This window comes from Populus trichocarpa, chromosome 4 (genome assembly GCF_000002775.5).
Source record: "Populus trichocarpa isolate Nisqually-1 chromosome 4, P.trichocarpa_v4.1, whole genome shotgun sequence".
NCBI lineage: Eukaryota > Viridiplantae > Streptophyta > Magnoliopsida > Malpighiales > Salicaceae > Populus > Populus trichocarpa.
Window position 1 is genome coordinate 3,248,575 of NC_037288.2, and position 129,584 is coordinate 3,378,158.

The following is a 129,584-nucleotide window of genomic DNA, read 5'->3' on the forward strand; positions in this document are numbered from 1 at the left end:
ATACATAAAGAAAGAATTTGAAAAAAAAAACATTTAAAAAGAAGAGAGAAATAAACAACGGTGTATAGAAATAAAAAAGAGAGAAACCCAAAGATTTTATCCGTGACGAAAAAACACAGCACATGGCATGATGATAAGGTAAGCAAAGTAATCTGAAAGGGATATAGTTTAATTAATCAGGTTTTAAATTTGTTTAATAAAAATTATTAGTTTAAGTTTTATAAATTTCTAGGTTATTGAAGACTTATATAGTCATTAACTTTAAAATTCATGAAATTAATTAAAATGTGTACAAACTGGTCAAAATATCCATATTAATAATAATAATAATAATAATAATAGAAGGTAAACAGAGTTGATAGCAAGTATTAACGATTTGGTGCCTGATGTCTTCCTCTCTCGTCGACTATTTATCTGCAAATTCGTGGAACTCGCAAATGCATTGCATTGAAAATAAGCAGCTGGTGAGAAAGCGGAGGGAAGATGATCAATGGAGGTCCAAGAAGGGATGCTTGCCTCTTTCACAGCGAGTGCTCAGCTCTGCAAAAAGGATAAAGGGAAGAACAGAAACAAGAGAGGAGCAATACATATTCTTCATCTTTCCTGTACTGTCTTTCTGCTGCACAAGAACCATTCCAAGTAATCATATGACCGTAGAACTTTAAAAGATTAGGGTAGAAAATGTCTGCATTAATTACCAGGTAGCGATGTAAAGGCAAAATTTCATATGCTAAAAATAAAACCACAAACGCTATCCTGCAAAAGAAAAAGGTCAGATGATTCTGCAAGGATGTTTGGAATCCAGTTCATAGTATGGCTGTCATCTTATTCTTTTTAAATACCAGGGATGGTAATAGATATTCATGTTTGCACTATGCTTAATCTTAAGTTTTAGGTATTTATCAGTTATTCATAACCCAAACCTGAATGCTATAATTTATCATTATTTAGTATATAATTAACCTATTGTACATGTGATTTTTTTAAAATTTTAAATTATTTATTTATTTTAGATTAAGTTTGGGTCGGACATAAACTAATATCCATATTTAACCTGAAACTTGACCTAAATCCAATTCGAAATTCAATTATATATAAGATTTTTTTTTATTATTATTTGAAAAGATTCGGATTAGTATTTATGAAGTCGCGGGTGATATTACCGTATCCCTGTTAAGGATATCACCTCCTGATTAGAGCGGTACTCTAGCCAGAGAATAGAAATCATCAAACTCTTAATCATCAGGCTTAATCATCAAAGCAAGGAAGAAGCTCCAAGCGCAAATCTCACATTAGAGCTTCCCATGACGGAACTGTACTCTTTCACACACACACACACTAGCGCACGTGATTCGCATTAATTTATCTTACTTAGAAATATAATAAATTATTTAACACTATCATCAAGCATTGATAAATACTTTTATAATCTTAAAGTAATAATCATTTAAGATTTGAGCATTGCAATGATATTACACATATTCAATTTGTTAATTATTTTCTTTAACTTGTTCAAATTATTTAATTCTTATTTTTAATTTTTAAATTTTTTTCTTATTGTATCAACAATATTACATGATAATTAAGCTGCCAAGGATACTAATGTCTAAAATTAAAAAATAAAATAGAAGAGATGTTACTTTGCATCACTCACAAAACATTATTCATTGCAATAATGTTTTTTTATCTTAGGTTTTTTATTTTTAATTTTATTTTTCAATATTTGATTTATTAAAGGATCTCCAACGCAAGAGCTAACTGAATAGTCAAAACGAAAAAACTATATCTTTACCTATTATTTTCAGTTTTAACAACTCCAACGGGGTAGCTTTATAAATAGCTAAAAAGTCTTTTTTTGCTCTGAAATGCTATTTCTACACTTCAATGTAGAACAACTAAAAGCAAAAGAAAGTATATATATCAGAGCCAACATCTATTTTCTTTGTTTTCCTCTTTAAAAACAGAACAAAAGGAAAAAAAATAAACCTACAAATCTCAAAACCTTTGTGCCTCAACTTCAAAAATCAAAATTTTAACAGTAACATATAAAAATAAAAATTAAAAATATTCATATAAATAAAATTTAAATTTTAAAGTTTTAAATTTGAACTTAAAATTATATCTTTTAACTTTCATATTACTTCATTAATTTTATATTTAATTTTATAAATTACTCATATTAATTATATAATTAATAACATCATGATTATATTATATAAAAAATAACTAAATTAGTTATATAATTATATTAAAATTAGTTTAATATAAAATATATTAAAATATAATTGGTTCTTTTAAATGGTTTTTTACTATTGCAATGCACATAAATAAAAAACTATATTTACACTATTCAAAAAGCTATTTTATCAATTTAGCTCTTTAATATAACATCTTCCATTGGAGATGCTCTTAGAGATTAAGCTTTTTAATTTATTGTGATTTAATTTCTATGTGGTTATCTCGCTAACAACCCGTGTTATGGGTTTTATGGGAGTTAACTCAATTTTTTTAATTAGCATTTGTTTTTTTAATTTCATCATTCATCATTGAACTGATTATAAATTAGACTTTATTATTTATTTCAGTTTTATTTTATAAGATTATCTCGATTTTATGACCACGAGTTTTGTTGGTTAACTGAAGTAAACCTGGGTTGTTTTTATTATGATAGGTCTTTTTTTGTGCTTTTTTTTTAATTGTTTTTTTTTTTCAATTTCATCCAAGGTTGATTGAGAAATAGACTTTTTCTATAGGGTTATCATAATCTCATGACCTAGATTGTAGATTTGACAGGTTAACTAAGGTTAACCTAGGTTGTTTTTTTTATTCTTTTTTTAATTGATTTTTTTTAATTTCATCATTAAACATTGAACTGATTGAGAATTGAACTTCATAATTTGTTTTAATTTGTCTTATAAGAGATTATCATGATCTTATATTTTTAAAAATGATATAAGTAAACCTATCTCATATTATTTTTTTATTAAAAGATTTGAAAATTATATATTTGTTAAAAAAATTATTAAAAGAGACAAGTAAACCTATATATCTCATAAAGCTTTTTTTATGACTTTTACATCATCAGCTAGAGCATTGACAAAATGATCTTCGTCAAAAACATCTGAAAAGTTGCTGCAAATTAAAAAAAAAGAAAAAGCTATGGCATCATACATGAGAGGGCCCAACAACTTGAGATTTTCACTGATCAGATATAAATTATCAACAGCAAGAGAAAGGAAAATAATTCCTTACTCATAACTTCAGATTTATTTAAGAACAAAATACACAATGAAGGATTACATCATGCCTCACTTGTGAAGACAATTAATACAATTCATCAGTGGAGATTTCAACTGAGGCCATGTACGTGCCTATTTCTTGAGAAATTTCGTGAACCATTGGGCTGAGAGCTTAGGATGTCTTTTGAGTCCATCTTTATGATCGATATAATTCAGACCGAAACGTGATGTGTATCCTACTACCCACTCGAAGCCATCCATTAACGACCAAGCAAAATATCCTTTCACCTTCACACCATCCCTACCAAAACGAACAGATATATGAAGTTAGATTAATACTCTCTCAAGAAACTATTAACTTCCATGCTAGGGTGCTGCATTTTTAATTATTTGTGGACGTCATCTATATATCCATTAATTTGCAGAGAGTGGTCGTGCTTATAATTCGTCATTTCAGAACAAATTAAGCTTTTCTAGCTCCTATATGGAGGCATGCATGCATGCACGCATAGAGAGAGCTGCACTGAGAACTTACTTGATGGCTTTTTGCACAAAAGAAAGATGCTGATGGAAATAATCGATCCTTTGGTTGTCAATGAGGGCTTCCTTTAGGGGCAATCTTGGGTTATCTGTCTCGTCAACACCTTCAGCAAAATAGGGGGGAGAGATATATTTCATATCAAAACTCAAAAGGGATCTACGAAACAAAAACTGGCTTCCATTGTATATTACACCAAGAAACTAATGAAAATTATTTACCATTCTCGGTGATGTAAATAACTGGATCGTTGTATGCCTTCTTTATGTAAACCAAAAGATCATGAAGTCCACTTGGGTAAAAGAGGAGCCAAAATGAGCCTGCCTGTAATTTCATGAAATCATGAGTAGGGTGTGAGTTCCAAGAATAGGGTTTGTTTTCTTTTTCTTGCTAAGATTTTATGGAAAGAAAAACTAGTAAGAAGTCTCTCTGTGTGTTAAAATCACAAATCACAAATTACATTAATTAAGAATATGAAATTAAGGGCTTATTGACTAGATGATTCATACCTGTGGACCGATGGGAATTCCATCACGTTCAACTGCACGCACAACCAAAAGCCAATTGTTAGTATGGAATTACTAAGAAAAAAAAATATTCTAAACCATCTTGAAGTTGTTCGTGCTTACAGAAGGAAGCAACACGGGAATCTGTCTCATAGCTTCGGTGTGTATCATTAGATTGAGATTTATGGGCCACATAATTGGCAGAATAATAATTCAATCCAATAAAATCAAATGATCCCTTTATAGATCCAGCTTGTTTCTTGGAGAATTTGGGCAATCTTTCTCCTACAAGAGATCTCATTGAACTTGGATATTCGCCACTGGTTAATGGACTCATAAACCTACAAAAAATGACCCCAAAATAGTGCTATAAGAATTCATCAGTGAACGAATAGAAATGAGATGAAATTCAAGCAAACACATACCATCCAAGATTGAAATCGAGGGCTCGGCTGACAGCCTCAAGGTCTTCTTTAGCATTAGACAATGGCACAAACCAATTTGTTTGTAATGTAATCCCTATCTTGCCCTTTTGTTTTGCCTACAAATTAATATTTTAGCCAGTTAAATCACAATGTATAGGCAATTAAAAAAAAAAACTAAGAAGATGGAATCGTTATACAGATCAAATTGAGTCATCCCTTCTTCCAAAAATAATAATCGGAGAATGGTGTGGGAATTATGAGTTAAACCTGAAACCTTGTCCTGTACAGTTTCACAGCAGCAGCATGAGCAAGGATTTGGTTGTGCGACACCATGTATGGTTCTGCTCCTGAATCTCCACCGGTGCAGTTTTTTCCAATCCAAGCAGAACACCTACCTGGTGGGAACATGCCCGCAATATAGCCTTGCATGGTAAACATGGTTGGCTCATTCAATGTGATCCAATGTTTAACTCGATCTCCAAAATTTTCGAAACAAATTTTCGCATAGTCTTGATAATCATTCCTGCATAATTTAGCAGATCCTGATTAACTCCGAGTGTTTAATATTAGAGGAAGAGGAAGGCAAGGAGATTTACTTACACAATTCTATCACTTAAAAATCCTCCATACTCGTCTTCTAAAGCCTGTGGAAGATCCCAGTGGAAAAGGGTGACAAATGGTTTTATGCCTGCAAATGATATAATTAAGAAACAGGTGAATTATTTCTGCATGCACATGATTTAATTATATTTGTTGAGAATTACTAGTTATTATATAGAATCATAACCATTGGCCAGGAGTTCATTGATGAGATTGTTGTAGTAATTAATTCCTTTCTGATTCACACCCCCGCACTTTTTTCCTTCTGAAAAAAAAAAAAGAGGAAAAATTTCTAGTAAGAATTTGAGCCTTCCATTTTTATCTTACTTTGTCGTTAGAATTTAGATACAAATCAATGAACATTTCAAAGATACTTGAATGCAATTGAGTCTTCTTACTTGGCAATATTCTAGGCCAAGAGATTGAGAATCTGTAGAAATCAAAGCCCATTTTTTTTATAATCTGAACATCCTCCTGCAAGAACATCATCGAACAGTTCTTAGCTCTCGGGCCTCATATTTTGATGAAAAATAGGTACCCTAATGCAATATCATATAAATTTCTAAATTGAATGGATCTCTCGTATAGAAAAGTAAAAAGATGATATCCTCCTAAGGCATGAAATATTTTTCTATTTCTTGAAGTCATATAACTCCTTTTCAAGCCAAAATAATTACAGAAACTGTTTAAAGAATACGATGATATTTGGATATTTGATTTCTTAGAACATGGTGACTTGAAACATTTCAAAAAGCAAATTTGCTGGCTTCACATCCTGTTTAAAACTATATGGTGACTTGAAACATTTCATAAAGCTGCTACTATTTGGATTCTTTTCACAGAGATGGATAGACTACACTGTAAGAACCTATATTAGTTTTCAGTCTTCCCTCGTCCATACCTTGTACCGATGATATGAATCTAGGGCGACATCTCCATTGCTGCCATTTGATATCTTGCCTGCATTAATTTATGCATGGATAGCTTCAAAGTGAAAATCTTATAAATAGTGAAACATACCACTAGATCACCCTAATTATCATTCTTGATTAATACAATTATCATCCTTCATAAGAAGAAAGAAACAAATTAAAGAATTAGAAGAGGCGGAGAGAGAGAGACTTGGAAATTTATGTGTGTACTCATCCCATATACTTGGTCCCTTTCCATCTTCAAATGCTGCGCCCTCATACTGATCACAAAACAATCAAGATGTTGCTTAACACACAAATAATCAAGTCTTGCAATGTATAGAGTCTTTGAAAAACCCAATTGAAAGGAACCCATAAGTTCTGACCTGGTATGCCGATGATGCTACCCCAAAAACAAAATCTTGAGGAAAGCTCTTGCGATTGAATGAAGCTGTGTCACCTTGGGTAGCAGCTAGGCTATTAAAACAAGAGCCAAAAACCAGCAGGAGGCTCAACAACAAGTAGCTTTGAATGGCCATATTTCAACTTGGTTTTGATTAGCAAAAAGGATGCCTAGCCTTTATATAGATGTTGGATGCGAGAAAACATCTCAAGGAAACAAGACGACTTTTAGAGATGACGAACACACCATGGATCTCCAGAAAACATACAGATGTTTTATGTGAGAAAACAGCTCCACAAACTAGATAACAGTTAGAGATAGTTAGATGACAATGATTGACTATATATAGGAATATCTAGATGGAAGCCTTACTGTTTGAGGGCGTATCATTTTGTTGAAGATCGAATTCAGCTGTGAGATATAGGCATACAGAAATAGCCATGCCTTGCTCAATCTACCCTGTAAGACACTGCGCCAAAATTATGTTTTATTTATCAAAAGCAAAGTAGCCATTAATTGATCTAATACACGAGAGGTGTAATAATAGAACTAAAAAAAAAAAAAAAAAGTTGGAGAAGCTCTGTTGAAGAGACGAGGGCAATAATTACCCCTAAATTTCTGTATTTCAGTCCCTCCATTAATTTTTATTTTTTAATGGTAATTGTGATATATTTTCAAATAAAATTTTTATCTGAAAAACCTTTATTCCTAGCAATAGTTATAATTATGGTACTGTAATTTTTAAAACAAAATAAAGTGCATTAAATGCTAGAAAACTTATTATTTCATAATTTTTTTATGTTATTTTATAATCCACACTTAAATACAAATTATACTTATTGATGGTTTTTTGTTTCTCGTTTGCAAATTCAAATTGTTTGCATAATATTTAATCAAAGATTATTCCTTCACTAATAGCAGTATTTTATTTTATTTTTGTAGAGTTTAAATAGCCATCATTGGTTAGTAATCCATGTTGTTTCTCTAATCAAATTCAATCTTAAATTCATAACAGAGTGACTTTAATAAAGAAAAGGATGAAATTTTAATCGTGTATTATTTCTAAATTATTAGAATATCACAAGGAATATGTATATACCAGTCAACTTGACTACCACATGCTATGTTATGTTACAGGATGAATCAAAAGTTAATTCTAATTAATGCCAAAAAAGAAAATATTTCTAGAGTTGTTAATGTTTATTTACATTAAAAAATATTTTAATTATAAAATAAAAATTATATATGTGTGTGTTTAATAAAATAAATCAATAGTTACATGCATCAATAAATATAAATATATATATATATATATAAAATATTAACGATAATAAAAAATAAGATCGAGAGACTGAGAAATAAATGCAGATTAAGATATTTAATCATGTATCACTAATAGCTATTAAAGTTTTCTCATTTAATTATATGTCAATATTCTTTCAACAAAAGTAATAATTTGTATTATATTGAAACAAAATAATATGTTACTGATGAAGTTGTGGAAGAACTTCACATGAAAAATAAGCTATTCACGGGCTACAGTTCTGGCCAAGACATGTAAGCTTTTAAATATAAGCTTGAGTATGCTTGAAAAAAAACAAGTTATGTTTAAATAAGTGGATGTATAGAAAATGATGTATAAAAATACCTGGAGAAAATGTGTTACGGTTTGAAGCTTTTGAATTGTGTGAAGCAATAGATGTGATCATGCCAGTCTCAAGATACTCTTCAGCTGCAGGTATGAATCCACTTTTGCTCCATTTAGCTTCCGTAAACCAGGAAGCAAATGTTTCACTCCACTTTCATACCATAAAAAACAAAACACCGAGACACGTTAATCAGTTGTGTAGACAAAATTAAACAAACCATAAAGGTGAAGAAAAATATTGGAAAGCTTACTATATCTCGGAGACTGTTTGTTATATCGGTTCCGTGTTGCCGGAAGTATTTTCTTGCTAATTCGTTCACAAGGCTGTCAAGGGCATCAAAGATAATCTTACTGTGGCCACTCAAGCCCTTAGCATCCCATCTGTCAAAGTAATTTTGGGAGCATTAGGAGTTTGATCTCCGTTCATAATCTTTTATTTCTCTGTATAGGCACAATGGTTTACCTTTGAACTGCGTCTGTGATTCTTTCCAAATCATCAAGAGAGCCTTCCATATCATAAAAATCATCAGCAACTGCGATAACTATAGCACTCTTTGCTACCATCATTCTGATCTCAGCATCCTGATGTGGTGATGTGCTAGCAGCAACGGCAAAGTAGCGAGACGCAGTTTTCTCTCGGCCGAACCCCATGTCACTAAGGCCCCAGCTCTTAGACCACCTGTCTCACACAACCAAGACATTAATTTCCTTTAACTACCTAGAACTACTTTATTAAAAAATTACTTTCCCTGTGTGTTACGTTGTCAGTTCTTCCAATTCACTCTTGTATATCGTTTTTCGAAACTCGTAGTTTTGCACAGCGGCCAGTTGCTTAAGTTTGTCATTATGAAGGCGTGTTAACCAGTGACATGGTTATGGTTTGAAATGTTCAGTATAAGAAATTATGACTTATGAGAGCCCATTTTATTTAACTGATATTTTTTGTTCATGTCAGCTCACATCGAGAGTTGCATGAAAATTAATTGGTGAAAATATTGGTATTTATTATTACAATTAGTGTTTAACATATTATTGGTGAAGTGTTTGTTAAATGTTGGTGATATGTTAGCTAAAATAAGCATTAGTCGAGATAGGTTAAGAAAGATGGTGCCAACCCTGCATAAAAGTGTTTACCTGTAAAGAATATGTCAATAAAAGCATAAAAAGTTGGTGTGCATGGATGATGCGTGGAGCTGCATTATGACTCCTCATAACTATAAAAACATTCAGTGTGTTTTGAAAGGTGGGGGGAGGAAAAAATCAGCCATTTGAGGCTTGGTCCAAATGGTGAGGCATGGTTGGTGGCCACGAATGATATAGGTTGGTGTCCACATGTAGTGTGGTGGTGCGGTCTATTTGGGATATTACCAAAAAAAAAAACTACTCTTTTTTTTAAACAAATTGCACCATCATCCCCCCTTTTAAAATCTTTTTTTAAAAAAAAAAACATGTTTGAAAGGCTTAACTAGTAAAAATAAAAAAAAGGACTTACTCATTAATTTCATACAAGTGATGTTGTTACATGTTATGGCTACGAGAGTGTTATCGTTGTTAGGTGTTTGAATGTTGGCCTTTCATATCTTATGAAGTGTTTGTATGCAACTTTTCTTCGTATAAATTTTTGCCAATATTTATGTAAGAGAGAAGAGTTTAATTGTCTTGCTTTTTAAAATAAACTGTGCAGTTATAAGAAATGAGTGTAAAAGTAAGTGATATGGTGCATGCATTCAAGGCGTAGAAAAGGGTCTTGTGAGTAGTTATAGAGAGTTGGAGAAGGATCCCTAATTCTTTTAGAGATAGATGGTATCAGAGACCTGGAGAAGGATCCATGATCGTTTTAGAAACATTTAAAACACATATGAAAATTCAATGCAGACATGTTTGGAGACATAAAAATCTCACCGTAGAGATTTTCATGGAGATATTTGGAGACAGAGATTTCACCATGAAGATTTTTATGGAGACACATTTGAAGATTTTAATGAAGATTTTTGTTAGAGGCATTGGAGATATGGAGGAAAACTACTATTTTTATTGAAATGCTTAAAAGATGGAGGTACAGTTCATTTAGCTAATTTAGGGATTATTGGATCTCATATAGATTCAAGTGTGTAGACTCCCTTCATTTCATACTAAATTCTTGTTTTTTTTTTCATGAATTGGTAAAGGTATCCTCTAGCGATAAATATTTATATCTTTTTTTTTTCAGAGCATGGTATTCATAAATTTCATTCTTATAGTTATGGTGAAAAAAGTTGAATTTATTAAGGTTTCTCATTCTACGTTATTTGTCAAGGGAGGTGGATTATGAGGTTTTTTTCCTTGATGATGGTTAATACCTTAACTCGTGTGGTGGTGAGAAGGTCAGTCAAAAGCTCAAGAAATATAAAGGGATCATGAATGTGTTCGTTGGTGCTCTTTTTAGATGCTCTGATTGGATACTAGTGATGTTAACAAGATTTTGCTCGGTGAAAACATGAATGGCTTTGTCTGGTCATGTTGGTTTATTCCGCTCTAATATAATTTTTCATTACATGTTTAATGCTCAGAAGGGTCTTATAATACAGTATATACAGGTGTCCCTATAATGAGTAGTTGTAAACTCCACTTATCAAGGTCTCAGTGGCAAATGGTTCGAGTAGATTTTTCACATTAAGCACTTCCCCGTTAAATCTCTAGAGATATGTTATGGTGCTTTTATCTTTTTGTTAGGTAATGGTGAAGGGTTTTGTCATGCTCTTTTTGGATGGGATGATAGTGTTGAAACAAAAGATAAGCTTAATATAGAGGTCATGAAGGGCAATGATGGAGTCATTTTCAAGGATGTGATATCATACCTTAGCAAATACAGGAAAGTTACAGGAAAAATTGTATACATGGCATCATTATTTTGTATTACAAACTTTAGGATGCCTATAATATTTTGTATATGCTCTCTATTATTTGTAAGGTCATCATGGTTATCCTAATTGGCTTTCATGGTGACACATTCTTTAAAGAGATAAGTGTGTAACACTCTATGACAAAATAGAGAATCTGGTGGGACTAGTGTTCATTCTTAGGAATTGATCTAGTATTGCATTTAGGTCTTTTTTTATCAGGAAGCATACAAGTGAGAGTTAAAAGAGGATTGATGGAGATATCCACGCATATGGCTAGGATCTATGGGAAAGTGATCTCCATAAGGAGAGCGACTACTTTAGAGCTAGCATAGAAATATCGTGCAAACTTTGCATGTCATTTTATCCCTTTTTTTTAAGAAAACATAGTTTCCTCTTTGCATCTAGTGTGTATAATGGAATTGTGTGTTGAATTTCTTGTCAATGGAACAGAAGAGTGTGATGTTGCTCTTATATGACCAAACCATCATTGTTAAGCACTTGAACTTGATAAGTAAGTTATAAAAGATATAGGAAAATTAAAGTTTTTATGGGAGAGAGATCAATTACGCTTCCTTGTCTTGGAGTTTTTTTTGCCATGGAAAGAGTTTTGGTGCGTAATGAAAGGTGATGAACTGATTTTTTGTTCAATTCTTACAAACAACACCACTAATAAAATTGTGAAAAGACTTCACATGGAAAATGGGCTTTTCATTGGTTGTGATCCTGGACCAAGATGTGTGGGCTTTTAAATATAGGTTGTGTCTAAGCTTAAGTGTTCCTAAAAAAACAAGTTCATCGTGGAATAAAGGACTCTTCGATGCTTAAGTCGGTGGGTGTATATGGAGATGATGTGTGTGCTTACTAACATAGGTTTGATGCCAATGAGCTTTTCTCTTTTCCTCTAGCGTGGCCTTCTAAATTTTCAAAGTATCTCTTCAAAATTTTTTTCTTTTGGAATTGATACTTCTTCATTTGATTACTGTTTGTTTTATTTGACATAGTTTCTAAAATTATATTATTATTTTTTTCAATTTCATCCTCTTTTAGTTTTTTAATCTGTCAGATTCGATTCATTCTTTTGATTGCTATTTATTTTATTTGAGATAATTTTAAAAATTAATTTTTTTTTCACAATTCCATTCTCCATTTTTTTTCCCTATCAAATTTGATATTCTTTCTTTTTATTACTATTTTTTTACTTTGGTAAATTTTTTAAATTGAATTTTTTTTATTTCATCCTTCAATATTAAATTTGTTGAGAATTGACTCAGGTTTAGGAGATTTGATCGGGTTTATTTGATTATTTTTTTTAAGCTCATGTTTTTTCAATTTCTTCCTTCAATGTTTATTTATTTATTAAATTCTGTATCTAATTCTTTTATAACTCATCAATTTAGTTCCAAACTTAATCCAACCTGATTTCAATTAAAACTCAATTAAGGTCCAACCGGGAAGAGAATAAGGAAAGGAAAAAAAAAAAAAGACACAAACTGTCCAATTGAGTTAACTTATTGTTTTCATTCCATTACCTGGGCCGTAAATTTCACGGGTTAACCTTGGTCAATACAATATATCACCATCTTTTCATTTTATTCCCTAAATTTATTTATTTTTATGATTTAATCATTTGACAGTATGTTGTTTTATTTTTAAGTCAAGGCCAGGTAAAGATTAAAACAACAACAACATTAAATTTTTTTTTAACCAGATCATCATTTTAACAGGCGACCAATTTGTTATTGGCTCACAAGATTGAACAAGTCACACCAATTTATTTTTTCATTTATTAATATATATGGTGGTCAATTAATTTAATTTGATGCTTGCATTGTTTTTTATTCAATAATTAGCTTTGACCCTTGATGAATCACAAGCATTAAGCCTAGAATGTACAAAAGCATAAATTTATAAATTTATTATTTTATTAGTTTTTTAACCATAAGTATTGATGACAAAAATGTCAAAGTTTATCCAGAAATATTGATACATTTTATCTATTACTATATTTTTGCATTCTTGGTATATTTGTGCGTGTATTTATATGTCATCCACATGGCTTGCACATAAATATTCATAGTACATGACTTTTGACTTTACTTTGAGTCATAATTCAAAAGTTATTTTTATAAATAACTTATAACAAAAATAAATTAAAATAATTTTATGAAAAATTGAGTTAATTTTAATTTAATCAAAAGTTAAAACAAAGAATGTAACCTAACCAAACAGTTCGTTAAGTTAGAAGAGTGAAACACAATTTAAATCAATTTGTGAAAAATACACCAAATATAACCTTTTGCCTGACTTTTCGATTTTTATTTTAGTTAGATTTTAACATTTGAAACAAAGAAAAGTCATGAATATATTTAAGTAGAAACAATCCTTGACTTAAATCAAACATTTATTATAAACTTAGATCAAAATTGTACTTTCATAAGAAGTTCATTGTTTTTAACTTGTAAGTTCTCATTTAAGCTACCTCCATTCTTCCAAAAAAAAAAAAAAAATTATTTTAAATTAATTTTACCAAACATATCTCTAACTTGACTTATTTTTCATATGAAAAAAGAAATACAACTCAAAATCAAAAGACTTCTATAAATCATGTCAGTCATAACCTTAAGCTCTCTCATTAAAATTAAATGAGAAATTCTATTTTTATCTATCAATAGCATCACCCTCCTTGACAAAAACTATAATTTCTGGCTTCTGAAAACAATTCTATCCTCAAAAGAAACAAATGAAAAACCTGTTGATGATGAGATGAGATCAGATCGAAAGTGCAAAAGAATTATAAAACTACTCAGAACCAATGACATTTACACATTAGCTAATGTGAGCTGCTGTTATAGACAAGACATGTCCAGAAATGCGATCACACATAGCAAACACCATTTCTCACTTCTTCATAATTTGAGATTTCTTAACATACAAAACACTATTGCTTGGAATCTTAAAAATTGCAAGGTAAAAAGTCTTTTAACAATATTGCGTTTCAGCAATAAACAGAAGTTCCCACTGCTCAACCAACCCCTTAAACAACCACTGCCAGTATCTACTTTTGGAGGTCCAACACCAAAATTAGCATAAATACTTGCTCATCAGGAAAGAGAAATGCAGGTTGCCTTACAGTACCTATTAATCCACAAGTTGCTCGAAACAATGGAGCACGAGGTATGAAAGAGAATGAACAAGGAACAAGCCACCTTAACTAACAGATTATGCTTTTTGTTGCTGACAGTCGACACAAAATTATATTTACATACCTGAGATATCTGCGCAGGAAGTAGCTGCTAACAGTTGACAATAAATGATTCGATAATATAATATAAACTGTGATACAGAACTTGAGAAAGGGAATCGTGTTCCTAAGTTTCTTATGCACCATAATCTCCATTAGAATACTTCTCTTCTGGATAATAAAACGCATTCACAGTATTTCCTCCAAATTTCCTCCCATTTAGTGCATTTCTTGCGTTTGCACAACTAATGGTATCAGAATACTCCAAGAACACCTGCAAGAAATAAGAGTGCAAGGTGCTATTACTACAAAATATCTATTACTACAAGCTGCACCATAATCTCAGATTCTCTGATATTACTATCTACATGCGATAGTTCCCTTTGTTTTCAAACTAGGCAGCAAGTACAAATTTGGAGGAATGAATGCAGATACTTTCAGAAGTATCAGGAAAAAGTGAGACAGAGCTCAGCAATAAATACACAGGTTAAAAACAGGTGCAGCACAAGGAAACCACATACCTTTCCAGCGCCAGGCATTTTCTCTTCATTCTGACTTGGGCGAGGAATAACAACATTGATCAAGGTTCCTAATCACACAACCAAGCAAATATTATAAGCAGTAATAAACTGCATGTACCAAAGAGCTACATATTAGAAACAAGGAGAACAGCACTTTCCATGACAAGATCCCTGTAAAGCTACATATAGTCTGTCACCAAAGAAATTTTTTATCCAAAAGAATGCAATGAAAAACAACAACAGATTAAGAATTTGCATCTTACAAATAGTTCTAGGTTATATTTTCAATGTAGAAAAGAATAAATAGTGATGCACATGTAACAACTGTGTGGGCACAGATGCACAGAGATGTACTTGCATGAATGTGCAAGTGCTTGTGCATACCATACAAACACGCAGCCATGCATGGGTACACTCATGCACACCCCACAGGCAAAAAGAAAGAACAAGGAGGTAGAATATAATTATATCTTTATGAACATACCAAATTTACAACATTCTTCCCGCATATCTTCTAATATTTCTTCATACTCTTCATCATCTGCTAGTACTTCCATGGTAATAGCCTTTATCAGAAAGGGGATAGAAGAGAATTAGATTTATCAATCATTCAATCAGCATAAATCCATTAAACAAAAGATAAAAAAACTGATCGTGAAACAAAACCGTACGCAAAAACAGATGGGTGATCTAAGCTCACAGTTGCAATATGCAATGATTATATATTAGAATAAACATTTGGAATATCATGGCATACTTCATTTGGGGATGTAGGAACAGGGACAAGTAGAGGAAAATCATCAGAGTGCTCACAAAACAAGCTTCTAAGCATTTTGGAACTCTCATTATTTCCTCTCATTCTCCCCATTCTTTAAATAGCAGGTAGTGATAGTGGTAATAGCAGCAAAGCAGAAAATAAAACCATGAACTAGAAAAAGGCTGTATGGCACCTCAGTCAAGCATAAAACTTTAGATGGAGTGTATGCAGATTCTGCCAACGGTATCCCTACTCCAGGAAGATTCATAACACCAGCTTGCAAGGCCATTTTCTGCAAGCAAAAACCATATGTGAGCCTATACCATAGATTTAAAAGTAACTGAAAAAATATAACAAAAGACGTATTCTTTTACCTGGATAGCTATATGCTGTTGAGCTTGAGCCAATATATTTTCCTGTTCTGACTTGGACTGCCCACCACTGTTTCAGGCAACATGCATCAACTAAAGTGTGCAAAGTCATGAATTCAAACACTAATGTAAAAGTATCATCTGAAGCCACACACGCACATTCTCATAGCTTAAGGTCTGTGGAACAAACTCATAGCTTAAGGTCTGTGGAACAAACAGCATTTAGGCGCAAGAAAATAAAGTTTTTCTAAAACAAATTTTACAAGTCCCTCCATGCTTTATTTTTGTTCTTCTTAAGTTTAACGAATACAACACATTCTTTCATTTCATTCTTGATTGTGGCTACTTTTCACATCACCCACAAAACATGTGAAACAACAAAGAATGGGAAGGAATTTGATTGACAGAAATGCATCGATTTATTGCCTTCTTCAACTTACATCCACAAATCACAATCAGTCTGGTTTAACTGACCTCAACATATGGATTTTCAAAATGTAAAAACTTCAACTTAAATAAAAAAGTCCACGGCTTAATTAATGTCAAGCCCCTTACCCCCACATCCCCACCTCTCCCAACACACGCATGTACATGTCTTTTGTCTCAGTCATTTAGTGGGACACGATATTCACTTATAACCAGCGAACTTCATGAATTAGAGGGGCTAGTCAAAAGGTTCACCCTTTACGTATAGCCTTAGACAACAGATGCAATGCACAGGCAACAGTCAGCTACATCATCAACTTTGGGCCCTCCATAGGTCCACACAATCCTACCAATTAGGTTTGTAACGGTAGTAAGATTGAATGGATAGCAAAAAAGAGCAATGACACCTCAGGGAGGGTTAGTTTTTTTCATAGGGTCTCAAAACGAGTCTTCAACCATTCAACTGTATCTGGATCCAAATACCATGTATATATATTATGGATCTGCTAATTTATGCATATCTCATGTTGCAGTCATGTCTGGATCGTCCTTGAGCTTCATTTTATCTTCAGTGACTTATTTTGCCTCTGGTGTATTATAGGGGATTAAATAAAGCTTAGAAAGGTGAGGACAAAATCAAGGCCAAGGAAAGCAATAATTTCTTGCTTTTTCACTGAAAATATAAATATAAAGGCCAAATAAAAATATAATTGCTATTACTGATAGAGAAACAATAATCTCATACCGCCTTGAAACTAATCAAATTTATCTGAATAATTGTAAGAGGATTGTTTCTATCACTGAAAGAAAGAGAATAATTCCTAGACTGTTTTATGTTTCACACAACCCACTAAACACCAAAATATATTCACTGGGCCACACTCCAAACACCAATCAATCTCCAACTAATTCATTGAAGAGCGATGTGAAGGCAGAAAAACATGAAACACCTCTTGTTCTCTCTGTTAAAGCATGAATTTCAATATTTGTACTTGTATAAACTCGCACACTTGTGTGTAAGCATGCAGGCACATTTCTGTTCCCAGTCCATAATTTCAACATTAATGAATCTCATGTCACTTGTGAATTTGGAAACTAGAAGTCCCAAATCTAGAATTTATCATACTGTTGAAGTACGTGGAAATCAGCAACACTATAAGAAGACTGAGCTTCCAGAAAGCTAAAGAGAAAGAATAAGTTTTGAATGAAACTTGTGTCATCTACAGGCATGATTTCCACCAGTGCCAATTTTAGAAAAAAAAATTGGGGCTAAGAAACTTTACAAAAAGAAAATTTGCGAAAACTAGCAAGGCTACCATATAAAAGCATGGCAGTAAAAGTATATGTAAGGTAGCATAAAAAGGGAGTGTACCATTTTGATGCATGCGGGAGGAATGATAATATAAATTCCAGCCAAATCCAGGCTCATTAGATTAAAAAGACTAACCTTTCAGTAGCACGACGGACAGTTAGAGTTTTATCTCCCATTTTCAAGCCATTTAGAGCAGCACATGCAATATCAGTCACCGCAGGATCCTGAAGTACTTGCACATTACTCACCATTTAGAGATAAAAAAAGGACACCCCAAAATTACACACTCATAACTATACATTTGATCTAAAGCAAGCTTGAAAAGCAGGTTTTTAACAGTCAATTCTAAATCCAACCTAAGACGCGAAAAGCTTATGTTGAATTTCAGCAGCCCATATACTTTTAAGATCAAAAAATAATATGTTTAGCTGTTGAGACACATAACAAATGATTATAATGTTTCAAATCACTCACCTGATAGACACAGAAACCATATCCTTTTGAGTTCCCAGTGTCTCTGTCCTTCACAAGGTCAAAACCACGGAGAGGTCTGTGTAGATCAAGAGCATACCATTGCAACAGTTAAAACATCTAAATTGCATCCAAACTACTTAAAATTAGATTAATGAATACGAGGAGCCAAAAACACAAAGAAAACGACTGTGGCAAGAAAATTGTTAATGAATGACAAGTTTGGTAGAGCTTCATACCCAAAAGATTCTAGCAACTCTCTAATCTGTATCTCAGTAAAGTAATATGGCAATCCACCAACAAAGACACGATCAGGTCCTTCCGCTCCGCTAATTGTACTGAAAATCAGATTATGAATAAGCAAACCACAAATCAAGGAAGATCCTTCAACTGAATGTAAAATCCATCTCTGCTGATGCAAATGGACAGACAGTAGTGTCTTATATCAACAATAACAAAAACACAATTAGTAAGACAAACTCCAACTGAAATTAAATAATCATTAATGCCAGAATAATGGAAAGAGATGCTTAACCAATCTTCAAATAAAAAAAAATGGAAGCACTTGCTTACCCTGGTACGAGACCAACAGCAGCTAAGTTAAGGAGAGGACTTGGTTGACTAGGACCCAGAGTCGCAGCCAATGACGGATTGTAGTCAGTAGGCCTCCGAACTCTCACAGCAACCCCCTAGAGATACCAAATATGCATGTCAAGCAAATAAGTAGTACCAACACAGAGCATGTGCCAATTTAAATGCACTTTATGAGATCCACATCCATGAAAATGAATGCAAAAAATATTAAAGCATATAGAAATCTTTTTACCCAACTCTTGCCATAAACATCTTAAAATTAAAGCCCCACAGCATGACGATAAAAAAACCACCAAAAGCAGTAAATAGTTCATTCTTGTCAAATATCACACCAGGTTTATGAATAATTAATTGTTGACAAAGGATGCACAAAGAGGCATATCGGTTGAAGTAGATTCTTCTTTTTAATCAAACCTCTTCAGACAGCCAATCAGAAATGTCACCAAATCCCCCGCTCTCGGCTGTTTTAGTTTCCCTCCCAGGTGGAATTGAAAAAGAAAGCCACTATACATCTACATTTTCCTGATGAATAAGTTAATAAGTTACGACCTACTAACCATCTCCCGCTATTACTACAGCTAGCTGAAGCCCAAAGTCTCCCATGTAACAGAAGTTAATGACAGTCAACAAGAAAAGGCTTGGCAAGCATGGGTTTTAGAAAACTAATATACATATAATCTACATCCATGTGCTAACGAGTCTTATCCATCAAACTACCATTTGCCATTTAATATTCTATACTCTGGTAGTTAGAGGAAAAATTTACATAATAATCCAAAATATCACGTTTTACTCCTTTGCTAAATGTGACAAGAAATAATGAAAAATAATTTTTGCCTCAAAAATAATTCCATCTAAAGCCATTGCATTGCTTGCTTCTTCAACAGTTCTCATCTCCACGAACGCAAATTTCTTCTCGTGATTTATGTATACATTCACCACTGCATCACCTGCAAGAGAAAAGATTAGATTTTGCACCACAATTAAATAAAATGTTTGAAATACGTACAGAAGAACTCTGGTAAGGACATTAACAAGATGAACTACCTGGACCAGCTGCATTTCCTCCAATGGAAGCCATAATATGGCTAAAGAATGCTGCAATTGTCTGTTTCAAAACATAAGAAACCATATAATGTTCCAATATTGCAAGGAAATCTCCCTAAATATTGGTAAGATGCAAGAAAGGAGATGTTCAAAAGATTCAAAGTGATAAATCCAATACCTTGACTGTAGCCAGTCATAGAACATCATGAATGGACAACCTTAATAAAATATAATATTGTATCCCCTCAATACATAACAGTTAGCAAGTTAGACCCTGACAGGTAGCTGCATCTACAAAAATTTCTGAAAGAACTCATGTGACATAGAGCTAATAAAAGAAAAGGTCTTCAAAGATCCACTTATTAAACTAAATTGTAACAAAATAATACTGCTTGGAAGATAAATAGTACTTTGAATGCTACAAAGGCCTTTTATAGCATTCATCTTAGAATTCCTAATCTTTACTAGATTTTTAAAATCAAATATCAAGAGTGATAACTCCTAGAATGCACTCACAATATTATACCATAAAAATTCCAAAAGCAGTAATAAAAAAATTGCAGTTTCACATAGGAAACAAAGATGGTGTGAAAAAGACAACGTGAAGAAACACAATTCATGTACTTATAAAAGCATTTTGCAATGCTAAATTACAAGTTTTAAAATGTTGAAGAATGTTAACAGTCAATTTTTTTTTTCAAAAATTTTAGAGTCCATGATAATTTTTTTATAAAAGTATGTAATCACACAAGCAGGAAACCAAAAACTGAGGTTGAACCTGTTCATTAGCCAGGGGAGGGAGACCACCAACATAAACACGCCGTGCATGCCTTGTTGCCTGAAAGACAGAAACACAGAGAATAAGATCATGGTGAATCCATAGATACATACTTTTTACAGGCAATATGAATAAGCATCATCGTATATCCACCTGCTGGGTCATGGCCTGGGCAGGCATTAATGGAAAAACTCCAAACTGTAACACGAAATAAGAGAAATTATATGCACGCGTGCACAAAACATATACATCTATAAAAAAAATGCAAGAAATTTGACATTTATATATTCTGAAAGAAAAGGTGCACCTGTGTTGTTCCAAATTGTAAAGCGTTCTGTACCACTCCTGGCATTGTTTGAGGAAGACTTGGCAGTTGTCCAGCATCATTAACTAAAAGGAACATATAATTATAGAGGAGTGAGTCATGGAGCTAAAAAAGGAAGACATATGCTAACTACATATATATTGATCAAAAAAATATCCTGCTGATAAATTTAATAACATTAGATGTATGGAAGCTCAGAACTATCAACCTCGTCATAAAGCTAGATAAAGAAGCCTATTCCATACCTAAAGTATACGACTCAAATAATAAAGAAATGAATTCCATCACTGGAGATGCTAGGGAAATATTTGTAAGTCTACCAAATGGCACTCTTTTCAGTTGAGGACGAACAAGATCCAGCTAATTGATGCATTGTTTCTCCGTTGAACATTAAATCTACAGTGGTCCCTCCGATGGGTAGGACGGTGGGACATGTAGCCCAACATTGCCTTCTTACCCAAATGATAAACACAAACACAAACAAACAACAGACAACAACCAAAAAACAGAACGATGCTTCTCAGTTTCAGTAGTAAACAATAGATAAAAACTAAAAGGAAAGGAAATAAGTGTCTTTCAAAATAAAATTTATAAGTTTACTAGAAGGTGGCGTCAATAGCAGACTGAAAATGCTATCCTATAAGAAACTACTGTACTAGATTGGTAGAACCTATGTATATATAAGGCAGAGACTAGATCCAAACCTGCCACAGCAGCACCAGGAAGCATGCCCACCTCAGATGGAGCCATGTCAAAACCACTTTTCCGCTTGCTGTCAACAAAATTAATCTTAAGAAGGTCATGATGAAACAATATAATCTTTAAGAAATATTATTTAAATTTTGACATTTCAAAGAAATTAGATTAATTTTCAATACAAGAAACGTAAGATAATCAAGAAAAGGTAATTACTCAGAGGAACAGGAGAGAAAGGAAAAGAAATAACAATAAATTAATAAGATTATGATAATCAGTAGTAGTGCGCGTGGAAATTCATCTGGTAGAAGCAGATTAGAATGGTAATCATAATAAAATTGTAATGGTTTGCTATGTGAAGTTGAACCAAGTGCAATTCTAACCCCAACAGCAACACAAATTGCAGTTATGTTTCTCTAATAGTCAGTGCCATGAGAAACTTCGATTATACTGGACAATGACAAACTCATAGCGGGTTTACAAACTTGGATAATTATTGTCCTAAGATGCCAAGATTGTCCCCACTTGCCTAGAGTTATTGAAAATAAGTCGAAGGACTAGCTAACCAGTCTACAAGCAGGCAATCTATCTGCTACATTTCATTACAAGGTTCAATCACACACAAAAAAAAAAAAAAAAAAAAAAAAAAAAACCATATATAAAATTTTGCACACTAACATTAAAAGATCAATACCTTTTCGAAGGAGATCGCGAACGAGAGCGTGACCTAGATCGATTCTGAAATCTACCCTGGGAATAAGAACTTGATCTGTTTCCATTCCTTCTTCCTCTATCACCATCATAATCACGGTGCCTACAAAAAGAACAGTAATTTTCATAATCACAATATCATTCCCACTCCCCAGCACTAACAACCATATCTAAAATGGATAACTAAAAGAAAATTCACATTAGAGAAGCTCGAAAATCAATAAAACATATCCAAAAACCATAAAACACCACCGTAAAGAACTTCAATAGCATAAAATAAATAAATAAATAAATGAGAAAACTATAACCTATGATAATTACGACCACGGCTACTCCTTTCATGACGGTCAAAATCACCGAATTTATCTCTTCTTCCATCATTCCTCACACTTCCATCTTTATACCCGCCACGATAGCGGTCATGATCTTTTCCCCTGCCTCGAGTCCTTGACCTATCATGTTCAGATTCCCGAGAACTGTACGTCTAACATGAAAAAAGGGCATAAACTTTATATGGAAAGAGGAGTGTACTTCTAGTGATGTTAAAGTCTAAAAATTTGTAGAGAAACAAAGAAGAAATGCGGTACCTTGTGACGGGAGACACGATCAGTCTGAGAAGTGTAATCTTCGTCATTCTCATCGATTCCTGTATCGTTGTAAGACATTGTAGCTTAAACTTTGAGAAATCAAAAACCCTAATTTCGATTTTGATTTCAATCTTGGCTTAAATGGGAAGAGGCGATGTGAAGAAGAAGAAGGAAAAGAGAAAGCTTGTTGCCGTTGCCCAGTGTTTTATAGGCCCGGAAAAAAGTTAAACTGGAAGCCCATATTCAAAGGCTTGGTTTTCTGTTTTAATGGGCTCAATAGTGAAATGGCATACCCTATTTTGTTTGTCTTCTCTTCTAGGTTTCTTTTAATTATTTAGTCCGTACTTGTTATTGATTTTTATTAATATCAAATGTACTCCAAAATTTTGAATTCTCACATAAAACCCAAGATAATGGAGGTTTACAGGAAAAAAAATGCTTAGTAAAACAATGGTCATGAAAAATCAAAATATTATAATTCAAATGTTGTTATAATAAATAACTTGTGATAAAAATGAGTTTGAACGATTTTAAGTACAAATATGTTAAGTAAAAATGACTTAAATTAACTTTTTTTAAAGAATGAATATTGTATAAATTATAATTTTTAAGTTAAAATTTTTAACTTTTGATTAAATCAAAATTCTACTCAAAATTGTAATAAAATTTTGATTTTAAGTCAATTTATTTCTAACCAAATATACTTATAAACTTTTCTTGGAATCAAATGTCAAAAAAACTTAAATTAATTTGTAAAAAGTCATACCAAACATAACCAAAATATATGATTTGGTGTCCTATAATGTTCGGAATTCGATTTCTTAATGAAGTTTGATTTTGATTCTAAAATAAAAAGAATCGAGACAAGTCTATTTGGGAGTGTGGTTATGGTTGCTTTTCAAAATGTTTTTCATTTAAAAATGTATTAAAATGATTTTTTTTGTTTTTTAAAAATTATTTTTGATATCAGCGCATCAAAATAACCTAAAAACACTAAAAAAATATTAATTTGAAACAAATAAAAAAATAAAAAAATTTCAATTTTTTTCAAAAATATTTTTAAAACATAAAAAAAAAACATATGTTTTCAAACATAAATAGCTAAATCAGGGAATAAAAATAATTTACTCTTTTAGATAATCATGTCTTCACCAAATCTCACCTGAACAGATTCATTGAAGGAGTACAACCACTCACCATGACTCACTAATCGAGATTAGCTTTTTTTTAGAAACCTAAAATTAATCCCAAATCTTTATACCCATTATCAATTAAGTCCTAAACATACAAATCTTATCAATTAGATCCCATATGTTTCCTCCATTTTCCTCGTCAATTTATTTTAATATTTTATGTTCAATTTGCATATTTTATGTACTAGAATGGTATTAGTTTAAATATTATATATATATATATATATATATATAACACTAAAAAAATAACATAACCAATAATAATATATAATCAGTTGAATGCTAAAGGAGAAATGGAAAAACATCATTTATTTATATTTGCTGAATAGTGAGAAAATTTAGACAATAGAAAATCAAATTATCTTTATGATGATCATAAAAGGATTGGCGATTAATTTTTTTTTTCTCTTTTAAATTTAATAATTACTATGTATCTCCCTTTTAATTTGTTATTTATGAGTAAATTAGATGATTTTTAGACTGGGATAATGGCATTTGAAGTACATGTACTCTTTTATTTTTTATATCCTGTGTACTGGTACTGCATGTTTTTATTCTAGTGCTTGTACTCGTAAAATTTAATCAATCAAGTATTCTATTAGTTTTGTTAGTAGAATTCTTACTTGGAAGTCAACTCTCCATCGGGTGGGTCTTTGTTGATATTTTTTTAATATTTGTTTTTGAGAAACTGACATGTGAAGTGCTTGCATTTTATTATTATTTCTATTTGAGTGTTTGTATTTATTGTTTTTCTATTCTACCCACAAGATTTAATTAAATATAAATTATATCTTAAGACATTACCTAATAATTTAAGTTTTTGGGTTGAATTAATTTTTTAATATAATATCAAAACCTTAATGATCAAACGGTCACGAATTTGAATCTTATTATCCTTATTTATTTAATAAAAATTAAACACAAGGTAGTGTGAGTTTGTGAAAGTTTCAAACCCAAAGAGCTTTCACTTGAGAGAGTGTGTTAGAGAATATTATAAATTATATCTTGGGACATCACCTAACAGTTTAAGCTTTTGGGTTGAATTGGTTTTTTAATATGGTAACAGAGTCTTGATAACCAAGCGGTCACGAGTTCGAATCTCATTATTCTCATTTATTTAATAAAAATTAAGCACAAAGTAGTGTAGGTCTGTACAAGTTTCAAGTCCAAAGAGGTCCTTGAAGGGGTATATTAGAGAATAATATAAATTATATCTTAAGACCTCATATAATAGCTTAAGTTTTTCGGTTAAATTGACTAATTGATATCAAGAATAATAATTTATTTTTTTTTAGCAATATACATCGATGGATTAAGAAAATCGCACATTGGGCCATTAGAAATATTGGGGCGCCCGCAAAATAGCTAGGATATAAAACTCCATGGCCCAAGACGCCTTGCTCAACAGCCTCGCGAGTCATGACCTCGCCTGGCAAGTAGCAATCGGATTCATAAATGATCTGGTCTTAGCAATAGCCAATAAGTGATACAGAGCATTAAGAGAAAACGTTTCTTATGCACCTCAACCCCCCTGTAACACTTGTCTCGTGGCAATGAGGAACCATTCACAGCATTAACTCCCATTTAGTGGATTTCTTGCCTCTGCGCAACCAGAGTGTCAGAGCACTCTAGGAACACCTGCAAGACTTAAAAGCATTGAGTGCTCCTAACAAAATTGTATATTTTATACTCTATGATGCATATAATCAACAAGAGGGAGAATTGTTCTACTTCCCATTAAACTAGTTGGAAATTAGAAAGTTGATAGAACAAAACCTTTCGAAAGCAACGATGATGTACTCATGAGAGAACAAGAAGCTGAATTCAATGAACTGGGGTTAAAATTAGACGCAGCACAGGAAAAGTAAGTACTTTCCAACACCGGGCATTTGCTCTTCAATCAGATATTCGGTAGAGAAAAACAACGTGTAGTCAGTCCCACAGGAATTGCTTGCCCTGGTAAGAGACCAGCAACAGTTTACCTGGTGAGGACTTGGTAACACAGCCAAAGATGGATTGCAGTATGCAGACCAGGCTAACCATTTTCTTTGCCAGGGATACGTGAATAAGCTAATTCTTGCCAAATAGCAAGCCAGGTTAACTCATGATTAGTTATTTGTTGTCAAAAGATATACGAAGTGCCTTGATTCTCATCTAAAAGCACGTTTTCCCTCGTCATCAACAAGATTACAAGTTACAACCAACCTGAACGTGGAAAAAACTCCAGAAAGCAAAGGCTTTGCATCATCTTGTTGCGTGGAAAATTGATGTGCCAAAAGTATTTTCCATTTAATGTTAATCAATATGTCGACCGTCAAGAGAAAAGCAAAATATACCATAATCCAAGCTATGCAATCATAAGCCTCTACTAGCAGTTTGTGACAAGAAAAGGAAAATAATTTATAATGGCATGCCTAAAATTAAACAATCCCGTCTAACACCATCGCTTTGTTTGCTCCTTCAACTGCAAAAAGGCGATTTTCTCATCGTGATTTTCGTATACATTCACCACAGCATCGCCTACAAGTTCAAACATTGGATCATGCTTCATAATGGAATAAAAGGCCACAACTACTCATGTGAGCACATTGACATGCTGAAATACTTCGACCAGCAGTATTCCATCCAATTGCAGCCATGCCATGGCTAAAGGATGCTGGGATTGTCTATTTTAAAACATGAGAAAGTAAGAAAACGTAACTTGCTCCAAATATTTAAAGGAAATCACCATAAATATTGTTAAGAGTCGTAAAAAGTAACATTCAAAATAAGACACTCTCCACCTTGATTGCAACCAGTCATGGAACACCATGAACAAGGTATCTTACTAAATATTATATCATGTCTCTCCAATTCATAATAATTAGCATGTTAGGCCCACAATGCAGCTGCATGTATGAAGATTTCAAAAAAAAGAAACTCATATTGTTCGAATACAGTAGAGCTTTTAAAACAAATTGTCATCAAAGCTCCACTCATTGAACTAAACTTGCAACAAGATAGCACTACGTACTTCGAGGAATCAGTACAGAAAAACCTCATAGCGTTCATCCTACAATTCTTAAAACATTGGTTTATCTGAGGTGAATATTTCCTGCAATGCATTCATAATACCGGTAAGAATTCTAAAAGCAATAGCAAACAATTGTGCTTTTATAAAGGTGTTTTTAAAGCAGGAAACAAAGATTGTGAGAAGAAAACACAAATCATCTTCTTACAAAAACATTTTACAGTGCTCAATATCAGCATCTTAACAAGGTACATAATCATAGGAGCAGGAAACCAAGAACTGGTAGCTAACCTTACTTTCTTAGCCAAATGGCAACTGACAAGCACAACCAACAGACTGATGCTTCTCGATTTCAGCAATAAGCAATAGATAAAAACTATACAAGGAAAAGAAGCGAGTGTCTTTGGGAATAACCATTTAAAGATTTACAAGACTATAGCGACAGCAGCAGCTGAAAATTACTAGCTATATGATAAGAACCCCGTGTACATAACTGTAAGGCTTATGTACAGAGTGGATGCAGACCTGTCACAGCAGCACCAGGTAGCAACAGCAACGACAGGTGGAGCCATGCCAGATTCAGAACCACTTTTCCGTTTGCTGTCAAGAAACTAATCTTAGTTTTGGAACAATAAAATCCTTAAAAACAGCATAAAATAGAATCAAACTTCAGTTTTGACATTTCAAAAAATTCAGAATGATAAGGTTCCGAGAAACATAAGGTCATGATCTGTCATGATCAGATTCACGAGAATTACACTTCTAGAGAGACATAATAATATTAAAATTCAACCATCAGATTTAAAATATACATTGAATTACTTCCACGAACTTGAAGAAACGGACGGTACCTTGAGACAATCACTGTGAGATGTGTGATCATCTTCGTTTTCATCAAATTTAGTATTCTTAAAGGACATTACAGATTAAGCATTGAAGACCAAACCCATAATAAGGAGTCTTGGCTTTTCGTTCGAGCATAAATCTGAATTTTGGCTTAAAGATGGAGAAGAAGTGAAGGTAAGCTCACTCTGTCAGATGGAAAGAAATCCTTCTCTGGGTAATATTATCGGCTGAATGGGTTGGAGATATATGTCAAGCCCAGATAAAAATATTTGAAGGTCAGATATTTCCCAGGCTTTAAGAATTAACATTTGCTTTACATGTGCTGGGCTGGTCAGCACCCACCACAAAATAATAACAAAAATAAAAATTGAAGCCATTCTTTTTTAACTCAGTGTATCCTTCGTCCATCCTGAAGCAATATTGAGTTTGAACCTTTCATTTGTGACTTAAAAACAGAACCTAGAAGCCAGACCAAAAACAAAATCAAGCCAGCCAACAAAAACTCTAGAATACCGTCGTTAACTAATATGATAGCTAATATAATAATTATATGAGACTTACATGATTGTTAATTCAAGAACTCGTGGAATTAGTTGAGGTACATGCAAGCTGACCCGAACATCCACATTAATAAAAAAAAAAACAAGTCAGTAGGCTATGTGTTTGAGCAACTGTTCCAATCTACAGTTCCCTGTGTTTATGCCTTAGCTTTTCTTTTAATTATAATAATTTTAATGAAGTTACAAGAATGTGAATTTATATTAGCTTTCTAGGTATCTCCTGATATTTACTTCGGTCAAAGCAACCTTTTGTGCTTTTTCTTCCTTCCTTTCTTCTGGTAAGGTCACTAGGTTGTGCTAGTTATCATCAATCAGCATGATCCACTCCTAAAACAACCACGAGCAAAGCGAAATGTTTATTAGCAAAAGGTACGTTAAATTCGGTTTATCCTAGCATATCAACCCGATAATTTATTGACCCGGAACTTGATCCATATTTGGTTTTATTTCAAACTAATTTGAAAACAAGCCTATAAATTCTACCAATCTCATTCTTAACAAACGCATGCGATCTAATCCATTTTAACTTTTTAAAAGATATTAATTTATTAAAAAAAAATTGTTTTCAGGTTACTTGATAAATCCAAGACTAGGGTTATGGCCTTATTTGTTTTTGCGTTTTAAAAATATTTTAAAAAAAATTTAAATTTTTTTCTTTACTTCAAATTAATATTTTTTTGATATTTTCATATCATTTTGATGCGTTAACATCAAAAATAATTTTAAAAAAAAAACAAAATACTACTTTCATACATTTTTAAATAAAAAACACTTAGATAAGAAGTTACATCTTCTCTATATTTTTCTGGATATTTGGAATTGTAATATAGGGTGCTTTTTTAAATAGTTTTTATTTAAAATTTAAAAATGCACCAAAAATAAATTTTTATTATTATTGATATAATCACATCGAAACCATAATAAAACACTATAAAAACTATTAATTTATTTAAAAAAAATTGTTTTCAGGTTACTTGATAAATCCAAGACTAGGGTTATGGCCTTGTTTGTTTTTGCGTTTTAAAAATACTTTTAAAAAAATTTAAATTTTTTTCTTTACTTCAAATTAATATTTTTTTGATATTTTCATATCATTTTGATGCGTTGACATCAAAAATAATTTTTTTTAAAAAAACAAAATACTACTTTCATACATTTTTAAATAAAAAACACTTAGATAAGAAGTTACATCTTCTCTATATTTTTCTGGATATTTGGAATTGTAATATAGGGTGCTTTTTTAAATAGTTTTTATTTAAAATTTAAAAATGCATCAAAAATAAATTATTATTATTATTGATATAATCACATCAAAACCATAATAAAACACTATAAAAACTATTAATTTAATACTTTTTAAAACCAAAAATATTTTAAAAAAATACATAAAAATAAGAACATAAATTTTGCCAAACACCATCTTTATCTTTAAACATTAAAATCACACAAATGGTGACATTTTAACCTTCTGTAATCCAGACAATCGAATTTATTTATTTTTTTGTTGCATTATAGAACCTTGTAGAAGCTACACCAAGGCTTTCATTAAATATCTTTTGTCTCCTTGTCAAACACTAGTGTTTTTGAATGATTTACCCATCTGATTTTGTGTCAAGATTTTTTCTTTGGGTCCATTTTGTTTGAACAAAACTCGTAAAGATGCTAGATGCTTCCACAGATTTCGACGGCAATGGCAGGTACAAGCATCCACAAGACAGAAGACATCAAGTGGAGAAACATAGCACGCAGCTTACGTATGTAAAAGTACACACAAGTTTACAAGTACGGACAAGACAAAAACAAAGAATGGCGACTTGTTTGTCTTGACATGAAGAATCTATTCGAGTTATGCCATGACGTAGATCATCTTATATAGTAAAACCAAACACGGAATGAACACGAGGTCCTGATCTAAAATATGGCAGACGTGTCGTTTCACTTTCCAGTTGCTCTGGCACTTGGTTCCTGCTCGGATATATTTATTTTTCTATTAGATTTGCCTGCCCGCTTTTTATCTGCCATGTCAAGTCAACACATGATGTGGACCCACCGACTACATGCGTCACTGCTGACGAAGCACTGGATAAATCTTGTCTGTGTGGGGACCATGATATTTTTGGACTCGTTTCTTTCAATCTCAGTTTAAATTATGAAAAAAATTTATGAATTTTTTAAATTTATATTGAGCAGAAAATACCCTCTGATCTCACTGCTGAGAGAAAAATAAAACCTATCCAGCATGAATCTTGACGTGATTATGTTTGGAAATGACTAATTAATAAAACACAAATACTTATTTAATTAAAGAATAAATATGTTTTTATGAGGGTTTTAGAATGAATTCTGTCTGTCTTCTTAAGTTCTAATTATCTTCTTTTTTCTATCTTGATATAATAATTAAATTTTTAATTATTTAATTATTGCTAATAATTATATATCTCCATGGAGATTGAACCGCGGGAGTTGGTTTCCATGTCATTTTCCATATTTATAGTCAACAATTTTCAACAATATAAAAAATAATGAAAACCAAAAACAATTTTGAACAATGCCGATCAGAAATTTAAAGTGGTATGGGAAAAAATTTAATAGATGCCAATCAGGATAGTGTGTGTGACATCAACGGCAGACCTTGCATGATGGCAACATTGACCGTGACTTTATTTTTGTCCGCTATTAAAAGTTGTTGTTTTTATGTTTCAAAATGCTTTTAAAAAAATTTAAAGAAAAGTTATTTTTTTATTTTAAATTAATATATTTTTGATGTTTTTAAATTATTTTGATGAGTTGATATTCAAAAAATATTTTAAAAAATAAAAAAATTATTATTTTAATACAATTCTAAATAAAAAACACTTTAAAAACTTCTTATTTCTAATTAAGAGCTTTTTATACCTACCCGTGCCGTGAACTTCTTTTGAAGAAGCAATGACCGTACATGGGAAATAAACATGGCTACCTCTGTGCCAGCAACTAAGGTAATACAGAGAATGCAAGCTAGAATGATTGGGTTTTATGGGATGTGTGTGTTTTTTTCATTTAAAAAATGATTTTAGGAATTTTTAAATTTTTAATATATCAATATTAAAAATAAATTTTAATTATTACTGTGATATTAAATAATATCTAATATTTGATTAAAGTCTTCAACAATCAAAATTGTTCCACGTAATTCAATAAAATCCAAATAAAAATCTTGTCGAGGCTGTCGCTATCCATGGTACATTGTAAATTAGCTCTTTGGGAGCCAATTCATCTAATCAAAGATAACATTTTTGCACTGAGGCTTCTGTCCCAGCAATAAAGATAATGTTTTCTTATCTTTGTCATCTAGGTTTGAGCTTTAGTGTGTATATCTGTCACCTTCCCAGTGTTTTATATGTCTACTAAGCTTATAGAGTGTTTAGTTGATCTAGAAATTAGTTGTTGTGCGTGTAAGTTGGCTCGGATACCCCGAATTAAAAAAAAAATAACATTTTTCTAAAGCAAAGCGACAGAGATTATCAAGCACCTTCAATTTTGTAGAAGTTAGTAGTCATAGAAGTCGGCCTTATGGGGTCCCTTTTTTTTATTATTTTAAGTAGCGCTATAATTCTCACGCTCATGATGATCCTTCAAAATATCTGATTGACTATGTAATTAATGGTACTTGTTGAACGGCATAAATCACTTTTCAGCTAGCAAGTGGATGCAAAATACTGTGGACGTGAGGGGATCGCTTGATAGTACATGTTTTCCAAAAAAAAAATAATTATTTAAAAATATATTAAAATAATAATTTTTATTTTTAATAAATTATTTTTGACAACTTCATGTTACAATCCAATCCGAAAACATTAAAATAAATAATTTGCTATTTTTTTAAAATTTAAAATTTTAATCTTTTTTAGTTTGATTTTATTTAGTAATTTTATTTTTAAACATTAAATTTATCGGGTGTTAATCTTCTTGATTGAGCACAGGTCTAAATTTTAATGGGTTGCGAGTTCGATATATTAATCCGGGGTTAGAATGTTTGCTCAAATTTACTTGGTTTTTTTATTTATTTTTTCATCATCCTATATTTTTTTCAACTTTCGTTGGGACTTTTCTAACTTTTTTAGAGGAACACGGGTTGTTTTAGTTTTTTTCTTTGCTAGATCTACCTCTTTTAAAAAGTTTTTTTATTAAATTAAGTTAATTTATTTCACATTTTAACATTAAATTGGCCTGTGTTACCTTAATTTTTTGTGCCTTTTGTTACATCTTACTCTTTTAAAACATAATTTTTTTAATTAAATTAATTATTCTCACCCTTCAATATTAAATTTGTTTTATATTAAGCTTTTTAGTTGAGCTTAGGCATGAAGCTTAACTGTTCATGGCTTTGAGAGTTTAATACGTGTTTGTAAGGTTCACCCAAATTTACTAGGTTTTTTCTATTTCTTAGCTCATATTTTTTGTTTCATCCTCGTCTGTTTTCTTGCATCCCCCTTCTTATAAGATTTTCTATTTGTTTTGAAAAAGACACGTGTTACCTAAAATGTTTTTTTTGTTTTTAGATTTTGTTCAATTTATTTTTTTATAAGGATTTTTGTTTTTTAATTAAATATAAGCATAAAATATTTTTCAAGCTTCGTTCTAATTTCTTTTAAAACTCAGGTCGGCCTATGCTCCGAGTCTCTTGGGTTACAAGTCAACATGTCAGATCGAGCATGGATTTGAAATAATGTATTTTAATTTTAATTTTTTCAAAAAAAAAATCAGATTTAATCCTTACTCTCTTGAATTTATTTATTTTTGTGAGTTTTTAGTCTTAAATTTTTTTAATTTTATCATTCAATTCAATATTTGGTAATATTTGATCTTTTGACCCTCAATGTTTTGATTTAATTTTTTATTTTTAACCCTTCTATCAAATCTTAATTTCTTTTCAATTTTATTATTGGATCCATAATTTTAATTTTTTTCTATTTCATTATCTGTGTTTCATGGTTTTTTTTTTTAATTTTTTTTTTCTGATTTTATCTTTCATCATTTTAATTCTTGAAAATTTATGAAGGTAATTTTTTTTATTCTTTTTCTATGATATAGAGTAGTTATATATATATATGCTCGTAACACTTGAGCATTATTTTTTTAGACTTAAAAACAAATCAGTATGGCCGACGCTGAAGCACTGACAAGCTATCTAGTATCTCTTAGAAGAAGAAATGGTCCCTGGATTTCATTGGTTGAGATCTATTCCATTATGAAATTTGGCACCGAGCACCTTATTTATGTAAGACACAAATAGCCTTTGGCTAGTGAAAAGATATTATTTCTATAGATAGCAACGCCCATGGCTTTAACAATAACCAATAAATTTTACAGTGTTTATGGATTTTATTTATTATTATTTTTGGATTTATTTAAAAAAATAAATAAAACTAGAATAGATAAATCTAGATGAAAATATTCTTATCATTTTTAATAAGTTATGGGTTTCATCTTTTTTTCTTTATATCTTTATATCTATCTTTTTTTTAATATATATATATAAAAGTAACCGATAAAATATCATTAATTATTATCTAGCACCACTGAATAATAACAATTCACCAACAAGATTTTGAGGGGGTTTAGGAGTGTAGTTGCAGTTACTTTTTAAAATGTTTTTTGCTCAGAAATGCATTAAAATAATATATATTTTTTATTTTTTTAAAATTATTTTTGACATCAGCACATCAAAATGATTTGAAAATATAAAAAAAATATTAATAAATTTTTTAAAAAATATTTTTAAAACACAAAAACAATCATATTTGTAAAAGACATGTATTTAACCACTTTTTACTGTTTGATTTCGCAAAAATCAGCTTTCTCTGGTCTTGTTTTGTTTTCAACCCGATATTTTTTTTTTCTTGAAATTTTTTGTTATATGATCTGGATTTCAAATTGCTTACTTTTTATTTTTTTCATTCAGTGGAATATTTAATATATCTGAACTACAAAATGAGTGATGATCTTCTATCATTACATAATTATAATTGATTAGAAAATTGCAAGAATTTATTCTTAACTCAAGCAAATCTCACTATCTTTTTAGTTGTATAGTAAATTCCAAGACTGTGTAACCTGAATTGACAGCTATGTCTGTTCCCCGTCTACATTTCATTCATCGAGGCCATCTCCGTTAGAAGGAATATATTATAATTATTTTTAAAATATGTTTTTTATTTTTTTAAAATTATTTTTAATGCTAACCCATAAAAAGAAACATTTTCATATCAAATTAACTTTTAATACATATCCAAAGTACATGCACTAACGCAACCCAGCGGTAAACAACCTTAAAGCGGCTCAGTCTTGTCAAGGACAGAAGCCGTATTACGGATGTTGTCCACAAAATAATCTAATGATTGCTGATTGATGGGATAACTTCACCTAACAATTTTTCAAGAAGGTAAAGCATTGATTGAAATGACATGATTTTTTCTTTCTTAAAGATATATTAAAAAAAAAAATCAGAAAATAGAGGATTCTAGAATTTCAAATAAACTGGGATTGTGATGATTATCGAGATGTAATAATATTTAAAAATATATTAAAATAATATTTTTTATATTTTTTTAATATCAGTATATTAAAAAAATATAAGATCATAAAAAATATTAATTTAAAATAAAAAAATAATTCAAAAATAATTTTTAAACACGAAAATAAATACCTATGTATGTATGAAGGGGAGACGACATAAAACCTTATAATTTAAAATTTTTTTCTTAAAAATTTTAAAATATTTTGATTATGGATCTTACTTTCTTCAGATTAGTGAAAGCATAATGTAATGGAGATATTAATTCAAATAATTGATTTTAGTTTTGATTTCCTTACCAAGAAATAAATAAACAACTATCAATTTTAAGAAATTTATAATCTTATCTATTAAGAGGAATGAAATCTTAATTGTCAAAATCCAACCAATCACGGAAGTTTTGATTTTAATGTACCTCTAGTTAAAGGAAACCCAACCAGAAATGCTTTCCTAAAATCAAAACCACACGTTGCTTCTCCCATTTTATAAATCCTAAATTTGTAATTGATCAATAAACATCAAACGATTGTTTAAACATAAATAATATCCTATATATATATATATATACACACACAAAAACAGGACAACTTTTTTTTTAAAAAAAAGCACAACCTTTTATTATTATTATTGTAAAGTTAGCGAGTATAACAAATATGCTTTGAGGCGTGAAGATCACTATCTTCAAGATATTAATTACTCCTATTATATATACTGCATGATTAAAATAATATCTGTTTTGCTTCCGATAAACATAAACATATAGTTTGTAACGAAAAGTTTGGGAGAGAAGAAGATTGTTTTCTAATTGATTTATGCAAATATCAAACTAATATTTATAAAGAAAATAACACCCTTTCAGACCAATATGTCTGTACAGTTTAAAGGCGCACATTTTCAGACCAATATGTTTGTAGAATTCAAAATGCAACTCTTCATTCAAATTAATTGAACAACTTAGTAGAACATGTCATGCATAATTAATTAATTCCAAAAATTAATTAACTTTAATTAATTAATTCCAAAAATAAAAAAAATTATTTATGTTACATAATACCAAGTGTTAAATGACATGCAAGTTTTGTGTATAGCATACTTACATACGAATTTGTATATTTTATTTGTTATTGAGTTTAATAAAGATTGAGATTAGCTCCTGTAATATTTTGTGTGCTTCTAGACGTTTCATCCTTTCTATTTGTGTGTTTCGCTTGTCTCGTAACATTGAAGAGTGTAAGAAAACTTTAGGTGAGGGGAAACATGTAGTTGCTAGGCAAATATAAGTGGATAGAAAGATAGAAAGCTAAATCTGGCAGGGGGTTGGATTGCTGCATAGGGGCTGCAAAATCTCAATGAGAAATTAAATGAATGCACATTGTCTAGAATTCAGCAGCGAAGGATAATGACAGCTCACATTGGGCAATATCGAATTTAGCAGGTAGCGTGTATTGATTTCGTGCGAGTCATAGGTTCTTCACTTGACATGAAACTAGACTTAGATTATAGACTTTCCAATGTGGCAAACACACATCTAGAATATTAGTAGAGTGGTGGCACATAGACAAACAGATTGTGGGTTACAGTTACAACATTGTGGTGGGTAGTTATGACAGTTATGATCATGACATCATGGAGGAAATGAGTGGCCAGATCATGGGGGCATGATTGCTGAACATGGAGGTATGACTGAGATTGCTCCTCAAGACACTAAGATCATGAGTCAAAACTACTCATTAAGTTCACGGGAATATGGAGGAGAAAATGCCCTCTACTTTATAAAAAGTAAGGATGGTAGTTATATGCTTTGTAACCTCTTATACTTGTTTATAAATAGGCTTGGAAGGCTTTGACCATGTAGTACACAATCTTTATGCATAGCACACACACTTGTATTATGTAAATTCTTTGTTTAAGATATTAGTAAAAGTTGAGAGATTTTCCTTTTAAAATTCGGGTATAGTATATGTGGATAATACTATAGACACACTTTAAAATTTCTTTTTTTCTTTTTTTTTATAATTACACTTTTAAACATGATTATTTAATCTAACTCGATATAATGAATCAACCCGTAATCTATTAACTTGGAATTTAGTTTGAGTGAGGTTTTAAAATAAATCAATAAAATATGATTTAATTAGACCTAATCGAGCTAGTCAATCCAATCAAGATTTGGCTTTAACTTTTTTTTAAAAAATCAAAATATTATATTTAAATTTTTTTAAAAAAACAATGTCATTCTAAATTGATAAGGTTAACCCATATAATTAGTGACCTAGACTATATTTAATAACTTTGATTCTTTGTTGGTATAGCCTTTGTAAATAAATGAAAAAAAATATAGTTTTGGGTTTCTCTAACATATGACTTAGACAGTGTTTGGGAACGCGGTTTAACCGGCGTTCCCAAAAAATTTGAAATTTTTTTTTTGCTAAAATTTAATATGGTTTGTACGTTTTAAATTGTTTTGATGTGCTGATGTCAAACATAATTTTTAAAAAATAAAAAAACATCATTGACATGCATTTTGACACGAAAAGTTATTTGAAAAACACTCGCAACCACACTGTCAAACACGCTCTTAAGGACACAATCTAATTAATATTAAATGAAGTGGCAATCACTTCATGTATAATTGAGTAGATGCCTTTCCATAATTGACATCCCAATATACATAATTCAATATTTATTATTATGGAAATTAAAACATTCCATCACTATCTATTTGCGTGTGCTCAGGAGCAGAGCTCCGTTGATTGCGGTGGGCCCATGTGGTCCTAAACAATAAGAAATGTCTATTATTGTATAAGATTATTGCTCTAAATTTATTATATTATTTATTGTGGACCTTGGTTGATAAATTAGTGTGTTTTCAGAGTTGTTATATAGCTTTTGCGGTTACGGTATTAAAAAATAAGTTTAAGAAAAATAATTTTAATTATAATTTTTAAAAAATTAGTTTTTAAAAAATAGATTTGATTAAAATTATTATGTGATAGATTTTTACATGAAAACTAAATAAAAAATTAAGTTATCTTAGCAATTATATATAGAACTCATTCCGAAAAATAAAAATTATTTTACTAACCAAATAACTTTTTATCTGTAATTAAATAAAAAACAAAAGATACCATAGAGCGGTATCTAAAAACTAGCTAACCAAGTCTATGTAAGGCTAAACTGTAACAAGGCATCAAAAATTTTCTCAGCTAAATAACATATTTGTAGTTGTCGTATTTCCAAACCACAATATTTAATTAATATTATAATTTTAAAAAATAATATATAATTAATGTCGTATTTCTTAACAATGACATTAATTAAAATTTGTGGTTTAAACCGTGACACTAATTTAATTGATTTGAGAGATATTTAAATTTTATAATATGTTGTATTTTTAAAGTGTAATAATTATCATGTCACTTTTGAAAATAACAATATTTAATAAATATTAAATTCTAAAAAGCAATAAAATAAGAATATACTATTAGAATAAATTCTTTTTAAATAGTGTTATTTAAAAAAAAAACTTTTAAATTACTGTGATAATCTTTTAAAAAAATCCGTCCGTGAGAGTAAAAGTAAAACACTGCCTATAAATAACCTTCCTTCTCCCACTCCACAACTCAACCACCACACATTTCTTCCAATTTTTCTCCTCTCACAAATCTCTCTTTCTCTCTGAAAAAAGAAAGAAAGAAAACCCTTGTGTTGATTTCTTACTCCTCTCTGATAAATTCTTTCTGTGCATGGCAGCAAGTATTTTATCTCATGAGGTGTCGGACCTATGTCTTGGAAAACCTGCGCTGAGCTCTCTGTCTGTTTCTGCAACCGTCGGGGAAGCGTTGTCTGCTCTTAAGAGATTTGGTGATTTGTTTTTAAGCGTTTGGAGCTGTGATCAACATCACCGTTGTAACTCTCCAAGATCGATCAAGGTTGACTTTGCAGAATGTAAATGCATTGGCAAAGTTTGCTTGGCAGATGTGATTTGCTTCCTGTCTAAAGAAGAGAATTTGAAGAATCCAGGGAAAGCCTTGCAGGAGCCGGTGTCCCTGCTTCTAAATTCTAAGGTTTCTGGACTTGTTAGGCACCTGGAACCTCACGCCAGGTATGTCCATTGATTTTTTGAAAAGGGTTTTTCTTTTTTTGAGATTTGGATTTGGAATTGTTTGTTTTTTTAGAGAATTTTGGATTTCTAATGTTTATTTCTCTTTATTGTAATGTTTTTTTTATTATTATTATTATCACACCTTCTATATTTTTCTCTTCTCCATTATTAGATTACCTTTCGGTTGAGTTATTTATTTTTGTTTTTTTTTCTTTTGTTAAAAATCTAAAGTTTTCTTGAAATGTGTCGCCTAACCCTGTTGTGTCCAGAATTTGGAAACTAGGTGACCATCGATATGTTTTTAATTGAGATTTCAATGTCTATAGATTTCTTTCCTGCAGGTGTGATGCATAAATACTTAAAATCTTGATGAATTTTATATGCGACAACTAAGTTCAGAAAATTTATTGGTGTAACTTGAAAATCACTGAAGATTTATCTGAAATTTTGCATAAAAGAGACAAATTTTGGAGTAACTGATGTGTGGCTGCCGATTAGTATTGTGGCTCAACGGCACTCAACCTCCCTCCCCCCTCCTTCTCAAGAGGACGGCTCAGGTCTGAGCCTCTCTCTTGTAATCAAAAGTAGTAAAAAGAAAAGAAACGGATGGGATTCTGAAACTTACATCTCTTTATGACTACTATCGCAGTTGAAACTGGTTTTCATTGAGATTTCCTGTTCTGTTTCTGTTTGTCTCATATTGATTGTGTTTTGATGTGCATCTAATGATTTTCTGTTTACTCTTTTTCAGCTTACTGGAGGCTATAGATCTCATCCTTGAAGGTGCACAGAACCTTGTGATACCACTTCACAACCCCTTCACAAGAAAGAAGCTGATAAGCAAATCCACTGCCAATTCCACCCTTCACAACAACCGTGAGTACTGCTGGCTCACTCAGGAAGACATAGTCCGTTACCTCCTCAACTCCATTGGCCTCTTCTCTCCAACTCCAAACCACACCATCGAGTCCCTCAACATCATTGATACTGAATCCTTCTTTACCGTCCATTACGATGACCCTGCTGCATTGCCCTTGATTTCTCAATCCCTCGTTAAACAAACATCTGTAGCAATTCTTGATGCAGACGGCAAGTTGATTGGCGAAATCTCACCATTCACATTGAACTTCTGTGACGAGACAGTGGCTGCTGCAATTGCGACACTTTCAGCCGGGGAGTTGATGGCTTACATAGAATGTGGTGACCCGCCGGAGGACCTGATAATGTTGGTGAAGGAAAGACTGGAAGAGAGGAATCTAGGACCTGCGTTGGACTTAATAGAAGAGGAATCAGGAATTTTATCATCTTCATCTGATTCATCCTATTCATCTTCATCAGACGAAGAGTTCGGAATGGTAAGGAGTGGGAGGATAGCTGGGAATTCAGCAAGAGTGGGGAGGAGCACCGAGACAATTGTGTGCTATCCATGGAGCTCATTGGTAGCAGTGATGATTCAAGCCCTTTCACATCGTTCAAGCTACACATGGGTTATTGAAGAGGATGGCACTTTGGTTGGTGGTGTTACCTTCGCAGGAATGATTAAAGTTTTGCGGGAACGTTTGAGGTCAATGGTGTGATCATGCCAGAATTAATTCACAGTCCAAGGAATTGTTAAATATATTTAAATATATTTTTAATTTCGAAAACGTTATATTTTAATTAAACTGTGAAAATGCCAGAATGGACATCACAGTCCCAAGGAATTGTTCGATAATTAGACCTTTTATGATGAACTAAATTAATTCACCGTTACCAATATAATGGTTGTAATTGTCGAAAGAAACAAACATTATAATGGGCGTGGATAATATGAATTTAGCTGCAAACAGTAGCGTTTTGGCATCAAAGAGCTTAGAAACTTGTTTTGCTTTCAAAGACGTTAAGGCATTCACTACATTCAAATAACTGGGGAAAAAATGTTGAAAATTGCTAACAAGGTTTGAAAGGACAGAGATGCCTGCATATCATATCTGTTCCTCTCATTTGCCTTGTCACTTTGTTTGCCGAGCCATTCTCTTTGCTCAGCCGTGTTCGTATTATAAATCCACCGTGGAGTATGATTGGCAGAATTAAACAAAAATCCGCATCAGATGCATATTAAATCCGGTCCGCTCATTTGCAATCTGGTCTTTTTTAGACGGTCATAATTCACATAGTATAATCCAGTCAAGAAAGGCAAAATTAAAGAAAAAATAATAATACAATTGATCAAAATAAATTCTGAAAGTCCTTGTGCTTGTAAAACCAAGACTGCTACCATTATGTCAAGGTAATGGCCATCAAGTTTGATCACAAGATGTTCTTTTCTAAAATGGAAAATCAATGACTTGTATCAACAAAGAGTCGTTTCCCAAGTTTGACCAAAGTTATTAAAAAAAAAAGGTAGAAGGAACAGAAGAGCAATAATTTCCATTAACAAGGTCATTTATTGGTGTTTCAGGTGGAACATGCCCGAAAAACAAATGGCATAGTTCTACAAAAGAAAAGGAGACAGTATCAGTTGCCTGAAGTGATGATGGTTGCCTCAAGCAGATTAGGAAGACCTTATCCGTTTTATTTTCTTATCTGGGTATTAATCTCTATAGATAGAATACAACCTAGCTGGTGAACTCAAACTAGAAAGAATGAAGGAATACAAATAAAAGGCATTGAAACAATCAATTCCTGCTTCAAAGTGATCACAAGAGCCTATGATTAGACTCAGACATACATGGCAACAAGGCTTCTCTTACTTGAAGATTGCTAGTCCATGTGAAGTGCATCTTCATATAGCCTCCTTGCCTGTTGCAGCAACTTCACTCTCTCTGCTATCAGTTGGCTGTAAACGAGAACTCTGCTGCAATACCACACCCCATCTATACAAGGCTGCAAACCACAAGTGTTTAACTTCAGCATGATTTCATACTTTTTTGCCGCACTGCTTGTTTTTCTATAGCTTCTGAAAGAAAATTCATTTTGTTATTTGACGAATAAGAGCACTTTATGATTGCAATCAGAGCATGTGTTTGAAAGATACAAATCTTATCTACTGAATGATGATGATAACATTATGTTTGCAACTCCTACATTGCTATGATTCTTGGAGCTCCAGGTGAGGCACAAGAGTCTCCCTTTATCCAATTATAATTGTCTTAATGAATATCATCTTTTGTTAAACGAAGCCTTCCAGTACAGGTTTATAACACACTTTACTTTTAGTGAAGAAGACAAAGTTACTCACCATCTGGTGCGTAGACATTGCCTTTGGACAACATGGCATCAAATTTGTCAATTGCAGCCAAGAACACTTTGTCAGCATCATAAGCAGCTTCCTGAAATCCAAAACGATAGTGTTAAATTGTTCAGAAGTAGGCTGCTTCCTGAAAGTTTATTCCTATAGTCCAAATCCCAATCGAGCTAATTATATGGACACTTGTACAAGAAGGGCCAAACCAAGCTGCTCTGAGTATCACAACAATTGACATCAGAGCAGCACAATACAGAATCAACAATAAAATTATAACAATGTCAAGGTGCCAGTGAACTCTTACTGGTCCAATATCTGCAATCAACTGGGCGCGAAAGGAGAGGGCAAGGCCTCAATTGTACAAGGCTCTCACATCATTCCCATCAATTGATAGCGCCCCAGATAAATAATCATAAAAAAATTGTTAAAAAAATTAATAATAAAAAAAATAAAAAAAATCTGACCTAAATTCACTAGGATTTTTAAACAATTTAATGTTAAAGGATAAAAATAAAATAAAAAAATTATTTAAAAAAAGAGCAACAAAAAAAAGCAGACCCCAGATAACAAGGTTAACTCGCAAACGCCGCGATCATGGATATAAGATTGAGATAATCTCGTAAAAAAAAGCATGAGAAAAATTTTGAAGTGTAATTTTTAATAAATCAAATAAAAAAGTGATAACTTCATAGATAAAAAAAAATTGAAAAGAAAAAAAAGTTGAAGCTCAATTTCTAGCAAATAAAATGTTGAAGGACAAAAATTAAGAAATAACATAATTAAAAAAAAGGTTGAAAAAACTCGATTCGAGCACACTCGGATCAACATGCAAAATCTTTTGCTCAATAACCATGTTTGAAAGCAAATTGAATAATATCATGAAACTCAATTATCAAATGACCTAATGTTGAAGGATGATAAAAACATCAATTTAATTAAAAAAAACTACAAAAAAAATCCAAGTAAAATCTAGTTAATCCGCTAATATCTCGATCATAGCAATAGGATCGAGACAGCCAAGTAGAAATGAAAGGAAAAAAAAAACTCGAAGATCAATTTTTAGTAAATTAAATGTTGAAGGCTAGAAATGAAATAAATCAATTTAGAAAAAGAAGAAAAAAATATAACAAAAATCAACCCACTTTAATTTTTAAAACCGATGACTTTGATCATAAACTCGAGGCTAACCCTATAGATGGTAAACATAAAAAACAATAAAGCGAAACTCTAAACAAAATGATAAAAAAAAAAACACCTGCTTAAAAGAAAAAAAACAAGGAGACCTTAGCAAATTTTCTAAACTTTATCTAATCTTTAAAACTTGCGACTTATAAAATAAAATCAAGAAAAAAAAAGTTTAAGGTCATTTTCTAATAAATCAAATGAGAATGTGATGGCTCTATAAAAAAAATAGAAAAGAAAAAAAATTGATATTCAATTTCTAGCAAATAAAATGATGAAGAATGAGAATTAAAAAAATATATAATTAAAAAAAAATAAAAAATTATTTATTTCAGTAAAAAATTATTTATTTCAGCCCACTTGGATCAAGATACAAAATTTTTAACTCAGTCATGATATCATTATAATTATATATGAAAAAATTAAATAAAATTACAAAACTTAATCACCAAATAATATAATATTAAAAAATAAAAACAAATAAAATCTTTCACAACCATTCTTGAAGGCACAAACTTTACCCGCAATGATTTAGGTCTGGAATACTAAAACTAAGGATATGTTAATACGTAGTGTATTTATAAGACTGATTGTTTATTTTTCTAGTTTAAATAATCTTGTGAGCCCACATTCAATGCTACCAAAACCCCTTCCTCCCTGTTCACAGCTCAGGATCCCCATTTTAACAACTTTGTTCTATCCATTCCTTTCTCTGTAGAAATATAGTTTTTAAACCCGGTCTAGTTTAGGATCTGGGTCCAGGTTAATTTTAATTTTTTTAAAAAAATTAAAATGATATTATTTTAGTAAAAAAAACAAAAATCAACGAGTTGCAATCGGGTTTTTGATCGGGTCTTGTCAGGTCAACCAGATCACCCCGGGTTTTGACTTTCCCTATTTTTTCTTAAACCCGACCCGGTTCCAGTTCCGGGTCGACCCGCTGAGCCAGGCCGGGTTTCAAAACTATGCGTAAGCCTATAGACATAATTTTATTGTATTGTATTTTTAAAGTTATTTTTTATATTATAAGGGTAAATTGGTAATTTTACTCTGTAAAAATTGACCAGCCTAATCCTCACAAATTATTAAAAACAATTATGTCGCGTTAAAAAGACCACATTAACTCCGTAGTTGAAAGATGTATTTTAAATAGGAGCAATTTTATCAAATCACCATTACAATGAACTGTAATTTATCGTAGAGCTACTAGCTTTAGGTTTTTGTCAATGATACGAAGAGTCTAGTTTCCATTCCCCCATAGGAAAAAAAAATAATTTTATCTTTTATATATATATATATTCGAAGGGCCAAATACATATTCCGAGTAAAAGAAAATCCTTAAATATAAGGACTAAAATGAAGAATGTTTAAAGTTTGGGGTTGATACTTGACAAGGTCTTGGCAATAAGGGCCTGAGTCCATCTCATTGGAACGATTCCGTTGGTTGTTTAACTATATATATGCTTGCTAAGGGCCCAAGGCTCAAAGCCATGCATGAATCTGGCCTTCAGGCACGAGCCCTTGGACACTTCTACTTCCCAGTGAAATTATCCGACAACGGCAAAGAAGCTCTGCAGCCTGCTCTTGAGCTAGCCACCATGTGTCGCCAAGTTTCTCTCTTGATTTCGGGTCTCTTTAGAATTGGGATAATAGTTATGGTTATTTTTTTGTTTAAAAATATATTAAACTAATATTTTTTTTTAAACTCATTTTTAATATTAACACATCAAAACGATCTAAAAATATATAAAAAATAATTTTTAGCAAAAAAAATTCAAAATTTGAGGGGATGCGGTTTGCACCGCGTTCCCAAACAAACTCTTCTTATGACAAATGGCCACTTGCGCCAGCTCAACGTTCAATCTGGTAGCTTGTTGACTTGCTTAACTTGTACTGAGTTTTAAATTAAATCGGAGTTTATTTAGTATAATTAGGTAGATCTCATTAACCCTAGTTAATTTTATTTTTAAAGAAAAATTCATAAAATTAATTCAAATTAACCCTTCAGATATATGCTTCGAATAGATTAAATAATGTCTGCATGAACATATTTAAAGTTATAATTTTACACAATTCTTGAGAGTTGCAAGTAATGTTGAAATAAATAATGTTGTTTATCTAAGAATGGGTGAAAGGGACAGTGCAATGAAATGGCTATCGAACAATGATATTTTTTATTAAGAAAACTATATAGTAGTGTTTATTTGTTGAATGATGAGGTGGACAGGATAATCTACAGGTTATGGCTTAGCCTAGTGAGCTGGACATCACATATCTGCCCTTCCCACCCACCAAATATCTTTTTCCCTCCTCTCCCCCACACACTCATAGATTTAATTGCTCCTCCCTGTTTTTTTATGAGGTGGTGGATGCATAGTCAATTAAACCTAGCCTGGTTTAGGTTTTATTTTAAATTATTTTGGATAATGAAACAGCAAAACCAGAGTGAGTTGATAGGATGATTAGGTCAAATCTAGATAAAATTCGACCGGGTCAATTTTAATTTATTTTATATAAAAATAATAATGTTTTAATTTTTTTTATTCAATTTTGTCCCAATTTTTTTTATCCAAAACAAAACTCAAGCATGATATAACAACATTGCACGGATGGCTTGATGTTATATCATGCAAATTAAAATGATATGTAATTGAAAAAAAAAAAAAAAAACTTTGATGATATGTGTTTATTTCCGCCTACAATTGTTTAAAAATAAATGTATATTGCGGTAGACTTATAAATAGACCAGAATTTATTGATAGAAGGTTTCTATTTGTGATTTCGTTGGTAAAATAATTATATATAAAATGTTAGTGTAAATACTAATAAAAAATTTTATGGTAAAATTGTTAAATATGATAGTGTTATCAATTAAGGTTTTTGTTCATGCTTGTTTGTATTTTCCATCAATTTTCTTCAAAACAGTGCTGCCGTTATTTCTTCATAAAATGTGCACATTAGGAGAGAATATCAGTAACAAATATGAATAACTGGACCTTCGATGATTACATAAATATAAAAATCATAATAAATATGAAAATCATGATTATATTATAGATTAACATTACTGGTTAATTGACCATATACCTATCATAATTAAATAGATTGAGCTACTTGGTGACTGGCGAGGCTCACCAACTTGATGATAAAGCATCCTTCAAGAGGATGCAAAGTCAAATCTTGGATGAAATAAGAAATTGACGAGCAGATCTAGAAAGTATGTGCGTAGAAATTAAATCCCTTTTCCAATTTATTCTTTATGTTTAGATCCTTTTATGCAGAACTCATAACTGGAATTGCAGCAGCAGGTTGGTTGCATGCTGGCTGCTGAGGCAACAATGATTGCTTATTTTTATCAGATTCTGCAGAAAAGAAGAGGGATTGCAGTCATCCCTGTACTTGAGAGATAAACGGGCTGAATTATGAAGAGCATCCAACTCAATTATTTCAATTTATTCACCCTGAGGTTAATCATCCATGGGGTTCATCATGAACAATGATGTGCCCAGATTCAATCATCAGCTGACAATTGATTATCTTTTCAACACGAACATGCATGTTGCTGCTCCATCCCTCAACTTTATGTGTAAACTAGCTTCATACATACATAAATCAATAATTGAAGGTATAAAATGCATGCAGGTTGACTAGAGTTTAGGAGAGAAACAAGTTGATGCTTCCCTGCGTTCTTCCCGTTTAATTTCTGAAGTAAAGAGACCGAAGAGAAAGTTTGACAGAATTCCGAGGTCAAAGGTGCTGATATAATTTTTTTCAAAGGCCTCCCATTCTTCTTCTATTTCAATTTTTATTTTCAATTTTTCTCAAATAATAAAATCATTTTTCTTCGTGAAATCAAGAACCAACATAATACCTTGATTATTTTTTAAAATCAAGATAACCATTTAAAAAGTAAATTAAAGCAAATCATTAATTTTATTAACACAACATTGAAGAATTGAACCGAAAATAAATAAAAAATTCGATGACCGAGAAAAAAAAAATCAAAGTTGACACCCTTATATTTTAAAAACAAAAAACATGTCATTTTTTATTTTTATTTTTTTAATTTTGATCCCTTCATTTTCAATCTTCTACGAACACTAAAATCAATTATTATTTTTTCATGAAATTAAGAATCAATTTAATATCTTGATGCATTTTAAAGACCATGTTTATATATAAAAATTAAATCAAAATAAATTATTTACTTGATGTAATATTAAAAAATAAAAAAGATAAAACATGGAGAGAATCTATAATGTTTTGCCTCATAAGTTACACGGTATCACTCATGTATTGGTAAAAAAGACCAATCACGCGTTAATTTATACTGATCACATCATCATGTAACAACAATATCAAGTAAAGGTACGCACTCAAATAAAAAAGAATAGAAGGTTGGGCACTTAAATAAAATATTAGACTCTGAAATAGGAGTTTGTAATGATTTCTCCTTTACTTGTAGACTGTCCTAGGATGTTGTTTTTAGGTTTTTTTTGTTTTATTAAATTGAATATCCGGTTCAGTTTGCACGTACCTCGATTAATTTCACGGGCTCTAAAATTAATGATAATATAAGCCTCCAGTGACCATCGTATTAACAACCACATGGCTTGAACCTGAGATTACAGGGGAGCAAATCCCTTAATCCCAAGCTCTTATCATTGGACCGCCTACTAGGTGATTGATTTTTTTTATAAGTGTAGTAGTAATTGTTTTATAAAGTGTTTTTTATTTGAAAATATATTAAAATAATATTTTTTTATTTTTAAAAATTATTTTTATATTAAAGTATCAAAACAATTTAAAAATACAATAAAAAAATATAATTAAAAACAAAATTAATTTTTTTTTAAAATATTTTTAAAAAACAAAAACAAATCATAGCTTGAACCTTAGCTGCCGTGACTCTAGGGCCATCACTTTCGTTATCATAACATTGTTTAGTTTCCCTTCCTTCTGTCCCAGTCTGATGGGGCTTCATTCAATTCCAAAATCCCCACCGTCGTCCTCAGGGCTCATCTGCCCTGGCTTGAAACAGGGGCAGGGGTAGACTCGCCGGCGTTCTATTAGAAAGTAAGTGTTTTTTTTTACTTCTTAAACACTTTAGTAAATCTTAATTAGCATAGATCTTACAATTTAATGCAATCTAGTTCAATTAGTTTGATCTTCATAAATTTTCCAAATACAGTATGATTTTGATCAAATATTCTTTAATTTATAGGAATTAATTTCCTGAATTGTTACATACACAAGGACGGTTCTAGTTGTTTCCCTTTATGCTATAACATACTGAAAAAAAGCTTTATTTTGTAGTTTTGGCTTTTGCCTTTAAAAGAATGTTATGTTATAACATTTTCGTGCGCGAAAAAACACCAAAAAAGGCAATAGAAGCATATTGCCCAACGACTCCTTTATCCTTTCTAGTAATGTACTAGGTAGATATAAGATTAAAGAGGAGGTAATGTTAATGAGCAAGTGTTTGAAAGTCCAAGTTTCTGTTTTTTTTTTATACATTTTAAAAATATATTTTATTTAAAAATATATTAAATTAATATTTTTTTACAATTTTAATATATATATATTTTAAAATAATTTAAAAATGCTTTTCACTATATAACATAATAGGTGTAAATTATAGACATGAATTAAATGTCAAATAACCAATTCAACCCAAAAGCTTAAGCTGTTAGGTAAAGTTCTAAGATATAATTTATATTATTCTCTAATACATCCCCTCAAGTTAAAGCTGTTTGAACTTGAAACTTATACAGACTCATATTATCTTGTGCTTAATTTTTATCAAATAAATAGGGATGGTGAGATTCGAACTCATGACCGCTTGGTTATCAAGACTCTGATACCATGTTAAAAAATCAATTTAATCTAAAAACTTAAACTATTAATATTAATTTTAAGATATAATATAGATTATTATTTAGATTTACTTTCTAAAAATAGTTGTTTTTTTTACCTTTTGATTTCTTGCTATTTTGGGATAAAATCACAGGACAGATTAGAGCCGTGAAGGGTATATTAGCAAATAAAGTGAAAAGGAGAGGGCAATAAGTAGGTATGAGGAAATATGTAACGATCAGGAGTGTGCGTGGAGGCAAAGCTAAACCGAAAGCAAGGGTAAAAGTGGCAGACAAAGAGCCAAAGAAAGTGGATGTGTTATTATTGTATCGAGAAGAGAGTGGATAAGGGGCAGTCACGGGCTGCTGCATCCTGACGGTGCTCTGAGGAATTTTGGACTCCCTTAAGGCTGTGTTTGGTTGAGGAAAAAAGTTTCCATGAACAATATTTCCTTCCCTTTCCACCGTTGGTGTTATAGTTACAAGTCTCAGTCTAGGAATCAACTTAGCACTCTGGCTCAGATTATATATTAGATGTGTTGACTCCAGTCGATTTAAATTATAAATATTTAAAAAAAATAAAAAAACCATCCTAAAATAACTTTATTTTGATAAAAAATATTGAATTTTTCACTTTTCCAATGAATCATCAAATTAATATAATATATCCACTTGAAACATTGAACTGTGTAATTTAAGAAAGCTAGTCAACCAGGCTCTGCTCAGGGAATTTTATCATGAAGGGAAAATATCTTCCCTTTTATTGATTGTATTATATTATTTTAAAAGAATTATTTTTTGTGCATTTTAAATGATGATTTAATTTAATTTTTATAACATGGTGAGTGTCGGAATATAATTTATTATCGTCGAAAAAGATTTTGATAATTGTTTTTTTAAAAACACTATTTCTTAACAAACAAACATAATTTTCATTGACGCGTATTAAGACAAACTATCTATATAACAAGTTTGAAAAAAAAAAAAAACAGTGTGGTTGGTGGGTGGGTATTGTCAAGGTATGACTATGTCAATTGATACTAAATTTTCTTCTAAAATGAATTTAAGCTTTATATTGATCCAATGTATTAAAAATAATAATTTTTTAATGCAATATCTCAAGATTTCAACCTAAAAAGTCAAGGAAAAAAAATATTAAATATATCTTTGATATTATTGTACAAAATACTTTTTAAAAGTGTTTTTATTTAATACATTTAAATGATTTTTTTTAAATTTTTTATTTTTGATATCAGCACATTAAAATAATTGAAAAACAATAAAATAAATTAATTTAATATTTTTTAACTTAAATATATTTTTAAAATATACTCAAATACAATTACAAACACACAAACAAACAAATACATAAACTTAGTACTTGCTGTTATATGTAACAAACACTACCTAATCCTAAAATGTGGTTGGAATTAAATAATTAATACAAAAATTTTAAATGGACGTTTGTACCCTTCTTGGTTTCAATTAAATACTATTTGGATCATCTTCGAAATATTAGTAAATTGTTTTTTCAATTTTCAACGCTAGCTCCACGACATCCCACTCTCTAATCCACGTGTCCCCTCTCTATCTATGGCTTCACTTTCAAGAACAGAGTAGAAGAAGAAGAAGCTCCTCTGAGAAGAACCAACCCCACCACCAAAAAAAGATAAGGAAGGAGGTTTTGGTGAAGAGAAAACAAGAAAAATTTTCAGGGTTTTAACCCGAAGAGAGAATCCGATTGCTTGATCTTGGAGGTTTTGAAGAAGAGATATGTATATAGGGTCTGTGAGAAAATCTTTCAAGGACTCTCTTAAAGTGCTTGAAGCTGATATTCAACATGCTAATACTCTGTAAGTTGTTCTCTCTCCTTTTCTTCTGGGTTTTCTGGGGTTTGTTGTTACATTTGTCTGTGATTTTTTTTTAATTTTTTTTGGTGTAATTGATGCTTGAGTGGAATGCTAGAAGTGCTGACTTTTTGCATTTTTTTTAATGTTTTGCTTGTTAGATTGGTGAAGGATTTTTTTTTCTTAAATATGTTTTGTTTTGTCTTGAGTTTAACTTAAATTATGTTGTTTTTTTTTTGTTATTGTTGAATTTAGCCACTACTTCCACCTTGTCTCTTCTTCTTCTTCATTTTTTTTTTCAAAATGAATTATATGATATTCTCAGTTAATATATACAGTTTTTCCCTTTGGAAAAAAATTTTTGCTTGACAAAGTCTAATTTCAAGTCATTTTTTACTCTTCATCTCTGAGCTGTTGCAAGTCTTCTCCGTGTATTTCAGTTTTTTTCAAGATGGAAATTTTTTATGGCTTTGAAATTTGTTCTTGTGGTTAGCTTTTGAGTTCAGACTGTTTACTTTGTGGTTGGTATGGCTACATTTCATGCTAAAGCCAAGCATTGAGCGTACTGATTTTAATTCCTGGATTGTTTTGCCTGGTTTGTGATTTATGTAATTGATTTAATGATTCTCGTGGAAAGTTGGAAACTTTTCTTTGTTAGCCTATTACTTGAAATGGTATTTCAAAGATGTTCAAGTTGAAAATATCTATGTGGGTTTTGCAATTTGCACTTGCAATTGGAAGCCATTCTTTTTTAGTTGGAGGAGACTGGAGAATAGTTTCATTATCTTGATAAGCTGAGTTTACTTGGCGTCACATGATTTATGGTATCCACCCCATTAATGGAGTTATCACTTTATTTGTGATTGTATATAATGATATGACTGCTGGGGTTGGATTATCTATTGCTGGGACCCTCTTCCTACCTATCATGTATCAATGCAGTCACATATTTAGATCTGCTTATTAATGGTATCTGGTTCATGGAGATGCTGTCATTTGTAGCTTGAGTTAAGTTGTGTAAAGGACCAAGAGTCCAGTTTATTTTAAATTTTTGTAAGCTGAAGACTTTAAAGGCTTCCTGGAATGTTCACTATGGGATTTTTTGCACAAAGCATCCTTTTTAATCAATCTTTTTTTTTTGTTCACAGCATATTTACAATGTTTTAGAAGTTTGAAGATAAGCTCTGTAAATTCTTGATTAATGTGGACCTATAGGCCACAATCATCAAGGCAAACTAAGATGGAGATGCCATATTCTGCTTTTTTTTTTTTTTTTTTTATCTTTAAAATAGTTTCCAGCAGCCTGTGGTTTGGGGGTGGGGGGTTATGTTAAGTATGCTTTGATTTTTTTTTTATTGTGTCTTGTACATTTTACCAGTTTTTGCGTCTTACTGATGAAATTTATGAGCTCATCAACTTGAATCCATTGCTAGATTCTTATGTCTCCATTTTAAATTTTTATTTTGCAATGGTTGGTGCAGGGCATCAGATATTTCAAGGGATTATGATGGAGCCTGTCTTCAGATGAGAATGTCATATAGTCCAGCAGCACACCTGTTTCTTTTTCTTGTGCAGTGGACAGACTGCCATCTTGCTGGTGCACTTGGACTGCTAAGGATCCTAATTTATAAGGTTGAACTTTGTTCATTTGGATGGGACTGTACTTTTTTCCCCCCTAGTATTAACCGGATCATTGAAAACTTGGTTGTTCCCCCATACCTCAGGTTTATGTGGATGGCACAACCACCATGACTACTCATGAAAGAAAAGCAAGTATCAGGGAGTTCTATGGTAAATTTCTGTCTTCCAATTATCTTTGTGCACAATTTCTTTATTATTCACTTAAGTTAGACCCTCCCTGTTTTCTTAATCTGCATCCTTACTGTGGCCAGCTGTAATTTATCCCTCTTTATTGCAACTTCAAAGAGGGGTCACTGACACAGAAGATAAGGAACAGAAGGCGGTATGCATGGAAAGGTACCGAAGACGAGATGATGAGGAACATAGGCAGCATGCTGATGTTGACATTGAAAGAGAAGAAGAATGTGGAATATGCATGGAGATGAATAGCAAGATTGTACTGCCCAACTGCCACCATGCCATGTGCTTGAAATGTTACCGTGAATGGTACTCCCTCCCTCCCTCTTACTCTTGAAATACTGGAGTTACCCTGCTGGCCAAGTTTTTTTGTTGATCACATGGAAAATGCTTCTTTTAGGCTTTTTCCTTATCCTGATAAAAGTAGTGCAGGTTTTCAATCTCTACACTTAAATGAGAAATGGATACAATAGCGTTCTTTGGGAAATTAGAATTGTTTCATTCTGTTTCATTTTTGGTTACATGTATCGTAGTGAATCCCTGACCAGGGAAAGATATGGTGTCCTTGCACATGGCAGTTGACTTAAGCAAGATCCGTGACATCCTATCCCGGCTCACAGCTGGGCTGTGATTTCAAAGGAAATGCTATAATAATTGTTGTACATTGTACTGGAAGGATGCTGTATCATCAACCTGAAAGATTTCCACAGGTTCATCAGCGAATTATCAAAAATGATCTCATTTCTGTTTTTGAGTAAACATGAATGAGTGATCCCATTGCTCTCTCTGTTCTGTAATGTTTGGAAAGGAAGGTAAATTTAAGTTGAAATTTTGTAAGAAGTTGATAATGATACCTGGTAGCCTTATTTGGCTAATGCTAGACCATGAAATTGATTCTGCAATTCCAGGATTGCTGGCTTTTGGGTGCAAAAAGCCTTCTCATTGTAGTCACTCAAATAAATTAGTTAATGTGGCATGCCTGGCCTTCAGCTTTGCAGCCTTGATGTATGATAGGTTTTGGGGCCTTGCTTCTGTTTTGGCTACCGTCTTTCTATCCCTCCTTCACTATGATACTGGTAAAACACATGTTCAAGATGGAATGCGTAGTGTTAGACCTGCTGCAGGCTGAGAAAACGTAAGGTTTTTGTGCCTGGCTTTTAGATGGCCCCCCTTGAATCCACATCAGTTGAATGTTGTTCTTATTAGTTTACGCAATGCCTTTTCTGGTTGGTGTATTAGTGCCCATCTCTTTCTCCGTACCATGCCAGTAGTTGTCTGTTCCTTCGTTTCATAATGTTATACATAATCATAGTTGAACATAATGTTCTGTTGCAATGATTTGCAGGCGATCAAGATCCCAGTCATGCCCCTTCTGTCGTGACAGTCTCAAGAGAGTAAACTCTGGAGATCTCTGGGTGTTTACTGACAGCAAGGACATTGTGGACATGGCAACGGTGACAAGAGATAACCTAAGAAGGCTTTTTATGTATGTAGATAAGTTGCCTCTGATAATTCCTGACAACCTTTTCGACACATACGATTCACACGTAAGATAGGCGACAAGTACAGCCCGCAATCGCCATCTCCCTGATCTTTGGATGAATAGTACCACTACCACCTCCCCTTTTCCTTAATATAACATAACCACTGAAGATTCAGTAGGCAGAATTGAGGCCACTTGGAGTTTCAGGGCTTTCTTCCCGCTTCTTGTCAGAAGAAAATCCAGCCTTGGTTATTGTGGGTTGGTAGGTGAAGTTAAAGACGGGTTTTATAAATCGTATTTTAGCACATCTGTACATGCTTGTATAGCCTGGAGCTCGCTTATAAAAGCTCTGCAATTTCCCTCCCACATTCGTCTTGTGTCTGTGGGAGAAGAAAAAAGATCTATTCGTCTTGTTCCTAAGCTAAAGACAGCTCGTATGAAGTAGTACTGGATCAACAGATACAACAGCTCAAAATAAGCATTGAAAACAAGTAGGAGAATTTATTTTTTTTCACGTGCTTTTTCAAGCGTAAAGTAAATATTTTATATTTAAAAAGCATGTAGCAATGTAAAAACAAATGCTACTTGGACGTGCCGCTCTTCTAAGAAACTCTTTCTTATTACAAATGAGACAAGAAGGGGATAAATTTACCAGTATTTTATTGAAAAAAGCAAGATAATCTTATTAAAATCTTATCATTATTCCTATTTGTCAATATCTCATACATGCTCATTATAATATTAATTAAATTCAAAGGAAATCTACACGCCGACACAAGTTTAGCAAACTTTTTTTTTTTTATCAACGTGGATGTCCGGGCCAGCTTGCGCGTATCTTGACTAATCCCACGAACTCTGAAGTTATCATGTAAGTCTCTAGTAGCCCTGAAGTTTGTGAGACTCGAACTGGTGATCTCTAGGGAGCAAATTTAGAATCTGACCAGCTGAATTATACCCCTCAAAGTTAAAATTATATGACTTTTGCACCTCCTATTATTAATACTAGTGAACGAAAACCGTGCATTAAATATCTATTATTAACAATATTTTATTATTATCTTAGTTATGTTACTAATTAAATCAATATAATTAAATTTCCAATTAAAAAGGTTTAAGTCGGTTAGGATTATTAGTGAAAAATAATTTCATTTAAAAATAAGAAATAATACTTCTTAAAAAATAATTTACACCTTTCAAAGGATCATTTCTTAACCAATAAAGTATTGGTCTAGCGGTTAAGGCACTGCTATATCCCTGCAAGGATGAGAATACAAGTTCGATTATCAGAAAACGCACTTACTGGGAGGGACAATTACGAACCCCGAACAGGAGTAATCTCATCCTTTAAAAGGGTATCCGGATACCCGGATAAGAACAAAAAAAATATATATATCATTTTTTAAAACTGTAAGATCAGTCAATAATAACACAAACTTATCCACTTTTGTAAAAAAAAACAAATTACGGTTATTTACTCAATTTCCACTCTTCGTTTTACTTGTATAAAACAAGAAGGATTCAGGAAGAAATCGTGGCCTTTACGACTGCAGTCCCAAAAATTATACAGTAAGGTAATGCTCCAAAGACAGCAACTTCAATAGCAAAAATTCTCGTCAATCACACACACAAAAATATGGTAAAAAAAGAAAACAATCATCTATCAAATTTCCATTATGAGTTATTTAGCATAGTTATAGGACTCGGTCAGGTCAGCTCAGTAAATCAGCTTGGATCAATTTTCTTGATTCGTGATCCAATTATTCTCGATAGATTAACTTACATCAGTTTTCTTGATCCGATCAATCTCGAATTGAGTAGGTAATTATTTATTAGCTTGAAACACGTAACATTAATTTCTCCTTGTTTTAATTTTTTTATATCCAAAATTAGTAAGAGTTAATCCAAATTGAATGAATGGACCGGCAACCCATGCATAAAGCCCGAACATGGCACAAATGCGAGGCAGATGAGAAAAGTCTGAAATGATAAAGACAACTAGACAAGTGCACAGGCCAAAAAAGAGCAGGAACCTCATGTCAATGGATAGGTCACGTAGGCCCTGGTGAGGCAGAAGGAAAAGGAATGACATGCGTCTATGTCAATTTCTAAAACCAGCGCTTTAGACCGTACATGCTATTGGCCACAGCAAAGCAAACTCAGATACAGACTCCAACATGGGAGAAAGAGATAGATATCATCGTGACACGGTGTTTGTTGTTGGGCTAGATTTGATGAAAAGTTTCAATCTTTTTTTCTCATGCCAATCCTTGTGGGATGTGATTTTTTCTTCTTTTTGGCTTGAATTTCTTTTGTAGCTTGATGTTTTGCAGGTTCCAAAACTAGCACTTGCTTTATTTGTGCATGTGGCGCTAAACAATTTCTGCAATCAGGAGTTTCTGTCCCCTTCATATCTGCTGGTTAACAGTGCTTTTCTGACAAATTACTAGTATTTCCTTTTGATTTGGTTCTTCATTTTGCATTCGCTAACGATGTAAATTCTCTGAAAAAAAAAACCCTCTCAATTTTAATTACCTGGTTATTTTCTTCGGGAATATGAAGCCAAAACATGTGGCATTATCGCGGTAATGTTTTTGTCTGCAGATAATCCACTAGAGCAATTACTGCATTAGATTTCTTGTTGTTTACATAATAAACATATATTATTCATATTTTTGCAAGAGCATAGCTTTGTTTTGCAACTTCTCTCCATCACGCTTAGTGTTAGTTTGACCTGTTTTCTTTTGCCCTTTTGAGAGCACGAGAAGGTCATTCTTTTTGTTTAATAATTTTTGTGTATACAATCCGAATGGGTAAAATAACTGCATAATTCCTGATTGGACCATTTAAGCATTGTTTGCTGAACAAGGAAATGCTTCTACCTAACCTTTCGGTTTCACATCAAAGAACTTGGCTCGTGTTCTTTATTTATTGTCTTGTTCTCTAGTTACTGAAATATTTATGGATACGCTTTTCACCTTCCTTTATTTGACTTATTTTGAAGTTCTGAGGGTCCAAACAAGGATTCCTTTGATCGAAATCATGTAAGGTTTTATATGCTTTTCTATGATTTCAAGGTAGATTGTCACCTCAAGGCACTTTTCTCCCTTTTCTACTAGGGAACAAACTGTGTCTGACGGAGGCCTTGCAATGCCATCCATTGTTCTTCTGTGGGTTGGTTTGATATGTCCTAATTCCAAATCCTGCCAAATAAATAAGAAGAGAAATTAAAACCAATTATGTTTCTTTATTGCATGACTTTGTACAAGATGAATTTAGAACAGTTAGGCAATTATACATAACGATAAAACAGTTCTTGAAACCTAGTTTGTTGGATTAATTATATGTTATTTTGAGGAAATGCTCATTCTTAATGAAAATTGGTTTGGTTACTGTATGCTTTTTATATGATTCATGATCTCAACATTATGGTGTTGCAGATTACTGTGGTTGTTTCGCTTCAGCTTTGGACTGCTACATTACTTCACGATGTTGGGTGGCTGAAGATGCTGACAAAAGCCGACTTCTTTGGCTCATTCCTCAACCACAATATTTTCTTAGCTATCCATGAGCTCTCCCACAATCTCGCCTTCTGAACTCCAGTCTACAACAGGTGGCTTGGTGTTTTTGCTAATCTCCCTATTGGTGTACCCATGTCTGTAACTTTTCAAAAGTATCACCTTGAGCACCACCGCTGCCAAGGAGTAGATGGCATAGATATGGACATCCCAAGCCATACTGAAACCTATCTTGTGACAAATGTGGTATCAAAATCGATATGGGTTATGTTGCAACTCTTCTTCTATGCTTTGCAGCCTCTCTTTCTCAAACCAAAGCCCCCTGGTAATTATGGGAGTTCATTAATTTTTCTGTCAGATAACCCTAGTTGCTGCCATGATTTATTTTTGGGGCTAGAGATCTTTTGCTTATTTGATCCTTTCCACATTCGTCGGTGGTGGTATGCACCCAATGGCTGGTCATCTCAGAACATCACGTCTTCAATCCAAACCAAGAAACATATTCTTCCTATGGCCCCCTTAATTTTCTAACTTGGCATGTGGGGTACCATAATGAACATCATGATTTCCCGAGGATTCCTGGGAACAAGCTTCACAAGGTGAAGGAGATTGCACCAGAATATCATGAGGGCTTAGAGTTGGACTTGAGGATTTAGTCGACTATTAATTTGTTGTAGTTCTAGAGTCCAGACTAACAACTGATTTGACTAACCATTCAATCTCTTACGAAGATTCTTTTGTTTACTTATTTGTCACCCAAACAAATTGAGATCATACAACAGTTTTGATGATTTATTTTTTGATTTTATCTATGGTGAGTTGAATATCCTTCCTGTCGGCATTGAATGTGTTTGGATGCTGGGAGTGGACAACATAGAATTTAAGCAGCATCTTCTATGTTTTGTGTGACCAAATCTCTTGGAATTGAACTGTGAAAGAAATATTCAAACATTAGATTGCTGTGAATTTCAAGTGTGATGCATGCTACAAGCTAGTTATTTCAATTAAAAGCTTCAAAGGGTGCACGTAGTTCTGAGTAACTAGTACTATACGGTTCCATAAAATGCCTGCAGGCTGCAGCTTCCATCAATTCCATATCAACCTTGACCAAACCTAATGTTCGTCTCAATAATAATGTTTGCCCTCGCCCCTCTCGTACCATATTGCAGAAAAGAAGTGTTGTTTTCTTCACATGTTGGTCTGAGAAGGATGAGAAATAAAGAGCAAAATATTATGTCTGCTACAATACATGCAATCAGTGAAAGACCTTTAGTTGACTGGAAATTAATGAATCCTTACATTCCAAGCATCATTCTTCATCGGAAATCGTGGTTCACCAACAACGTATGGAGGTTGTTGTAAATGGTGATTGATGAGTGGAAGTCTGGCCGGAGGGTGTTCATCATAAATGTCATAGTTGGATTCATTGCTGGGTCCAAGAGCTCTTAAAGCCATTGCTAATAACATAGAAAATCCCTGCAGACGAGGAACTCTTAGATAGTGGGGTGCTAAATGCGAAACATATCTGTTTAAAAATTGTGCCTAAACAAAATTTTCCTTCATGTTCTTTGTTTTTTCAAAAAGGAAAATGCTCATCAACAACTAAGTTAATCAGGTAATCAATTTTCTTTTAATCAACAACTAGCTAGCTTGCCGCCATTTGAACAACTTTTGAAGGACTCTGTAGAATATAGAAATCAAACACCAGGAATGTACCTGAGCTAGGATGATGAACATGCCTATCCATTTGAAGAAGTCAAAATTAGATTCCACAAATTCTCTAAAATCATGGAACCTCCCTGTCGGATCCTCAGGTAAATCCTAATAGAGCAACAGAGTATATAAGCCCTAAAAGTACGATCCTCAGGTAAATCCTAATAGAGCAACAGAGTATGTAAGCCCTAAAAGTACGAAGTAACATTTTTTCATGGAAGATAGGAAGTGGAAGGAAGTTCGAAGAGGCAGCGTACCTTCTCCCAATCAGAATTTAGGAGTATATCTGCTGCAAGTGCTGTTTCCAATAAGAGAAGTACGAAGATAATTTCCATGTACTATGTTCTATTAAGACCAACAACAAAGTTCTGCTTAGCATGAACATGATTTTATTTTAAAATTTCTGCTTGATCATGAATTGTATGTTTGGATTCACCAGACTGAAAAAGGATACACAAGAAAGAAAAAAACCATTTGAGCAATCTGCAGAAATATGGCCTAGGCATGTTATTAGGCATAAGGTAACCCCAATGCTGAGAAAAGTGTATATAAACCTGAAATTCAAGAAGAAATGTTAGCAAGTTCCAGAAATTAAAAAAAAAAAAGAGTCTCTAATATGTGCAAAAAAGGAGGAAATTGTTTGACAATCATAAAGTATCAATCAACCTTTTCTTGTTTCAATGGTGAGTAGTAACCATTCCTAGATTCATAATGAATTACTCTGCCAAGAAATTGCCAGAAAGCATCGTTCTGCTAAAATTCTAACAAGCTGCTGATAAACTTGGTGGAAGATAACCTTTAGCAGACAAATCTTTTTCTCTTTTATGGGGATCTTGTTTCAATTAAGTGCAAAAACTAGAATCAATATGATAGAGTAAGTGATTGGGGACGGAATAGTGAAAATCTTCAAATAATAAGAAGTCAAACGGATAAAAACACAAGTGAAGATCACTCTAAAGAGAGAGCCTTTACCATGGAGCACTAGAATCAAAATCATCAAAAGACGAGTCTTGCATGTCTCTTTGCCACACTCTGCTCATCCAAAGACCGTAGAGAACCATTGCTATACCAACAAGTCCCAGTGTCGAATTCACAAATTTCAATATTGACTGCAGACAAGTCCTTGCAATTCCTGCCATTGTTGTATTACCGGAGAGCTGCTCCAAAAAACTTGCAGAACATTCAAAGACGTAAACATCACTTTAAATTTTACTATTAAATTACAATGGCTGAAGAAAATTCGCATTGAATGTTATTACAACTAATCCAAATGGAAGACAAAATAAAAGAAAGTCATTTTCAAAAACAAACATAACAACATACTTCAGTTTCAAGCTTTAAGAAATAAATTCTCACTGACCAAATGGAGAACTGGGCTTTCTTCTCAAGCGGCAAGTAAAACTAGTACACCAAGTTGCAAACTTGGATTTTCTTTTTCTTTCCCTTCATGTCCTGCAATGTGATATGATCATGGTGCTAAACAGAAAAGAGCCATAATTGAATAATGATGAAGTTGGGAAATTTCTTGGAAACTCTGTTTCATAGTACTTGTCTGGACTCACTTTCCAAGGTGGCAAACAGTCTCTGGAGTTCTTAATGTTTGTCTTTAGGTATAGGAACTGGACAAAATTCGTAACTCACCTGATGTTATCAAGCAATCTTATCATAGCGTTACCTCCTCTTTTTATACAAGTATTATGAAGAAAGAAAAATATAATTCACATTACACTGAAAACAACAAGATGAAATTCAGATGAAATTCATTGGAATTAATGGTTTTGGTTCAGCAAAATAGAGGCGGTTGACATTTTTTTAGATAAATGAAGGCAAATTCATTATTAAAATCAACCGAATCTGGAAATGTTTCTGATACATGAGCACAAGGAATGCTGGAAACACAACTCCTCGAAGAAACAGAACTAAACAAAAGCTACAAAAAAATGTCTGTTGCAATTGCCAGGAACTAGACAAGCAGGGATATTCAGAACCCTGCTTAGCTTCCTGAGAATTCTTGCTGACGAAAACATCCACAGCAGAGCGTTCAACAACAGGGTTCAAACAATTTAAACAAATGCAAGCCAATAAATCCTGAGAAGTGATGCAAATAGAAAACACTTTCTTTTTAAGATTTCTCCTTTTCTGATTCAAACTCGTACAACCACTTGACTGTCAAAATTGGTCTGAATACCCTTTTCATAGAGATTCCCTTCATTATATAGAGAAGATTTACATAATTAATGGCAGATTTACAGCACCTAAATAGTATACAAGGTAAGTATTAATGGCAGATTTTCAGCATCCAAATGCTATACAAGGTAAGAAAACATCCCTAAAATAGTACAACTCAAATCTCTAAATTATCTATGTAACATCCTCCCTCAAATTGATGCTAGTAGATTAAGAAACATCAATTTGTCAACCAATAACTGATGTTAGTGCCAAGAAAGAGCTTTAGTGAAAATATTTGCAGTTTGATGTTCGGTGAAAATGTGAGGAAGAGTTATCATATGCCGGTCAAAGGATTCACGTATGGAATGACAATCGACTTCGATATGTTTTGTGCGCTCATCGAAGACAGGATTAGCGGTGATCTGCACAACACTGGTATAATCAGCATGAACAGAAGTGGAATGATGCTGAGGAAAACTAAGTTCACCCAATAACCCACGAAGCCAAGTGATCTCGGAGCAGGCGGAAGACATAGCATGATATTCAGAATTAGTAGAGGACTTGGAAACTCTGTCTTGCTTCTTGCTCTTCCAAGAAATGAGTGTATTATCTAAAAACATGCACCAGCCAGTAACAAAGTGATGAGTATCTGCACAACCAGCTTAGTCAGCATCACTATATCCCACTAATTGTAAGGAAGATTCCTTAGGAGAGAATAACCTGCATGTAGAGTTGCCCTTCATATATCAAATAATGCGATGAACAACGACTAGGTGAAGCTTTTAAGGGGCCTGCATAAATTGATTTACCTGCTGTATAGCAAAAAAAATATCAGGACAAGTAATCGTCAAGTAGTTCAAACTCTCAACAAGTTGCCGATACAAGGATGGATCTGATAGAAGGTCACCTTCATCTTGACAAAGCTTAAGATTTACCTCCAAATGAGTAAGAACAGAATTACCCAATTAGAGGCCAGCTAATGAAATTACTTCCTCTGTGTATTTGTGTTGGTGTAACAATGTATCAGTCGGAGTAAGCTGCACCTCAAGGCCAAGAAAGTACTGCAAGGGACCAAGATCTTTCATGTGAAAAGAGGCCTTGAGATGGTGATTGCGTAAGTAACGCAGCATCAGAGCCAATAATCACAATGTCATCAACATATACTAGAAGCAACACAATTCCTGCAGAAGTCTTGCAAAGAAACAAAGAGGAATCAAACTGACTCTGCGTAAAGTGAAAACCAAGCAGAGTAGAGCGAAATTTATCAAATCATACATGCGAAGCTTGTTTCAACCCATATAAAGATTGGCGCAACCGACAAACCTCTAAGAAAGGTGTAGCAAACATACCGGGAGGTGGAGACATAGATTTCTTCCTTCAAATCCCCATGTAGAAAAGCATTTTTCACGTTCATTTGTCAGAGAGACCACCCTTGTGACGCAGCAAGTGCCAAGATAGTCCGTACAATAGTCATTTTGGCAACAGGTTCAAATGTCTTTTCATAATCAATATCATACTCTTGTCGATTCCCAGGGGCCACAAGATAAGCCTTATATTAATCCAGTGACCCATCAGACCAAAACTTGATTAAGTATACCCATTTACAACCAATAGCTTTGACACCTGATGGACAAGTCATAAGATCCCAAGTGTGATTTTCTTAGAGAGCTTGGATTTCTTCTTGCATGGTCTGCTGCCAATATGCTTAAGTGGTTGCCTGAGTATAAGAGTGAGGAACAAAAACAATGTCTAGAGTGGCAATAAGCGAGGTATGAGAAAAAACCTATCTGGTGGATGTGTAACCCGAGTGGAGCGTCGAAGTGTAGGAAGCGTCGAACCAGATGATGGATTAGTGTCTAGAAGAAGCGTTGAAGAAGGACGTCTATGATGCACCACACCTAGTTTAAATCGCTTAATAGAAAAAGATGCAACATTAAAAGCAGATAGAAGAGTAATAGGAGGATCAGAAATAACTTGAGACTGAAAGAAATATTGATTTTCAAAGAGATCACATTCCGGGAGATTTGGAATTTGTTCGCATGAGCATCATAACAAACAAATCCTTTCTAAGTAGGGTTATATCCCGTAAAAGTACACGTGACAGACTAGGCAACAAGCTTGTGACGATCAACAAGTGGTAAGTGAACAAATCAAACACACCTAAAAGTATGGAATGATTGATACTTAAGAGATATGTCAAATAATAAAAAATAAAGAGAATCATAATTTAGAGTGGCAGTAAGCAAACGATTGATCAAATAAACAGTAGTAGATAAATCTTCTATCTAGAACTTAAAAGGTACAGACGAATCAATCAAAAAAGTACAAACAACATCTAAGAGATGATGATTCTTATGCTCAACGATTTTATTTTGTTGAGGGGTATAAGGACAAGAATGCTGGGAATAATCCCTTTATGTTGAAGATAAGCCTGAAAGGAATGAAACATTTATTCCTCTCCTGAGTCGAAGTGTAAGGTTTTGATATAAGTACGGAACTATGTCTCAACAAGCATAACAAGTTTGAAAAATAGTAGCTTTAGAACGAAGAAAGTAAATCCAAGTAAATCGATTATAATCATTGATAAATATCATAAAATAACAATACTAATCATAAGAAATAATAGGAATGACACCCCAAACATCAGTATTCACAATTTCAAAGCAAGTAGAAACATGATTACCATGCATAGGAAAAAAAAGTAATGTTTTACTTTTACCAAGACGACAAGTAGCATAATTAAAAGATGCAGGAGATGAAGAAAATGAATCTTTATTGCCCAAAAAGACCATGTTTCAAAAGATAAGTCAAAATATTAGAATTAGGATGACCTAATTTCTTATGCAATACTTCATTATTATTGGTAATAACTGTACAAGCAAAAGAAACAGCATTAGGAATACAATATTGTAAAGGAAATAGACGTTTCATTTTAGACCCCTTCATGATCATCATCCCCGACACCTGATCCTACACATGACAACCACCACGAGAGAAATGAGCTTCATAGTTATTATACACCAATTAGCCAACAGAAATCAAACTGGTAGATAAACCAGGAGAGACAAAAATATTTCAAAATAAAGAACCCAGAGTACCAACAGCAGTAATAAGAAGTGTACTGCCATCAACAATCTGAATAGTTTGCGTGCCTCCATACTTACGAACATCATGGAGACCCGTCGTACTACCAGTCATATGATTAGAGGCACTCAGATTAGCAATCCAAGAAGAAATGGAGGTAAGATTTGTACCTTGGAGGCCTAGAGCCAAAAAAGCAAACACAATCATCTGCTGGACCATGGCAGGCGTGAGAACAGAGAGAATCAGAGCTTACAGTGGGAGAGCAGAAGAAGACGAGGACTGAACAACAGCTTGAAAGGCTTGGGATTGGCGATTTTGAGGCCGCACGTTACAATCTTTGATAAGATGACCCTCTTTCTTGTAGTAGTTACAAACTTTCTTCGGACAGTTGCGAGCAACCGTGCTCCTTGCAATTGAAACACTGCAACTTGTTCCTCCCTTTCCCTTGTGCTGCTAGGCTATATTCACAGCCTCAGAAAATGCGCTCTCAGAAGTCATACCTATCTGAGTGGATAATCGTTGTTCCTCACGCAATAAATCTCCCAAGCAAATATCCATGGAAGGAACTGGATCATGGTTCAATAAACTGGCTCAAATAGGCTCAAATTCAGGTCAAAGCTTCATCAAAAATTGATCGTGTCAACGCTCAGCATGAACCGCTTAAAGAGCAGTGAGTGACGCGGTGGGAACCTTAGAATGAACAATAGCAGAATACTAGCTCCAAATATTAATAAAACCAGAATAAAATTGCTTAATGGTCAAATTACCTTGAGCATAAGTGCTAATTTCCAACTCCAATTGGAATTTCCGAGCGTTGTGATCTTGGTGATAAATACAATGCAAATAGGCCCACATAGTTTGAGCAGTAGTAAAACACCGAAGATTGGTGACAAGATGGGGCTCAAGCGTTCCCAATAGCCAAGAGATAACCTTAGCATCTTCACCTCCTATTGGGCAAGTTCCTTTTCATCAGTGGGAACTAGAATAGAACTATCAAGGTGATGTGATAATTCTTTTCCTTTCAAGAACATCTTAAATTGAAATTGCCATGTAGGAAAATTCTTTGCAGTAAAGCGAACAATAGTATTCATGCAAAAGCATCCAAATATTAAAATTATCCCTCATGCATTAAAACATATCCATCAAACACGTTCTCCCCATTTTGTCATCAACAAAAATAGGGGTAAAACGCTTCATAATGCATAGCTACATAATAAGATTTCAGCAAATCCTAAACAGTACTAGAAAATAAACACGACTTAAGACCCTAGCATAGAAGTACTTGAAAGAAAACATAATTAGCTTCAACTAGCACCCAGAACGTTATGAAATGCAAGTAATTAAGCTTCCAGGCTGATCAGCTTAGAGTGAGACTGGGCCAAATTTTAATTTTTCTTAGACCTAGCTGGAGGAGTCCTCTTGTCTCCTGAGAAATTCAGCAACGTTATCAGAAATCTTTTTGATGGCGGCCTTCATTTCCTCCACATCAACTGTAAGTTCCCGCATAAGTTGTGTCAGTTCACGAAGAGTCTCGTGAGCCTCATTTTCTGCATCTGCATCTGTTGATACTAAACAAGAACCTTCAGTGTCGCTTTAGCTTTCACATGGAGAGGACCATTCTTCCTCTGTGCCAGGTTTCCTTGGGGAAGTCTTAGGACCTGGTATTTCGCGAGGATTTGGTGAAAATCTTGTTAGATTTGCATGTAAACTTGAAGAAAATCAGAGAGAGTAAGAAGCAGAAGCGCAAAAGGAAGGAAAATAAGAAAATAGCTAGGGCTTTAAAGAGAAATTAAAACACCTCACTTGTATATAAAAGATAGTAACTAATGGCATGCCAGTGAACCATTCGTTCCTTACAAAAGCTTATTGATCATCCAAAGTGGCTGCAGCCAACTCAAATGTTTATCTTCCAAGAACTTGCCTAGGCAAGAGATGCATGATCCTGAGCTGTAGATTATTATGGAAACACTAAATTTATTATAGTTTGAACTCGTATAAGCCGATCAAAGGTATGCATGCAGTATATTATACATCACAAAAAAGAAAAACCATTCATGGGATTGCATCATGGTTGCAAACGTTCAGGAGAGACCTCTCCATCCCTGAATTTCCCAGAAAACAAAGATATGACTATTTTTGGATTTGCACTCACAAAACCTGCAAGCCTTCAAATTATGTATGAACTCTGACAACACTTTCTCTGCATTAATTCTCCTTAGCGGCACACCACAAGTGATCATATGCAGACTGCAATTTGGGCTCTGCTAGGATTTGAACTACTTGTTGAAACGGTTTTCACTCGCCAGTCGCCACAAATCAAAAGCCTCATCATATTTTAGAGGCTGCAGTCTTAATTAATATTGAAAGGCGGATTTATGAAGTGTTCTTTTAATTTAATATATATTATATATATTGTGAGAAAGAAATTATATCAAAGCAGTTGCTGTGGTGTAGTGGTTATCACGTTAGTCTTACACACTAAAGGTCCCCAGTTCGATCCTGGGCAGCAACATCTTCTTCGATTTATTTTATGCTCCCCTTATTCTCAATTAGACACTATACATGAATAATACTTCATAATATTTCCTACAACATACCAACAATCCATTTTAAAATTTGCTGTTTTTTCATGAGAAAAGCTGATAACAAATTTTATTTTGAAATTTATTTTTCATTTATTAAATATTTTCCTTCCTTTTTTTTTTTTATCTAAAACAATGTATTTTCTTACTGTTAACAAAATTAAAGTCAGATTATTGTGTTTTATTAATGATTATTTTGAAAACTAATGCATGTTATACTGCGGTGGCAAACAATTAACAATTGAACTGGTATTCTGGGTAGAAAATTAGAAAATACAAATTACAAAATAATAAGAATAAGAATTACCTGACATAAAAACATATTAAAATAATAATTTTATTATTATTTTTTTAACATTAATATATCAAAAAAAAATTAAATCATAAAAAAAAATAAAAAAATAAAAAAAAAATTAAAAATACTTTTTAAATGCAAAAACAAATACTGCCCAATTTAATGTACATGAAACTCATCCCTTTGTATCAAATAATAATTGTGTATAAACAAAAACCTATCTCGCTGCTTGTAAGAGCTCTTTTTTGCCCTTGGTACACATTCTCAGAAGGTATTACTTCGTTTTCCCACGTATTGAAAACCACGACCACAAGATCCCAAAAAACTCTATGTTACTGGAAAATCAACCTAAGATCACCCAAAACACTCTTACATCGAGGAACCCTATATTGTATATGTAGCATGTTGCACATGGCTTTGGCTTGTTTTTCTTTTATCGAAGTTGTCATGGTCGCAAACAAATAGATAACATCTGCCGTACTACTTTTGACCACGAAGAAACTCTCGCATGTTCATGTGAATTTCTGCCTTCACTACAACCCGCATTTTCTTTGAATCCTCCCACAGCAAACCATTCCACTCCCGTGCAAAGTCACAAGCAGCCTCAAATGTATCCTAACAGGAAAATAAACAAACTCTTAACAGAACAGAACATGAAGAGTCGTGACAAAAAAAAGATAAAAAGGGAAGCTTAATATTTACCCTGGATGGAAACTCATCATAGAAATGCGAGGGGGTTATCTCAACCCTGTTCAGATCTGCTTCCCACAATCTAATCTGTCAGAGAAAAAAAAAAAGGGTGGAAAAACATGAGGAAAATCAAACAAAATGTAAATCCTTTACACACATCATATGGAGAACACCACTGATTAATAGAAGAGCAAAGCCGATTTTGCTTTCGATGGAATGCCAGAGAGTCCAGATTCATGACTTCAACTAGTGAAAGAAGCCAAACTTTTTGTGTTGAGTACTTATTTGAACTTATTGATAAGATGACCTGATCAGTGACATTTTCAGGAACTGATGGTAATCTCTCTGCCACACGAGGATGAGCATTCTGCTGAAGAAAAGAAATTATCTGCAAAAGAAATGTTGCATCAGTTAATTGAACCAAAATTGCTTCCAAAGTTACAAATTAGAAACAGAAATGAAAACAACATTCCTTAAAAAATGAAACCAGAAGGATGATAATATGCTAGTGTTGCAACCCCCACCCCAACATATTTCAGCTTTATTTATAAGATTCTCATGGATGCATGCTAACACAATTCATTCAAATGCATCAACATACTTTGGAGAAAAATTATTGGAAATTAAAACTCACTTGGTCAGATGTGATGCCATTTTCAAAAGCTGTATACAAACTTTCTTTTGTTATTGCTCCAACTATAAGGTTTGGAAGTTGATATTCTATCCTGCATACATAGAAGACAACAAATTCTATTACAAAAACAACATTTCAGAGTTCTCCTAGTTTCATTTACATGCAATGATTCCATGAAACAGAACTTCTCAGCAGAAAACAATTTTTTCCAACAAAAGACCAGGAAAGTTAGCAAGAAGTGGGCTGCCATACTTTGAGAAAAGACGTAGAATTTCACAATGAAGCTTTGATGATGAGTACGCGTACAATCTAAAGTTGGTTTCTACAACAACATATCCCTGAAAACAAGAAAAGAAATGTAATTAGAGACTACAAAAAGTTAAATCCAGCAAGTTTCCTATTCAAATCATTCATGGCTACAGCTCTATGGGAAAACAGGAGGATGTCCAGCCTCAGTCCTCAGGTTTAAGATATACAAATAGTAGATGACACTATGGCTCTGATCTAAGTTATTTCAAAAGAAACAAAGCTAATTACAACAGATCAAGATGATGTAACCAATTAAATCTTGCATGCCTATTTAGAGGATAAGTGTACATCTCAAGCAATAGTACTATTCACCCAAGCAAGAAGCTATTGAACCTCTAGCTTTTTAAATATGAAATTAAGTATGAAAAAGAAATATAGTTGCCTTAGTGTACTCCCAACCAACAAGAGACAAAGTTGAAGGAGATAGTAAAAAAAGATCAACACAAGCCCTATAGCTTCAAGGGAACGAGTCATATGGGAATTGAAAATCCACATTGACCAGATAATGAAGCTGCCTTCTTATTTTATAATAATGCAAATACTAGAAGCAAATTTGAATGAAGTTTGAGGATTTTGCTAACTTCTTTTGAACAAAGAGAATGTATTGAACTTATACTCACTAACATATCCATCTATATGATTGAACCAACATTGAAATCATACAGTGGTATACATGATAACAATCACAGCGAAAAACATGCCACCAAAATCATTAAAGAACCAGCAAACCACAAATAAATAAAGATAAAATCCAGGCATTCACATTTCATTTATACACTTCACATCAAGTATACCTGTTTCCGTGATGATGAATCTGTTAAGCTCACTGAAAGATTCGTAGCCAATTTAGTAGGTATAAACCAACTCTCTTTCCTTCCCTGGAAATATAAATATAAATCAGAAGTGCAGCACAGTAATACCTATTATCTTCAAGGTGATTAGCACAATGAGAACCCACAATAGCCCAAACTAGAATAACCTGCTGGAGTTTAACCAATCCCAATTCTGCAAGGTCCTTGATAGTATTTCTCTGAATCTCAGTCAATGTATTCATATTATATGCCTAAATCATGATGAAGAAAAAAATATAACACAGTAAGAAAATATAACACTATCCAAAAATACATTATGTTAAGATGTGGAAACAGTGCAGTAGCAAATTTTAACCAGATGACTATTCATTATGAGAATCAAATAATAATGCCAGATAACAGCTACCAATAAAAAAGAATGTTCAATACCTCGCCAGTGACATGAAAGCTAAGCTCCAGAAGAAAAGAAATCAGATCCGCAGGCTCTGTACCTCTCTCCTGAACCAAAAGGCAGAGGGCTTAATACAATATGAGATAAAGAGTATATGCCAAGTTGCAGTAACCCAGATATCTATCCAAAAACAAACATAGTATGAAACTCTATCCTATCTCAGAAGAAATATTACAAGTCAGATGAAACAAGGCAAGCTAATATCTATCTGTTGTTTTGAGAGCTTCCATAAGTCAACACAATCATAGGCAGCTTCAATCTCAGCCATTTTGGTTAACAGGCTAAAGGCAACCTGGTCATGTACTGGCAAGCAAGCAGCTAAAAAGAGATGCTGGGAAGGAGTTTGGATCATTTACTGCCCTACATTCATAATTTTCATTCAAGATTCTAAAACAAATGATCAAATGCCATATAAGATTCCATGTTACAACGGTTTTAAATTTTTTACATCCAAGTTCTTCAAGCATCCCCTGAAGACATTGATATTCAAGCAAGTTGGATGTATATAACAGAAACAATCAGAATTCTGACGCTGGTGAGGCAAAAATCTACAGAAAGAACAGTTTAAAGGAATTTAACAAGTCCATACCTCAGAATTAGTGATATATTCTCTGATGATGTACCACAGCTGTGCATTTGTATCCATCAGCTGCAATTAAACACATTCAAAGAATTGCACATGCCAGTAGCGAACCATAAGAAGTGCAATTTACTTGTGATTAACATGATACATACCAAAAACTGAAAACCACCCTCAGTTAATCTTGGAGCATCTCTATCCCTGCACGCAAGGCAGGTACACAGCATAGCACAAGTCAGGTACTTTATTCAGGATTCCCATTGTCTAAATAGACAAAAGAAATTAATTCCTCAATTCAAGGCAAATACCTCTGAGACAAAAGACCCCGCTGAAAAATTTTCATCATGGAAGAGCTCAAGCTAGTTGGCTTTTCTGCTTGGCCAGAGCTTATAAGAAGTAGCAAAAAACACTGGTTTAACACAATGGCAAGTCAAAAGTGAGTAGTCTAATCATGAGTCTGGTCACAAACCAACACAAAAAGTCAGTGATAGTGATTCATATAATGGTGGTTACCATGGCAAATAGGAACTAGAATACAGTTTCCTTAAACACACAAGTGCAAACGAGACCGATAATGGAAACACATAGATGAAGTTCCCACCTCCCATTGTTCAAGCGCGTAGGTATCTAATTCCTCCAAGCTAGGGAGTTTTACAACTGCAGCCATTGTTTCCCTTGGCAAAACTCCACTGCAGTATCCAAGATTCAATTATTATTACGAAGAGCAACACAAGAAAATGATACAAAAAACAATGTTCAATGTATCCAAGCAACACAATGCCATAAATCAAATAGATAACAAACAGTAACAAATTGGCAAACGCACGAGAAACTAACAACAAAATATTAATTTTTTTTATTTTACACTTTACCTATCAAGAAAAGAATGGAGAAAAAAAATTAATAACTTGAAAATAGGCAATATAATACTATGAAGATGCTTCAAATGCAAATATAAGACTTACCCATTTGTTAAATGCTTTCGTAGATTAGCCTGAAACGTCTGGTTTAATTTATAACTACTCTCCCTTTTCCTGCCAGTAAAAGGCAAACAATATCAGAAAGAGCACCTCTAATTTCACCCCAGAAAAAATCCACCATAGAGATTTCATCCATCGAATGAATGAATGAATGAATGGGGTCCCGGTAGTGGGTCCCACAAATCTAATCCCAGAAATATTAATGAGTGAGAATTACCTACCATTATCACATTATTGTCATTAAAGCTCCCATACAAACAATACAATAACAGCAAAAAATGAAGGGAAAAGTCTAACTCCAAGAAATTTACAGAAAGCAGAGATTCTGATTTTGATTTCGGTTCTTACTTGTCAGAAACTTCAATAAAAATTCTCAACTGAATCAACCGATCAATAGCAACTCTATGTTTGGTGACCCCATCAGCAAGCACCCATTGCTCCAGCAATTTACCTGATACTGGGCCGTCAAAAAACAAAATTTGTACTACATATTTCTTCGCTAAAGGCGGCAATGACCTAACAAAAAAAAAAAACACACCAAAACAGCTCTCATTTACTGATTGATCAATAAATAAATAAACATATAAATAAACAAAAACAAAACCTGAGTATGGCTTCGCAGATGAATGCGTTTTGATAGAGCGTGTCGAGTTTCATGGCTGGTAAGGAAGCTACCATGTCCATGAAATTCTTTGCAATGATTCTCACTTGAGGCATTTTGATTTTTAGGGTTTCTAATTGAATGGGGATTTTGATTTTTGATTTTGGTACTAGTGCGGGTCAGTACTGAAAGCAGTGTCGTTTTGGGGGATTTTTTTCTCTTTGGTTCTGGTGCTGTGTTAACTGTGAGGTGCTTTTTGATCGTAGCAGGGGACTTTGTATATATAGAGAGAAGGGATGAAGATTGAAGACTATATGCTAATTCTTGAATAAATTCTATAATATTCCACTTAGGTCCCTTATTTTTTAAAATTTTCTGAATAGTACTTGCAGTTTCCAGAAATCCCTAGCTGGTCTTTTCTGTTAAAAATAGCTGATCTTTTGGAATTTTTGTTGAGAATTTATAGACTTGTTCGGGATTTTCGTGGAATGCTATCACAAGTATGGGGGGTTCTGGGGAGGAAAAACGTAAGAGAATTTAAAAAAAAAATGAAAAGAAATAGACATTACTTAATGACAATAAAAACTAGTGTATCAAAACTAAAAAAAAAAAACACTAGGATTAATATCTATAAGAGTTTGGATTCAACTCATTTTTAAAAAAAATATTAAAATGATTTTTTAAAATATTTTTTTTTAATTTGATGTAATTACATTAAAAATAAAAAAAATATTATTTTAATATATTTTTAATTAAAAAAAACTATTGATTGTAAGGAGCTTGGTTGAGCAAGACATGGATTTTGACCTTGGTAACTCCTCGAAAGACAAGGAGCTAATTGCTAATGAATCCTCCCTCCATTCTTCACCTGAAAATGATCTGCTATAACTGGATTGAAGAGGAGGGATTAATCTTCCTGATCAGCGACTGTATACATGGCAAAAGTTAGTCCGAATCCCTCGAAGTACTCGTCAAAGCTAGATAGTAAAAGTCCATCTTGCAGCTCAGCAAGCTACTCATTGCTGTAGTTACATCAAAAGCATGATAAAAGTGGGCACAGTGAAAATCACTGCTATCTCTGCTAAAGCTTTAGCTGATCCTCCACGGTTCTCACATCTGTTTGATGAAATAAACAGAATCCTGGTGTGTTTTCTCTCTCAAAATCTTAGAGAATACATTTTTAACCTATGCAGCGTCCAAAGTAATCTATGCATGTATGTGTCAGCAGCAAAATTGAAAGGTTATCAACTCTACAGTTAAGTTATCCAAGCTATCCTATCAAAAATCTGGAAAACCAGATGTCAAGTGCTGTGAACCTTCAGGCACTGAACAAGGGACAGAAGAGGGACCAAAACTGTAAGCTTTTCTGCAAACAGAAAAGGGGCCCAGGAACTGGAAAGATCCTTAATCAGAACCAATAGAAATAAGAATCCTCGATCAGACTATTTAGTTAACAAATTAACTGGCACTAAAAGGGTCTCTTTTCTTCCCCCATCTTTTTTGTCGCTACGCAGAAGTGCACGGTACATCTTCAGTAGGTTCACCATGCTTGACAGCTTGTGGAGGTCGTTTCTGAACAGGGGGTGGTTTCTCAGAAGGGGGAGGATTGCATGGCCTGTTTGGACGAGCCTTATCAACTTCCCCTGGGTGAATCTCAAACTGCAACAAACAAAGTAACACCATTGCATGAAAAAGAAGAAAAAAGAGACTTTTCACAGGACCATTTGAATTGGTTATAAACCTTTAGAAAAATAATATAATCTGCAAAAATGTCATTGTGGTCTCCAGTTAATTACCAAATACCAACCTACGATCCACAATGATAAGTTTTGGAGGCATAATGTGAGAGGAAAAATAACAGAGAGAAGAAGAATAAGGGCCTTCCTCTAGAATAAACTTACTGAGATCCACTAAGTAAAACAAGATGGCATACTTGTCATAGCATGTTTCAGCATCATGTTCACTTACAGAATAAAACAGGGTTTGATGCATCCCACTGAACTATTAATTTAACACCAGGTGAAATTCATATTGTTCCCATCAAGCAAAAGAAAATCTTTTAACTGCCACAAAAATGTTTGCCAGGAAGCTCTCTCCATAACACAGAGTAAATGATTCGTCCATAACAGAGTAAATGATTCATGCGGAATATATTACTGTCCCATAAATTCAGAACTCATGGGAGTACCTTCAAATACAAATATTTACATGATTCTAAAGATAAAAATGGCTTTCAATGCAACAAAAGACTTTACTTGTGAGAAGAAACTCACCTTGTAACCACAACCAGCTTTACAGGCTTTGAAACATTCCTGTATACAGGAAGAGATCAATGAAAAGTAAGTACTAATCATTTATTTAACCACAGAATCATTAATTACAAGCACGTGTAAGTTAAGTCACACCTCAAAATTCAACCAGGTATAACCTTAATTATATAGTTTATGCATTACATTGGTCAATTCAAAAACCCATCTTAATAACATGAAACTATACCATTTTCTAATATTAATGCAGCTTTTGTTCAAACAAGGTTTAAATGAATCCTAGAGTGGATAAATATGGCAGAAGTGCTTAGTAACACAAAGCACTGGATCCGTCTCTTATAGCAACTTCTATGTGGCTTAGGCAACGCTCATCCTCCATGATCCAGTAAGCAGCCAAAGAGTTGTTATTGCAATATACAGTGAGAGATATCGTTGCAAAGCAGTGACAATTTCTACGTGGCTGGGAGATCAGAGGCAGGATGTAGGGTGGACTGCCATTTGTTTAGGTGCTTATAAACCTCCCCAAACTCTAGTGGTTGAAAGACCTGAAAGTTGGTGAACTGTATGTCCAATTCAGGCTTCAATCATGATTTTTCATTATTGGCCAGAAAAAAGTATACCATACTGACCCCAAATGAAGCTATTTAACTAATTGCCAATGGTCTTTGACCATTACTGACAACAGTAGACTTGCCAATTTCTACATTCAAAGAACTCATATCCACCCCTATAGTACAACAATCATTTTTTTTTCCTGGCAGACAAATCAAAGCAGCAAGTCAGATGGATATGCAAACAAAATTTTCATACTTCGAAAAGAAATTCATTGAAGATAAATATTTTTAGTTTAAAATTCAAATAAAACTTTGAGGCCTGGACCACCGCTGTAGATTGGGAACTGACAAAATTGAATGATTGTCCCGCCAGGTAGCTTCATGTTAAGTCTTCTTTAATATAAATCAAATAACAATCTAAACGGTCTGAAATTTCCATGTGAAACAATGATAGAAAGTGTGAAAACAAATAAAAAATAGAGCAAGTTGAAAGACAATATACCTCAGAGTAACTGGCAGATCCAGGAGATCGGTCAATGTATGCAGTCCACTGCCGGTCCTTGAGTACAGGGTCCTTGTAACATATTTCATTGCACTCGTCCAAGCCTGAAAATCCAACAAAAGTAACATTTAGAGATTAAATTATCCACAAACAACATCAGGATTTTTCAAAAGCTTCCCCTTGGAAATAAATTGAAATACCATCAGGATATTTCATTGCACTCGTGTATCAATTTAATAAATTGAAATACCATGATGACGAATTGCCTCATCCATTTTTTTCGATAAAAGAACCATACTTAAATCCAATCTATTCAGTCATTGAAGAGAAAGTTGATTCTTGACTTAATGGAAGTTGGAAACCATGAAGTCCAGTGGCGTAAAATCTCAGTGCTACTCCAGCACAATATATCCACAAACTACAACTCCCAAACAAAAGTAGCACAAACTTACACTTAAAACAATCTTTAAGCAAAAATGGCAACAAAGCAGATGAAAACTCACAATCTTCCCACGTCTCCCCATCAGTGCCGCAGCCCTTCTTGCAAAATACTCTCCCTGTGAAAATCTATGCCACTGATTAAACTGATCAAACCAATAGTTTTACATTAGAGAGATAACAATATCTATTCAGAATTATCCATTGGCAAGAAATTCAAAGCACGCACAACTTTACTTTCATATTCTATGGTGTAATTCAAACAATCAGACAAGCATAAGCCAGACAGGAAAGGAGGTTTGCTATGTACCTACTTTTTTTAATGGAACAAAGGAGCATAGAAGCTGCCCTCTCCAACACCAATAATCAAGAACTACCCATTTAATCACAATAAAATTAACAAAAACAAGCTTCCTTCTAATTACTTATTAAAATATGGTCAAGGAGTTTTGTTCCACTTCTAGGGTTCGAGCCTTAGGGTTCCTTCGGTAGTGCGATGATGTGTGTTTGAAACTGCGTTTTGTCACAGCCAAAATTTCAACACACACCATAGTTCTGCATGGTCCCACTCAAAATTCTCTCTTGAACACAATTTATTGCTTTTTTCAATCCTACTTTTTCAAACCACAATACTACCTCAATGCCAGACACACACTTAGGGTCAGCATCCACCCTTAAGATTGCTAGAATAAACCATACCGTTGAATAAAAAACATTGTCAAAAGCTTTCCTTTCATGGATGTTTCTTTCTACTAATGCTTGCTCGATAATCTCAAACAGCATAACATAATAAAAGTAGTTCCTTAATCTTTAGTATAATCATGAAATTAAAGGAAAGAAAATAAAATGCAACGTTATTAACAAAGTTCATAAGAATAAGAGATCTAATATGCAATTATTGACAGATAATTCGCAAGGTAAAAGCAATTTAAGATAATGGGTAGAGAGAGAGAGAAGGGGTTACAAGGAATCTGCGTGAGAGCTGAGAATTTTTGTGTGCATTGATTGCCACAAGGTTGAGTCCATTGTTCTGGTAGCATCTCTCTCTATCTACAACGCTTTTTCTTTATCTCACTAGCAGGCAGGCAGGGCGGCGATGCCACGGAGGAAGAGGATAACGAAAAAGGGACGAGGAGGTCCCGTTATATATAGATAGGGGTAGTTTGGTCATCTTGGGTTTTATTACAAGGTTTTCGGACCATTCTTCTCCGTTGTGATCGTCCGGGTGTTTTGTGGACACTTCAACTTGCCAACGAAAAACATAGATTTCTTACTAGGTATTTATTTTTTATTTGAAAACATAATTAAAATTTTATTTAAAAAAAAATTTATTTAAAATTGTTTTATGTTTTCTTTGATATATTATATAAAAATTAATTTTAAAAAAATAAAAATATATATTATTTTAATATATTTTTAAGCTAAAAACATTTTAACCTATAATTTTTATTATACTTTCAAAGATAATTTTTTAAAAAACAATATAAAATATAAAAAATATTCTAGCAAAATATTAAATATTATCATAAATATTGACACTAGCATTTAATAAGAATTTTTTAATTATTTATAATTTTACTATTATTTTTTATTTAATTACTAAAATATTCTTATATTAAATATAAAGCTGAAAATGTATATTTTAGAGAGAGAAAGGAAAAGATTGCGACTTGGATGCTTGTTGAGCGTGGAGGGAGTAGTGAGCAGAGAAAAATAGAGGCAGACGATAGCAAAAGCATTTCTTGAAGACAAAGCTCTCTCTTTCTCCTTCTTCTACCAAGAACATTTTAAAGCTTTCAACTTTCTCTGTCAAACCTCCGCATCCACATTTTCTCATTCTTTATTGCCTGCCCATATGACACCATATTTATTTTCTAATAAAAATTATAATTGGTAGGTGGGTGCTAGATAAGAGTTTTATCCTCTCTTTTTTTTTCTTGATCTGGATTTTCTCCCGTTAAATATAGCCTAAATCAGATTTTGAGAGACGTCTTTCTCTTTCAAGCTCTCAATGGTGTCTACAAGAGTCAAATCCAATGGAGTGGAGTTGATACCCAAGATTTTTGCTTTACGCCTGGCAATATAGAAGGAGTTGGGAATTTGGGATTTCACAGTGAGAAAGAAAGGGAAGAAATCAAGTGACGACGAAGCCTGCAGTCCTTCATGGGTATGCTTTTGGGTTAGGGTTTGAGAGGATCAGACAGCGAAGATCGAATTGGGGTGGCAGTAAAGAGTGGGGTTAGGGTTAGGGTTAGGGTTTTGTAAAGAGAAATTGCTTGGGCTTTCAACTAGTCCATTGTTGGGAATAAGTTTTTTGATTAATCCATATAGGTATGCATATGGGTTACTCATTTCCCAGCCTCAAGATTTTATTCAAAAATGTCGAAAAATCTTCACAGCTCGTTTAAGTTTTTAACAAGATGAAAACCCAGATTTTTTTTCCAAGGAATTTGGTGTTTAGAAAGAGAGAGAAAATGATTCATGTAAAAGAAAGAAATCATCTTTCGAAGAGAGAGATCATATTGTTTTTTGATTGATTTTGTTTTATTATTATCTTGTAAGATTTGAAATTTTTTATTGATTTGCAATCAAAACTGTAATTTTTAAAAAATTCAGTAAATAAATATAATTGAAGTTATAGATTCAACCCAGCTAGTGGATGATATATGTATATTGAATAAATCAGTACATTAAAATAATTTAAAATATAAAAAAATTAATTTTTTTATTTTTTTAAAAAATATAAATATAACCACGTTTCAAAACGCAAAATTAATTTTATGGATGAAAATATTATAAATATTTAGTGTGATCCTTCAAAAAATAAGAACGTGTGAAATGTCTGTATTTCGAATCAAACTTATGATTAATCTATCTATGCATGCATTTTATGTTATCAAAAAAGAAATTAAAACACCTACATGCCAGTGTGCTCAACTACAGTAAAACTTTAATCATGAAAAAAAATCTTCAAATTCACTTTAAGTTTATTGCATTTCTTCAATTTAATTCATCGACTTGTCCCTCACTGTACTCACGAGAAACTCCTTGCCAATATCATTAAACACCACATAGCAGGTAAATTTTAAAACTTTCTAACCTATCTTTTTATATATATGGTTAAAATTTTTAATTAAATTGTGTGAAAATTTTCTTAGTAATAGACAAAAATACGGTTTGGTTTTAAAAAAATTTAAAGATAATATTTTAAAACAACATTACTATAACAATGTATTCGATCGATTTGAGTTTCATGGCGTAACTTGTCAAACTCGCAATCTAGATCATGGATTCTATTAGGTTTAATAAAAAAAATTCTTAAGCTATTTTTTATATAATTATATGATAATAAAAAAAGATACTAGTAAAATCAAGCATCAATCTAATAACGATATATTTGTTTGAAACCATAATAACTTCATAGAAAAAAAACCAAAATAAATTATGAAGTTCAATTCTCAGTCAACTCAAGTTAACTTACCAAACCTGCGATTTGACTCGTGGACTTCATTGGAGTTAATTTTTTTATGGAATCATTACTTAATTATACGACAACAAAAATAAATGTTTGTAAAATTGAGCACCATTCAAATATCATGATGCTTGTATAAGACAACAATAAATTTATAAAAAAACAAATCAAAATAAATTATAAAGATCAACTCAAAATCAATCAAATATTAAATGATGAAATTAATAAAAAATTAATAAAAAAAATTCAATGTTAAACGATGAAATTAAAAAAACACATAATAAATAAATAAAAATCAATAATAATAATAATAATAATAATTAAAAAAAAGTTCAGCTATGAAAGTTTGAGAGGCGTAACATGTCTAGGTCTTAAAAAAAAACTCAAACAAGTGGGCCTGGAAAGCTAAATCTGCGTGCATGAGCCTTTTTTGAATTAATGTTTATTTTTTTTTAGAAAATGTAACAAACAACGCATCATTTGTAAGAGCAAACAAACATATTGTTTCTTATTCATCTTCAGCTAGTTCAACTATTCAAAAAAGGCTAGGATTCCGACTTGTTTAAAATAAAATCCATTTTCAGTATTTTATGGTATGAAAACATCTAAGAAACACCCTATATACTTCAATAAGCCTATTTGTGACATTAAATTAGCACAAACCCACTTAAAAATAAAAATTAACTCGAATTCAAAAAATCTATAGGCCTTAATCTACCTTTCTAATTTATGATTAAGGCTTAAAACGACGTTAATGGAATTCTCCTTACCGAATAGAACTCGTTATCATTAAGATTAATTTTTTTTATTGTTGGAACATAATCAACCAATGACAATATCTCTCCTTCTCTTCTTTGGTGTTTTTTGATATATTTTTTTTTCCTTTTGACTTATATGTGAACAAGATGAAGTTTTGGACAAAAAATAAAGCTTGAAAAATCCTATGGGCTATTTTCTTAGAAAAAGCGTTGGATGAACATTAAAAAAAGTTTTTTTTTATCTAGTTATCAACTTTGATTCCCTTATTTTTAAATTTTTAAAAGATAATCAAATCAAATTACTTTTTTAAAATAGAACATCAAACCCAGTATCATAATATTTTTTGACACCGTGACAATGTTGTAAAAAGAAAATCTAAATAGATTATCAAGCTCATTTCCCTGTTAATATAATCTGTAATGATATAATTAAAAAAAAAAGTTTGATGACAAGAAAAAAATGGCAAAAAAACAAAAAAAAAACACTATAGAAACAGTAATAGAAAAGAAAAAACCATTATTTTTGCTTCAGTGTCAATTTTGATCTCTTTATTCTTAATTTTTCATAAACAATCAACCCAGCCTTTTTTTTTTTTGCGAAATCAAGTATTAATCTAATGTCATAATATTTTTTGACATCATAATAATCTGATAAAAATCAAACAAAAATATAATATAAAGTTCAATTCATAATCAATACAATGTATAAAATAAAATAAAAATATAGATAAAAAAAAGAAAAAATATTGTTTCAATCCATAATATTTTATGTATTTGAGAATAATATCTACTCCACACCTTTTAGTCTTTTATTATGGCTAATTATTTACAATTTATTCGATTTAAATGAAATAGTGATAAAATGCGAAAAATATAAGATAAATCCCCCCCCCCCCCCCCCCCCCCCCCTGTAAGCTTACCATTTCTTTAATTCTCCCCCTCAATGTGCGAGATTCGTTGATGTGAAGTCAAAATAATTTTGAATCATTCTAACTTTATCAATGGATTATTTGCACACGTGGAAAGGCTAATTATTTTTTCTTAAATTATCATGTTCCCATTTTTCCAATGATAAGTTTTATGATACAAGTTTTATAATTTATATTTTGGTTTTAGTAGAATAATTATTATATTATTAAATAAATTACATGAAGAAAGAATAGCCATCAATGAATTATAATTAGGCACAAAACTCTGACCAATTAGCAATTTATTTTGATACAAAGTACCAAAAACTAAGAATTGAAAATAAAATTATAAACTTTTGACAGAGTTAATTATAAGTTGGATTTGTAAAGATAAAGAGAGTTAGGGTTGAAACTCTGCAAAGCCGACCTTGATCCTAGATCATGTTAGATTTTATTTTAAATTATCCACTTGAATAAATTTGGGTGATGTGGTTAAATCCGGCTAAAATCTATTATTTTTTTATTTTTATTTAAAATAATATATATATTTTTATTTAAAAAAAAATCATTTTAGACTTAGATAAAAGAACTCAAATCAGTTTATTAACTCCAGACTGACCCATGCAACCCAAGTCATGGGTTAAGCCTCGTAAATAGAAGTGAGAGCCCATAACTGCCACGAGAAGCTAGCTTAAATATGTAGTTTGATATTATAATAATAATAATTTTTTAAAATATTTTTATTTAAAAATATATTGAAATAATATTTTTTTTTATTTTTTTGAATTCTTTTTATATTAGTACATCAAAATAATTTAAAAATAAATTTAAAATAAATTTTCTTTTAAAAATGCTTTCCAAACAAGAAAAAAACGGGGACTAATAAGTTGGCCTCCCAACAAAAACTATAGAGCAAGTTGGTATTCAAAACAAAATAATAACAAGAGAGTAAACACAAAACTCAAAAGTTATTAAGGCTTCGTTTATTTGCTGGAAAATAATTTCTTTTTGGAAAGTGAATTATTTTTCGATGTTTGGTAGTGTAATGAAAAATAAGTTGAAAAACATTTTCCAGTATTTGGTTATGTCATGGAAAATAAGCTGGAAAATAACTTATTAATGTTTTATTTTTTTTAAGTTTATTAAAATAATGAGGAATAAATCTTACAAATTAAAAAGTTGAATGAGAATGAAATTGAAAAAAATATAATTTTATAAATTATCTCAAATAAAATAAATAATAATCAAAATAATAGAGATCAAATCTAAAAAATAAAAAATTGAAAGATGAAGAAATTATAATAATAATAATTAATATTTCATAAATTATTTCAAATAAAATAAGTAATAATCAAAAGAATAAGGATCAAATTTGATAAATAACAAATTTCAATTAAAAAATAATAAGGGAAAAGCAAATAATAATTATAAAAATAGGACCAAAATTAATATAAAAATTAAATTCTAAGGGATGAAATTGAAAAACAAATATTCAAAACAAAATATATATAATAATAAAAAATTTGAGGATCAAATTTGATATAATCAGTAAATAATATGATATTTTTAAATTTTTCACAACTTCCGGAAAGTATTTTCCATCCAAAATAAAAGAAAAACACTTTCCTGAAAATAAAGTCAAAATTTTTTTTAACTGAAAAATATTTTTCATTGATTGAATAATGTTTTTCATTAACTAATTTTTTTAATGATAAATAAATATAAAAAAATTTAAAAACTAATTTCTTAAAAATAACTTTTCATAAAACATATCATAAATAAAACACAGAGTGCGAGCAAGAGCAAGTTAAGCCCACACTAGTCTTGCCGCAGGCAGGCAGGATTGGAAAAACAAAACACCAAAAGACAGTTATTTTGTCCTAGCTAGCAGGCCAGAGGCCCACTCTATTGTCTTCATTCATATCCACGTGTCATCTTCCTATTAGCTTTAATAGGAATCCGATCTCTTTTCCACTGTCAGGGGAACCGAGTAGAAGAGAAAACACAACAAAGCAACAAATCAAAAGTTGATCTGCGCCGCACGTGATTGGTCATCACTAACCAAACGCCCTCTAATCTTTCCATTTCCTTTTGCTCCCCAGTGTAATAAAGCCATGCTAATAAGAATAAGAAAGCCATAGAGAAAGAAGGAAAAAGGATATGGACTATCTTCAATTGCGAGTCTTACCTCTACTAGCACTGCTCGCTTCTCTTATCTACTTCTTCTACTTTCAGGATTCTCCCACGGTAAGTTCACTTACAGTGATGAAGATGGACTGGCCATACATAGTTGCAGAGATGAAGTTTTTTTTTACTGAAATGTTGGTTTGCAGCTCTTTGAAAGAAGTGATTGTAGCCTCTTTCCTTATAATCATTACTGGATTATTAGTAAGCGTATTGTGACACCTCATGGAGTTATTTCTGGTGCAGGTTTGTTTTAATAAATAACGATTCCTTTTTTCTTTCTGGGATTATAAAATTTTGTTACAAGCTTCTTGACAACTTTTTTTTTTTTTGTGAAAGCAGTGGAGGTAAAGGAAGAGAAAATCGTGTCTATAATTAAGGAAGAGGATTGGCATGGTAATTTGAAAAAGGGGCAAATAATTGATTATGGAGAAGCTGTTGTCATGCCTGGCTTGATTGATGTGTAAGAAATAGGAATCTGATTGCCCTGAAGCTTCTTCATTTTGAGATAATATGATCAATTTGAAATGAATATTTGAAAAATGATTGATTATAATAATTGTTGACAGAATACTTCGGCCATGAAGTCTAGTTTGTTAATTTCGCATCAGCTTAGCAGTATCTTATTTGAGTATTAAAGTATATATGAATAAGTGATGAAATAACGACTTTGGTATGATTGCATCAGGCATGCACATCTTAATGATCCGGGAAGAACTGAATGGGAGGGGTTTCCTTCTGGGACTAGAGCAGCTGCTGCTGGTACTCTCTTTTGCTTGTTAGAATATACTGAATTTGAATTTTCTTATACAAATGTTGTGATCCTCACTGATGTTTGTCAAGAGAAGATGCCTTTTTTTTTTTCAATATCCCAAATTCTGCATGGTCTAGACTTCTTAAGAATCTCACACAATGTTTATAAATTGTGGCATGGGATGTCAATGGACATCCAGAATCGTATTTCGTTTTTTTTTTTGCCTGCTTCTTATGGTCAGTTCATCTTCATGCAGTTTGAAACCTTCTGAATTTTATTGTAATGGGATCTTTTATGCCATTTTTTTTTTTCAATTATCTCCTCTGCTTCATTGTATGCACTAAGCTTGGCACTACTATCCATTTACAGGTGGTATTACAACATTGATTGACATGCCTTTGAATAATTTTCCCGCAACTGTTTCTGCAGAAACTCTAAAACTCAAGGTATAAAGTTAAGGGTTGGATTATTATTTTAATATCATCGAGTAATATCAGTGCTTTCAGTTGCAAAGATTAAGCTGCAATCTTATTCTGCTCTTTGATTTTCCTACACTACTAGGGAGATTCTCATTCAAGTCCAATTATCCTTGCTTTTTCTTGGGTTATGAAGTTTCGGGTTTTTTTTTCCTAAATGAGGATATAGTTTACCAACTCCTGGGTTTTGTCCTCATGTTTTTGACATGCATGTGATAGATTGACGCTGCAGAGAAGAACATCTACGTTGATGTTGGTATGCTCCTAAAACCTCATCTCAGTTTAAAAATGTTTCAAGGACCTGTTTCTAAGCTCTAATATCACTAGGTTTTTGGGGAGGTCTTGTTCCTGAAAATGCATTCGATGCAAATTCTCTAGAAGCCCTCCTAAGTGCCGGTGCTCTTGGTTTGAAGGTAGGGAAGCATCTTAGGATTTTTATCTGTGATCATTTCTTACGAGCTTTCACTGAACAATATTTCTATGCATTGCAAGATGTTTGCTGCTCGAATTTGAAATCATGTAGTGGTATTCTCCCATGCAAACATGCTCTCAGCATATATTTTTGGAACTATTTAATAAGTGGCGTGCACTTATCTGCTGCTACAGATACAAGTGATGCCATATCAGTGAGGGATTTGATGGATTTCGTCCTTTGTTATCAGCTTGCAGTTTTACTAGATGCCAAATCAATTTTTAGATCCTTTGTTTACTATGCCCATGCCCATGCACGTGTATTTTCTGTTGTTTTCATTCATCGAATTATATATAACTACTTTCCTGTTCTTGTTTTGCAGTCTTTCATGTGTCCTTCGGGGATCAATGACTTCCCAATGACCAATTCCAGTCATATCAAGGTTGGGTTCTTGATTCATGGTTTAGCCTCTCTTATAACAAATTTGATCCGGTCAAATAAAATTGTGTTTGGGGTTTGGAACCTATTAGTTCAAATCAATGCTGCATATCTGTTTATATTATCTCCATTCTTTCAGCAATATTAGATTCTATTTGATGCGTATTAAGCTTTTTGTGTTTTGCCTCCATAGGAGGGACTATCTATACTGGCAAAGTACAGAAGACCTTTACTTGTACATGCAGAGATTCCCCAAGATTCTGAAAGCCACTTAGAAAACGGTGAAAATGACCCTCGATCTTATTCAACATACCTTAAGACAAGGCCACCATCATGGTATGATATTGCTGATGACTTCTTTTTCTGAAGAAGTGAGCGACATATGAAGCTATATTTTACTTATCTACACTTAGCTTGTGGATCTAAATGATTGCAGTTTCTTTTTTTAGTTGGGCATATGGCTAAAACTTTTTGACTTATGAAATAGCATAGAGTTATGCCTTTTCAGATAGTGTCATAATATTATGGCCAATTTTTACTTATTCTGTTTGATGTATGCTGTCCTAGATGAGACATTGGAAAAGCTAGAAGTTACATATACTTTCATATTTTCAGAAGGCCGAGTTATTCTGTCATTCAGTGAACTATCAACATTTTCATATATTTTATTATCAATCTGGATTCAAGATCCTGCTTTTCATCTACATGTTATCAAGAAACAGGTTCCCTGTGGCATCTTCATATGAGCTCATTGTACATGTTTGGCTGGCACTTGGCATGATTTCTATATATGTCTGCACATATAAGTAGTGACAATATACATTCCTTAACCAGGGAGGAGGCAGCGATTAGAGAGCTCTTGACAGTGTCCAAGGACACTAGGATCGGTGGTCCTGCCGAAGGAGCTCATCTTCATGTTGTTCATTTGTCCGATGCAGGTTCCTCCCTCCAGCTTCTAAAGGTATCATATAATTTTCCTTGTACGGATTGCATGTGCATGTGCATAGAAATAGAGCCTTGTTGGGGGAGGGATGGGAATGATGCTTGGTACTACTGCACTGCTGGTGGAATTTAGATACAAGTTGAATATATCCAAATTTAATCAAATCAAATCAAATTGCATGTTTTGACCTAGGGTCATCGTTTCCCTTTTAGTTGTGTTAAAACAGTTTTATGTCCTTGATAATTGCACATATTTTTTATGATGTCTTTTTCTGTGCTTTTATACAGGAAGCAAAAAGTAATGGTGACAGCGTAACTGTTGAGACATGTCCCCATTACCTAGCCTTTTCGGCAGAAGAGATTAAGGATGGAGACACTTGTTTTAAATGTGCTCCACCAATCCGTGACGCAGCTAATAAAGAAAGATTATGGACGGCTCTATTGGTACTTACAGATTCCAGGATGATATGTTGCCTTTTCTCTTCACATCACTTGTCTATGCATGATTTGAATTCTATTTCAGGAAGGTGACATCGACATGTTAAGTTCTGATCATTCACCATCAGTTCCTGATCTTAAACTCTTCGATGAAGGTAACTTTTTGAAGGCTTGGGGTGGCATATCTTCTTTGCAGGTTGGTCTTTCTTTTATTACCAACTCATATAACTGTTTTATTTCTACAATGCCAATACACGTGAAACTCTACTGGTTAACATCCTCGAGATGCAATCTTGTAGTTATACAGAATATTGTCTTACAATGTGCCCGTTTAGAATTTCAACGAGTTGGCTTGTCATCATTGAAACTGGAAATAGTAATATGGTGGACTTGGATTACAGGTTATTGAAGAAGGTTCAAATTCAGAATTTTTGGCTCACTCTTCATGCAGATTTTTGTCCATAAGAACATTCTAATCACCATGAACATTTTATTGCAAATTATATTTCAGATTGAATTAAAGGCAAATATGGAAAAAAGAAGATTAACAAATGGCAGCTCACTTGGTTTACATTCTTGTGCATGAAAAAGAGCTAACCTCTTCCTTGTACACACATCCAAGGATCCCATCATCTCTTGTTGGGCAGTAACTTTTTCTAGCACCTGTGAAGTGAAAGATTTTCCGATGGCTTTAGACAATTTCTGGCCTAAACAGACAGCAACTCAAACACTTGCAGTAACCATCACCGGAAAAAAAAAACCATGTCAATTGTTAGGAACTTAGGATCATAATTTAACCAATGGAAAAGAGAAAGAAATTGTTGTCTATAATAGATATGTTTGCCAATTGGCTATCATTTAAGAAACTCATAGGCGTTTTCTTGAGAGCATCTGCAGTTTGTTCTTCCTGTGACATGGTCACATGGACGGCAATATGGTGTCACTCTGGAACAGCTGGCTTTGTGGTGGAGTGAAAGGCCTGCCAAGCTTGCTGGGCAGGATTTGAAGGTAAAGCTTTTCTCTTTCCTACAACTTAACAATGGCAGATGTCAAGGCAAGAAAATAAGAAAAAAAAAACCCAGAGCAAACACATGAGAAAGATCGTAACATTGTTTACATTAATATCACCTGAAGCTGAACTTCATTTCGCAGGGGGCCATTGCAGTAGGAAACCATGCAGACATTACGGTATGGGAGCCAAATGTGGAGTTTGAGCTCAACAATGATCTTCCTGTTTACCTTAAACATCCTGTATGCCGTCCGATTTCTCCACCCTCCTTTCTGATACATTGAACTAATGCTGCTTGTTCTAAATAGTAGTTTTTAGTAAAACGTTTACCATCAAAGGGATATTTCAAAGTGTATGGTTGCAGTAGGAAGTTTGCATGCCAAATTGTCAATGATCTAATGAACTTTGCCTAATCACCACAGTAAAATGATTTTACTGTCGAAACCACTAATCACACTTGTGCTGTGCACAGAGTATCTCAGCCTACATGGGAAGCAAACTTTCTGGAAAAGTTATGTCAACATTTGTCAGAGGAAACCTGGTCTACAAAGAGGGAAAGCACGCTCCTGCTGCTTGTGGTGCTCCTATCTTAGCTACATAATGGGATAAATAAGAACAGGAAGCCCTGTAGTTTAATTTCCAAATTTTCTCTCCAAGAGGCCTTTTTTATTTATTTGGATTTCAATTTTGAATTTCCTAGCTTCCTAATCTCTTCAAAATGTTGTTCATTTCCCACTCAAGTACTATCAAGGTGTCTTAGTAGCTGTCTGGTGCAATTTGCAGTCCAATTTCATAAACCATATCTGGCACTCTTAACTTTTGTGCTTGGATGTGAATACCGTGCTCACAACCTGCCAAGAAAGAATGTGAATACTCCATTGGAGCCGTGTGTATATATAATTGTGGGAATAAAATTGCAGGTTTTTTTTTTTGAATTCTAAATGGAAATTTAAAGGTATTATTAAAGGATGGATACTCTCAAGATGCTGGAGTTTTAGCCATATATCCTACAAGTCCTTTTCAATTTTCCTTTCATAATTTTCTCTGAAACCGTTCGTGAAAGATTTGATAATGTTGTATACGTTAAGGTCATAAAAAAGAGCTAAAAAACAAAAGCCAAATAGCACTTAAAATAAATAAATAAATAAATAAACGGATACAAGTTGTTTTTGAGAATACAGATAAAATTAGAAAAATACAGAAAACGAAAGACGAAAATAATATCAAAGGGTCCCTAATTAATTCAAAGTTTTATATATAATTATTAAATTAGTTTATATTTTTTTAATTAAATTAAAAAAATATTGATCATATTAAATTTTTTTAATTTGATAGAATTTTTAGTAACATTATTTGCCGGATAAAACTTAACCATATTAATATTTTATATATAAAAAAATCAAAATTCTGTTATTGTAACAAAAATAATAAATTTAGATTGATTCTGCGGTTAATTCATCGGATCAGTTTGGATGAAGAAAAAAAAAAGATATCTAATAATTTATAGCGCGAATGTGATACGACATATGGTTCTAAACGAAGTTGTGCCACGTCATCATCAGTTCCTACCGTTAGTTTCAGTAGTTTCTTAACTGAAAATGAAAAGGATAAGCTGATGCCAAACAGCCCATCCCTTTCCTTCTCTCCCTCAAAAATCTTCCATTAATGGAACTCTCCAATCACTTCATATCCATTAAAAAATCCCCGATTCTCTTCTTCACCACCAAACCACCCTTCTCCACCAAAGCCCTAACAAAACCCTTTGATTCACACTCACCGAAACTCACTTCTCCAGCTCACTCACTCCAACTCGAAACCCTTAAAATCCTAGAATGGAGTTCCCTCTGTAACCAACTCACTCCCTTCACTTCAACTTCGATGGGCCAATCGATCACTCGAAACGCAAAAATCCCAATTGGCAAGAGCAAAGAAGAGAGCCAGAAGCTTCTAGACCAGACTGCAGCTGCATTGGCTGTGATGGAATCTGGACCGTTGGATTTTTCAGGGATTGAGGATATAACGCGTATTCTGGATTCTGCTGTTTCGGGGACCTTGCTTACGGTTGGAGAATTATGTGCTGTGAGAAGGACGTTGAGAGCTGCTAGAGCTGTGTTGGAGAGGTTAAAAGATAGTGGAGATTGCTCGGAGAGGTATGATTGGCTTTCGGATCTCATTTTTCATTATTGTTAAATAACACTTAACTCGAAAGCTTAGGTCTAAGGGCAGTGGCTTAACTGTGCTAAATCTAAGCCGTGTGCTATTCATGCGCGTGTGAGGTCCACTGCAAATGAAGGACATGGACGGCTTTGATTAGTGGCCCTGTGGTTGTGATGTTTTGGAGTATGAAAAGGATTGCGATGCGTGTTTTTGATAATGGTTGTGGTTTGGTATATGATCAATGCGGATGGAATAAATGCATGAAGGTCTATAATTTTGGAATAATTCTTGTTGGTTGTTTTGTTGATATATTGACAACATGCTCATGTTTGCTTATATGTAGAAGTTGGTGCACTCAAGTAGTACTTTATTGTTAGACCACCTTTTGGTTTGTGCTTTTGGAGGAAGATGCAAGTCTTCTAAAGTATTTGGAAAGGATATGTAGAAGACATTGAGTAGGTTTTGGATAAACATGGATCACTAATTTAAAAGAATGGTTTAGGGAAAAACTTATGACGATGATTTACTTTCAGATAATGTCGTTCAACCTTTTCAGGATGATACATAGGATCATGTATTCTTTTCAAGGCATCTAAAGCTTTGAAGGTCTTAATGTGAACTTGTTCTATGTGTAAGAAATATCTGGTGCATCTTTCGATAGGTCACAATTTGGAGAGAGTGGCATAAATCATATACTATTGCTGGATTCTCATATTTCAGTAAGGGCCAAAAAAGAATATTTATTTCAAGGTACTGTTGCAATAAGGGTCCATGTTACATTTTTTTAATCTTTAATGGAACTTGAAAAGGAACCTTCAAGCATTGAATTCCACTGTATGACAAAGTTTTCTTGGACAGGATCTCATCGATCTTGTTGTCTTTGAATAGGTATGCTCCACTGCTTGAAATACTTCAGAATTGCAGTTTTCAAATAGAGTTGGAGAAGAAAGTTGGATTTTGCATAGACTGCAATCTTTCAAAAATCCTTGATAGGGCCAGTGAAGATTTGGAGATCATTAGGTCTGAAAGGAAGAGAAACATGGAAAATCTGGATAGGCTGTTGAAGGGAATATCAGCTCGGATTTTTCAAGCTGGGGGTATCGACAAACCTTTGGTAACGAAGCGCCGCTCCCGGTTGTGTGTGGGAGTCAGGGCTTCTCACAGATATTTGATTCCAGATGGTGTTGTTTTAAATGTTAGCAGTTCTGGTGTAACATACTTTATGGAGCCTGGTGAGGCAGTTGAATTGAATAACTTGGAAGTCATGCTTTCAGACTCTGAGAAAGCTGAGGAAATAGCCATTTTGAGCTTGCTTACATCTGAAATAGCAGAATCAGCAAGGGACATAAAATATATGTTGGATGGAATTATAGAAGTTGATCTTTCTTTTGCTAGAGCTGCTTATGCTTACTGGATGAATGGGGTCCGTCCAATATGGACTTCAGAGGGATGTGGAGGCATTTCTTCCAGTGGAGGAGATTATTTATTATCAATAGATATTGAAGGTATACGACACCCATTGCTCAATGGGACATCTAGAAAACGCCTGTCCAATATTCTTGGATCCAACTCTTTGAATTCCATGGAGGTGGATGAGGATAGCATGCTAGATACCGGAAAACCTTCCAAAAATGTATCTGAATTTCCTGTGCCAATAAACATTAAAGTGGAATGTGGAACCAGAGTGGTTGTGATATCAGGACCAAACACTGGAGGGAAAACTGCTTCAATGAAAACTCTAGGTGTGGCATCTCTCATGTCAAAGGCTGGTTTATATTTGCCTGCTAAAAACACCCCAAAGCTTCCATGGTTTGATTTTGTTCTAGCAGATATTGGGGACCACCAGGTAAAAGTTACTCTTGTTTTATGGGAGGTATGTACTGAGTTCTATTGATTGGTTTACTTAACTCTGACTCTGGTTATCTTTTATCGAAGTCTCTGGAACAAAATCTCTCAACTTTTAGCGGGCACATATCACGGATTTGTAAGATCTTGGAAGTGGCTTCAAATGAATCACTTGTCCTCGTTGATGAAATTTGTAGTGGAACTGATCCTTCTGAGGGAGTGGCACTTTCAACCAGTATCTTGCATTATCTGAGAGATCATGTTAACTTAGCTGTTGTGACAACTCATTATGCTGATTTAAGTCTCCTGAAAGATAAGGATAGTCGATTTGAGAATGCAGCCATGGAATTTTCTCTTGAAACATTACAACCTACGTATCAGATACTCTGGGGGTGTACTGGTGATTCAAATGCATTAAGCATTGCTAAATCAATTGGTTTTGACAGTAATATAATTGAACGAGCACGGAAGTGGGTGGAGAAGTTAGTTCCTGAAAAGCAGCAAGAGCGAAGTGGCATGCTGTATCAATCATTGTTGGAGGAAAGAAACAGATTGGAAGCTCAGGCCAGGAAAGGTGCATCTCTTCATACAGAAATTATGGAGCTTTACCATGAGGTAGAATTTAGAAGAACTAGATGAGCACAACAGCATCTGATTTTTTTTCTATCCTCTTTTATAATTCTTCCTGTTGCATGTGTTCTTTTTCTTATTATTATTTTCTTAACTTCGTTTATTGATGTTATGATTTCTTTGTTTTCTCCCCCTCTATTTCCACCCAATTCCACTGATCAAGATTCAAGCTGAATCTGAAGACCTTGATGGGCGTGTAAAAGCTCTCATGGCAAAGGAAACCCAACTGGTCCAACTGGAACTGAAGGCTGCAAACTCGCAGATTGAAACTGTGGTGCAGAATGTTGAAACTCAGCTCAGAAAAGCCAGTCCAGATCAGTTCAATTCACTGATTAAGAAATCAGAATCTGCAATTGCATCTATTGTTGAAGCTCACTGCTCAAGTGACAGTCTTCCTGCCAGTGAAACAGATACGAGCTCATATACCCCACAACTTGGGGAGCAAGTTCTTGTAAAGAGACTTGGAAACAAGTTAGCTACTGTAGTTGAAGCACCTCGTGATGATGAGACAGTCTTAGTTCAATATGGTAAAATAAGAGTTCGAATGAAGAAAAGTGACATTAGAGCAATTAAAAGTGATAAAAAAAGCAAAGCAACCATTTTGGTCCCTAGTTTGAAGAGACAGGTATGCATGGTACACGGCCCTGAAGAAGTTTCACTGGTTTCAGATACAGCAGGCATTCCTGTCTATCTTTGCTTCTATATCTTCTGGGATTCCTTAAGTTAGTTGTTCTTATCATTCTGGTGTGAATTATAGGTAAAGCAGAGTTTTTCAGAGCTCAACAAAGATGAGGAGGTTTCTCATGGCCCACGAGTGCAGACATCAAAGAACACTGTGGATCTGCGAGGCATGCGAGTGGAAGAAGCTGCTCAGCACCTCAACATGGCCATATCTGCAAGAGAGCCGCTCTCAGTTATTTTTGTTGTGCATGGCATGGGCACTGGAGCTGTTAAGGAGGGCGCACTGGAGGTACTAGGTAAGCATCCACGTGTTGCCAAATATGAACCAGAAAGTCCAATGAATTTTGGTTGTACAGTTGCTTATATCAAGTGATTAATTTTACTTCTACTCGCAAATCTTTTCATAAGCATGAAGTTGCCTTCTCTTCTTCCATTGCATTCTATATTCAAACAAGAAATGAGTTATAGGAATACTTAAAAACTTCATTATCATCTATTGAATAAGTTCTATTAAAACTGAAATATAGATGCCATATTAATGTGGTCATGTTGATTCCATCAGGTGAGCTTAGACTGAAACACTTAAAACTTTCTATGCTAATAACGCAGTCATGTTGATTCCATCAGGTGAGCTTAAACCGGCACACACTTAAAATTTTCTATGCTGAGGAAACCAACCTTGTGACCTTAGCCAGTTAGGCGGAATGTCCTCTTGTTGGTGAATATTGTTCTTTTCATCCTGGTATGACCGTTGCTGCACTAAAACTAGGCCAGCCAATACCACCACCAATTTCACCTCCACTGACAACTTCTCTCCCCCCTGCTGCACCATTACAAAGGCCAATATCAATTCCAAGGTTGCCACTAGCTTGTCCAACACCGAAATTGCCACCACCTCCCCATGACCATGTTTCTTGAAGATCCAGGCTATCAGGTTTGCGAGTTCCTTGATCCTTGTCCGTGAGAACCCTATTGGCAGAAAGGAGTCCAAATCCTAGAATTAGAATCAATTAGGCTAAGCAAAGATAGTTTAGACACTACTATTTTTTGGATTATTTTCATGCTTTGAATGACTTTTAGCAGGCATGGAGGCAAACTGCTTAATTTATAGGGTGCAAATCGATAGTGTATGGTGCATGGTTTTCTTGTTTGAGGGTAAAAAGGCTTGAAGAATGGTATTGGTTGAGTAAAATTTGCAAGAAAAGAGATGGTTTTCTGCAACTTTGTTCTTGAAATTGGGAATGTGAGCAGATTTGAAGCTATTATTGAAACTGCACCTTTTTCTATCAGCGAGATTGTTAGATGCAATCTCCAGGTGGATAAACATGCAGGAGTAAAGGAGGCTACATAACTGTGATCCAAAAATCTCTTGCAATGTTTTGCAAAAAAATTTGGTGCAGGGCACAATACTTTTTTAGCGCTTAGGGATATTAATATAAAAACTCATCTGAGATTCTGAGCACCTCATTACATTGGCTTATAGACATCACAGAGTTACTAACCATTATGGTAGCTGAATCAAAAAGGCCAACTCATTTGATGCACATTCAAATGGAATATCATGCTAGATTTATTCTCAATCCCCGGTAAATCTTTTTCTTCTTCTTTTTTTTACTTTGGATTTCATAATTCTTGCATTTTCTTTTCATACAAGATCTATGAACTTTTACCACCATCTTTGCGTGCATTAATGCTACTATAAGCCGTTATATTTTGAGGTTACTGTCCTGTTATTATACAAGTGAAACCTATATGATTATCTCTTGGCGTGAAATTAAATTTCAAAGCACCATAACACGGGCACCATTCATTTTTAAAATCTTAAACACAATAACGACTGTGAAAGTGGAATCCAAATAACAATCAAAGCTCGACAAAGGCTAGATTTTTTTTTCTACGCTAAGAATGGAGATAAAGTAGGAGTTGTCCACAAAGCATTCAACAAATCTCCAGGGAAATAAAAACAGGCAAAAAGCATTTTGTGAGGCAGTGCCGAAAACCCCAGCAGCCCTTGGAACGAAGCTTATCAGCAGGAGTCCTGCAGTGGATGATTGCATTTAGTATGGATGATTTCAATTAATATGCAAGTTATGTCAATAAACAGCAACAAATCGAGGAAGAATCATGAGCAGGAACTATGCTAATCAGCTGCCAGCAACAATGAGAATAGGCAACGAAGAAAAGCATATGAAAAACATAACAAAAAGCAGGCCATCAAGATTGGAGGAAGAAGGGGGGAAATCAAGACTGTGGATTATATTGTGACCTTGTAATTTGCAGCTAAGGTGTGCCCAGGCGAACAGGTGCGTCAAAAAACTTTCTGCAAAGGTTGTGTGTCCTTTTTTTTTGTGAAGCTGACAGTGTTGTGCATGAAAAAAGGCAGCCAAGGAAGGTGTAGTGCAGTTTAATCAAAGGATGTTCAATAACACAACATTGCAAAGATTAGGATATTTTTCTTTCATATAAAAAAAACAAATTTATTTTTGTAAAATTGAGCACTAGCCCAATATCAGGATATTTTTTCAAGATTAGAATAATCTTATAGATTATAAATCAGAACAATAATGAAGCTTAATCTCAAATAAGCATGATATGAAGGGACTAAGTTAAAAAATAAAAAATAAGAATAAGAGGACTGAAAAAAAAAATCATCGTGTGAATCCATAGTAACTCAAAAAGGGATCAACAATAAAAATTAGAGTTCTCTTAGTTTTCTTCTTAAAACCATTAAGGTTGACAAAGTTATAATTTATATATAGAAGGGGAAAAAATATAAGATTTACAAAGTTCAATTATATAAAACAATATTAATATGATGATTAGTTATACTTAAATGAAATTATTAGATAAAAATTAAATTGTAACTATAAAGATACTAGCTAGAAAAGAGGACGAAGAAGAAGATTTCTTTTCAAATTAAAGAGAAAAAGGCTTTGAAAGTTGTTAAGGATAGAATAAATGGCTAGGATATCTTTTAGGACGATTGGATTCCATCAAAGCACTTACAATTGACTCGTTAACAAGATTTAGTCATATCTAAATTCAAAGGTATCATATTAGGATCTTTCAAATGTGAGTTTGAATTTGTTTGATTTTTTTTTATTTAAGTATTAGTCAAGTAGAATTCCTAAATTATGAAAAAAATTAGTTTTTAATTTTAAGCTTTGGAGGTGAGCAAACTGATGCGGAATTGTCCCTAAAATTGCTAATTTGAGGTCTCGAAGAAAAGTTTGCAACTTGACCCAACAAGAACCTTACCTTAAAGAACCAAAGTTATATGCAATTGATCACCCCACCTTACGTCTACAATAAGACGTGAATGAAAAGTATAAATCACAACGAAATTGATCAATAATTTGACGAGCTTGCAAGTTTAATTAATAATTTAATATGAGAATCACTCAATCACACAAAGAGAAATAAACACACAATATATGACAACTTTTAGATAAAATTCATCAATATATTGTCGTACCTTCTTAAACAATGCTTTCATAACATGTTTTTTTCTATTGTCATCAAGTCTAACCCCTTCATTAACAAGTAAAGAAATCAAATCTAGTAGAGTTAAACCATAAACTATTTAAAATGGTGAATAATTTTTTCAATTTAATAGATTAGGACATAACAATTTCTTTTGTAACATATTAAACAAAAATCATAAATGCTCAATATACTAACTTAAATTATTACTATGAATATCATCAAAGTAATCAACAACAAAACTATCTATGAATGCACATAATATATGAGTCGTCAATATCATTAAATTACCATGTGCAATAGTACGACTAAACAACATGAAAAACCATTTAAATAATTCATATTTAGTCTTATAATTATTTTTTCTTTAATCCCCTTTTTTACATTTTAATTTGATAATAATCAATTTTCAAATCAGTCTTATAAGATCCATACAACTCATTAAGAATATAATCTAGTATAGTAATAGGATGTCTATACTTTACCTTTCTATTGTTGATTGCATTCTTTATCAATGGCAAACCACTATGGATCTCATCAAGAAATACAAAGCAAAATCCGGACAACAACTTCGATCATTTATTAGAAAGTCTTACCAAACTTTAATTGCCCTAAAATTTAAACCCAAGATAAAAGAATATATCTGAAAATATTTTATAAAATTTTAGCTTCATCCAATAGTTAAATATGAAATTACCCTCACCATGAGGGTAAGGTTTTTCAACCAACTTTTCTTTCTCTTTTTTTATATCAATTTTTATTTAATAAAGTCCTTAATAAATTCCCATCATCCATTTAATAGTTAATTTACCTTATTTTATTTTCAAATACCTTTTGATATTTCAGGTTTGTTATAGAACAATCACAAAATAGTAAGTGTCATGTACTTATAGACAAGTTGATATCTACAAAGAAATGGGTTAAATTTAAACTCCTAAAACTAACCAAGGCTATATTATGAATTAAAAAATAAAGATTCGTATAGAATATCTGATTTGTAATTTTAAATAACAAGTTATTTAATAATAAAGATATTTTCCAGTAATTTGTGCATCAACTAGACTAGATTTCTCTATTAATGATCTTAAAAATAGCACACCTCATACCAATATAGTGTAAAGGTTCAAAAATTAAGAAGATGACAAGCTTGTTTTCAATTATCAAACTAACCTTTCGATGTTATATAGTTAAACTCAACTTAATTTATATGGTTAATATAAAAAACTCAGAATAAAAAATTTAATTCTAGTCATGTTTCTAATTGAATTAGATAAAATATTAATTTAATAAAATGTAGTTGATTCAATTATTGATTTAATTATTTGATTAAATTTGAACTTATTTGTTTTTGTATTTTAAAAACGTTTTTTTAAAAAAATGAATTTTATTTATTTATTTATTTGTTTTAAATTAATATTTTTTTGATATTTTCAAATAATTTTAATATGCTGATATCAAAAATAATTTTTAAAAATTAAATAAATATTATTTTAATACATTTTCAAATAAAATACAATCTAAACGCCATTTCCACCCATCTCATTCTATCACTGACCACAATATATATATATATATATATCTTTCAGCTATGATTATAACGGTAGCACCTATGCCAAGCTGTCAAAATCAAATTTAATTTTGATAAAAAGGCCCGAAACAACTTGTAAGAGAAGGCGAACGGATAGCAGGAAACAAATAAAAAGAAGAAGAAGAAGAAGAAGACGCGTCAATAAAATAGCAAGAGAATCAAAACCTAACTCAGTGACTGACTCTACCTTTCAGCAAAGCAATTGAGCGCCAAAAGGCAATCATTTTGTTTTTACTCAGAATAAATAAATAAATAAACAGTATTTAATCAATAATAACATAAATTTTCCATTTCTCTTTGTATATAAAAACCAAACCATACACAAACCGCCAACCTCCCAAAGCCAATAGCCATACCTCCCTCTACAAGTTTTCACCGCCAGAACCTCCCTGGTGAGTTACTCCAGTTCTTTTTCTTTAGAAAGTAGAAACCTTCATTGGGTTTAAGTTGTTGATTTTGTAAAAATGGTTTCTTTTGGGGAAAGTAAGTGTTTTTTCTTTTTTTTCTGTTGGAATTTGAATTTTTGTTGGCTTGTGAATGTATATTTAAATGCTTTTGATCAGATTTAATTATCTTATTAGCCAAAGACTGGTTCTTGGATATAAAGTGTGAATCTTTAGATTGTTCGATGCATAATTTTATTGTAATCCGATCTTGGATTATTCATTTTGGGGAAATGGGGTTTCTTTTTGCTGGTTTGTTGTCAGTTCTTCGTTCCTTTTCATTGCTTCAATACTTTTTTTGGCACGAGTTTAAGGTAATGCATGATGATGTTATGATTTGAATGTTTTTTTAATTGTATTTTTAGTAAATACATTAAAATAATATATATTTGATAAAAGCAAAAAAAAAAATATATTTTTTAAAAAAACATGGCGTGAACGCGTAAACAAACAGGGTTTGCTTTGAAAGTTGAATTCCTAGGCATAGCCTCTGGAATGCCCTTCCTTTATACTTTTTTTTAATCTATTATTATTGGCTTCTTTTAGTTCCAATAATGTGGATCTTGTTTAGTTAGTTCATATGAATTTAATCTTGTATGATTGCGATTTTTCCTTAAGTGTTTCAGGTCCTTAAGAAACTATAACAAACTGGAAATGTTTCCCATGCATATGTTTATTTCTGTTGGAACTCAAATCCAGTTCTATTTTAAATTTAATAGCTTTGAAATTAAGATTTGATTACTTTAATAGAGAGGCCAGTTATTGAATATAAATTATAGATCTTTTGATTGGTTTCACTACTTCTGCTGCATCTTGATTGCAATTTGCTTGGTCATTGACATTTTGTTGAACATATCGACTGCATTATTTGGGGGACGGTTTTTTATCCAGGGAAAAGGTTTGCTTCTCTCTCGACGAGTCCTTTTTGTCAGTATAATAGTTTTTTCTATGTGTTATGGAGCATTTTTCTCCCAAACCTATTCTTTATGATGACTCACCCTCGTTAACTGCCTTTCTGCAAGTAGTATCATCATTTTGATTGCTTTGTTTGATTTTAGTATTTTTTTTTTTGTTCTTTCCTTGTTGTCCCATATGAATTCAATGCCTTGCAATTATTTTTGTTATTGCTTAGATGTTTGGTGAAAAAACATTCATGGGTGTATGCGAATGGGAAGTCAGCATGTCTTGCCCGTAGTAAGCATGTGAGGTGGGTTTGCATTTTACTGAATTAAGTGTCAGACATTTTTTTTTCCTCTTTCTGGTGTATGTATGTGCTGATTTGGTGAGGGATATCGCTCAATTCCTCTCAGATATGGTTTGTGTGGATATTTAAATGATCTCCTTGTTCCAGTAAAAAAATCTGAATTGTGCATTGAATGTTTTCTTTCATCTTTCTTTTAATAGTGTATTGAAATGGAAGTATCTGCTTCAAACATTTTGAAATGCGATGATGAGGAAAAGGCTTTGAAGGGCTTGCTTGAAGCATTTGGTGCTGAATTTTCTCTTGAACAAATAGCTTCTGCTTACTGCAAAGCAGGCCGAAATGCAGATTTTTCTGTTCAAATCCTGCTAGATATGGAGGGAAGTTCCCCTACCTCTTCAAGTCATTCATCCATTGGAGAGGCAATGGAGAATCAAAAATCTTCTGAGTCATCCAATGATTATATTCCGAAGAAGAAGTGTGATGCAAATGAAAAGTTCAAAACTGTAAAGCAAAAATGGCATCCGGTATCAGGAGGAACTGTTTCAAGTGTTCTCGGTAAAAGTTACATTACATCCATGCCAGTGGCCAATAGCTCTTGTGTGGCAACCAAACCATTGAAATTGGATGCACAGGAGTTCCCGATGTCTGAACTTTGGGGAGAAGAACCCAAACAAACCCAATCAAAGCATGACCATATGCACAAGGATATGGAAGATTTTTTATTCAACATGCTAGGAGATGGCTTCCAGCTGGAAAGGGGCGTGATTCAACAAGTTCTTGGTAAACAATGCTTGAAATCTTTACGATCTGTTGTGGTTGCTTCTTGTCCTCTCTGTCAATCATATTGATGTGAAACATGTTCCCTAATAAAGAGAATCTAAGATTGGCTGTTTCATAATTTCTACCTTGAAAAAATATCTTGAATGAGTGGAATCTGTTTTAACTTGATGAAATTTTCTATAGTAAAATATGAGATCTACTCTTTATGATTATGTAACCTATTCTGTATAATTTCATAATTTACATAAAGATTTAGTAAAATAAAAAATTAAATCTGACATGGGATGCAGGATTAGTTCTTGATGGATTTCATCCTGCATCACTAAATGTAAATGAACTAACTAGCAAGATCTCTAATCAGGTTTTATGTTGAATGTGCAGATGCATGTGGATATGATATGGAAAAGGTATGCATGATCAAGGACTAGTTTGATTTTTTACCAAATCCCTCTTTTCTACCAATACAGTCACAATTTTTTTCAAAACCAGATCTTGACTGCACTTGTTGCTAGTTAATTCAAGTTGCTTTTAAAGGCCAGACATGCTTTGGGTTGGCATTTCTTGCTTGCCAAGAATCAGAATTAGATACTTTTGGCAGTTCAGCACTATATATTAGTTAACTGAGAGGACTAAAAGGCATCATTGACTCATGGTGACATAGAACAGAGGCCTTCAGAAAGTAGGGTAGAGTTTTGAGCCACAAGGCTTGGGCTTTAGTATGTTGAATTTGTGATTACATCCTGAAATCTTCAATAAACCCTAAAATTTGTGCAACTATTTAAGTGTTTTGCTATTTCAGACTTATAAGCCATTCTTTTAGTATGCTATCATGCCCACAAGTACGGCTACCTTATGAAAGTTTTATGTAATTTTGAGGATCTTTATAGGGAGGGCATTATAAGGTGGAATGTATCTGGAAATACCCAACGTTTCTCAAACTAACTACGTGAGTGTTACCAGCATAATCATGCTACAGCTTTGTTTCTGTTTAGTAGGATGTCTCTACCGGTGAAGTTTGCTCTTCCTCTATGGATTGATGTTTGAACATATCTGATGAACAAGGGTTAACCTTTTATAGTTAATGTGCCCAATGAAGTATTCATTAAGATACTGCATGTTTTAGTTTTGTTCTCAATTGATATGAATTTATCATCTACATTAGTAAGCACTTATGAATTTTCCTTTCTTTTTGCACCTTTCAGAGCATGGAGGAACTACTCAATCTGTCAGGAGTGATTTCGGACAAAAGTAACAAATATGTAGGTAGTTCCACTGGAAAGGTTAGCATGTTTAGAAAACTAATCTGTTATTGGAGATCATTGTACGTCGCATTTGATTTATATTTTACAGTGAAACTGCTAGTTGGTATTTGTTTTTAGTTAACTTGAGACTTTGAGAAATTAAGCGAAGTCAATTGTTGAAATTAAGGGTTTTTCTCCAATTTAAGGGCAGTAACAACATTCTTAATATATATCCTTTTCCTCTTGCAATATTGTCTTACAGTTCACAGATGTACAGTCAAATTATGGAAGACCTTCATGTAAAAAAAATTTGCAATCGATGAGTTCCCATGGAGGGTATGATACTTGTAAATTTCTAGCAAGTTAAATAGTTAGCTTTTATTAAGCTATAGGCTACTTTCTGTATAAATAGGGAAAGACAGCTTATCCTTATGATTATTTTACATCATAATACATTTTTGTTTCTTGTATTTTCACTACTGTGCAAACAGAATTTCAAATGCAAATCGGGGAGAATTACCTGGGCTGGGGAAAGAGAGAAACAACCTCCAGAATGAAGTTTTGACTGCACTTTTTAGTGCTGCTGAGAGATCTGAGGAGTTATCTAGAAGAAAAACAAAGGCTGAACGGAGGTCGATAGTATATGGAGAGCCGGTGGCTGAACCTCTAACAGACTTTACCTTAGAGAACAAGGCTGATTCAGTGTACTCCCAGCAAGATTATGACAAAGGTAAGGAACTCTTTTGAAAGGAACTTCATTAACCAAGTAATTTTTTTTTTTTTTAAAAAGAAATTTAGTAGGCTTCGATGCCTTAGTAGCTCATTCGCAAGAAATTTGGGACTTGGAGTTCATATTTTGGCTTTTATGGACTAGATTTCATTTTGCTGCAGCTACATTTCTTTTTCATTCATCGAGAGCCGAGCAACACATTAGATCTGGTTTTGCTAGTCTCCTTCAACCAAAATAGAAAAAAACAAAGAAACTGAAACATTCTTGTATAAATTTGGGAACTTACGATTTCCTTTCATATATGTTCACTGTAGCTTGAGTTAGAACTGTTTGATGGCCTGTTTATATTGTTTCCATCTGGGATATGGGATTAATGCGCTGATTCAGTGACAAGCACCATTCTTGCTTTCATATTTTATGGTGAATTGCCTTCTAAAATCTGAAAAGTGCTGTTGCTTGATGGTATCTAAGGGATGTGTCGAGCAAGAAGTTTATGGCAGGTTTTTTTCTGGTTGCTCTGGAATGTCATAAATAAATGGTCATGCCTGCCCATTCCTGAGCCTAACATGGCAGCTTGTGATTCATGTTGCAAAATGAATCTGTTTTTTTCTTTTCTTGAAATATCACATTCTCAAATATCAATATGATGCACTTTGAAGAGGTCTCATTCACCACTGATACATTTTACTCTTTTCATCAGAAGAAACAATCTATGATGTTTATATGTTACCATGCTGGGGTTAGTAATAATCTATTTGACTAGTAATAAACTGCTTATGGGCTGCTTCACTGGCTGCAAAAACTGTGTCTGATCATGTCGTGTGGAGCTTCATGGTTTTTGGGAAAGCATGTGTGAACTCTATGGACTAGGTTTTTTGTTAAAAAAAATGTTGTTTTGTATATGGGCTAATTGAGTTTGTTGACTTTTTTCTGGTTGTCTATTTTATACTCTTTCTTCATGCCAAGTAGTATCATCAGTTGAAGATAAGGATGGAGAGGATAGTTACCAGCTTCTTCGTAAAGCTTGGAAGGAGTATCGGGCTACAATGAATGAATATTACAAAGCTGTAGGTTACTAATTATTATTATTATGCTGCAAATACTATAGTGGCCTTTATACCTGTATGTGTAAATTTTCATTTCCGGCCGGTTAATGAAGGGAATCATTTTTTTGTTGTTGTGATTCTATAACAATTTTTTATGATTTTTAGTAACTTGATAAAAAATATTTGCCCAGGTAAATTTATAGCTACAGGCTTTTGCAATTTAATTGCCAGACTGGCTTTTTGCATAAGAAATCTACAATATGGTTTGTATCAATTGCCTTTTTTGTCTGGTCATGATAAAATATGAATGTCCCTTGTCAGGGTGGTGATGCATTTGCCAAAGGAGATTATGAGCGAGCAAACAAACTTATGGATGAGGTATGGTTTCTGACTGTTGTCACAAAGAAGAAATCTGTTCATAAATCATGTTTTTGTTTGCACTGGCAACATGATCAGCACTTGAGATACAGATAAGATTTTTTTTGTCTTGGATGATTACCAAGTAGTTGAACACAAGATCAAAACTAAATTGTGTCCGGTTGATATAGCTGGTCAACATAAGTATTGGTAGTATAATAGTCAAAATGAAAATGCTTACAAGTGGAACTGTCGTGTATGTATTTAAGCTGTGGGGTTTAACGGGATCTCAGTTATATCAATTTCAATTGTTAGGAGGCCACTGTTGGATAAAATAAGAAGTTTAGTTGTAAATGTCCTTGGTATTTGCAGGGACTTTTTTTTCGTGACAAGGCTCACGAGGTAGATGAAGAATCTACTCAGAAGATTTTTGAAAGCAAGTTAGTGACTATTATTATTATTTTTTTCTCCATTTCTTGTAGTGTCTCTTTGGTTTTTCTATTCCCTTTGCGTTGTAAATCTGTGTTCTTTCATTACTTTTTTCTAATCTCTTGGAAGCATTCATGAGCAGAAATGTTGAGACACAAGACGAGATGTTGCTTGATCTACATGAATATGGCACGAAAGATGCAATACGCTCCTTGAGGAGTAACCTTCTCTTACTTTCAGGCATCCCATGTAAGCTATCATTGTGTTTTCTTTTCCCCTCATAATTTTCCCTCGTCATGTATCTTATCCGGATATATTTTTTTCCATCAGCTTTCAAGTACCTCAAAGTCATCATCGAGTCGAACAAGGAAGACGTTACGAAAAGGGATGTGACGAAAGGGGCTCGTAGAAGATTGGTAAGACTGCCTTAATTTAACCTTGGTCTTTTCTGTTAAGGATTCATTGAGGCTGAGATATTAGTGTGAAAAGAGTCTTTTGTTTGAGAGATTGAACCAAAAACGATACTTACGCCCACCAATGGGTGCTTAACTCAGCGGTAGTTCCCTGAAGGAGAGGGAGCTGAATCTCTTATTCAAGTTTTACTTATCATCCCAGGACCGAAAACAAAATCTATAGCTTCTTCCTCCCTTTTCTTTTGCAGATCATGAAGCTATTAGAGAAGGAATCAATCGAGTGGACTGAAGGAGATATTGGAACAATACTAATTCAACTGGATAATATCAACCCAAAGCGCTTGAGTTTCGCCAAAAAATAGTATGCAGCATGGAATCAATTTGGTTTCTTGAGAAGCAGCCACCATTTTTTGTGAGGATGACAATAACTTGATCATTTGTTGACAAGTTATCAAAACGTTGACCATGCTAACGTTAAAAAGGAAGGAATGAGGAAATTTTTTTTGATGAATTCCTTGAAGTATTTTTAGCAATTGTTTTCTGTAATTCGGTGGCATAGTTTCTTGATTTTAGCTTCGTTCTTGAGGTGCTTGAAAACTTCCAATGGCATTGGAAAAAGGCTAACCAAATCCTAACGAGTGTTTAGAATTGAACTAAAATTCAAGAAGGAAGAGGAGTGATGTTTGTCCGAAATTCTGGCATCAAGAAATCTGTGGCTTTAAAGGTGTTAAGAATTGCGATGCATAATATTTTTTTAAATAGATTGTTTAATTGAAAATATATTAAAATGAATTTTATTTATATTTTTAATATTAAAATTATTAAAAAATACTAAAAAAATATTTAACTTAATATTTCTGCAAAGACTTTTAAAATGTATTATTTTCTTTACCAAACTGAAAGCCACAATCCTCAAAGGAAATGTCACTGTAGCCCAACACACCACTCAGTCTCTAATAAAATGCTTACACGTGTCCTACACTAACCCATCCGGGACCCACAGAAGGCATCTCTAGAAATAGACAGTGACTGATACTGATGCATGAAATGCCATAAGAAAGCTCATGATTCCCCCAAAAGTATTTTTTGGTCCCTTTAGATAGCAATTAATCCTACAGTTTTTCATTTTTTTTTTACTTCGGACCTTTCTGAGAGTGTAGTTGTTTTTTTTTATTTTAAATTAATTTTTTAAATATTTTGAAGTGTTGATATTTTTTTTAAAAAATTATTTAAATATATTTTCGGATAAAAAACACTTTAAAAAATAATTTCTTCTACACTCTGTGACAAACCCTTCACCAATTTCTTTCTCGTCTATAAAAAACAAACTTTTTTTTATAGTTGGTTGAAAAAAATTGGTTCTTCAACTCTAATTAATTATTTTTATAAAAATAATATCAATTTATTTTTAAAAAAATTCTTAAAGTTTACACTACTAAAATTGGATCAAGTTTAATTAAGTTACTAAAAACTTGAGATCAATTAAAATTAATTAAAATTAATATTTTTTTATTAAATTTAAAATTATATCTAAATCAAATTACAAATCACAAATTTTCTTGCTCAATTCCATAAGTTTAATAACTATGACTCTTTCTTGTCTATACATCCTTCAAAGCGTTTGTAAAAAGAGGAACTTCCTTTAAAAGGATTAAGTTCTAATTACGGATTGTTATTTATTTAATATAAATATTCAAACATTTGGTTAGGACTTGGGATTTTATATTAGGAAACCTAAGTATAAAGGGATGAAGTTGAAGATTGTTGAATCTCATGGGGGTCAAAATATAGTTTGATAAAAAATAACCAATAAAATAGAAGAATATTAAAGAGAATCGAAGCGGTGGTTCTAGGTTTTGAAGAGCTGTGTTTCTGTCGATAAGAAAAGGGAAAGGGAACTTGTCTTGTGTCTCTGCAAGTTTCTGTAAGCGTGTGGTTTCTGTCTGGGATTATCAAAACAAGATGGGTGGGTCAGTGAAGGACGTGAAATCAAAGGCTGAACTTGATAACATAACCAAAAGTGAAGAAGCAGTGATCATTCACTTCTGGGCAACATGGTGTGATGCTTCAAAACAAATGGACCAAGTCTTTTCTCATCTCTCCACTGATTTCCCCAAGACCCACTTTCTCAGGGTATGTAATATGTATTTCTAATTCTATGTGAGTGTGGTTTTTTTTTTATTATTATTGTTATTGAATTTTTTATGTGGGTTTTGTTTTGCAGGTTGAAGCAGAGGAGCAACCAGAGATATCAGAGGCCTTTTCAGTCTCTTCTGTGCCTTATTTTGTTTTCTTGAAGGTACCTTCCTTTTCTTTTAATGGTATGCTCTTTTGGGTTGTCATTGATGCTTTGTTTTCATTAGGAAGTATCCAGTTTGTTTTTTTTTTTAAAAAAAAAAACTGGGAATCTAGGATGTAAGGGAATTGTAAGAAAAACATGTTTTGGTTGTGTTAATTTGGATTGTTTTGCTTTTATGATTCCGCAGCATGTCTGAATACTGGCTGATTTAAGTGATGAATCAATGTATTGAATTATGTAATTCGCATTTGCAAGTCATGATCTTAAGTGATAATTGAATGGACCAGCATGTGATGTCTTAGCTCACAGATTTATTATTTCTTATTTTATTCAAAACTAAATTCGTGAAGAATGGAAGTACGAAGTGTAAAAAGAAAAGTAGTGTCAAGTATTGTCGGGTTAAGAATGACTATCTAGACATTTGTGAGATGCATGTACTTTTGGTCCTAAGTGTTGAGATGCTTTAATGTATCTCACAAATGATGAGATATGGTAACTTTTTGCATGCTTTCTATGTGTTTATTGAGTGTTGTCCAATAATTCCCTTTAGAAAGATGCTAATTATTTTACACTCTTGTAAATTTTGGATTAAGCTGTTTTGTGACAAGATTCGTAGTTGGCCAAATGAATCAAAACTGCATTATCACTCCCAACTTATTTAATATTGTTCGTTGGGTTTGCAGCTTAGCATTGGATCATTTTTGAAACCCACCTGGCTAATCAGCTCACCAAACTTCTCAAAACCAAAACCCTTCATTTCGAAACCCACCCACCTAGCATAATCATGTAATGGAACTTCTTAAAAAAAACATTCTGAAATCTGTAAAACTGCATGGGCTGGATTGAGTTGGGCCAAACTGTTCATCTAGCAGGTAGATGGATGTACAATTTCTATTCCTCAGCCATGCAAACCAGAGAAATTCTTGACTTATAGCACATGCACTCAAGTCACTGTAAAGGGCCTAATCTCTTTGCTGTGTACAAGCACACTAGGTAGATCCACTAGTTAGCCATATACAGCTTGAAGCTTTGAACCCAACAATTCGTTTTTTCTGATCAATATTTAGAAATTTTCTTAGACAAAGGAAGATATCACATCTGTCTGTGTGTGTGAGAGAGAGAGATGGGGAGGGAGGAAAACTTTGGTAACCATATGAGACTTAGGGTGACCTGATATCTGGTTAGTTTTGAGTCTGATTGCCGGCAGGTTCAGGGAGACTCAACTTGCTGTCCTGATCAACATATCCTTTTCTTCTTCAAATAACAGGGCTGCTCATTTAATAAATAAACCAATGAAATTGGTTTGATTCAGTTTGAGTTGAATGGTCTGTTTTTTGAACATGGAACACCCCCATCAACTAGATGACTCACAAATCACATTTGGAGTTTTGGACATAAATTCAGCTCAATGACAGCCTTGTTGTGCTAAAAACCTATTAGATAACTTCAAATGATAACTTTGGATAATTTACTATAACAATGTGGAGTGGCATTTGGTCACCCTATGTTATGTGCTGGTTGTGGTTTTGCCATCGTCTTTGTGTTCTTAAGTGAAGAAAATGACCTGATAATTTCAATTAGATATTCTATTTTTGCAAGATTTCACACGTACACATGCATGTATATCAACCTATAAATGGATTACTTTTCTCATCCTTTGAAAACATTTTTTTCTCATTGTGAATACTGATCAGCCATTCTATGCATTTTCTTCATCAGGATGGCAAGACAGTTGATACATTGGAAGGTGCAGATCCTTCCAGTTTGGCAAACAAAGTTGCTAAAGTTGCTGGCTCAGCTAACCCAGGAGAACCTGCAGCCCCTGCCAGCCTTGGAATGGCTGCTGGACCTACTGTTCTTGAAACAGTCAAAGAGTTCACCAAAGAAAATGGCTCCTCACAACAAGCAAACCAAGTGCAACCTGGCCTGAGTGATGCATTAAAAAATCAATTGCAGCAGTTGATTGGCTCTCATCCTGTCATGCTATTCATGAAAGGGAATGCTGAAGCGCCTAAGTGTGGGTTTAGCCGAAAAGTTGTTGATATTTTGAAGGGTGAAAATGTGAAATTTGGAACTTTTGATATCCTCTCTGACATTGAGGTTCGTGAGGGGTTGAAGTTGTTCTCGAACTGGCCCACATTTCCTCAGCTCTACTGCAAGGGAGAGCTTCTTGGCGGATGTGACATCGTAATTGCAATGCATGAGAGTGGTGAATTAAAAGAAGTTTTCAGAGACCATGGAATTGATACTATTGGTTCCAATGAGGCAAAAGTGAGTGGAAGTGAAAATGGAAAGGGTGGCATTGCACAATCCACTGGATTGAGTATGACCTTGACCTCCAGACTTGAAAGCCTGGTTAATTCAAGCCCAGTTATGTTGTTTATGAAGGGAAAACCTACTGAACCAAAGTGTGGTTTCAGTGGGAAGGTAGTTGAAATCCTTCGAGAGGAAAAGGTGAAGTTTGAGACCTTTGATATTCTCACCGATGAAGAAGTCCGTCAGGGGCTTAAAGTTTATTCCAACTGGTCTAGTTACCCTCAACTGTACATCAAAGGTGAACTTATTGGTGGATCAGACATTGTGCTGGAGATGCAGAAAAGTGGGGAACTTAAAAAGGTTTTGATTGAGAAAGGTATTGTTCAGAAGGAGACCATAGAAGATCGCATAAAGAGCCTGATTACTTCTTCACCAGTGATCCTCTTCATGAAGGGTACCCCAGATGCCCCCAGATGTGGTTTCAGTTCCAAAGTTGTAAATGCCCTGAAGGAGGAGGGTGTAAGTTTTGAGTCCTTTGACATTTTATCAGATGAGGAAGTGAGGCAGGGACTAAAGGTCTTCTCAAATTGGCCAACCTTTCCTCAGCTTTATTACAAAGGTGAGCTAATAGGTGGTTGTGATATTATAATGGAGCTGCGAGACAACGGAGAACTGAAATCTACCCTATCCGAGTAGGGTTGACATCAATTCTTTCAAATAATGCCAGGCAAATCTCAACGTTCTTTTCTAGTCATGTTGGCGGTGTCTGTTGATGTTATACTTGAGTGACGAGCATGAAATTTGCACAATGTACTTTCTCATCAATGTCCTGATGCCTTGCATGGTTTTCTGATAGATCATAGAATTAAGCTATATTATGAAAGTTTTGCTTTCTACGTGGCTCAAGTAGTATCAAGTATGTTTTGGATTGCTTTTACAATGGATGAATTATAGGTTTTTCCTTCGCGCAGTGTTATTGCTATGTGCCAGTTTATGCAACATGCAATATTTTTCCCGTTTCTTATCATGGTGAAGGGATTCTTTTTCACATGCACGCTGGGTTGATCTTTCTGTCTCAATATACTCGTTAAGTGCAGTCTTAATGTGGTAAATCCTGATAGTAAGAGGTCACAGAGAAAGGGATAGATTGGTAGAACAGAAGGGGAGATTACAGTGTACCCTAACAAAAACCTGAAGGTGGTTTTGGGTTCACAATACGTGCTTCACTGCTTGGCCAAGGCATGTACATGCTTTCCTTTCCTTGCCGGATGAAAGATGGTTTCATCTCGCGGCCAAATTGCACGGTCAACTGAAAAATCAAATACAGACAAATTTCCTTGATGTTGGTCCTCAAACTAGAAAATTTTTTCCCAAGTCAACCAGATGCTCTGCAAGCAGACCGTGTCAAGTTGATCCTTGTAACATTCATTGTGGATAAATGGATTGCACTGGCTTATCACTTTGAAATTTGAATGTTGTTCAACTTCACAAAAGCACGCCCCTAGTTATTTCCTCTGTAAACAGGGCATCAATTGCCCATTTAACTCCCGATAACAAAATTGTGGCTCTTAATAGCATTGTCCTCTTCTATTATTAATTTTAAATTAATTGTGGGAATATACTCGCTTCTTTCAAATAAGCAAATCACAAGTGTCTACATTTTTTTCAACTCGTTATGGATTCTAAGTTTGCGTCTTCAGGAGTAGTTTTTACTCTGCAAAACGTAGAAGATTTGCGGGCAGGGGTGAAGTTCTGTTTGTTTTTGTGGAAATGCAATTGGGGTCTTGGCTTATATAAGTTGTGTTTGACATGGTCAGATCCTTTGGTAAGAGCATGGATTGCACCAGAAACTTGGACAAATTAAATGTTGATACAACGATTGGTTCTTTGATTTTTCTTTTCCTTCTTTCGTGGCGAAAGTTGACAAAGGTTTGTAAGATGTTGAATGGAAGCAGAAAATTAAAAATCGACTTATTTCACGTTAAACTTCTATTTGCACGCATAAAAAAAAATTAGAGTTTGTTGTTATGCATTTGTGTTTGGTTTAATTGAAATGAAATGACTGATTAGGTTGAATTTAGAGTTTGTTAAATTAATAATAAATAAGTTATAAATACCATCAATTAGTGTTGATTTGATATAGTTCAACATGAAAATAAGTTAAATTAATTACGAATTAATTATCTCAATTAGTTATATGTTGCGTTTAATTTTGAATAAATTATCAAATTGGGAAATTTTTTATGGATTGTTAGAATCAACTAATAATGTAATCAAATATGCTTGATGGTTTTATGCAATAGAGTATGAATGCGGTAGAATTATGACGAATTACACATTGCATTGAATTGTTGATAAGTTGCAGAATTTGATATTTTTTTTGAATTATTTTAGTTTGCTATGAATTTGGGTTTGATTTAATACAATTAATCATGAAAATATCAATTAGATTTGATATCATGAATTATATTTAATTTTGGTCAAGCATGCTTTTGCATTAGATTTTAGGAATTTAATTGAATGTGCTATAAATTTTGCTAATTAGGATTAAAGTAATGTAATTTAGTTAAAATTATGTCCAATTGACTAGAATTCAATTTGGTTTTTTTTTCTCATAAAATGTCTTATAACAAAGATACATTACCAATGATAGAACATATATATGTATAATATCAGATAGACATGCGGGCATAAAGAATAGGGTAGCAAAAATTTAATGTGAACCTACAAGATACCATCAATATTGTGCCCGACATTTTGTTAATAACTTCAATCATAAATTCAAAGACCCAACTATAAAAGAAAGATTTGATGAGAATGTTTTATGAACCTTCAAGGTGCAAATTAAATTTATGATACGAAAGAATGTGTAAGTTGAAGTGTAAGTTGAATCCAACATATAAAGAATGGCTTAAACGAGAACTAAAAGAAAAATATGCATTATGTTATGATGGTGGTCATCGGTATGATAATATGACAACTAATCTTTCAGAATCATTTAATCATGTTTTGAAAAGGTTCTCATGCAATGCTTGTTTCAACTCTAGTGCAATTGACATTTTACAAGTGAAATAATTATTGGGTCCAGTGAAGATGTGAAGCAAATGATTTTATTCAACATGGAATAATTTGAATCTCATCAATTCAAGTTGAGTTGATAATGAACATTGATAGATCAAGAGATTATACTATAATTTTATTTGACTTTGAACGACATGTGTTCCAAGTCAACACCCCTATTAAACTAGGTGTTGTAAAAGAAATTAGACAGGCAGTCAAATTAAATGATAGAACATGCACATGTTGTAAATGATAGACATTCCAACATCTATATTCATATGTTCTTGCATATTGTGTTAAGAATCACTAAGACTTTACATGATTTGTTAATGATCATTACACAATTCAAAGCTACAAATCCATATATGGCATGTCATTTCATCCATTACCAGACGAGATTATAATAAAGTAATTACACTAGACCTCGAGTTGAAAGCAAACTCATCTAAATGAAAATTCAGGCGTGGTCAACGAAAGTCTACTTGTTCACACAATGAAATGGATGCAAGAGAGAGTCATGCATATTATAAGTGTGGCATATATAATGACACGAGTTATAATATAAAAACATGTCCTAATCAATAACATATGTATGACAAAAAAAAATATTTGGTCAAATATATTATGATATTTTTGTAAATCATTTTAAACTTATCTAATTTCAAATCAAACACATGGACTATTACATAGGATGTCGTGCATGTGAAGTGGTAGATCTTCTGCTCATGTTGAGCGGCCACATTACGACGATGACATTCCCATAAAGCATGATGATGACATCCACAAAGAGCATGGTTATGATCATAGAGAGCATGAATCTCAATATATGCTTACCAGATTCGTTGACATTTCTGTCTAGTGATTGCAAGATAGACATCGATTAGAGGATGTTTTTCCAGTTGTATGAATATTTAATTTAAATATATTCTTAATTTACTTTAGGTATTATATATTTATGTAATAATATTTTAAATCACAATACAATACATTGTTGGATCCACAAGACACGATATAGTAGGTATGAAAAGCCCATGGGGTCAAACAAGAGGTAAACTTGTTGTTTCCAGTTGCCTTTCCCTTGGTAGAACACATTAGCGTGGAGAGCATATGGTTCTTAAGCTACATTGCCTAAAAATTCGAAATCTATCTCACCATGGATTGGTCCCTTGAGAAGATAGCTTCACAAATGTTGAGACATATTTGAGAATCTCAGACATCATATGAGGAACCAAATGAATTGATGATCAGTACGTGGAAAGGGATATCTATATTGAGACTTTCATGGTATGTAGCGACAGTGCCAGCCGAGTTGCCTGATACTAGCTTAATTTGCATTTCAATTCTGCCAAATAGGAACTCGTTATTGGACTGGAAGCGGAAAACAGAAGCTTTGTCAAGAGATAGTGTGAGAAGTTAGCAACCATTCAGAATCTTGGCACGTTGATCACCTCAATTCGTGTCCAAGTCTTGGAAGAAATGGCCACCCTTGGAGGTTCCCACTAGAGAAGCAAGTAAGAGAGCAAACAAAAGCATTGAGGAAAGCTTACTCGAACAAGAGTGTTGTCTTTCCTTTTTCCGTTGGAGATGTTGTATTAGCTAGAGATGATGAGAGATGTAGGTGTGTGTTGTGATTTTGGAAATTTGAGCTTAGGCCCCTTACATGGTTTCTTTCACAAGCAACAATACACTCGGTAAATGCTGGTAGCTTCCAGGAGAGTAATTATCTTACGACTTGAATTTGTGTGAAGAAGAAATCTTATCTTCAAACCAGAAAGTATAGAGAGAATTTACTTCGTGGAAAAAAGAAAAAAATAATGCAGCAAAGTTCCCCCAATCATAATTGTCAAATCCAACCTAGTTGTACAACAAAAAACTCAGTGAACTAGACCCGTGCATGCCAAGTTTCATTGTGAACTTCATTCCCAATTCTCGAACAAAATCTGATTACAAATGTTGAAACGTTGCCACAACAGGCACGGCAGGCTGATGACATGCCCGTTTTGAACAGAGACGATTAACAAGGTCAATTGCTTTGACCTTCCACTCCAGTTGGAAAAGGAAATGTTTCAGAGATTAAGTTCTTGATGAACTAAAAGAAAAACAACAAATCCCAAGCAGCACTTCAGTTAATGCATGCATGTAAAAAATATTTGCAGCTTGCCTTCGTTCAAGGACGTAAAGCTGCGGCTAAATTACACAGACCAACATGCAAATATAACTCATCAGGATTTGGAACAATTTCATATGGACAACATGAATCAATTGCTGAGGAATAATCTTTGATATTTGAACCACCGATTGCTTCAACGCAACTAAACAAATAAAATGGATTGTTACAACAGTTGCATGGTTCTCTTAGGAAAAAAAAAAAAAAAAAGCTTGGTTTGAATAAGCAAGTTATGGTGGTTCTCAATGGAATAGCATTAAGGCTTTAGGTTTACTACTACATCATGCTAAGGATTTTCTTTGTTTCTTCGTCCTCCTTTATATTGTAAGTTTTCATGCCGTCCAAAAGTCTATGCACTTCCTTCCCGGCTCTTATATTTGCCTTCAAAACAGCATGATACATTTCCCTGTTCACGGGGATGACAGTCTTCAATGAAGACACAAAAGCTTCTGCATCTTCAGCACTGCCTTCATCACCAAGCCAACTCAATATGCCATTGATCACTCTTTGATTTGGCTTCCATCCTTTATTTTCCACGTATAGGCAGAGGGCAGCCTTCATACAGCTGAAAGCTTTTGCTACCTCGCTTTTGTCAAAGAATCCTGCAGCAACAATGCCCCAGCTGTTTGGGAGAGTCATCTTTCCTTTCTCAGTCAAGTTCTCAAGCAGTGCTTTTGCTTTCTCACACAAGCCTTTCCTGGAGTACCCAATAATAAGGGTATTCGGTACCCGAACATCATAAAAATTGCCAGACGATTCCCACTCTTTAAGCATTTTCTCAGCTTCTTCAAATTCACTAAGCTTCAGTAGAGATTCCATCATGATGATATAATCCTTGTTTATATGCCTCTCACAAGCTGATTTCTCCAGATCCCATAATCTCAAAACCTCAGTCTTATTTCCTAGCTTAGCATAGAGTGAAATCAGATGATTGTAGCCAGTTCCATCTTTCTTATCTAGCCTTGCTTCTGATTTTTTCAGGGTATCAATGGCCTTATCTGTAAGGTCGCCTATTATGTAAAAATTAGCAGCCACAGCATATGTGTTCCAGTCCATGACAATGTCTGGTTGGTGCTCCATCTCATTCAAAATCTTTTCCATTCCCTCAAGGTCATCCCTAGCACCAAAGGAATTGATGCAGAGTCTGTAGCTGAAGTTATCAGGTAAAACATTGTTCTCCTTCATCTCATTTAGGACCTGAGGAACCTTCTCATGCTGGCCAACATTTGTGTAGAGGCACATAATGTCATTGTAAGTGAGAGATGATTTGGCAAAGCCCATCTCCTTCATTTTCTGCAAATGTAAGATGGACTTGTCAGTTTCACGTTGCCGAACATAACAATTCAGAAGCGCACCATATGTCTTTTCATTTTTATCTTGGTCCCTCAGGTTATTGAAATAGTTCTCAGCAGAAACAAACCCGTGAACTCTACCAATCAAATCCAATTGAACAGCATGTTCACTTGGTGAGAATATGCAAATATCCTTTTTATGCATCCATTCAGACACCTGCACCCACAAATTTCCACATGCTAAGAGGCAATACAATAAAAGTATTTATCACTTGAACAATGATACACCCTACAGAAATTCTAAAGGATAGCAAATTTTATTATAAAAAAAAACATTGGCAGCCAACATTTATAAAGATAGCATCTTTTATCCAAAAAAGGAAAAAAAAAACATTTCTATGTTTTTTCATAAAGAAAGATAGATACATCAAAAAGCCAACAATCAATCACAGAGCATGCTTGTAATGCACATACGGTCAAAATCCATACATAACCTAACATTTTCCCCGTAAAAACTCATTTTGATGCAAATTACAACATTTCATTTACCTTTAAAGTTCAACCTTCATTTCTGTTCCTTTCCTACAATTTCCCGGCAACCAAACAAAACCCAAATCAACAAAATACAAAAGAAACAAGAAAAACCTGAAAAAAAAGAGAGAGAAAAAACCTGAAGAGCGTGAGAGAACCGCTTTCGCTTACGAAGATCATGGATAATGCGTTGAAGCTCAGCAACCCTGACCTTGTTTCCACTTCGGACCCAACTGTCAAGCTCAGGCTCCAGACTTGGGGTGCTTCCTAAAGGACTGATTTTTGAGTACAAGGTAGCTTTATTAGCTTTGTTAGTGTAGTAAGATCTTGTAATGATTGTATTTTGATTTTGGATTAGCGTTTTAGAGATTAGTTTTGTGTTCATTGTTGGTTTTTTGCAGGATAAGAGAAACAGGGAAATTTTTTAATTTTTTATTTTCAAGTGAGAAAGGAAAGGAAATGTTGCTGTTAATTGCCGGTGGGCGTTTAAGAGAAATGGGTCTTAGAACTTGGATGGGCTTTCGCGGGCTTATTTTGGACCTTTTCTTCTTAGACCCATCTCTCTTGAAGCCCAATATAAAGTTATGTTCTTCATGTAATCTCAGGCTTTTAATGTTTCGTATAAAGAAGCCCAATATTGAAGTAGGATTCCAAATTAATTTTTAATACAAGAGAAGACGACTTTGGTTTTATGGACATGTTTTCTATTATTATTAATTGAATGTATGTATTTAATATAATAAATTGAAAAATATATTAGCTGATAAGTCATAGAAATATTTGTCAACATTAATTAAAGACTAAAGTATAAAGTTTATCTTTCATGGGAAATAAAAGATCTTTCATGAGCATATTTTATTTCAATCGTCCTTTTCATTGTTTACAATTTATTTTATTTATCTTAGATGTTTACTGTGATTTTTAAGTAAATATGATTATTGGTCTTATAAATGCATCACTCAAATATAATTGATCCATCTAGAATTTAAGAAGAAAAATTTAAATATAAATTAAAATAATATTTTTGAGGTATTATGAAATTATAGAACCATAAAAAATATCAATTTCTATTTAAAAAAAAATAGTTAAACCAAAACATTTAAAAAATGACAGAGATAAAATTAATTAAAAATTGAATTTAAAAAAAATTAAATAAAAAAAGACTGGCCTAGACACCTTATCTAAAACGAAAAAGCATGGGTGCACCTATCTTTTATTTTCTTTTTATGATGATATGTCATCCGTGGAAGAATCCTTTTAAGAGAACAAGTGACAAGTCGCCTGCCTTGGCAGACAATGTGTCATCGTTATCAGGGGCGGAGCTAGAATTATTTATTAGGGAATGCCAAAATTAATATAACAAGATATAATATTTTTTAATTTATTATACATGAGTTATAAAAAAAATAAAAATATATAATGATCTTTGCACAAGGTAAAAGGTTTTGAACAATACCAAATTGAATCAAAGCGATGAATTTAATTTCATCTTCATCGTGAGAAAAAAAATTGGTAATTTTGGTGGTTCTACTAAAACAAAACATAAAAAAAATATAATCAAGACAAACTAATAAAATATATCTAATTAATTAGAAAAAAAACATCATTATAACAAGAATTCAATAACAAATTTGGTAAAACTAGCAGATCCGAGCAAAAAAAACAAAAAGAAGCTAAAATAATAGAATTATAAAATCAAATTCTTAATAAACATCTCAAAACGAGACAAAAATAAATTTTAAATTTGAAGTTAGCGATGCTCAATTATCTTGATTTGTTTGATGAAAAAATAATAATTGATAGCCTCTGCTTCAATCTTTTTGTTTGCTATTTATATTTATATTTTTGTATCTTATTTTTTATATTAGGGCTGCAACTAGAGAAAATAGTAAAATCCATTAAGTTAAAAAAGTTATTTATAACTTTATATTTTTTCTTTTCATGTCCACGTAGATAGTTTTGAAGTTAGTGAACAACAAATATATTTACTATTAGAAGGCCCACCTATTTAAATATCACATCTTCTTACACCATTACTAAGAGCAAAAAAACCTACAGAATCAGTCTTCACAATTTTTCTTTGCAGGGCCCGGGCCCCTGCTTGCCTCCCCTTGATTCCATCCCTGATCGTCATGCCATTTCTCAATTACTAAACATACCAAAAAATCAAGGTTTGAGTTTTGAGACCCCAAACCCCTAGATTTTAACTTGTTTTCATTTAAAATTACCCCTAAAAACATTATATGAGCCTTCATAAACCTATTATCAATCCCAAAACAACATACAATCATTCAAAAAACTAAAAATCAAAATGAAAGAAAAACCGTTACAAGCCTCGAACTACTTCTTTCAACATTGTTAAACAACCAAACCATCTTCATTGAATTCTTTTTTCTAAAAGGAATTCATTGATGTCAAGATCACAGTAGTTGAAATGTGAATGATTGAGTACTTTATATCTTATGTGAATGATGTCAAGATCACAGTAGTTGAAATGTGAATGATTAAGCACTTTATATATTCTCTTTTTTTTTTAAAGACCTTTTCTCCTCCTCAATCTCAAGGGATTGAAACGTTAAAGTTTAGGACTAAAATGCAAAAACTTAATACATTGCAGCCCAAAAATGCCAAAGTGAAAACTTCAGGGATCAAACTAATTTCTTTCCAAGTCCTTTGAGCAAGTAAAAATGAAAATGGATGAGCTTTTTCGTGTTAATTTTGGTCATTCTTTCAATTTTTTAAAGACACATCAAATATGCTAGAGTATGCAAATTGAAACAAATTTTAAAACATAAAACCATGGAAACATAACTTGAGATGATGAGATTAAAATCAAACAAAGTTTAATGATTGAAGTGTAAAAAACAAGAATCTCAAGGATCTAAAAAGAAGAATTGGCTATAAACCGTAATGTAAACAATATAGTAACGATAAAAGCCCTATAGCTATACTGTATAATGTATAATTTTGCAGTAACATGATTATTAAAAAAAAAGAGAAAAAAAAAAGAGTAAATTGGCAATGGTTTTACGTCCTAGCTGACCTAACTTATCTTTTTGTCTTCCTCTTTCTCTCTTGGATTGCCATTTCGCTCTCAAGGGAGAAAAGCTGAACTGGTTCATGCAAGGATTTGAAAATCAAGATGAAGCTTTTGACTTATTTTATTTATTTTGTTGGCACATTAGGAAAATGGAGAGAAAAGGAAGGTTTTACGTATGAAATCTCCATAATTTCTGGTTCATGTCAATTCGGTGTTGTTTAAAGGGCGCCTTTCAAGCGCTAGGCGCGAAGCTTTAGGAGCAAGTCGCTTTTCAGGTTTAGAGGGAGCAATGGTGTCCAGTCACTTAAACCTAATTCAAAGGCACTCTGTTTCCCGTCTACATGAAATTCATTTCTCCTCTTGTTATTATCTTTTAAAAAAATGTTATTTTTTCTATTTCTTTTTTCTCTTTTTTTTTTGTGATTTACACACATACAATTAGTTTCTTAAATAAATTATAGAATCATAACTGATAATTTTTATAAATTAATAAAATACAAGTTCAAAAAATTATATAGTTTAGTAGATTTGAATGGACATTAAAATATTCATACAAGGTTTAGGAATTGAGTTTCATGATTTTTTTTTGTTTTTTTTTTAAGTTATATCATTCGAGTGATCATACTCATGGGGTTTGGCGGACTTACCCGGATTTACTAGTATTTTGTATTTTTTTTGTTAATTGATTTTTTTTACTTTATCCTTTAACAATTAAATTGTTGGAAATTGGAAATCATGATTATTTTTTGTTTGTTTTTATGGAGTTGTCTCAACCTCATAATGACATGTTATCTCGGGGTGACACATGTTTTTTTTTGTCATTGTTTTTAAAAAAATTCAAATTTTCAATGTTGGGTTCTCTAGAAATTGAGTTTCGTGATTTTTTTTCCTTACAACGGGTATTCTTTTTGTGCAAGTCATTATGATAACTTTTTTATAAAAATTTAGTCTATTTAATTGCTTCTTTTTTAATCATAAAAATAATTTATTGGACTTAGTCAGAACTATAATTTGAGTCTCAATTTAAAAAAAAAAAGACATACGAGCAACATCTTAATATTTTAATAACTTTAAAAGGATGGTACTGGCAAGAATCGATTGTTAAAAAGGACCTAAAAAAAAATCTAAGCTAATCCAATCTTTCAAATTAACTTGTGATCCGAAAAGTTAACAACATCCCTATCAATAAAATGATGAGGGATAAAATAAATAAATAAAAACATTCCAATAAAAAAGGATTAAAAACAAAAAAAATAACAATAAAATAAAATAAAGACTGAATTTGACATAAAATAAAATGAACTAAAATATTGAGGGATGCAGTTGAAAAAATAATTCTATTAAGAGAGTGAAATAAAATATTAAAGGATTCAATTGAAAAAAAAATATCCAATGAAGAGAATGATATAAAATATTGAGGGATGCAATTGAAAAGATAATTCAATTAAGAAAATAGTTTTTTAAAAAATCAAAATCAAAATAATTTAGACCAAATCTGAAAGCTGAAAAAACCAAATAAGGATTAAATTGAAAGAAAATTCTAACTGTATAGATAATCTAAAATAAAAGAAATAGCAATAAAAAGATCAGAGGCCAAATAAAAAAAAAATAATCAAAGAGCTACTTTGAAAATGTGTGGGGGTTGGCTCTAAAACCAAGAAAGAGAGAGGAAAGAAGGAAGGAATAAAATAAACGGCCATCGACGCAAAACACAATGTATTTTTGCCATATGGAAACCATAGTTTGGCCGCCGAATAGCGTTGTACAAAAACTACGAGAGAACCCGTGCGTATCCGCGTGTCAGCCCCACACGAAGCTGTCTTTTTCAAATTTAAAAATATTTATTTATGTAAAATATCAAACTATCCCTGGCCATACTCGATAACTACAAGAAAACCCAAAGTGAAAAGATAAAAACATCCCTTAATCCAAGGCAAAGAGAATTCTAATTCAAGGGCTTTGTGGTAATTTTACTATATGAATAAAATAAAAAAGTCAAAACTAACCCTACTTGTCAATGCATATGTTTTTGACTTTAAGGGTATATTAGCTATTTTATTATTCAATAAACAACATAAATACTATTATACCCCATATTCAAAGGCCATTTATGCAATGTTAACAAAGGCAAAATTATCATTTTACTATTTTAATCCATAGTGTCAATGAATCTATAGCTATAGTAAAAATTACACACTAAAACAACTATCCTTTTTAGTTTCTTTTAATGTTGCAAAAATTTAGAGTTATAACATTTATATGATATTATATTATATCATTTGTTATTGTTTTTTTTCTCTTTTTTTATATAATTTACTTAATATAGATAATTATAATTTTACAATAAAAGTAATGTCTTGCTTTGTGTAGGCACTTGCTTTCGCTTTATATCTTGTGTCAGGGCTTTTATATGTATTTGATATTGTGATGTAGGGTATTTTTTAAAAGTAATTTTTATTTATAAATGCATAAAAATATTATTTTTTTAGTTTTTTTTATATCAGCATATTAAAATTATTAAAAAATACTAAAAAAATATTAATTTTTTTTCAAGGTAAACACTCTTAAATTAATGCAAGTAAAAACACAATATCAAACTGTTACTAAGTTTAAATATGCTTTTAAAAATACCTTGTAAAATCATCCTATCAAATTTACTTAATTTTGTAATTCGTAAGATAAGTTGAATATATTTAGGTGCTTTCATTATTAATTAATGGTTACAAATTAACTTAATTAAGGAAAGACACTTTGAGTATAAATTAGAAAAGTTGTCAAATTAAAAACAAAACAGAACCAGACAAAAACATTTAAAAAACAAATCCACCATAAACACAAATATTTGTTTTTTTCTCTCTCTTTGCTTTTAATTATCAATAATTTAGCTACACATTAAGGAAGGAGCTTATGATCAGAAGAGACCCACGTAGGCCATTGCTAAATATATGACCTTAACATAGCCTCCTAGTTTTGTTCTGGTGGCTTCCCATGTCTTGAGTAAGGCAATCCAACAACTTCATTTCTAGAGCTTTGAATTGGGCTATTTGGATTTCTAGTTCCATTTTCTCTCTTCTAAGGTTCCTGTTCTCCTCCATGAGTATCAAACGATTACTTTCTTCCATGGCAAGCGTTGCACTCTCTCGATTAGAAGCCTCTAAATATGCTGGAAACGTGCTGGGCTCGCATTTCTTTCGAGTGATCTCAACCAGCAAGTGCCTCCTCCCTCTCAAGAACTTCTCATGCTTGAATTCCCATTGCTTCGATGATGTTTTCTTGAATCCCTGCCTTTTAAATTATATTTTTAGATTCACTATAAAAAATCGAAAAACAATGAAGACTTGAGCGTAACTTTGTATATGCGCACAAGATGCAATTATATCACCAACTCCAAACAGCAAGGTAATGTCTGGTTACTGTCAATTGATGGAAGAGACGTTGGAATAGGGAGAATACATCCTGTATATTCCAAAACTATCACATAAATAATTTCATTTTCATATCTTTGTCTTCATCCATTCGTACTTAAATATGTTTTTTATGTATTTTTTATCCTAAGATGTTAACCTAACGCAATCCATGTGAATCCACAGTAGCTTGTTTGAGAGGGAGAGGGAGAGGGAGTCATTGATACACTTTGTGATCTTGACATTATCTTGCTTTATCCGAAATTCTAACATTTCCTATCGTCGACAGATTAAAAACTCAACAAAAACTTGCCACTCTATTAATTGCCTAGTAATAAAAACCATCGTTGTCATCAAGATCAAGAATTTTGTAAGATTTGAAAGGTTCTGCCTCATACATGGATTATAAAAACAGTATGACAGCAGCTTGCGGTGCTTGCTTACATGAATTGAAGTCCAGGTTTGCTCCCTGAAAAAGTCATCGCTTAAGGCGATACGCCGTGTGATTATTTTGACACTTGTGGATCAGAATATCTCAGGTTTTGACTCAGTATTTCTTTTTTTAATACATTTTCTTCACCATGACTGAAGTATGGAAGGAATCAAGATATATTCATCCATATCAAAACATTCTTGAATAAATTGTAGCTCACCCACGCCCACATGATAAAACAGTGCATGCTCCATATCATATAGTTATACAACAATAGTAAATTTAGTACGTGGGAGTCCATTTTTTACCGTATACCTTGAGAACTCAATATTCCTTAAGCAGTCAAAGATGAACAATATTCTATATCACCTCTGATCATGGGAATTTATATTCTTCATCAAACAATTCTTAACTTGGATTAGATCATGCAGAAGAAGGAGATAAATAGTATATTCTACTATTTAATTTCCTGTTATCTTGTGTTTAAAGGAATGTTTCCAAGTATATTATTTAGTGAACCATAAATAAATAATCAAATAATCGAAACAACAGGAGAGCTTTCGGCATTTGATGATAAAGGTAGCATCGAATGTTTAAAAGATGAAAGCATGTATATAACGATAACTCACATAGGTGTTAAGCTGACGAATGAAGCTGGAGAAGTTGTTGTGCTTGAAGAATCTGGGTAAAGTGAGCTCTGAGAACTCAGCTGGAGACCATACTATAAACCCATCTCCGTCTGCATTCCAAGAAACAATTCTCTTGCCATGAGGATGATCGACAACTCCATCTGCACCACCTTCTTCTATCAAGTCATAAGTCTTGGATAAAAATGGAGCAGGACATTTTGTCTTCGGAGACTTGATGTTGCTTGAAGAACTGATCTTGCTTGTTGTGCCAGGATCATCAAGCTGCAGTAAATTGGCTGCCATGTTTTGGCTCAGCTAGATTTATGGAATCCAAGAGGTTTCTTATTAAATGGGGATCGAGGCTTTCTACTTGTAATATATATCATGACCAACACCCTCCAGGAAACCACCGTGGAAGGTGGACAGTTTCTTTTTCTATTATTTCTTTTAGATTTTTTTAGTCTTTTCTTACCTTTTTGTTTTCTTTAGGTGCATGTAACCTTCTTATATCGGAAGGCAACCATTCTTGGAGATCCCTTCCTGTTGCTTTGTTCTCAATCTCTTGCAATAAAATAATAGTAGCGAGAATTTATGTCTCTCGTTTTCTAAATTGTAGACGTTATCCCTTCAAAAGTCACTACATATATTCTGCTTTGAAATAATAAATAAATAAACATTGTGTAGCCAAACGATTGGAGTGGCAAAACTATAGTCTATACGGTGGAAATTCCAGCCTTTCTTCTTAATTCTCCCCTTATAAAACAAACAAACAAAAAAGCCAAGTACTTTCACACTTTTTGCTTACTTGAACCTAATTTCTCCCATTTAGAGAGGAGCCCATAGATTTCCTTCTACGCAGCTGTGCTGTGGGGGTTTTGCAATTTTTTTCACGATGAGACAAAAAAATAAGTTTCTGATTCTATTGATTGAAGAATGGATTAATTCTACAGTATTAATCAGATGGATAGCATTGGACGGATATGATGATTAGGGTGAATTAATCACCAATTATTATTAAGGTCAACCTACAAAATCAAAAGAAGGGCAGGGAACTTTGACCCTACCTGGGAAGTGTCCGGCGAGCTTCTTTGTCTGCCTATCGCCATTATTGAGTTGTAGTCGTTCGTTGTGTGATTGTAATCACTACATTTATCCAATCCCAATTTCGAGAAACCATAGGATGCGACTAAAAAGTTAATATCAAGAGGCTGGTGATTTGTTTTTTTATTGATGTTCTTTTAAAGTGTTTTTTAATTAAAATATAATAAAAAATATACTTTTTAGATATTATTTTATTTTTAATATTAACATATTAAAATTATTTAAAAAAATATTAACTGTTTCTTGAATTGAAAAATAATTTTAAAAACATTTTAAAAAGAAAACTGTAACTCAAGAACAAATATTCAAAAAACATGTTAGAGAAATATGTATTTTGGTAACTTATTTGGATTGAAAGAAACAATATTCTTATAAATCTCATTATTTTAATATAAATGATTTATTGTTTGCTAAATAAAAGAATTAGATTTAATCTTCATGACCCATGATGTTCCTCACTGTAAAAGGAAAAAAATTCCAAATAAAAGATGGAAAGGGTTATGAATTACAGATAAATTTTTAAATTCTCATTCGTCTATCAAGAATTTGAACAAAGAGTTGTTAGTTAGAATTTTAAATTTAAGTGTTTTTTTTATTATGTTGCTAAATGTTTTAATATATTAAAATAATTTATATATATATATATCAGAATATTAAAACTGCCCTAAAATACATATAAAAATTAATTTAATATTTTTTAAATAAAAAACAATTAAAAAAATATTAAAAAAAACAAATTAAAACGCAAAAATAAACTCTCTCTCTCTCTTACGCCATAATTAATGTTCAAGGGTGCGATGATGAATGGATGGATGGATGGGATTGTTAGAATCTTCCTGAGGCGGTGGTAGCAAACTCGATTTGACTACTGATGTGGTTAGGTGTTGACCGATGCAAAATGTGATTTGAGTGTGTTTGGCAGTGTGGTAGCGGATGCTTTTCAAATAGTTTTTTGTATTGAAATACATGCTAATGATATTTTTTCATTTTTTAAAAATCATTTTTGACATCAGCACATCAAAACGATCCAAAAAGTACAAACCACACTCAATTTTAGCAAAAAAAAAATTCAAAATTTGATGAAACGCAGTTACAAACGCAATGCCAAACAGTCTCTTAATCGCATGGAATTGAGGTATAAATTGTTTTTTAAAATATTTGTTATTTTAAAATATATAAAAATAATATTTTTATTTTTAACATTAACTTATGAAAAAAATTAAAAAATCAAATTAAAAAAAAAAAATTTCAATTCCAAACCAGCACGAGAGAAAGAATTAATTCATTTGTTTCCGCATTGCTTTTCCCTTTGTCTTTTTCATCGTATCCTTGTCATGTCGAGAGAAAGACGGTCATGCTCATGCCTCCTTATTCAAAGAATATTTTGTCTATTTTAAAAAGCAATTTGCTAACAGCAAGTTCTGGCACGGCAGAGAAAATGTTCTACTAGGAATGATTATGGCTGGCAACCAAATAAAAGCTAGAAGAATGACTACCAATAGGATGTTGTCCTGATGTGCAGGATCTTAATATCTTTAAAAAAAAAAACTATTTTCTTGTAAGAAATAACATCATTTTACAGAACCTTTTTTAAGTGGTTAATTAAAAAATTAAAATATTTTAGTGGTCAAATTGATTAAAAAAAAAGAGAGGGGGGGTTAAATTTAAAATTAATAATATTCAAATAGTTTGATGACATATTTAATATTATTCTTCTAGTATCTTATACAATAAGGTTTGTCTTTTATTGTCAGATTAGCCAAGTAGGAGCTTTAATATAGCTTTTCAAAACTAATCTAAAATATTAAAACAATTATAGAAATATACTGGTTGTTATTCCATTTTTTATCTACTCAACATTAATTTTTTATTTAATAATTCAATAATAAAAATATCATCAACATAACTTGCTAATCAACCAAAATTAGATTTTCTATTTCACTGTCCCAGAAACATAAGAACTAAATGATTGTTTGTTTTTGGATTTTCAAAACGTTTTAAAAAAATTAAAAAAAATTTATTTTTTATTTATTTTAAATTAATATTTTTTGATATTTTCAAATCATTTTACTATGTTGATATTAAAAATAATTTTAAAAAATAAAAAAAAATATTTTAATATATTTTTAAATAAAAATATTTTAAAAATAAAACATGAGTTGACAAGTCAAGGGCAGGATTGGACATCTACTGTCAGCTAGAATCACATGTTGGCCATCTCATGTTATTTTGCCTGGTCCTCACATATCTGACCTTTAGAAAGATGCTTTAGGCCTCGTGATGGTGGGTAGCCTAGCCAATCCCAGCATCATTACATATATTTAATATAAATATCACAATATATTATGTGCGAAGTATAAAGAAATACAAACTATTTTATGGAAAGAGACATGTCCTACCATTATCTTTGCCATAATTTCATTAAAAAAAAATATTCTGGCACGCAATATTTTTATACAAAACCATTGGTTGACGCTACGTTACAAGTTAAAATAAAATTTCTTTTAAATACCAAAAACTAAATACATAGGCTTTGTTAATATATTTTTTAATAAAATTTTAGTTATGAATTCAAAATTTACCATATATTGGATTTTTTATATAAAAAAAAATTGATATAGTGATACTGAACAATATTTTTATTTAATATTTAGACGGCAATATATTGGATTCATCTAAGTTAATTTATAAAACCTGGGGTATAATCCTATAAAAACAAATTAAAAAGCTCAATCATCAATTAACTTAGTTTCGAAGAATGAAATGGGTAAAAAACAATACTTAATTAAAAAAATCAAAGTGAACTCGAGTCAATCAGTCAAACTCACGACTTGATCATGCACGCCACTAAATTTAATAATTTTTTCATCCCTCATATTACTTTTCATTTAATATATTATAAAAAAATGCATTAAAAAAAAATTGTGTGAAATATGTTTTTAAAAGAAAAAAATAATCAAGATAAAAGCATATGACTGAGATAGTAAAAGCAAGCCTAATTTTTTTAAGCAAAATAACAAAAAGAGAGATTAAAAATGCATTAAATAACAAAAAAAAAATATGAGAAATTATAAAATAATAATAATAAAACAAAAAAAACAAGTCGGGTGCGTTTAGGCATGTGCACCTAGAACATTAATAATAGGCCTTGCTAGCAACAAGGCCTCTTAATTTTTAAAAAAAAAATTAAAAGTGAGGATGACACGTCGTACTATTTTCTATGCTTTTTTAGGCTAGAAAAAAATGTGAGTCCCCAAGACAAAAGCGTGATTGTTCACTCATGGATTTTTTTTTCCACGTTAGCATAGTAGCAAAAAATATTCCCAAGCTATCAAACATTTTCCAATATAGCACCGCCTTATTTCTCTCTTCCTCTTCCTCTTCCTCTTCCTTCTCCTTCCTCCTTAACATCACCCGCAGTCTCAACCTCTCAATCTCTCTCTTCATCGTGAAAAAAACTATCTCCACCATTGGTCCCCCCCCCCCCCCCCCCCCCGCGCAACATCAAGTCTTTCTCGCCACTAGCACCACCCACAAGACCTTTGTTTAACCAATTTGAAGTATAATTCACCTCCTTCCTCCTTCCTCAATTATATGGGAAATTTTCAATTTTTAATATATTTATTTTATGCATTAATATGTGATATGGAGATTGTTCATCGCAAATTGATAATAAGAGTTTCTTTATGCGCAATGATTTACGGCTAA

At 32.9% G+C, this 129,584-nt stretch overlaps 13 protein-coding genes, 3 long non-coding RNA genes, 1 other non-coding gene and 1 pseudogene across 42 annotated transcripts; 8 read left to right on the plus strand and 10 right to left on the minus strand.

The window, feature by feature from the left end:
- Positions 1-3,172: 3,172 nt before the first annotated feature.
- On the minus strand, positions 3,173-8,885 carry LOC7456809 (beta-glucosidase 24). 5 transcript variants are annotated; one of them, XM_024599207.2, is made up of 17 exons: positions 8,734-8,885; positions 8,522-8,651; positions 8,271-8,421; positions 6,995-7,091; positions 6,606-6,797; positions 6,431-6,500; positions 6,210-6,268; positions 5,707-5,782; positions 5,496-5,573; positions 5,309-5,396; positions 4,976-5,231; positions 4,709-4,824; positions 4,407-4,624; positions 4,287-4,318; positions 3,999-4,101; positions 3,775-3,883; positions 3,173-3,540 (listed from the first exon to the last, which is right to left on the minus strand). In XM_024599207.2, exons 5-17 carry the CDS (start codon positions 6,756-6,758, stop codon positions 3,372-3,374), a joined length of 1,527 nt encoding a protein of 508 aa, XP_024454975.2. In that variant the 5' UTR covers positions 6,759-6,797; positions 6,995-7,091; positions 8,271-8,421; positions 8,522-8,651; positions 8,734-8,885; the 3' UTR covers positions 3,173-3,371. The 5 variants fall into 5 exon arrangements, with proteins under 5 accessions (XP_024454975.2, XP_024454973.2, XP_052308579.1 ...); XM_024599205.2 differs by having other exon boundaries at positions 6,606-6,922; positions 8,734-8,884; XM_052452619.1 differs by lacking the exons at positions 8,271-8,421; positions 8,522-8,651; positions 8,734-8,885 and having other exon boundaries at positions 6,995-7,165.
- Positions 8,886-14,034: 5,149 nt separating this feature from the next.
- Positions 14,035-23,173, minus strand: LOC7456807 (splicing factor U2af large subunit A). 2 transcript variants are annotated; one of them, XR_002981450.2, is made up of 19 exons: positions 22,990-23,173; positions 22,711-22,886; positions 22,386-22,505; positions 21,700-21,767; positions 20,978-21,060; positions 20,824-20,868; positions 20,671-20,730; positions 19,893-19,953; positions 19,683-19,795; positions 18,825-18,940; positions 18,491-18,589; positions 18,255-18,330; positions 17,916-18,004; positions 16,046-16,112; positions 15,865-15,963; positions 15,399-15,480; positions 14,915-14,982; positions 14,419-14,667; positions 14,035-14,287 (listed from the first exon to the last, which is right to left on the minus strand). XR_002981450.2 is itself a non-coding variant. In XM_002305112.4 (18 exons), exons 1-18 carry the CDS (start codon positions 23,065-23,067, stop codon positions 14,530-14,532), a joined length of 1,638 nt encoding a protein of 545 aa, XP_002305148.2. In that variant the 5' UTR covers positions 23,068-23,173; the 3' UTR covers positions 14,035-14,529. The 2 variants fall into 2 exon arrangements, 1 of the variants encoding a protein (XP_002305148.2); XM_002305112.4 differs by having other exon boundaries at positions 14,035-14,667.
- Positions 23,174-27,305: 4,132 nt separating this feature from the next.
- LOC112327111 (uncharacterized) lies at positions 27,306-28,344 on the minus strand. Its single transcript, XR_002981151.2, has 2 exons — positions 28,044-28,344; positions 27,306-27,792 (listed from the first exon to the last, which is right to left on the minus strand). It is a non-coding gene; the product is annotated as an uncharacterized LOC112327111 (long non-coding RNA).
- A 10,443-nt stretch (positions 28,345-38,787) lies between these two features.
- LOC7456806 (CBS domain-containing protein CBSX5) lies at positions 38,788-41,020 on the plus strand. Its single transcript, XM_002305772.4, has 2 exons — positions 38,788-39,259; positions 40,011-41,020. Exons 1-2 carry the CDS (start codon positions 38,901-38,903, stop codon positions 40,834-40,836), a joined length of 1,185 nt encoding a protein of 394 aa, XP_002305808.1. The 5' UTR covers positions 38,788-38,900; the 3' UTR covers positions 40,837-41,020.
- A 10,023-nt stretch (positions 41,021-51,043) lies between these two features.
- LOC7477415 (E3 ubiquitin-protein ligase AIRP2) lies at positions 51,044-55,184 on the plus strand. The gene is made up of 5 exons (XM_002305771.4): positions 51,044-51,375; positions 52,851-53,001; positions 53,094-53,160; positions 53,262-53,496; positions 54,533-55,184. Exons 1-5 carry the CDS (start codon positions 51,296-51,298, stop codon positions 54,741-54,743), a joined length of 744 nt encoding a protein of 247 aa, XP_002305807.1. The 5' UTR covers positions 51,044-51,295; the 3' UTR covers positions 54,744-55,184.
- Positions 55,185-57,939: 2,755 nt separating this feature from the next.
- On the plus strand, positions 57,940-59,011 carry LOC112327202 (sphingolipid delta(4)-desaturase DES1-like; annotated as a pseudogene).
- A 98-nt stretch (positions 59,012-59,109) lies between these two features.
- Positions 59,110-61,414, minus strand: LOC7456804 (tetraspanin-19). Of its 4 annotated transcripts, XM_002305109.4 has the most exons (7): positions 61,259-61,413; positions 60,871-61,068; positions 60,353-60,452; positions 60,156-60,236; positions 59,902-60,006; positions 59,485-59,661; positions 59,110-59,385 (listed from the first exon to the last, which is right to left on the minus strand). In XM_002305109.4, exons 2-7 carry the CDS (start codon positions 61,035-61,037, stop codon positions 59,374-59,376), a joined length of 642 nt encoding a protein of 213 aa, XP_002305145.2. In that variant the 5' UTR covers positions 61,038-61,068; positions 61,259-61,413; the 3' UTR covers positions 59,110-59,373. The 4 variants fall into 4 exon arrangements, with proteins under 4 accessions (XP_002305145.2, XP_024454882.1, XP_024454880.1 ...); XM_024599114.2 differs by lacking the exon at positions 59,110-59,385 and having other exon boundaries at positions 59,392-59,661; positions 60,871-61,055; positions 61,259-61,414; XM_024599112.2 differs by lacking the exon at positions 59,110-59,385 and having other exon boundaries at positions 59,392-59,661.
- A 674-nt stretch (positions 61,415-62,088) lies between these two features.
- LOC112327224 (uncharacterized) lies at positions 62,089-67,473 on the minus strand. 5 transcript variants are annotated; one of them, XR_008059121.1, is made up of 4 exons: positions 67,304-67,473; positions 66,955-67,098; positions 62,788-66,809; positions 62,089-62,677 (listed from the first exon to the last, which is right to left on the minus strand). It is a non-coding gene; the product is annotated as an uncharacterized LOC112327224 (long non-coding RNA). The 5 variants fall into 5 exon arrangements; XR_008059120.1 differs by having other exon boundaries at positions 62,788-63,248; positions 63,417-66,809; positions 66,955-67,473; XR_008059122.1 differs by having other exon boundaries at positions 62,788-62,879; positions 62,975-66,809; positions 66,955-67,473.
- A 117-nt stretch (positions 67,474-67,590) lies between these two features.
- Positions 67,591-67,663, plus strand: TRNAV-UAC (transfer RNA valine (anticodon UAC)). Its single transcript has one exon. It is a non-coding gene; the product is annotated as a tRNA-Val (tRNA).
- A 523-nt stretch (positions 67,664-68,186) lies between these two features.
- LOC7456803 (general transcription and DNA repair factor IIH subunit TFB2) lies at positions 68,187-73,632 on the minus strand. 4 transcript variants are annotated; one of them, XM_024599927.2, is made up of 15 exons: positions 73,089-73,627; positions 72,833-73,000; positions 72,470-72,538; positions 72,106-72,193; positions 71,813-71,913; positions 71,660-71,705; positions 71,514-71,573; positions 70,903-70,971; positions 70,620-70,724; positions 70,456-70,539; positions 69,605-69,690; positions 69,353-69,443; positions 69,026-69,106; positions 68,731-68,805; positions 68,187-68,643 (listed from the first exon to the last, which is right to left on the minus strand). In XM_024599927.2, the coding sequence occupies exons 1-15, from the start codon at positions 73,199-73,201 to the stop codon at positions 68,509-68,511; spliced, it is 1,371 nt and encodes a 456-aa protein (XP_024455695.1). In that variant the 5' UTR covers positions 73,202-73,627; the 3' UTR covers positions 68,187-68,508. The 4 variants fall into 4 exon arrangements, with proteins under 4 accessions (XP_024455695.1, XP_002305144.1, XP_052308580.1 ...); XM_002305108.4 differs by having other exon boundaries at positions 70,641-70,724; positions 73,089-73,612; XM_052452620.1 differs by lacking the exon at positions 70,903-70,971 and having other exon boundaries at positions 73,089-73,632.
- A 495-nt stretch (positions 73,633-74,127) lies between these two features.
- Positions 74,128-78,092, minus strand: LOC7477414 (uncharacterized). Its single transcript, XM_002305107.4, has 5 exons — positions 77,811-78,092; positions 76,912-76,965; positions 76,409-76,512; positions 75,359-75,397; positions 74,128-74,744 (listed from the first exon to the last, which is right to left on the minus strand). The coding sequence occupies exons 1-5, from the start codon at positions 77,884-77,886 to the stop codon at positions 74,592-74,594; spliced, it is 426 nt and encodes a 141-aa protein (XP_002305143.1). The 5' UTR covers positions 77,887-78,092; the 3' UTR covers positions 74,128-74,591.
- Positions 75,498-76,399, minus strand: LOC127905275 (uncharacterized). The gene is made up of 2 exons (XR_008059123.1): positions 75,982-76,399; positions 75,498-75,912 (listed from the first exon to the last, which is right to left on the minus strand). It is a non-coding gene; the product is annotated as an uncharacterized LOC127905275 (long non-coding RNA).
- Positions 78,093-83,998: 5,906 nt separating the features above from the next.
- Positions 83,999-89,401, plus strand: LOC7477413 (allantoinase). 2 transcript variants are annotated; one of them, XM_024598582.2, is made up of 15 exons: positions 83,999-84,231; positions 84,318-84,414; positions 84,511-84,631; positions 84,857-84,930; positions 85,292-85,368; positions 85,618-85,654; positions 85,726-85,811; positions 86,193-86,252; positions 86,442-86,584; positions 87,083-87,209; positions 87,479-87,634; positions 87,714-87,824; positions 88,526-88,636; positions 88,781-88,879; positions 89,120-89,401. In XM_024598582.2, exons 1-15 carry the CDS (start codon positions 84,145-84,147, stop codon positions 89,228-89,230), a joined length of 1,497 nt encoding a protein of 498 aa, XP_024454350.2. In that variant the 5' UTR covers positions 83,999-84,144; the 3' UTR covers positions 89,231-89,401. The 2 variants fall into 2 exon arrangements, with proteins under 2 accessions (XP_024454350.2, XP_002305806.4); XM_002305770.4 differs by having other exon boundaries at positions 84,001-84,231; positions 89,110-89,401.
- Positions 89,402-90,195: 794 nt separating this feature from the next.
- Positions 90,196-95,725, plus strand: LOC7477412 (uncharacterized). Of its 5 annotated transcripts, none has more exons than XM_052452623.1 (6): positions 90,196-90,787; positions 91,653-92,640; positions 92,730-93,254; positions 93,433-93,894; positions 94,027-94,246; positions 94,513-95,725. In XM_052452623.1, exons 1-6 carry the CDS (start codon positions 90,303-90,305, stop codon positions 94,566-94,568), a joined length of 2,736 nt encoding a protein of 911 aa, XP_052308583.1. In that variant the 5' UTR covers positions 90,196-90,302; the 3' UTR covers positions 94,569-95,725. The 5 variants fall into 5 exon arrangements, with proteins under 5 accessions (XP_052308583.1, XP_052308584.1, XP_024454271.2 ...); XM_052452624.1 differs by having other exon boundaries at positions 94,560-95,725; XM_024598503.2 differs by having other exon boundaries at positions 94,578-95,725.
- A 3,408-nt stretch (positions 95,726-99,133) lies between these two features.
- On the plus strand, positions 99,134-106,175 carry LOC7477411 (putative nuclear RNA export factor SDE5). 4 transcript variants are annotated; one of them, XM_024598506.2, is made up of 12 exons: positions 99,140-99,413; positions 100,869-101,448; positions 101,830-101,855; positions 102,651-102,707; positions 102,952-103,025; positions 103,181-103,419; positions 104,389-104,486; positions 104,787-104,843; positions 105,195-105,262; positions 105,394-105,500; positions 105,582-105,667; positions 105,913-106,175. In XM_024598506.2, the coding sequence occupies exons 2-12, from the start codon at positions 100,878-100,880 to the stop codon at positions 106,024-106,026; spliced, it is 1,497 nt and encodes a 498-aa protein (XP_024454274.2). In that variant the 5' UTR covers positions 99,140-99,413; positions 100,869-100,877; the 3' UTR covers positions 106,027-106,175. The 4 variants fall into 4 exon arrangements, 3 of the variants coding, with proteins under 3 accessions (XP_024454274.2, XP_002305804.4, XP_024454273.2); XM_002305768.4 differs by having other exon boundaries at positions 99,141-99,413; positions 102,651-102,728; XM_024598505.2 differs by lacking the exon at positions 99,140-99,413 and adding an exon at positions 99,987-100,362 and having other exon boundaries at positions 102,651-102,728.
- A 1,277-nt stretch (positions 106,176-107,452) lies between these two features.
- On the plus strand, positions 107,453-111,183 carry LOC7456802 (monothiol glutaredoxin-S17). Its single transcript, XM_002305767.4, has 3 exons — positions 107,453-107,797; positions 107,889-107,963; positions 109,683-111,183. Exons 1-3 carry the CDS (start codon positions 107,627-107,629, stop codon positions 110,913-110,915), a joined length of 1,479 nt encoding a protein of 492 aa, XP_002305803.4. The 5' UTR covers positions 107,453-107,626; the 3' UTR covers positions 110,916-111,183.
- Positions 111,184-115,541: 4,358 nt separating this feature from the next.
- Positions 115,542-117,741, minus strand: LOC7456800 (pentatricopeptide repeat-containing protein At4g21705, mitochondrial). 3 transcript variants are annotated; one of them, XM_024598767.2, is made up of 3 exons: positions 117,409-117,556; positions 117,288-117,320; positions 115,542-116,955 (listed from the first exon to the last, which is right to left on the minus strand). In XM_024598767.2, the coding sequence occupies exon 3, from the start codon at positions 116,941-116,943 to the stop codon at positions 115,723-115,725; it is 1,221 nt and encodes a 406-aa protein (XP_024454535.2). In that variant the 5' UTR covers positions 116,944-116,955; positions 117,288-117,320; positions 117,409-117,556; the 3' UTR covers positions 115,542-115,722. The 3 variants fall into 3 exon arrangements, with proteins under 3 accessions (XP_024454535.2, XP_024454534.2, XP_002305141.2); XM_024598766.2 differs by lacking the exon at positions 117,288-117,320 and having other exon boundaries at positions 115,542-116,739; positions 117,409-117,741; XM_002305105.4 differs by lacking the exon at positions 117,288-117,320 and having other exon boundaries at positions 117,409-117,741.
- Positions 117,742-123,088: 5,347 nt separating this feature from the next.
- On the minus strand, positions 123,089-125,309 carry LOC7456799 (heat stress transcription factor A-2c). The gene is made up of 2 exons (XM_002305104.4): positions 124,776-125,309; positions 123,089-123,590 (listed from the first exon to the last, which is right to left on the minus strand). The coding sequence occupies exons 1-2, from the start codon at positions 125,076-125,078 to the stop codon at positions 123,261-123,263; spliced, it is 633 nt and encodes a 210-aa protein (XP_002305140.3). The 5' UTR covers positions 125,079-125,309; the 3' UTR covers positions 123,089-123,260.
- Positions 125,310-129,584: the final 4,275 nt, after the last annotated feature.

Excerpts from the sequence above, each read along its gene's own strand:
- LOC7456809 (XM_024599207.2), bottom strand. The coding sequence starts at position 6,758 with ATGGCCATTCAAAGCTACTTGTTGTTGAGCCTCCTGCTGGTTTTTGGC. Across the intron at positions 5,783-6,209 it reads ATTCATATCATCGGTACAAG|GAGGATGTTCAGATTATAAA; the intron begins GTATGGACGAGG and ends ATGTTCTTGCAG. Across the intron at positions 3,884-3,998 it reads TATTTACATCACCGAGAATG|GTGTTGACGAGACAGATAAC; the intron begins GTAAATAATTTT and ends ATTTTGCTGAAG.
- LOC7456807 (XM_002305112.4), bottom strand. The coding sequence starts at position 23,067 with ATGTCTTACAACGATACAGGAATCGATGAGAATGACGAAGATTACACT. Across the intron at positions 22,506-22,710 it reads CGTGGTCGTAATTATCATAG|GCACCGTGATTATGATGGTG; the intron begins GTTATAGTTTTC and ends TTCTTTTTGTAG. Across the intron at positions 18,590-18,824 it reads GCTGTTGGTCTCGTACCAGG|TACAATTAGCGGAGCGGAAG; the intron begins GTAAGCAAGTGC and ends TCTGATTTTCAG.
- LOC7456806 (XM_002305772.4), top strand. The coding sequence starts at position 38,901 with ATGGCAGCAAGTATTTTATCTCATGAGGTGTCGGACCTATGTCTTGGA. Across the intron at positions 39,260-40,010 it reads CACCTGGAACCTCACGCCAG|CTTACTGGAGGCTATAGATC; the intron begins GTATGTCCATTG and ends ACTCTTTTTCAG.
- LOC7477415 (XM_002305771.4), top strand. The coding sequence starts at position 51,296 with ATGTATATAGGGTCTGTGAGAAAATCTTTCAAGGACTCTCTTAAAGTG. Across the intron at positions 53,161-53,261 it reads AAGTATCAGGGAGTTCTATG|CTGTAATTTATCCCTCTTTA; the intron begins GTAAATTTCTGT and ends TACTGTGGCCAG. Across the intron at positions 53,497-54,532 it reads TTGAAATGTTACCGTGAATG|GCGATCAAGATCCCAGTCAT; the intron begins GTACTCCCTCCC and ends AATGATTTGCAG.
- LOC7456804 (XM_024599114.2), bottom strand. The coding sequence starts at position 61,037 with ATGGCAGGAATTGCAAGGACTTGTCTGCAGTCAATATTGAAATTTGTG. Across the intron at positions 60,453-60,870 it reads TTTGATTCTAGTGCTCCATG|GTTTATATACACTTTTCTCA; the intron begins GTAAAGGCTCTC and ends CTTGAATTTCAG. Across the intron at positions 60,007-60,155 it reads TAAATTCTGATTGGGAGAAG|GATTTACCTGAGGATCCGAC; the intron begins GTACGCTGCCTC and ends TTGCTCTATTAG.
- LOC7456803 (XM_024599927.2), bottom strand. The coding sequence starts at position 73,201 with ATGCCTCAAGTGAGAATCATTGCAAAGAATTTCATGGACATGGTAGCT. Across the intron at positions 72,194-72,469 it reads CGAAAGCATTTAACAAATGG|TGGAGTTTTGCCAAGGGAAA; the intron begins GTAAGTCTTATA and ends TGGATACTGCAG. Across the intron at positions 68,806-69,025 it reads CTGAAAATGTCACTGATCAG|ATTAGATTGTGGGAAGCAGA; the intron begins GTCATCTTATCA and ends TTTCTCTGACAG.
- LOC7477414 (XM_002305107.4), bottom strand. The coding sequence starts at position 77,886 with ATGCTACCAGAACAATGGACTCAACCTTGTGGCAATCAATGCACACAA. Across the intron at positions 76,966-77,810 it reads AGCTCTCACGCAGATTCCTT|GGAGAGTATTTTGCAAGAAG; the intron begins GTAACCCCTTCT and ends AGATTTTCACAG. Across the intron at positions 74,745-75,358 it reads AAGCTGGTTGTGGTTACAAG|TTTGAGATTCACCCAGGGGA; the intron begins GTGAGTTTCTTC and ends TGTTTGTTGCAG.
- LOC7477413 (XM_002305770.4), top strand. The coding sequence starts at position 84,145 with ATGGACTATCTTCAATTGCGAGTCTTACCTCTACTAGCACTGCTCGCT. Across the intron at positions 84,415-84,510 it reads TGGAGTTATTTCTGGTGCAG|TGGAGGTAAAGGAAGAGAAA; the intron begins GTTTGTTTTAAT and ends TTGTGAAAGCAG. Across the intron at positions 84,931-85,291 it reads GACTAGAGCAGCTGCTGCTG|GTGGTATTACAACATTGATT; the intron begins GTACTCTCTTTT and ends ATCCATTTACAG.
- LOC7477412 (XM_024598502.2), top strand. The coding sequence starts at position 90,303 with ATGGAACTCTCCAATCACTTCATATCCATTAAAAAATCCCCGATTCTC. Across the intron at positions 90,788-91,652 it reads AGTGGAGATTGCTCGGAGAG|GATCTCATCGATCTTGTTGT; the intron begins GTATGATTGGCT and ends TTTCTTGGACAG. Across the intron at positions 92,641-92,729 it reads CAGATATTGGGGACCACCAG|TCTCTGGAACAAAATCTCTC; the intron begins GTAAAAGTTACT and ends CTTTTATCGAAG.
- LOC7477411 (XM_002305768.4), top strand. The coding sequence starts at position 100,878 with ATGGAAGTATCTGCTTCAAACATTTTGAAATGCGATGATGAGGAAAAG. Across the intron at positions 103,420-104,388 it reads CCAGCAAGATTATGACAAAG|TATCATCAGTTGAAGATAAG; the intron begins GTAAGGAACTCT and ends CATGCCAAGTAG. Across the intron at positions 105,501-105,581 it reads CTTACTTTCAGGCATCCCAT|CTTTCAAGTACCTCAAAGTC; the intron begins GTAAGCTATCAT and ends TTTTTCCATCAG.
- LOC7456802 (XM_002305767.4), top strand. The coding sequence starts at position 107,627 with ATGGGTGGGTCAGTGAAGGACGTGAAATCAAAGGCTGAACTTGATAAC. Across the intron at positions 107,798-107,888 it reads CCAAGACCCACTTTCTCAGG|GTTGAAGCAGAGGAGCAACC; the intron begins GTATGTAATATG and ends TTTGTTTTGCAG. Across the intron at positions 107,964-109,682 it reads CTTATTTTGTTTTCTTGAAG|GATGGCAAGACAGTTGATAC; the intron begins GTACCTTCCTTT and ends TTTCTTCATCAG.
- LOC7456800 (XM_002305105.4), bottom strand. The coding sequence starts at position 117,654 with ATGAACACAAAACTAATCTCTAAAACGCTAATCCAAAATCAAAATACA. Across the intron at positions 116,956-117,408 it reads GGTTCTCTCACGCTCTTCAG|GTGTCTGAATGGATGCATAA; the intron begins GTTTTTTCTCTC and ends TTGTGGGTGCAG.
- LOC7456799 (XM_002305104.4), bottom strand. The coding sequence starts at position 125,078 with ATGGCAGCCAATTTACTGCAGCTTGATGATCCTGGCACAACAAGCAAG. Across the intron at positions 123,591-124,775 it reads TTCGTCAGCTTAACACCTAT|GGATTCAAGAAAACATCATC; the intron begins GTGAGTTATCGT and ends TTTAAAAGGCAG.